General features: G+C 53.8%; 9 protein-coding genes and 1 long non-coding RNA gene across 50 annotated transcripts; 3 read left to right on the top strand and 7 right to left on the bottom strand.

The window, feature by feature from the left end:
- Positions 1-2461: 2461 nt before the first annotated feature.
- On the bottom strand, positions 2462-8061 carry LAT (linker for activation of T cells). 2 transcript variants are annotated; one of them, XM_053894377.1, is made up of 12 exons: positions 7553-8061; positions 7133-7226; positions 6963-6990; positions 6806-6840; positions 6453-6540; positions 6255-6319; positions 5987-6161; positions 5818-5912; positions 4188-4250; positions 3999-4061; positions 3808-3888; positions 2462-3681 (listed from the first exon to the last, which is right to left on the bottom strand). In XM_053894377.1, the coding sequence occupies exons 1-11, from the start codon at positions 7640-7642 to the stop codon at positions 3815-3817; spliced, it is 870 nt and encodes a 289-aa protein (XP_053750352.1). In that variant the 5' UTR covers positions 7643-8061; the 3' UTR covers positions 2462-3681; positions 3808-3814. The 2 variants fall into 2 exon arrangements, with proteins under 2 accessions (XP_053750352.1, XP_053750353.1); XM_053894378.1 differs by having other exon boundaries at positions 2462-3888; positions 5987-6047; positions 6132-6161; positions 7553-8059.
- An 82-nt stretch (positions 8062-8143) lies between these two features.
- Positions 8144-16014, bottom strand: SPNS1 (SPNS lysolipid transporter 1, lysophospholipid). Of its 5 annotated transcripts, none has more exons than XM_053894373.1 (13): positions 15893-16014; positions 15322-15614; positions 15161-15226; positions 13426-13562; positions 12161-12312; positions 11990-12056; positions 11030-11175; positions 10575-10730; positions 10093-10282; positions 9651-9716; positions 9287-9385; positions 8787-8958; positions 8144-8496 (listed from the first exon to the last, which is right to left on the bottom strand). In XM_053894373.1, exons 2-13 carry the CDS (start codon positions 15560-15562, stop codon positions 8402-8404), a joined length of 1587 nt encoding a protein of 528 aa, XP_053750348.1. In that variant the 5' UTR covers positions 15563-15614; positions 15893-16014; the 3' UTR covers positions 8144-8401. The 5 variants fall into 5 exon arrangements, with proteins under 5 accessions (XP_053750348.1, XP_053750351.1, XP_053750350.1 ...); XM_053894376.1 differs by having other exon boundaries at positions 15322-15526; positions 15893-16002; XM_053894375.1 differs by having other exon boundaries at positions 15322-15530; positions 15893-15999.
- A 10011-nt stretch (positions 16015-26025) lies between these two features.
- NFATC2IP (nuclear factor of activated T cells 2 interacting protein) lies at positions 26026-35173 on the bottom strand. The gene is made up of 8 exons (XM_019431875.2): positions 34741-35173; positions 34005-34077; positions 31696-31813; positions 31003-31083; positions 30726-30912; positions 29632-29776; positions 29390-29499; positions 26026-27779 (listed from the first exon to the last, which is right to left on the bottom strand). Exons 1-8 carry the CDS (start codon positions 35125-35127, stop codon positions 27621-27623), a joined length of 1260 nt encoding a protein of 419 aa, XP_019287420.1. The 5' UTR covers positions 35128-35173; the 3' UTR covers positions 26026-27620.
- Positions 35174-42204: 7031 nt separating this feature from the next.
- Positions 42205-48036, bottom strand: CD19 (CD19 molecule). Of its 8 annotated transcripts, none has more exons than XM_019431931.2 (15): positions 47846-48018; positions 47346-47600; positions 46829-47032; positions 46406-46699; positions 45283-45390; positions 44962-45010; positions 44590-44678; positions 44080-44193; positions 43841-43945; positions 43689-43757; positions 43523-43582; positions 43373-43429; positions 42774-42866; positions 42573-42674; positions 42205-42401 (listed from the first exon to the last, which is right to left on the bottom strand). In XM_019431931.2, exons 1-14 carry the CDS (start codon positions 47931-47933, stop codon positions 42583-42585), a joined length of 1677 nt encoding a protein of 558 aa, XP_019287476.1. In that variant the 5' UTR covers positions 47934-48018; the 3' UTR covers positions 42205-42401; positions 42573-42582. The 8 variants fall into 8 exon arrangements, 5 of the variants coding, with proteins under 5 accessions (XP_019287476.1, XP_019287477.1, XP_019287475.1 ...); XM_019431932.2 differs by having other exon boundaries at positions 42205-42416; positions 43523-43579; positions 47846-48016; XM_019431930.2 differs by having other exon boundaries at positions 42205-42416; positions 47846-48012.
- A 98-nt stretch (positions 48037-48134) lies between these two features.
- On the top strand, positions 48135-52034 carry LOC128774876 (uncharacterized). The gene is made up of 2 exons (XR_008419374.1): positions 48135-49167; positions 51533-52034. It is a non-coding gene; the product is annotated as an uncharacterized LOC128774876 (long non-coding RNA).
- A 1106-nt stretch (positions 52035-53140) lies between these two features.
- Positions 53141-66187, top strand: RABEP2 (rabaptin, RAB GTPase binding effector protein 2). Its single transcript, XM_019431836.2, has 13 exons — positions 53141-53755; positions 54223-54432; positions 58522-58670; positions 60644-60754; positions 60842-61189; positions 61451-61546; positions 61642-61740; positions 63018-63173; positions 64247-64424; positions 64571-64582; positions 64674-64729; positions 64992-65108; positions 65540-66187. Exons 1-13 carry the CDS (start codon positions 53695-53697, stop codon positions 65639-65641), a joined length of 1695 nt encoding a protein of 564 aa, XP_019287381.1. The 5' UTR covers positions 53141-53694; the 3' UTR covers positions 65642-66187.
- On the bottom strand, positions 66142-81715 carry ATP2A1 (ATPase sarcoplasmic/endoplasmic reticulum Ca2+ transporting 1). 2 transcript variants are annotated; one of them, XM_019431838.2, is made up of 23 exons: positions 81400-81715; positions 81039-81056; positions 80557-80639; positions 79032-79136; positions 78200-78338; positions 76186-76266; positions 75242-75327; positions 74789-75086; positions 74430-74596; positions 72640-72728; positions 72268-72370; positions 71936-72067; positions 70245-70367; positions 69898-70116; positions 68883-69218; positions 68458-68678; positions 68148-68350; positions 67916-68001; positions 67690-67823; positions 67448-67565; positions 67150-67267; positions 66863-66907; positions 66142-66449 (listed from the first exon to the last, which is right to left on the bottom strand). In XM_019431838.2, exons 1-22 carry the CDS (start codon positions 81515-81517, stop codon positions 66903-66905), a joined length of 2982 nt encoding a protein of 993 aa, XP_019287383.1. In that variant the 5' UTR covers positions 81518-81715; the 3' UTR covers positions 66142-66449; positions 66863-66902. The 2 variants fall into 2 exon arrangements, with proteins under 2 accessions (XP_019287383.1, XP_019287382.1); XM_019431837.2 differs by lacking the exon at positions 66863-66907.
- A 3943-nt stretch (positions 81716-85658) lies between these two features.
- SH2B1 (SH2B adaptor protein 1) lies at positions 85659-93893 on the bottom strand. Of its 5 annotated transcripts, none has more exons than XM_053894522.1 (9): positions 93759-93893; positions 90722-91749; positions 90343-90444; positions 90002-90093; positions 89714-89889; positions 87870-88082; positions 87474-87685; positions 87191-87362; positions 85659-86443 (listed from the first exon to the last, which is right to left on the bottom strand). In XM_053894522.1, the coding sequence occupies exons 2-9, from the start codon at positions 91658-91660 to the stop codon at positions 86067-86069; spliced, it is 2283 nt and encodes a 760-aa protein (XP_053750497.1). In that variant the 5' UTR covers positions 91661-91749; positions 93759-93893; the 3' UTR covers positions 85659-86066. The 5 variants fall into 5 exon arrangements, with proteins under 5 accessions (XP_053750497.1, XP_053750498.1, XP_053750499.1 ...); XM_053894523.1 differs by lacking the exon at positions 93759-93893 and adding an exon at positions 92118-93690; XM_019431843.2 differs by lacking the exon at positions 93759-93893 and adding an exon at positions 86622-86721 and having other exon boundaries at positions 86305-86443; positions 90722-93687.
- Positions 93894-104343: 10450 nt separating this feature from the next.
- Positions 104344-108402, top strand: TUFM (Tu translation elongation factor, mitochondrial). The gene is made up of 10 exons (XM_019431869.2): positions 104344-105031; positions 105135-105329; positions 105780-105946; positions 106194-106298; positions 106385-106549; positions 106692-106824; positions 106908-107012; positions 107144-107295; positions 107402-107521; positions 108040-108402. The coding sequence occupies exons 1-10, from the start codon at positions 104344-104346 to the stop codon at positions 108211-108213; spliced, it is 2004 nt and encodes a 667-aa protein (XP_019287414.2). The 3' UTR covers positions 108214-108402.
- Positions 108403-110129: 1727 nt separating this feature from the next.
- On the bottom strand, positions 110130-122723 carry ATXN2L (ataxin 2 like). 24 transcript variants are annotated; one of them, XM_053894304.1, is made up of 24 exons: positions 121905-122720; positions 120350-120386; positions 120122-120178; positions 119965-120036; positions 119464-119614; positions 118944-119068; positions 117774-117865; positions 117153-117353; positions 116350-116525; positions 116059-116172; positions 114759-114971; positions 114598-114669; positions 114267-114337; positions 113785-114080; positions 113637-113706; positions 113053-113199; positions 112857-112929; positions 112566-112753; positions 112196-112325; positions 111989-112110; positions 111625-111837; positions 111210-111453; positions 110901-111060; positions 110130-110632 (listed from the first exon to the last, which is right to left on the bottom strand). In XM_053894304.1, exons 1-23 carry the CDS (start codon positions 122201-122203, stop codon positions 110906-110908), a joined length of 3318 nt encoding a protein of 1105 aa, XP_053750279.1. In that variant the 5' UTR covers positions 122204-122720; the 3' UTR covers positions 110130-110632; positions 110901-110905. The 24 variants fall into 24 exon arrangements, with proteins under 24 accessions (XP_053750279.1, XP_053750278.1, XP_053750289.1 ...); XM_053894303.1 differs by having other exon boundaries at positions 110130-110655; XM_053894314.1 differs by having other exon boundaries at positions 110901-110937; positions 121905-122719.
- Positions 122724-135392: the final 12669 nt, after the last annotated feature.

The following is a 135392-nucleotide window of genomic DNA, read 5'->3' on the forward strand; positions in this document are numbered from 1 at the left end:
CAGTAAGATCATGACCTGAGCTGAAGTCAGATGCTTAACCCATCGAGCCACCCAGGCTCCCCAAGAACTCAACTTTTCTATTTCTATTTTTATTTGGTCCACACTGCTTTCCTCTGCGGTGCCTTCATTCACCGGCATGCTCTCTCCAAGCAGAAGCCTGCAAACGTTGCAAGCCTGCGTCCCCCCAGCGGGCCCCCTCAATGGATAAACAGCTTCTCTTTGCCAGGAGTTCCAACCAAAAGTCTCGGGAAGGTGTCTCATTGGCCCGAATTGGGTCACATGTTCCAGTATCAACCAATTACTGAGGCCAGGAGGTGGGCTATAATGATCGGCCCATCCTGGGTCACAGTCACATCCAAGCTTGGCCCCCACCTGAGTCCTGTAAACATTTCCAATGCAAATCTGGTGGTGGTTTTGGAAGAAAGCAGCATGCAGGGAAGGTGAAAACAAAAGATGTCCTCTATCGATGTTAAAAGGTGGTCTGCGAATTGCTAATAATAATTTTTTTTTCCCCCTGAAGTCAAATAAGTTCAGGAAACACCAGGTTTGGTAAAGAGAAACAAAGATATTTATCACAGGATGTCTCCCGAGCCATGAACTTATTAACGCGCATTTTGTCTCTGCAACGGAGCAGGAGACAACTTTTCCCAGGCTCTCCCGACCACAGAATTCTTTCCTGAGAAGCTGCTCCCAGGACTCATGGGCCACATGGTGCATTTTGGGGAAAACAACACCGAACACCACGAAGAGCCCAAGCTCCCGTGGCAGTGACCGTCAATGCCTTGTACAAGAAAAAAAAAGAAAAAATATTTCCGCTCCCAGCTTCCATCCGCAGGGATTCTTTCTACCGGCCACCCCAGTGGGCAAAGATACCCCAGCCCCAGCCCCATAGATCTCATTGCATTGACTCTGTCCTGGCTGGCTCGTCGACCGGTGGAAGCAAAGCCATGTAATCTCGCTGGTCCAAGAGGCAAAAATGGGAAGCTGCTTAGTTAGTGCTTCAGGGAATGCCCCTACCCCCAATCCACCAAGGCAAGGACTGGAGTCACCTTGGATGTCCCCATGCCTCCCGGCACAACCTGTCACCACGCCCCTTGCTTCGGCCTCCCAAACATCTCATCCCACCACCCCTCTCCATTGCCCCTGCCGCTTCTTCGGCTAGCCCACCACCACTTCTCATGCAACAGCCTCCCCACCGCCCCCCCACCTCAGGGCCTTTGCACATGCTGCTGCTAAGGCCTGGAACTCACCCGCCTTGGCATAGACCGACCAGCAATTCTCAGCCCATTTACTGTCTCTTAAAGCTGCCCTATCCTCCCACCCCCACTTATTCCCTCCTTGGGCCTCGGTCTCTCTTATTATTATGAAATCGCTTAGATATGCAAACACTTAAGAGAATCCTGTCTCAAACACTTGTGTACCCAACTCCGCTTAAGAATAAGACATGACACTTATCACTGAGGCCTTCCCGAATGCCTTCCCGACCCTTCCCCGCACTCGGCCTCACAGTTGCCTCTCTCCTGAACTTGGTGTTCCTCGTTGCTTTGCCCATTTTGCACACGCTGTGTATCCCTGAACCATAGATTTCGGTTTTCATGTTTCCAACTCTCTATATATAAATAAAACAACTTGTTTTCTGGTTCTCACTCCATATTCTCTTGGTGATATTTATCTGTGCTGACTGGTGTTGCCCCGATGCACTCATTTTCACCTGCTGGGAAGCGTCCGTGCTGTGACTGGGCTACAAGCCCTGTCCATTCTCCTGGTCACGGCCCCTACCGTTGCCAGCTGTTGGCCATTGCAAGGCTGCCCCGAGCCCCAGGTGCCCGCCCCCTGAGCCCGTGTGCCAGCTGCTCTGGGTTTATACCCGAGAGTTTGCCAGATAAAGGGACACACCATCTTCAGCCTTACTGATGTTGCTAGATCGTTCTCCAGGGTGCTTGCACCAGCATAGCTTTGTGATAAACTTTCTGTTCCTTGGCCCAGGCACAAAGGTGCCTCTTCTCGTCTATTTCCTCCAGATAAACTCTCCCTGTTGACATCCAGCCTGTCCAACGCTCTCTCTAAGCCTCCCTCCCCCATTTCTCCAATCGGGCCTCTCACAAGCTTCCCTTGTAGAGCACCCGACACTTTGCACAACACCCAGAGCAAGGACATTGGCAGCAGTGACTCCAGAGGCCAAAGCCCCGGATCGAATCCCAGACTTGTCACTTTGGCTGTGTGCCTTTGGGCAAATCGCTTCTCCTCTCTGGGCCTGCTTCCTCACCTGCGAATGGGGATACCCACAGTAACTGACCACAGGGGACCGGCAGCGATCGAACGAGGGAAGCGTGGAAACACGGCGCATGCTTGAAGGGAAGCTGTCACTATTGCCTTTGGAGCCCACAAAGGTCGCCAACAACTGTGTGCATCACTCAGGGCTACCTTGGCGTGTGCAACAGAAATCCCAAGTCAAGCCGGGTGAAGACAACGGGTAATTTATTGGCCCATGTAACTGGGAAGTCTGAGGGGGGTGTCTCGCTTCAGATGTGACTGGACCCAGAGATTCCGACACCCTGTCCACCTCGAGGCCATTCTCTCCTCCACGTGGACTTCGTTCTTGGGCAGGCTCGCCAAGTAGCGCCAGGAATATATTCTTCCAGTTTACCAACTGCCATGGAGCAAAAAGAGCTTCTCCTTCCGGTCACTTCCGGCCCAAGTCTCAGGGCTGGTCCTCGGTGGCCCAGATTACGTCACGTGCCCAGACCAGAGCCAATCACAATGACCAGGGCGTCCACCAGAAGGTGCTCGAAGTCTGGTTCTCGGAAGAGCGCTATCAGAAGCATCTGGTAGTTTCTCTGAAATGCAGACTCTCGGGCCCCATCCCAGACCTACTCATTCGGAATCTGCATTTTAGCAAGACCTCCCAGTGAGTCATCTGCACACCCGAGTCCGAAAAGGCTGCATCGCACATTACCTTTCAGTTGCTTGGGGTTAAGTCCACCCCCTTGCTTTAAAGATGGAGAAAATGAGGGCCGGCAGGAAGCAGTCTTGCTCTCGAAGGTCACTCTGCACCCAAGGTTCCCCATGCCCTGCCCTCCCATCTTCCCAGCGATCGTCTGCCGTGGGTCCGGTGGACTATCGCGTTGGGGGAGATGCATCGAAGCCTCGAAGCCCAGAAGGTCCAGTCTGGGTCGGACTTGCCTCACGCCGAAGCGCCGTGCCCCAGGCACCATTTGGTCACTCCCAAAGGCTGGTGAGGACCCTCAGGAGCACGGCGGCCCAGGGAGGATGGAGACCCCCAGACACACACACACACACACACACACACACACACACACACACACGTGCGTGCACACAGACAACTCCCACACGGGCGCCCAGGCAAGCCCACCCTCACTCGGACTCCCCACCACGGGCCCCCCAAAGGCAAGAGTGCTACAGACCACACCAGCCTTTATTCTACCACCGAATAGGGCCGGGGCCAGGGTAGTTCATTCTCAGGCTGTGTCAGAAGGTGCAGAGTGTTGGGGGCACACAGACTGGACCCCAAAGTGACAATAAGTTAAGGGGGGAGATTCTCAGGCTGTTCTCAGGCTGCAGTCAGGGTCGGGTGCCTAGTAGGGCCCCCCAGAGCCACTGCCAGCTGCCCAGCTCGGCACTCCCGAGCAAGGCTGGTTCGAGGACAGGCATGGCCTCACGCTGAAACAACAGGACAGGGAGAGGGAGGGGTTGCGATGTCAGGAGGTCAGTGGGGGTCCGAGGGGTCCCCGAAGGAGTCGGAGGATAGGGCTGAGGGGCCGCGGAAGGGTGGGCAGGGCCTCTCACCGGACCCTCAGTTAAGCCCCTGCAGATTCTCATAATCTGGAGCTCCCTCTTCCTCGTCGTCGTTCTGGGAGCTCAGGATGGCTGGAAGGGGAAAGAGATCAGTCTTAAGCTCACAGACCGTCCCTCCTGCCCCGGGCACATTACCTTTCACGTTACCCCAAGCTCCTGCCACCTCCCATCCCAGCACACACCAGGCTCGGTCCTAGCCACGGGTGGCAGCTCCTGGGACACATTCACGTACTCCCGGCTCCCATCTGCGGGGACAGATCAGAAGGGGGGACGGCCACGTGGAGGGTGAGAGAACAGGACACTCAGAAAGAGGGCCACAGCAGTGAGGGTGGGGGAGGGAAGGGGGACCCTAGGGGGCACCGGCCACTCACCCAGAGACACGTCTGCACTCTCCTCGCTCTCGGGGACGTTCACGTAATCCTCCCCCGACTCCACTGCAGGAGAAGCAGGGCCCCCCGGCACTGTCACCCAGAGCCCCGAGCACAGACCCCAGAGGCCTCCCTGCAGCCAGCCCCAGGGGGTCCCGCAGAGGCCCTGGTGATGGAGAGAAGTAGGGCAACGTGCCCAGAGCGGATGAGAGGGAGTGGAAGTGTGGGGGAGAACAGACAGCATGTCGGCCAGGCTGGGGGCAGGGACAGAGAGCAGCTCGGAGCCATGGCGCTGGGTGGCCCGTGTGAGACAACGCTTGTGGGGTGCCGAGTCAGGTGCTGTTGCCCCACGGGCCCCGTCGGCCAGGCCTGCCCTGACCCCCACTCCCATCCTGGTGTCTTCCGGCACCTGGAGCCGTCGGCGCCATCTTACGGAGCCCAACGTGGGACCTGAACTCACGACCCCGAGATCAAGACCTGAGACGGGATCAAGAGTCGGACGCCTAAGTGACTGAGCCACCCGGGTGCCTCCCACCTATCTTGTCCCTTCACGCTGACTTGTTTCTCCACGAGGCCGTGGACGAGGCAGGCTTTGGAGCCAGAGAGCCCAGGTGCAAACCCAGCTCCCACAATGACAGTCGTGTAGCCTCACACAAGCCACCTAGCCTCTCTGGGCCTCGGTGTTCTCATCTGTGGAATAGGGCGAGGGGCGGCACCCACCTCCCAGGAGCACAGTGAGAACTAAAGCCAAGAATATCTGAACAGGGCCGCCAAGTGTCTATGAGATACGTGATCCCTCCTGTCGTACGGTCAGGACAACCGAGGTGCAGGAAGGGAAGAGATGGGCTCAAGAGCACCTGGGGATCCTGAGGTTTAATGAGTTGATACACGAAATGCTCTCAGAAAGGCACGTAGGAGGTCCCTGACAAGCTGAGCTCCTTTATCATGACACTATCTCGTGAGCTGTTTTATCAGAGGCACCCAGTAAACACGGCGAGTAAGTGAGGGATGGATGAATAAATGAGCTCTGGGGAGGTGGGGAGTTGGGAATCGAGCTCGCTCACGAAGTCAGGGTGTAGAAGGAATGGCCCGGAACAGGTACGGAAAGTGAGGAGAGCGACAGAAAATGGAAGGTCACCAAACATGGAAGGAAGCCTCTAACAGGCAACGTGAAATGAACACGAAGGGAGAAAAGCAGCTCAAAGGAAACCAAAATGATGCCGGAAGCAGAAGAAAACTTCCCAAAAAAACCCTCAAAGAAAACAATCTATAATCAATATCTTTAAAAATGTACAAGATGGTATTGTCTCTGTGAAACAAGAACAGAAGGCTATGAAAAAGGAACACCAGAGACCAAGAAAAGAGCTTTCAGATAAGAGACAAAAGAACAGAGTCTCAAAGAATAGTGAAGTTGGAGAAATCTCACAGACGATAAAAGGGAAAGACAAAGAAATAGAAAAGAGGATAGAAAAAGTAAGGAAACCAGCAGATCAGAGTGGAAGTCCGCCCTGAGGGACAGGTGTTCTAGAAAGAGAGGAGAGAGAATGCGGAGGGGCAGCAAGCATCAAAGAAATAACAGGAGAGGGAAGAGCGGACAGGCCGCAACGCAGAGTGTCAGAAATGGCCAACTCACTGGAGAAGGCGCTGTCTCGGAGGCCGGGGTTGCTGGGCGCGGGAGCCGGTGGGACAGCAGTGCCTGTCGCTGGCGTGCTGTCAGGAAGCACCTCCCTGAGGACAAGTCAAGGGGCAGGTGAGTAAGGACCCCCAGCTGGAGCTCCCACCCCCCCCACCTGGCCACTCACAAGTAGCCCTCGTTGGGATAATCCTCCTCCTCATCTTCATCGTCGTCCTCACAGGCGGGCTCTGAGGTAACGACACAGCGATCAGCAGGGCCCAGCCCAGGCCCCAGCCTCCCTGCAACCAGGGCACCTGGGGCCCCAGACGCACCCTCGTTCTCGTAGCTCGCCACACTGTTGGCTTCAGAGAGAGAGCAAGAGGGAGGCTGAGTCAGCTCACACGGGGTCTATCCTCTGCCCAGCCCCAGCCCCCTGAGCCCTGCTCCACACTTACCACCATCTGAGTCCTGCCGGGAAGATGGCATGCGGTGGGAGCCCCCAGGGGGCTGTGGGGACCTCCTGGGAGTCAAAGGTCAGAAGTCATGCTGGGATGGGGCACTGGACCAAGAGGGGTTGCAACAGGGAAAGAGATCCCCAATCCTCAGAGGCGAGGGAGTAAAAAGGGGGATTTGGAGGGGAGGATGCTACTCACGGGATGGGAAGCAGGTCCGGCTGGCTCAAGGGTGGGTAGGAGGTAACAGGAGGATAGGAGGTGGCTGGTGTCCAGGTGGCGAGTGTGGCTGAGGACACGAGACCAAGCTCAAGGAATGACTCCAGACATTTTGCCCCCATACTCATCGAGGTCTCAAAGGACAGGCTAATTCTGTGAACCCCCTGGGCCCTGCACCAGCCTGAGGACACCCATCTCCCTTCCTATCCCCAGCTCAGATCAAAGCCATGTGGGCAGCCACCGTGGGGGGGAACCTGAACAGAGGCACGCTTTCTCTCACACGCCAGGGGACCCCCTCCCCTACACCCGAGGGAGAGGACCCTCCGTGTACTCACGAGGGCGTTTGATCACGATGCTACTTGGGGCCAAGCTGGCAGGAGAGACACAGATAGGTAAGGGCAGGAGAGACCCCAGCTCCCATCCCAGTCCCCTCCCCTCCCCGGGGCCACACAGGGCACTGAGGGAGCCACCTAGGGTCGACGGGCAACTCACCTGTCAGAGGCCGTATTGTCATAGGAGCCTGGGGAAGAGAAGCCAGTAAGGCAGGAAGCGGGGTGAAGAGGGGAGAGGCTGGGAGTACGGGGCTCAGGTCTCGCGTGCAAGCACAGTTCGGGACAGTCGGGATGGAGTGAGAGGTAGAGGAGGGCCGAGCCCCCACTCACCTGGCAGCTCTCGGCACCGCACGCACAGCACCACAGCCAGCAGCGGCAGCAGCAGGAGGCCCAGCACGTAGGGGATCAGGACGACCGCCTCCATCTGCGGGAGAGAGCTTGCACCAGGCCCGGCTGCCCGCCGCACACCCCCTCAAGGGCCGAGCCGCGGTGGGGTGAGGGCCAGGCCAGCAGGGGTGCGGGAGCCGGGTGGGCACAGCCTGGAAGCCCGACTGGGGGGTGGGGGTGGGGGGCAAATGCGCCCTCCTTGGGGACTCACTGGCCCCTTCCCCTTTCTGGGCTGAGTAGGGGGGGGCGGGTCAGCGCCGACCGTGCAAGACCCCTGCTCCCTGCGCAGTCCGGCCAGGGTCCGGGCTGGAGTCTGGGGCACCAGTCACCCGGCGGCGCGGCCCCTGCGCGCCCCAGCCCTACCTGCCGCTCGGCTAGGCGCCTGCTTCTCCTCAGCGCCTGCCCGCCTGTGGCAGGAAGCTGTGGTGAGCCCGGGCGAGGGCAGGAAATCATCGGGCTCAGCCAGCTGCACCCGCCCCCTTCCCACCCCCACCCAGCCAGTGGGGAGGGGGAGGCGGAGGCCCGCGAGGCCACCCGCAGGCCCTCGAGACAGGTCTGCTGGCCACCAGGACGCAGAGCGAGCCCTACCAGGGGAAGAAGGGCAAGACGCGGACAGGCCAGCCCACAGCCACGGCCTCCACAGCCGTGGCTCAAGGAGGCAGCCAGGAGGGAGGCCCTGCCCCTGGGAGCTGAGGGGCACAGGGCAGTGCCCACCCCACCTCACCCTGGCCGGCCTGCCAAGAGGGGCGGGCTCTAGGGGAACCACGGTTCTGACTCACGGTCATACTGAGCTCGCTCACCCCACACTGCTGTTCGCCAGGCCCCGGAGAGCAGGGATTTGCCTAAGGTCCCCACAGGAGTGACCCTCTAGCCCCGGGAGTCCTGGGGCTAGAGGGCATCCCCTGCGGTCTGCCAGCCAGAGATACTAACGCCCAGAGAGACTCGAGCAGGCACTTGGGGTCTGACTACAAATTTTATTCAGTTACAAATAGCACCAAGCCCCTGGGGCTGCTCCAGGAGAGAGGAAGGCCCCTCCCGGACCCACCGCCCCCCTGCCCCGACCGACCGCTGCCTGTGTAGTGTATGGGAGCTGGAACGCGGCCCGAGGCCGTTCCTAGAAGCTGGGCCAGTCCAAGGGTTCGGCCCGGGCACCTTCTGGGGCGGGCCCAGGGCCAGCTGGGATAGGGATGCGTGCTGGCGAGCGATGGCCCCTCAGATGAGCACGCTGGACACGGGGACGCGGGTGGAGCGGCCTCGCCGGGGTACCACGATCCGGTCATCTGTGGGCCCTGCCTCACGCAGCAGACCTGCCAAGGGAGGGGTCAGAGCCAGGGCTGGATGGACGGAAAGACGCAAAGCCAGGGAGGGGACAGACGGGCGGTGGGAAGTGGACACGGGGCGGCAGAGCCATCAGCGCTGTGGGCACAGGGGAGCGTGAGCTCGTTGGACAGCCGGACCCAAAGCAGGATGGGGGAAGAACCGTGGGCTGAGAGAAGCCAGGGACACAGGTCCGGGCAGACGGACGGACGGACGAGCACGGGGTATCATGAAGTTGGGCAAGGAGTTGGGGATGGACAAAGGGAAGGCCCCCACTGACCCTGCACGTGCAGCTGAGCCTGCCGGCGGTCACCCTCAATGAAGATGGCAGTGCCCAGGAAGGCTGCCCCGCCCAGAGCCCCGACGAAGGCGCAGAGCATGAGGGAGAACTGCAGGGCTCGGAACTCGGACAAGAAGGAGGGGGGCCAGCTCCGGCGGAGGCGGTCGGAGATCTGCAGGGAGACGAGAAAAGGAGAGCCAGGAGAACGAGTCACGGACAGGGAGCCCCCAGACTGCGGAAGGAGTCGGGAGCTGGCAAAGAAGGGTGGTCTGGAGAACCAGGGAAAGCCCCGTGGCCTCGCTGCGGAATCTTCCAAAATGAAGTCCTGCCCGCCTGGCTGAGGCTCCAAGGTGAGGGGCACCGGGCACAGAGCACGCGAACACCCAACTGGGTCAGACCTTGTAAGTCAGCTCAAGCTGAGGCCAAGGGCTGTCAGCCAGTGCCAGGAACGCAGGGTCCCCCGATCCCCATCCCGGGTCCAGCCAAGGGGAGGTACTCACCAGGCCAACGAGGTAGGGGCTCCCAGCATCGCCCAGCAGGTGGGACAGCACGATCTGGAAGGCCTCGGCAGTGGACCGTCGCGTGGGGATCACCACATACTGGGGAGAAGGGGGGCGGGAGGCAGAGGGCAAGGACAGGGCCAAGGCTCAGTCTAGGCTGAGGTCAAAGGTGAACCCCAGCCCTGAGGTGTGAGTGGGGTGAATGCCCAGACTCCAGGCCCATCTGGGGCTGACTCTGAATTCAGTCTGGGGCTGGGTTTTGAAGAAGGGGTGAAGGCCACAATTAAGGCAAGTGAGGCCTCCACCCCCCACTCCTTGCTCCCAACAGCCTCTGGGCTAACCCTGCAGTGGCCCGCCTACTCACCAACAGAATGTCAGCCACGACGGCCCAGTTCATGGACAGCAGCGTCTCTCCAATAAAGATGAAAATCTGGGGGGGGGGGGGGGGGGTGGTTGGAAGCGGGGAGATGGAGGAGGGTGGGGGGTGTTGGTCCCGTCGCAACAAGAGCAAACACACGACCCTGGACCAGGCCCGCGTATTAACTCATTCAACTTAATCCTTGTGACACCCCCGTGAGACAAAGCTCTTATTCCCATTTTACAGATGCTAAGACTGAGCACAGAGAGGTTAACTCACTTGCCTAATGTCGCACAGCTGGGAAGAGCCAGAGTTGAGGTCCAAAACCAGGCCTTCTGGTTCAAGTGGTCTCTGTACCACTATGCTGATGAACCCCAGTCCTGCCCTGGCACACCGTCCCACCACCCCAGACCCACAACACCCCTTCTGACACCTGCTGGCTACTCACATAGGTGGCCACGATGCTACCACGAGCACAGGCAAGGGACAGGAAGAGGAAGGGCGCGGAGCCCAAGAGGCCAGCAGCACAGACCAGTGGGTCAGCCCGGGGGTTGGAACGGCGGAGGCGGCGGCTGATCTCCACGCCCAGGCCCACACCCAGGACCCCGGTCAGGCAGGTGATGAGCCCAAAGATGAGGCTGGGGGCAGGGGGAGGGACATGGGAGCCAGTCCCTCTGCCTGCAGAGCCCCCCTCGCCTCGCCCCCACCGCCTGGAGAAGATGCTCCATCCCAGCCACCCTGACCCCAGGTCTATCCAGGTACTCTATGGTTCATGGAGCTCTGAGAGGAAGGCATTATCCTACCATCGATTTCCTCCGCCAGGAAAACTGAGACTGGGAGAAGAGGTAGCCTGACCCTGAATCAATGACTCTCTCCGCTCCATCCCCTGCCACCTGCAGGCCACCCCTAGCCTAGCCCCCATCTGGGTACCTGTCAGAGGAAGAGCAGGAGTCTCCAGGAAGGCAGGGTGGGGTCTCCCCCAAGACCACACGGGAACGCAGCAAGAATGCAGGAGCCCAAAGAGCCAGGGAGCCCGTGACGAAGGCCACAGCAGTGAAGCCAAGGGAAGAGAGGATGAAACTAGGACTGAAGACAGGTGGGAAGAAGGAACTCAGACTCCACTGAGGTGCCAGGGTAGGGGACTTCTACTCTCTCTCCCCAGCTTATTTTTAAAGTAAGGTTAGGAGACGGGTGTGGAAGCGGTCTTGGCGCCCAGGATCTGGGCCTGTAATTCAAGCATCTGCCACAAGGGGGCAGTGGTGACCTGGCTTTGGGGGAGGGCCAGCTGGCAGCAAACAAAGACCACGCTCCTGTAAATCTCAGAACAGATACGGAGGCCTCCCTGGGGGGCCTCAGATGTTGGGTTAGAATGGAACTAAACTCACTTCCTCGCCAGAGCCCTCAGATCTGCCCACCACGAGGTGGGGTTCAGGGGTGGTGAGTCTGAGTGGCGTTCCACAGCTCCCCGTGGCGGCTCCCGGACTACCAGGAACAGCAGCAGAACAGCCACCACTCCTAGACCTGGTGTCACCTGGGGAAAGAGTGGGCTTCAGGACAGGCACAGACAGGCAGGGACACCTCCACACCGCTGGGATGGGAGAAAGTGAGGGTGTGTGAAGGCAACTCAGGCCCCAAGACCTCAAACACCCAGTAAGCCACGTGCTCAAGGAAGCTGAACGTGCGTTTGGAGGGCAGAGCAACTGCCAGTAGGGGCCCCCTGCTTCCGCAAGCCTAACTGCTCCCTCTTCGGTAACAGCACCCCAATTTCCTTTTGGGAAACTACTCCCCCCCACTTCTCTCAGTCCATGGGGTTCAAACAGGGCAGGGCTTATAACCCAGACTTGGCCGACAAGAGTGGTGTGAACCTCCCTGGCCTCGGTGATTGTTTCAGTGGCAGGCACGTGACCCGTGCTCATCTAATCAGACACCATCCAGGACTTATTGCTCAAGGATCCAGGGTGGCGAGGTTTCTAAATGGGAAGATAAATGCGTGGAGCTTTCACTTGCTTGAGAATGAAATTAACACAGAGGAAAAGCAGCACTGAGACAAAGGATGATCGAATTCCTAGGAAGGAGCGGGAGGCCTGGATCCAGCTTTACCTGACGCTCACCCTGGGGCTTTCCACTATGAGAGCCAATAGAGTCCCATCCAGGAGCTTACAGTTTTACAGTGAGCTGCTACCACCCACAGCCAAGAGTTCTGTCTGCACATGGCTTCCCACAGGCTTGGCAGAGTGAGTGCTGCCTTAAAAGGCGGGGGGTGGGGGGGGGGGATGTCTGAAGGTAGGAAAGGGAGGGGCAGTGACAATGTCGCTGACCTTCCCCCAGGCTGTGTCCAAACTCACCCGCAGAGCCCAGTGCCAGTCCCCGGCCATATCTTTCACTTTGGAGCCTGCAATGTAACCCAGACCACTGGGGAAAGGGGATGGGAGAGGAGAGGGGATAGCCAGTCAGCCGTGCCCCACGCCAGGCCCTCCTGCCTCCCGTGCTCCCCCCCAGGCCCCAGGCCCACGCACCTGCCCACCGGGATGGCAAAGTAGAACACACTAAGCATCCGACTCCGCTGGTCTGCCACGAAGAGGTCGGCGATGAGGGTGGGCGCGATAGTGGAGTAACTGGCCTCCCCGACCCCCACCAGGCCCCGGGTCAGGAGGAGGAGCCAGAATTGCTGGGGAACGAAACATGGGGGAGGTGGCACCCCCGCCTTCACCAGCTGGCTCGGGAGAGGTGGCGGGGATGGCGGGCGAGGCCTGAGCTGGACAGACCTGAGCTTGAATCCTGGCTCCACTACGTACTAGCTGTGACTTTGGGAAAGCAACTTAACCTCTCTGAGCCTCAGTTTCCTCATCTAAAAAGGGGGAAAACAATAACTTGCTCACACAACTATCACCAGGACGGGACGATACAAGTTTTATTCAATATCTCGTGCCCCCGCAGGTGTGGAACAAATCTTAATTTCTACCATCCGAAACACTCCAATCGTGAATAATGATCTGAGGCGGAAGTTTATTCGTCTATCAAAGACACCTGAGGCTAAGGACAGGGTATGATCACCCAAGGAGAGTATGCAGTACCCGGGGCTGAGGACAGAGTTCCAGGGGCAGAGAGGAAGAACAGACAGAAGGGATTTCAAAGGAGCAAAGAAGTAACAGCCAAGGAGGCGGGAAGAAAACCACAAGAGTGGCATCACAGAAGTTAGGAGAGAGTTTCCGGAAGGAGGAAGTGAGTCAATAGAGCCAGAGGCTCCCAGGAGATCTAGCAAGAGCAGGATTAGGAAGCAGGAGCTACATTTAGCAACCAAAAGGTTTCTGTCACTTTGGCAATGGAGTGGTGGGGGTAGGTTGGCCGGCAGTGTTCCGGGGTGAGTGGGAGGAGAGGAAGTGCAAGCAAAGTGAGAGCCTCTCCCTGTCTGCTCCTTCACCCAGGATGGAGCTCGGTCAAGGGGACCTCGTGGGCAGTCTGACTCAGAAGAGGAAGACAGAGGACAGACAGTCCAGGTAAGGTCTTTCCCATGGTAGAGAAGCGGGAGTGTTTAAGTGTGGAGTGTAAGCAGTCAATGGTTAGGGGGAAAGGGGATGACAGAAGAATGTTCTAGAAGAAAGGGGAAGTAGATGGGGTGGGCCGATTAACTCAGGCAAGCAGGGAGGAGAAGACGCCATGGACCAAGGAAACTGCATAAGTTCCCCAGGCCCAGTCTGCAACGACCCCAAAGAATGGCAGCAAAGACTGATGGGTGGGGGGTGGGGGTGGGGCAGAAACAGGAGCCAGCATGGGGCCTCACCTCTCTGGGGATGAAGGACGACCCCAGTGTCACCAGGGACCAGAAGGCAATGCCCCCGCACATGAGATACTTCCGATTGTACCTGTCACCCAGGTAGCCAAACACAGGTGCCAACACCATGTAACTGGAAATGAACACTGAGGAGAAGCAGAGAGTCACAGCCCAGCCCCGGTACCCCTTCCCCACCCCGACCCCAGCTCAGGGAGAGCAAGGGGGCTCAGGAATGACTCCCAACCCTGAAACTATCGGTGCTTCCTGCCAGAGAAGTCCAGGCCCCTCTTTGACATCTTTCAAACCTTCCACTGTAGAATGGATGGCCCAGCTGACTCCCATCCAGCCAAGAGCAAAATCCACTCTCCACACCATGGCCCACGATCTGATCTAACCCCTCCCTACCTCTCCAACCTCATGCTCATCCACTTTCCCTTCTCTGCATCCCAATGGCCCAACTGCCAAGCTCATTACCATCTTAGGACCTTTGGCACCCACTGTCCTCTCTACTGGGAACGCTTCTCCACTCGCCTGAGCTTCACAGAACCTTTAGGCTCCAGCTCAGACATCTTCCCAACCCCCACATATCCAATCTCTCTTGATCACAGTCACTCCGTTTTCTTTTACAAAATAAGCCTACAGAAAATGACCTCGTTATCAGCTTGGGTTTTTCAGGACGGTGGCCCGCTCATTCCCAGTAGAATGTCAGCTCCGTGAAGACAAGGACCTTGCCTATAATGACCACTCCTGTGTTTCCACCGTGGAACACACGGCGTTGCATAAAAAAGGTGCTCATTAACATGTGTTGAACGAAAAAGCGAATGGAGCGGACAAAGACTTGCTTCTTCTCTAACTCAACAATTTAAAGCTTTGCAGACCTTGGCCTGTGATCCTGTTCTCATTCCTCTAGACTTTGCCTTAAATACTTCTCAGTCCTTACTGGCCTGGAGTGGAGCAAAGAACCCTTCGAGGTCTTGTTTCAAACTCCTCCTCTCCTCTCATTTGTGTGACTCTGGGCAAGGCCGAATTCTCTAAGCCTCAGTTTCCCTATAAAAACATAGCGACTACTACCTGCTTCTTCTATAAAATGATACCACCACCTGTTCTTTGACTGATGGAAGGATTAGGAGACAATGGGCCTAAAAGGTCTTGGGCAAGTTCTGTGTATGCTATCAGCCTCTCCCTCCAGGGCCTGGCACAGAGTAAGTGCTCAGAAATGTTTGAGAAACGAATGAAGGGGAAAAGGAAGGAAAGGAGGATCTGGCCTTGGCTTTGCCTCTCCCACAACGTTCTGAGCAAGTAAAACTCAACTCTCCCCATTCCAGACACCGCCTTCCATCCCCATCTTTCGGTGCCAACCATCCTCCGGACACGGCACCACGCACTTTACAGCATTAATTATCGCATCTGATTCTCACATTAGCCCTCTGAGGTGTTCTGGGTTGCTACTCTTTCCTTCTCACCAAGGAAAAGTAAGGCTTAGAGAGGTTGAGGGCCTTGCCTACCATCACACTAAGTGGAAAGCTGAGATTTAAACCCAGGTCTGTCTTAACCATTACACTAAACTGCCTTTTAAAATGTGGTGTTCTAACTGAACAGGGCAACCCACAGAGAAATAAAGACCATCTCCTCTAAGTCTGGCTTCTCTACCTCTATTAAGGTCCCAGGCATGCCGGCACGTAACCCCATTTGGGGCAGAAAAGGAAGAAAAGCTGCCGTGTGCCCAGGAGGGGCCTCCACTCACCGGTCTGGATGAGGCCGGAGCTGCTGTCTCCGATGTCGAAGAACTGCTCGATGTCTGGAAGGACGCCTGCGAAGAAGACTCGAGATGGGCTCGACGAGGCAGCCCCACCTTCGGGACCCCCTTCCCTTCCCCCAGTCTGACTTCCCCCCAGAAGTCAGTACCAGCCACGGTGAAGCGGTCCATGTAGTTGAGGAGGTTGATGTAGCACAGCACCGCCACTATGAGAGCCGAATGACCCGGAGACAAGCCGGTGATATGCTGCAGCCCCTCTCGGTCCGGGACCTCGGGATCCTCGGACTTCGAGTTCCCCATGGACCCCGGTAACCCCGGGGTGCCGGGCACCGGCCCGTCGTCCGTGTCATCCGCCTGGCTGAGGAAGGGCGCGGTGTCGGACCCGGACATGGTCCCCGGGGGGCCTCGCCCGCCCGCGCTCCGGTCCCACCGACGATCCCACCTGCGAGGGGAGGAGGCTGGAGAAAAGAGGATGGAGGGAACCCAGGCGAGGGAGGGGCGCCCAGAGACCGGCAGGCGCTCGCCGGAAAGCACAAAGCGCGGCTGGGATGGAAGCCAGGCCCTGCCTGTCATGCCTCCCCGTTCCGGCAGACGCAGCGCGCGGAGAGGACGAGTGGAACGCGAGTGACGTCGGGGACGGGAGCAGGCTGAGGAGGGCCCGGACCCCTCCCCGCGCCCCTCTCCCCCCCCCGCCCCGCCCAGGCTGAAGCCACCCCTCACCCCTGTTAGGAGCCCACTGCAATCGCTGTCGCTCAGCCCCGCCGCTGCACCACGGCCGCCGCCATGTTTTCCCGGAGCCGGTCATGTGACGCTGGAGCCGGGGGGGCCAACTCCACCTCCCGCGAGCCCTGGACACGTGACCGCCGCCGGACTACAGAAGCCCGGCAGTAGACCGTGCTCGCCTCTCCAGCTTCTCCGCCTGCTCCCCAGTCACGTGACTGCCGGCCGGTCGCCGGGGTAACCGGGGACGGCCCCCAGGCCCGCGCCGCACCCGGTGCGTTCCCCCAGGGAGTCGCAGCGAACCGCTTAAGTCGCCCAACCCTCGGAATCTCGGCTTTCTTATCTGCAGCTCCCACCGGGCACACTTATCAAACGAGATGAAACGAGATAATGGAATCTTAAAATGTTCTGGAAGTAGCTTATCTCTAGAAATCCCAACGATCAGTTCTCAGTCTTGGCAATTAGTCCGGTTGGAGCTTCATACATGCTCAGGAAGTGTGGAAGGAATGTTGAAAGTTGAACACCGCCCCCTCCACTCCCCCCCCCCCCCCCGCCCCCGCGCCACCCGCCCCATCCCCGGCCCTATCTTTTGGATTCCCCACGCCAGCTGTCTGTAAACTCCTGAGCTTCCTTGGTAGACACTGAAAGAAGCGTCCCAGACCCTAAGCGCCCGTCTTCATCTGGTTTTCTTCACCTTCAACCAAGACTGAAGCCCTTGCACCCTCTGGTGGTCTCATCTGGGATTCTCCTAGCTGCTGGATTGGACTCAAAGACCAGAGCCCCTGGCACCAAAGGATAGCTTGGCATGGTTCTTCAGTGCCCCCAGCCTCAGTCTCCAAGTTACAGTAATAAATGTACACTCGATGTAAAATTAATATAGTTCCACGCAAATGTAGCTTCAAGACCTGTCTTCCAAGCTGACCTCTAAGCTCTTGTGAAATTCTAGAGTCTCATGGGCAGAGCATGGGGTCCCCAAGAGGTCTTATCAGAAACCATTTGACCAAAACCAGCAGAAGACAGGAAATCATAAAGATTAGAGCAGAAATCAATGCTACAGAAACCAAAAAACCCCAGTACAGATCAATGAAACCAGAAGCTGGTTCTTTGAAAGAATTAACAAAATTGATAAACCACTAGCCACTTTGATCAAAAAGAAAAAGGAAAGGACCCAAATAAATAAAATCAAGAAGGAGAGAGGAGAGATCACAACCAGCACAGCAGAAATAAGAACAAGAATAAAAGAATATTATGAGCACACCAGTAAAATGGGCAATCTGGAAGAACTGAAAAAATTCCTAGAAACATATAAACTATCAAAACTGAAACAGGAAGAAATAGAAAGTTTGAACAGATCCATAACAGTAAAGAAATCAAATTAGTAATCAAAAATCTCCCAAAAAACAAGAGTCCAGCACCAGATGGCTTTCCAGGAGAATTCTACCAAACATTTAAAGAAGAGTTAACACCTATTCTCTTGAAACTGTTCCAACAAACAGAAAGGGAAGGAAAACTTCCAAACTGTTCCCATGAAGCCAACATTACCTGGATTCTAAAACCAGAGACCCCACTACAGAGGAGAACTATAGACCAATTTCCCTGATGAACATGGAAGCAAAAATCCTCAACAGGATATTAGCCAACCAGATCCAACAATACATTTAAAAAAATTATTCACCACGACCAAGTGGGATTTATGCCTGGGATGCAGGGCTGGTTCAATATCCGCAAAACAATCAATGTGATGCATCACATCAATAAAAGAAAGGACAAGAACCACATGACCCTCTCAATAGATGCAGAGAAAGCATTTGACAAAATATAACATCCTTTCTTGATAAAAAAAAAAAAACTCAAGAAAGTAGGGATAGAAGGATCAGACCTTGAGATCTAAAAGCCATATATGAAAGACACAACACTAATACCGTCCTCAATGCAGAAAAACTGAGAGCTTTCCCCCTAAGGTCAGGAACAAGACAGGGATGTCCACTCTCACCACTGTTATTCAACACAGTATTGGAAGTCTTAGCCTCAGCAAGCAGACAACACGAAGAAGTAAAAGACATCCCAAGGTCCCAAGACTGGGACCTCAGTCTTTGTAGACGACATGATACTCTATATGGAAAACCCAAAACATTCCACCAAAAAACTGCTAGACCTGATCCTTCAATTCAGCAAAGTTGCAAGATATAAAATTAATGCACAGAAATCGGTTGCATTCCTATACACCAATAATGAAGCAACAGAAAGAGAAATCAAGGAATCGATCCCATTTACAATTGCACCAAAAAGCATACCTAGGAATAAACCTAACCAAGCAGGTAAAAATCTATACACTGAAAACTATAGAAAGCTTATGAAACACATTGAAGAAGACACCAAAAAATGGAAAAATATTCCAAGCTCCTGGATAGGAGGAAAAAATATTGTTAAAATGTTGATACTACCCAAAGCAATCTACATATTCAATGCAATCCCTATCAAAATAACACCAGCATTCTTCACAGAGCTAGAACAAACAACCCTAAAATTTGTATGGAACCAGAAAAGACCCCGAATAGCCAAAGCAATCTTGAAAAAGAAAACCAAAGCAGGAGGCATCACAATCCCGGACTTCAAGCTGTATTACAAAGCTGTAATTATCAAGACACTATGGTACTGGCATAAAAACAGCCACTCAGATCAATGGCACAGAATAGAGAACCCAGAAATGGACGCACAGATGTATGGCCAACTAATCTTTGAAAAAGCAGGAAAGAATAGCCAATGGAATAAAGACAGTCTTTTCCGCAAGTGGTGCTGGGAAAACTGGACAGCGACATGCAGAAAAATGAACCTGGACCACTTTCTTACACCAGACATAAAAATAAACTCAACATGGATGAAAGACCTCAATGTAAAACAGGAAGCCATCAAAATCCTTGAGGAGAAAGCAGGAAAAAACCTTTTGGAACGTGGCCGCAGCAACTTCTTACTCAACATGTCTCCAGAGGCAAGGGAAACAAAAGCAAAAATGAACTACTGGGACCTCATCAAAATAAAAAGCTTCTGCACGGCGAAGGAAACAGTCAGCAAAACTAAAAGGCAACCGACAGAATGGGAGAAGATATTTGCAAATGACATATCAGATAAAGGGTTAGTATCCAAAATCTATAAAGAACTTCTCAAACTCAACACCCAAAAAACAAATAATCCAGAGAATAAATGGGCAAAAGACATAGACACTTCTCCAGAGAAGACATCCAGATGGCCAACCGACACATGAAAAAATGCTCACCGTCACTCATCATCAGGGAAATACAAATCAAAACCACAATGAGATACCACCTCACATCTGTCAGAATGGCTAACATTAACAACTCAGGCAACAACAGATGTTGGCGAGGATGCGGAGACAGAGGATCTCTTTTGCATTGCTGGTGGGAATGCAAACTGGTGCAGCCACTCTGGAAAACAGTATGGAGCCTCCTCAAAAAATTAAAAATAGAACTACCCTATGACCCAGCCATTGCACTACTAGGTATTTATCCAAGAGATACAGGTAGGCTGTTTCGAAGGGACACATGCACCCCAATGTTTATAGCAGCATATCAACAATAGCCAAAGTATGGAAAGAGCCCAAATGTCCATTGATGGATGAATGGATAAAGAAGATGTGGTACACACACATACACACACACACACACACACACACACACACAGTGGAGTATTACTCGGCAATCAAAAAGAATGAAATCTTGCCATTTGCAACTATGTGGATGGAACTAGAGGGTATTATGCTAAGCGAAATTAGTCAGAGAAAGACAAATATCATATGACTTCACTCATATGAGGACTTTAAGATACAAAACAGATGAACATAAGGGAAGGGAAGCAAAAGTAATATAAAAACAGGGAGGGGAAAAACATAAGAGACTCTTCAATATGGAGAACAAACAGGGTTACTGGAGGGGTTGTGAGGGGGATATTGGCTAAATGGGTAAGGGGCATTAAGGAATCTACTCCTGAAATCATTGTTGCACTATATGCTAACTAATGTGGATGTAAATTTAAAAAAAATAATAAAAAAAAGAAAAGAGAATAGGTAACTGAGACAAAAATGAAAATATTAGGCATAAATGCTGATTTATAGTAATTAAAATAGCTTTATTATTCTAATTGAAAAAAAAGGAAAAGAAAACATTTGAGGCAAGGGGCGCCTAGGTGACTCACTCAGTTAAGCACTGGACGCTTGATTTCGGCTCAGGTCATGATCTTCAGGTTGGGAGGGGGTTGAGCCCTGCGTAGGGCTCTGTGCTGACAGCACTGAGATTGGGATTCTTCTCTGCCCCTCCCCTCCTTGTGCTCTCTAAATAAATAAATAAATAAACTTAAAGAAGAAGGAGGAGGAGGAGGAGAAGAAGAAGAAGAAAGGGAAGAAACCATTTGAGTCACAAATACCCTTCATTTGTGACACCCCATGAGATATTTCATGTTTTATAACCTAAGCCTGGTCTCCCCTGAGGGTCTAACGGAAAGAAAGAGATGGAAAGGAACTTCCGACTGTGGTCCCTGAATGTACTCAACAGACCATTACTATGTTCCTGGCATTATGCCAGGTGTCAGACAATGCAGATTGAGTCCCTACCCTCAGGAGGCTGATCTGGAGGAGACAGATATCCATACATATGTAAAATCGCACCTGTGAAAAGGCAAGCCACAGTTTGAAAGAGAATATTTGCAAAGCACGCATCTGACAAGGGACGTACATCTCGCTATATAAACAACTCTGAAAACTAAAGAGAATAACACAATTTTTTAAATGGGTAATAGATTTCTACAGACTTTCACAAGAGATACATGAATGGCCAACAAGTATATGACATTGTTAGTCATTATGGAAAATACAAATTAAGACCACAATATCACTATGTGAGAATAGCTTTTTAAAAAAAGAAAAACTGATCACACCAAGTTCTGGAAATGATATGGAGCAACTAAGACCCTCACACGGGTACTTGTAGGAATGCAAATACTACAGCTACTTTAGAAAACCGGCAGTTTCCTTCAAAATTAAACACACATTTGCCCAATACTCCACTCCTACGTATCATCGGAGATGATCACCTAGGAGAATTGAAAACATGCCGCTACAAAACACCCTGTATGCAAATATACATAAGAAGCATTACTGGGGCCCCTGCGTGGCTCAGTCCGTTGAGCGTCTGTCTCTTGATTTTGGCTTGGGTCACCATCTCGTGGTTGTGGGATGGAGCCCCACGTCGGGCTCCGCGCCGGGTATGGAGCCTGCTGAGGATTCTCTCTCTCTCTCCCTCTCTCTCTCTCTGCCCCTCCCCCCACCTCAAAATAAATAAACATTTTTTTAAAAGAATCATTATTCATGATAGCCTCCAGAATGAAAAAGCCCCGAGTGTCCACCAACAGGTGAATAGTATATTCATACAATGGGGTCAGGGGGAGGAGATTATGCAAATGGCCTGGGGGAACCATATCTGGGCCGTGTACATCTACTAAGACTCATGAACTTTACAGTTCAAGTGAGTGAATGGTTAGGCATGTAAATTAAACTCCAATAAAGTTAAAAATTATTTTAATTTTTTTTTACATTCATTTATTTTTGATAGAGACACAGCACAAAAGGGGGAGGGGCAGAGAGAGAAGGAGACACAGAATCCGAAACAGGTTCCAGGCTCCAAGCTGTCAGCACACAGCCTGACGCGGGGCTCGAACTCACAAAACCGTGAGATCATGCCCTGAGCCGAAGTCGGACGCTCAACCGACTGAGCCACCAAGGCGCCCCTAAAAATTATTTTTAAAAAAGCCTGTGATCCAAATACAGTACCACTGGACATTAATGAAAATAAAACTTTTTGGTTATAAAGGCAAATATCTTTATGCTAATTGTTTTTGCCAAATGGAAAAAAACATTGTGCTCATCCCTGGGCTCAGGCTTTTTCAATTTGATGGATTTCTGGAATAAAATTACTTTTAGGTCAGATAAATAAATCTGTCTGTACAGGTCTATTGGTTTAAACTGGAGCCCAACTTTTTGCTCTACCTGATTTGGAAACTGGTCTGGAAAATATATGTGAAATTTCTTGGGGAAAAGTTCACCTATGACAAGTGCCACAAAAAAATGACATCTGGGGGCACCTGGGTGGCTCAGTCAGTTAAGTGTCTGACTCTTGGTTTCGGCTCAGGTCACGATCTCACAGTTTGTGGGTTCAAGCCCTGCGTTGGGCTCCAAGCTGACAGCACGGAGCCTGCTTGGGATTCTCTCTCTCCCTCTCTCTCTTCCTCTCTCCTCAAATAAATAAATAAGTAAACTAAATAATGAATAAATAAACAATAAATAAAATGAAATAAAATGAAATAAAATTAAAATAAAATAAAATAAAATAAAATAAAATAAAATAAAATAAAATAACAAAGACAGGTGTATGGGTATGACAAGGACTTGATAACAGGGGCATTTGACCTGGTCAGGGAGGTTGAGAGTCTTGCTGAGGAAGTGATCCTTGAGCTCAGATACAGGGGCGCGGCAAACACTGACTTCCTAAGAGGGGAGAAAAAACTTTTCCAGGCAGTGGAAAGCTTGTGCAAAGGCCACAGAAGGAAGCATAATGGACACAAGAATCTGAAAGGAGGGCAGCGTGGAGGACGGTGAGGGGAGGGAGGCCGGCCAGGGAGCAGGCAGGGGCCAGGCTGGGCCTGGGGCCCAGGACACGTGAAGCATTTCCTTCATTTTAAAATTGGATTTGCATTTAAGATCCTTCTGGCTACACTGGCTACACTGTCCTTGGGTTGGAGGGGGCCAAAGGCGTGGCAGAACTTGTCAGGCGGCTGCAGCAGGAGACCGGGCTGCAGGCCTCGGTGGGATGGAGGGACGTGAGTTGCTCTTAGCCACCTAGGGCAGCTGTGGGTGACGGAGAGGATATGGGGGTTAAGAGGTGTCCAGAGTGACACGGGTTTCTGGCTCATGCGATGAGGAAGTTGTTCATTCAACAAACATTTGTCAGGCAACTAACTACTAGGTATCAGACCCCGAGCTAGGGATGTTTGAGAAGAACAAGATAGGGTATTTATTTTCAAGGAGCTTACAGTCTAGCACCGGAGAAAGAGATCGATGGGCAGGAAGAGTCCGCTGAGCCAGACCCCTGTTCCGGACTGAGGTGGGGACACACAGAGGACATGGCCAGTCCCATGGTGCGGGGGGGGGGGGGGGGGGGGGCGGGGGGGGGCTTCCGGAAGGAATGGCAGGGGTGGGGAGGTGGGAGGCTGTGAGGCTATAGAAAAACAAAGCAAAACAGCATCCTGCTACCCCAAGTGTGGCCAGCACGGCCACAACCCCTAGGAGCTCGTTAGAACGGCAACATCTCGGGCCGCACCCCAGAACTGCTGACGCCACGTGTTTCCACAAGCTTCCCAGCTCACTTGTGTGCAGGTTCCAGCGTGAGCAGCACGGGTCTTGTCGTAGATCAGGCACACCTGGCCTTCCATCTGGCTCTGCGCCCGGTGGCTGTGAGGTTTGGGGCGGGTTCACTAATCTGTGCTTCTGTTTCTCTTCTGGAGAATGGGAATAATACACCACCTACCTCCTAGGTGCTCTTTGGATGAATGAGATCACGAAAAGTACCAAGCTTCGCATGTGACGAGTAAGGGCCTACTACAATTTTGAAGGTGTTTTTTAAAAAAATTTGTTAACGTTTATTTATTTTTGAGACAGAGCGTGAGCAGGGGAGGGGCAGAGAGACAGAGAGAATCCGAAGCAGGCTCCAGGCTCTGAGCTGTCAGAGCCCTGAACTGTCAGGGCTCGAACTCATGAGTCGAAGTCGGGTGCCTAACTGACTAAGCCACCCAGGCACCCCAGTTTTGAAGGTTTTTCATCAGGAGAGTGTTGTGGTTTTTTTTGTTTTTTTTAATGTTTATTTTTGAGAGAGAGACAGAGCATGAACTGGGGAGGGACAGAGAGAGAGGGAGACACAGAATCCGAAGTAGGCTCCAGGCTCGGAGCTGTCGGCACAGAGCCCAACGCGGAGCCTGAACTCATGAACTGCAAGGTCGTGCCCTGAGCCGAAGTCAGAAGCTTAACCTACTGAGCCACCCAGGCACCCCTGTTTGTTGGCTTTGTTTTTGGGTTTTTTTTGGGTGAGTTCAGAAAGACCACCTGACAGGCCACCTGGCTGGCTCAGTGGGAAGAGCATGGGACTCTTGATATTGGGGTTGTAAGTTCAAGCCTCACATTGGGTGCAGAGATCAGTCTTTAAAAAAGTCTTTAAAAAATCTTAAAAAAAAAAAAGAAAAGAAAAGAAAAGAAAATAGGGGCGCCAGTTTGGCTCAGTTGGTGGAGGGTGTGACTCTTGATCTCTGGATTGTGAGTTAGAGACCCATGTTGGGTGTAAGAGATTGCTTAAAAATAAAATCCTTAAGGGACACCTAGATGGCTGACTGGTTAGGTGTCTGACTTCGGCTCAGGTCATGATCTTAAGGTCTGTGGGTCTGTGGGTTCGAGCCCCATATCGGGCTCTGTGCTGAAAGCTCAGAATCTGGAGCCTGCTTTAGATTCTGTGTCTCCCTCTCTCTGCTTCTCCCCAGCTTATACTCTCTCTCTCTCTCTCAATAATAAATAAACTTTTAAAAATTATTTTAAAAAATAATAAAATCCATAAAAATAAATAACATTTTAAAATAAAATGACCACCTGAGAAGTGATCAATCCCTTTGATCAAAAGGATGAATAACCTCTCAACATAGAAGAAATGCAAATTCTTTTAAAATAAGTAGTCTTTCCCATCTCCTCCCCAGATTCAGGGCTGGGTAAGAAGAAACCGGAATCTTCTAGCACTTGCTAATGGATTTATAAAGAGGTCCAGTCACTGTGGTCAGCAACCTGGCACTGCTGAAGAGAGACCAGACACGTTCAGTGACCGGTGATTCTACTCCTGGAGAGAAACCTGAGAAAAATCTCAGCCAGGGACCCCAACGGGCTCACTACAATGTTGCAATGGCAACATCCTGGGGCTGGAACTGGGCTGGGTTACCAGAGACAGAAGTCCTCAAATAGCAGTGATTTAGGCCGGACGGAAGCAGCTCCCCCTCCCAGGAAAGCCCAGAGGTCAGCAGTGGAGGACTGGTAGGACGCTGCAGAGAGGCTGGGGACCGGGCTCCGTCTCTCCGTGTCCTGTGCCACCTGCACGGCTTCTTTCCCCAAGGTCCGCAGGGCTGTTCTATGTCCAGCAGCAGGAAGACAGCGAAGGAGAGGGGCTCCTGCCGCCCTCTTTGGGAAATGTTCTGCGAGGTGCGCCCCTCTCCCCCTTATACCCACCAGCCTGAACTGGCAGCTGGCTACAACGGAGGCTGGCTGTCCTCCCTCTGAAGTCTCCGTGCTTTGCTAAAAACCGGGGTCTCTGTTACCCTGGAAGGAGTAACAATGGATGCAAGGTGACAACTAATGGACTGTCACAGGGGCTGTAGTGGGGGGGTCCTGTGGGGGGGGGGGTTACAAAGACAGAAACCCTCAAGGAGACGCAAGGTGAATGTACTCCCGTTTATTTTGTTAAGGCCGAATACACAATTTTAACGTGTCCAAACGTATTAATGGACAAAATAAGATCTGAAAAAAATGAGTTATGCCATATCGTGGATTATTTCAATGTTATAGAGGCTTCTATTTTTCTCACATTGTAAGGTCAAAGGAATGCCACGTTCCAACAAAAGAAGTTTTTAGAAGGTGACATACTTTTGTCAGAATTATACCACGTATCAGTGGAAAATTAATGGCTTTATTAGTAGACAGCGCTGAGAAGTCTGGCTCATTCTGTGATGAAAATAAAACCTGGATCTCATAGGCGAAGTTGAATTCAAATCGTTTAAAAGTAATATTCAGGGGCGCCTGGGTGGCGCAGTCGGTTAAGCGTCCGACTTCAGCCAGGTCACGATCTCACGGTCCGTGAGTTCGAGCCCCGCGTCAGGCTCTGAGCCCCGCGTCAGGCGCTGGGCTGATGGCTCGGAGCCTGGAGCCTGTTTCCGATTCTGTGTCTCCCTCTCTCTCTCTGCCCCTCCCCCGTTCATGCTCTGTCTCTCTCTGTCCCAAAAATAAATAAAAAACGTTGGAAAAAAAAAATTAAAAAAAAAAAAAAAGTAATATTCAATATTCGGCAGCCGGTACAGCCCGGAATCAGCCGATGCGAACAAATGTTCGCCCACACAGAACAGAGGCCAGCCGACGTGCATAGCGGGGTGTGATGGCTGGACCTCAGCCCTACTTAGTGGCCGAAACGTGCAAGGGCAAACTAAGGAGCCAAGAGCAGAACATGTAAAATATCTAAACGACTTTTAAATAAGAAATCAAAAAGCAACAAATGATACGACAAAATAGTTCACGCACGTAACATCCAAACTGAGAATTTCTGTTCGGTGAAGGACACCCCTAAAGAATCAAGCACGAGTGCCGGTCCGCGAGCCGTCGGCAGCCGTCAGGGCAGCGCACAGAAAGGGAGCCCGCAAGGCTGCTGGGCACGTGCGAAGAAATTCCCGGAAGTGCCGGTGAGCGAATGGATGTGCGTTGAAACACGGCGCCACTTTCCTCCCCACGGGCTGGCAAAAGTTGGAAAGCAGGGCAGTAACAAGAGCTGGTGAGGATGAGGAGAAACGGGGACCCTCCAGGGGGAGGCTCCGTGGCCATTCGTGAGAAAAATTTGGTAGAACCACAGGGAAATTAACCCGTCCGCCCCGTAATCCCATCCTGGGGGCTTATGTTGGAGAACCCGCCACGCAAGCGCGGAAGGAGACCCATGAACGTATAAAATGCAGCCGAGGCCCCCTGAGGAACACCAACGAGCCCTTCGAGCGATGAATCCCACGTAGAACAAGCACCACGTATTGAGTGAGGAAAGAAACAGCACGAGATCTACAGCACGGCGCTGCCGCACGCGGCAAAAGTGTATTCAACACACACATCAGTGCGTCTTACGAGGATGCGTTTGTATTCAAAGACGCGCGATCCGCACACTCGAATGGGTGCTTAGGTTGGCATGAGCAGGGAAGAGACAGCCGTAAAACCAGAGAAGCCTTTCGTGGACTAGCATCGGGAGATCCAAACAAAAAGAGCTCGAGGTGTTCAACTATGTCTTAAACAACGTGTGTGCCTCAGGAAGGTGCCTATAAAGGGTCCTGGGGTGAGGAAGACATCCAAAGCTGAGGATCCACTAGACCCTGTCTGCCTGGGCTTAAGTGAGCGCGTGTGGGGCCTGGACCACTTATCTTCCCGCAGGCCGGGGAACCACACTCGTGTAGGTGCCTCAAACTTTACCTGCTAGCCCCCTGGGGCCACTGCTGGTCCCAGCTCCCAGACATCCCAGGCCTGGAATCCACACCCACCCCTCGTTTATTCCCACTCGCTCTAAATAGGAGCACTTGCATAAAAACATTTGCATAAAAACATTTCCAGGAAGGAAAGGGGCTCGGTGGGAGCGAGGGATACCTTCCCCGTGTCCCGGGGGGCTGCGAACGCAGCATACCCAGTGGGCGGAGCCACAGTCCACCCAGGACGGCAAGAACAACCACACAACTAACCAAGTAACTAACGGCTTGAAACCAGGGTCAACGGGAGAGGGGGTCAAAGTTCGCTGCCAGATTTTGCTTCAGCTTAAAGATAAGCCCATACAGGGCCAAAAGGGGCAGCTGTCCTCCCCCAAGTCCAGGCGGCACGTCAAAACAGGGCGCGGGGGTTTCAGCCCCAGACCTCGATGAGGTCCCCAGATTCCATGCCCAGATCAGCGGGCAGCTCCTTGCCTGAAAGCTTTGTCCCATCAAAGAAGAAGGAGAGCTTGTGGCCTGAGAGTCCCATGGCCTCCTCGTAGCGGGACATGAGGGTCTTGAGAGGAGAATCCTGGACAGAGAAGAAAAAAATGGATGTAAGAATTCGAAAAGATGGGGTGGAGGGGAGGGGAGGGGGTGCCTGGATGGCTCAGTCAATAGAACATGTGACGCTTGCTCAAGGGGTTGAGCCTCATGTTGGGTGCAGAGGTGACTTAAAAATAAAATCTTTAACGGGGTGCCTGGGTGGCTCAGTCGGATGAGCGTCTGACTTCGGCTCGGGTCACAGTCTCACGGTTTGTGAGTTCGAGCCCCGCATTAGGCTCTGTGCTGACAGCTTGAAGCCTGGAGCCTGCTTTGGATTTTGTGTCTCCTGCTCTCTCTGCCTCTCCTGCTCATGCTCTGTCTCTCGCTCTCTCTCTCTCTCAAAAATAAATAAGCATTAAAAAAAATAAAAAAACAAAAAAACCTCACAATTAATAAAAAATTAATAAACATTAAAAATTTTCAATTAAAAAAATCTTAAGAAAAAAAAGAATTTGAAAAGAGGGGCTGAGAACTTATAGAGATGGACAGAGGATTCAGGACAGAGAGGAAAAGGGGACAAATCAAGTCAGAGCCCACGGAGGGGAAGGTGAGTGGACAGAGAAGCTAGCACAGCCGGGTCCCTCTCTAGGGGACCGGGCCACAGAGGCTAAGGCTTAGGCTGCAGGCTCCGGGTCAGGTGGGTTCTGCAAGCCCCAAGCTCCTCACCTACCAATGGAGGCGTCTGTTGCAGTGAAGAAGACAGCCCAGATCCTAGAGTGAGGATGGCCCGAGGTGCAGGCCAGGCTCTCCCACTCAGCTCATGTGTGACCTTGGGCAAGGGCCCTGGTAAGTGTGAATGTGACCATTTCCCATTTCCAGATGGGAAACAGGGCCTTTGCGGATGTAATCAGGTGAAGTCAAGGGCACACTCGCTGAGGGTGGGCACCAGCGTCTGGCATCCTTGCAAGAAAACACACAGGCAGAGACACACAGGGAGGACACCCCGTGACGACAGAGGCAGACACTGAAGGAGGGGGCGGGCGCAGCTGCAGGCCAAGGAGTGCCCAGGACCGGCGGCCACCTCCAGGAGTCAGGAAGAAGCAAGGAGCGTTTCTGCCCGGAGCCTCAGACAGAGCACGGCCCCTGCTGAGCACTCGGCTTCGACTCCTGGCCTCTAGGACCGTGTGAGAATACGGTTGTTTTAAGCCACCCGGTTTGTGGCGTTTTGCTACAGCAGCCCCAGGAACAGACACTGCAAATTATCCCGCCTCTCTAGACCCGTGTCCCTATGTGTTAAATGAGGGCAACGACAGCGGTTTCCATGCAATGTCACCGTGAAGTTCACCAACACCCTGACTGGGAAGTTAATTATCTCTAGCATGGGGACTGTCACTCAGAAGCCTGGCACTGTTGTTCTGTTTCATTGGTTACCGTCCAAGGGTCCTTTCCATTTTAAGCAGGAGTCGGGAGACTAGAGCAGAGGTTCCCAGCACGAGGGGGAGCAAAGCTGAACAGTGGGCTCTCCCCACTCTCTAGCACGGGCAGGAACCCAAAGTGCTCGGGACTCGGGGGGAGCCACCCGCTGGTAACTGACCAGAGAGACACGGTCGGCAGAGGAAAGGGTGAGGGGCCCAGACAGCCATCTCTCCCACTCACCGGAGACAGCGAGACTTCCAGCATCTGGTGCTTCTCCTTGCCCTGCACCCGCAGCTGGAGCAGGCGGGACATCTCTGAGGTCTCCGGAGAACTTGCTAGCACCACGCAGTCTGTGGGAGGCAGGATCGGGAAGCCAGGCTTAAGGGGGGGACTGGAAGCAGGGCCCCCTCTGGGCCTTTTCCTCTATCCCCTCCCTGTGGCCAAAGCCTCCTCAAGGCTCCACCTCCCTGCCTTCCTCTCACCAATGATGTCAGCCACTCCAAGCTTTAGGGTCCTGGGAGTGGCAGTAGGGGACAGCTCTGTCTCTCCGAAGAGCAAAAGGATCCTGCTTGGGGACACCCCGAGATGGGTGGCCATGTGGTCCACCACACTCTGTAGGGGCTCCGACTGGCGAGGGGACAAGAAGCAAAGGAGGCCACCTCCTGACGTGCCCCCCCCCTCCCCCCCCACGTTTCTGGCCTTTGCTACCCGCTGAGCTTCTCAGCTGGGAGTCCCACAGATTTACCTGGCAAAATACAGAATAAAGTCACGTCCATATGGGGTTCGGGGAGGTAACACAAAGAAATGAAGCAGCCGTGGATTAGGAGGGAAAAGGGCAGGGGTGGGGAAGGCGGCAAACTGGATCTCATACGCCCCCTCTAACAGGCCAGCTGTCCCCAGCTCTGGCTGATGGGTGCCGTGTGGGAGCACAGGCCAGTGCAACTACTCCTTCCTATTTAAGAGAAGCCAGGCAACCGGTCCTTTGGATGAAATCACTCATTGAGGTGGGTGGCAACGAACACACGTCTGAAAAGCATTCTGCGTCCACGGGACAAAAAAAGTAAGACGCGCTGTCGATAAAAGCCATGGGCTGCGTGTTCGCAAGGCCTGGCTTCGCTGCTTGCCCGACACGTCGCTGCTGCTCCATAAATGGTTATTTCTGTTGTCACTCTTGTTTTGGAATTGGGCTCATCCCTACAAAAATAGTCGTTTCCACCAGGAAGCTGGGGGAGCTCAGAGTGAACGGGTGACATCTGTGACTAACACAGTTTAAAAGCAGGCACTAAGGGGCAGCACGGGGTCCGAGGGAAGGAACGGAGGAGGGGGCTACCAAGCAAAGCTTCTCAGGAGGCTTAAGTGGAGCCTTGAAGGGTGGGTGGGAAGTTTGCCGGAGAAGAGAGAGTGAGGGAAAGACAATCGAGACAAAGGGAAGAGCGAACTCAAGACATGGGGGGGGGGAACCTGGAAGGGCACTGGCTGGATGGGGAAAGCAAGACACGGTCCCTTCTGCCCTGACACCACACTCGCCCACAGGCAGCTCCGGGGACCCCTCTCCCACAGCCCTTCAGGCACTTACCATCCTCATGGGCAACCTGACCACATCAGCCCGGCACCTGATTTTCAGTGGGAAGAGCCGGGGGCTCGATGGAAGGGTGGGACCCTCCACTAGGACCACCTCATCCTCTTGGTTCTGGTGATCTTGGCCCTGGCGCTGCTTGGGACTCAGGCAGGAACGGAGATCTTGCAGGCGTTTGTTCACCTCCCTGGGGTGCAGGAAGGACGGTGGGTCAGCCAGGGTGGGCCACCCACCAAACCGCCCCTCTCTACCCCGGCGAGCCCCCCGCCCTTGGTACCTTAACTTCTGGAGTGCCCGAGTATGCTTCCTGCTTTTGGTTCTCGGAGGAGGCGGAGACAAAGGAGAGGTGTCTTGAAACCTACAAAGAGAAGCGAGGGCTGGGACGGAGGAAGAGGAAGGGACCCCAGTCCCATATGTCTCCTCCTGAGCTACCAAGGAGGTAGCTCCTTGGTCCTGGGCACCAACGTGGGGAAGTGGATTATCAAGAGGGAACACCTTCCAGTGACATCATCCGGTGGACACGGGGAGGTAAGGTCAGAGAAAACCTGAGCCATCATTTTTATACCCATGGGACCCAAATATTAGCAAGGAAAATGTCTAATTTTTAAGGTAAATTGCTTTCCTTGGGGCGCCTGGGTGGCTCAGTCGGCTCAGCGTCCGACTTCGACTCAGGTCATGATCTCCCAGTTCGTGAGTTCGAGCCCCCCATAGGGCTGTCCGCTGTCGGCACAGAGCCCACTTCGGATCTTCTGTTCCCCTCTCTCTCTCTGCCCCTCCCCTACTTAAAATAAGTAAATAAACTTTAAAAAAATGTTTACAAAAAAACAACTTCATTCCTCCCTGAACCTCAAGACTCCCTCCATCCCTTCTCCTTACCCTTTCACGAGCCACCCAAGGATCCTGCCCACCTCAGCCCACGCCCCCGGCTCCCCTTCTGCTCCTGGGGTCCCAGTGCCCCAGCCTCACTCACAGAAACACCTCCTTTGTCTTCTCTTCTGCCTCTCTACTCCTCAGCTTCTTCTTCCAGGGCGAATCTGGAAACGGGGCATCTTCAGCATGCGGACTGCTACAATCTGCCACATCGGCCTCTGGGAACAAAGAAGGACAAGTGGAAGGGGTAGGCTAAGAGAGGGCGGCGAGAGGCCAAGGAGAGGCAAGTCAGGGGCTTCACAAGGTCCTGAGAAAGCTGGAGACTGAGGGGTCCCAAGAAACACACACACACACACACACACACACACACACACACACACACACACAATAATGCTGGGGAAGCGCTCAAGGGGCAGGAATCACAGGGAAATGCCTGGTGCAGAGAAAACGATGAGCGGAGGTGTCTGAACCTCATGCTAAGGCACGAGCCGGCACGGAAGTGGGGACGATCGGAAGGTGGGCCACTCCAACTAACTTATGATTAACTTAATCTCCTTTTTTGATCACATGCCGCCCACATATAAAATACACACGATCTAGGAAATATGTTATTTACTTAATACACACGTGTTCCTTGTGACACATGCACATACTACCATGTATGTGACAGGACAAACTTCAAACCAGATGTTGGCAAAGGGTGATTTTTTTTTTTTTAATTGTTCCTCTTATTTTCTTCCTGTACTGGATTGGATGGGCATAGACAGACCACGTAGGTAGGGGCAGGAGGCGGCATGGCGCAGGGAGGGAACGAGGTACGGAGCAGTACAGGCCCTCTGAGCCCATGTTTCTCAAATTTCTTCCATGTGAGCATGATTACCACATTTTGTCATATCTCTGTAATACTTAGTATCTTTTTTTAATCACTCATTTTAACTACAACTCCTTATGACAGGAAACTAGAGGTTTATTCTAGAACACAGAAGCTCTTTTTTCATTTGTTTGCCATTAACCAAAGATCATCATTAACCATATAAATAAACACTGCAAAAACAAAGCAATGATAATGCATCCTAGATCGGTGGTTCTCGACCAGAGGCAATTTTGCCTCCCAAGGGATATGTGGCAATGTCTCGAGACAATTTTTGTTGTCATGATGAGGAGGCGGAGGGAGTCGGAGTGTGTGACGCTGGCCCCCGGTGGGTAGAGGTCACAATGCTGCTACACATCCTACAATGCACAGGACAGGTCCCCACAAAGAATTACTCAGTGCAAATGTCAGTAAGGTCAAGGCTGAGCAACTCTGTCCTCGATAAATGTGGCAGCCGGTAGACACATGAGATTCTGCATTTCTGCCAAGCTCCTGGGAGACACCTGGCGCACCTGGGCCTACATTTGAAGCAGCAAGGACAGAAGTACTACGTTCCAGGTACTGTCCTAACCATACATGTAGCCCAAGAGAGGGCTCCTTATGTATACTCTCTAATTAATTCTCACCCAAATCCTCTGGCGTAGGACCACTATTACCCCTAGTTTTCTGATGCCGAAACAAGGTCGCACAGCTACGAAAAGGTAGAGCTGAGATTCAAACCCAGGCCAGCTGGTTCCTAAATCAGCTGTTGATCACCCTACCATACTTGCTGCCGGTACAGAAGGCTTGGCCCAAGGTCTGCATTTGCCCACTGGATCCCTTCCTCATTAAACTTGACTCCTATTCACTGCCTTTGGGTGGTTCGCAAAACATCACATCACTGAGGGAGGACCAGTTCTGATAAGATTCAAAGAACACCATGCTGGCTCCAGAGTGTTCCCAAGGAACTTGTTGCAGATGTACCACGATGTTACAGATTCTCAACCCCTCCTCCTCCCCTGCCCCCAGGAATACAGAATCAGAATCTCTGGAGATGGCCTAGAAATCTGGAGATTAGCACACTCTTGTGCCTATCAGGTTGGGGGAAGGGCAGTTTGACAGCCCTTTCTGTGCCTCTTGGTTAACACTCATCTCATTTCAGGACAGAAGCTTTTGTCTGGCTAGGTTGAAGGAGTCATGCCTTTCCCTTGAGCCTCAGGAAAAATATGAACTGCAGGAGCGCCTGGGAATTTCTGGCGTCCGTGGGTGGCTCAGTCAGTTAAGCGTCCGACTTTGGCTCAGGTCATGATCTCATGTTCTGTGAGTTTGAGCCCCGCATCGGGCTCTGTGCTGACAGCTCGGAGCCTGGAGCCTGCTTCGGAGTCTGTGTCTCCCTCTCCCTCTCCCTCTCCCTCTGCCCTTCCCCTGCTCACGCTCTCTCTCCCTCTTAAAAATAAATAAACATTAAAAATAATAATAATAAACCGCAGAGATGTAAACTCCAGGAAGCTTCCTCAGAGAGGCCAGCACTGGGCTCCTCTCTGGAAGTCTGCCCCTACCTTCCTCAGCTTCTGGAGGGCAGAGTTTCAGGAGGGACAGGTGATCTGGGATGAGATGAAGGCTGCTTTTCACCTGTAAAGACAAAAGTGAATCAGTCCCAAGTCCTCCCTCTACTGAAAGGGAAACAGGGTGACTCATCCCGTCCTCCAGCTCTCAAGTCCAAGTCCTCTCTGGGCGAGTTAGGAGCCCAGCTTCCACAAGATCCAAATTAGAGTACCCTTACCGCTACAAGCCCTTTCCCTAAGGCATTAGTTTTTCTTTTACGCTCTTACTAGGTTGCTAGCCATCCTGCTACCTTGGAATCCTGGGGAATCCCAGCTTCCTAGCTCACCCTCCCACCAGGGGACCCAGCTTCCTGGAGTCCCCAGTCTTCTCTGAACTTCCATGACCCCAGCTTCCTGGATCCTTAGCAATGGGCCCCAACCTCAAAACCCAACATGCCCCAAATCCCAGCCCCAGGTCCTGCCAGCCCCTCTCAGAAGCATAAGGGATCCCGGCCCCTTAGCCTCTCTCTGCTTCTGACACTCCAGCTCCCGGGAATCCCAAACTCCTAACACACTCCAAACCTCTTCACCTCTCCAAACTGCAGAAACCTCAGGAACCCTGCATCTCTCTGCTTCCAAGGCCCCAACTCCCGCGTCCGTTTAGTCCCCCAAGACCAATCCCAGAAGCCTAATCTGAGCAGTCCCTAGACCCAGCCCTTCTGCGTTAGCCCTCCCGGGGACCGCGCTGCACCTTCCCGGAGTACACCGGAACAACCGGTGCCTCCCCCGGATCCAGCAGCAGCCGCCGCCGCCGCCTGACCGGGGCCCGCGGGGCTCCGGCGGGCGGGGCGTCCGCCCCTTCGCTGTCACTGTCGCTGTCGTCCCGGGGGGCAGCCGGCACTGGGGGCTCCGGGTGAGGGACTTCGACCGAGTCCGCAGCGCTGCGCGTTGTTGCGACCTCCAGGATATCTTCGTCGCTGTCGCTGACCAAGTCCACAAACACCGAGTCCAGGGTGGGCCGGCCTGGAGACCGAGGGACGCGAGGACGCCGGCCCCGGCCGCCCCGGGACCCGCGAGCCCCTCGGCCGATACCGCCGCCCCGGGATCGGCGGCCCCGTTTCCTCACCGGCTCCGCCATGGCACACACCAGCCGACCACAGTCCACCGCCTCTAGACGCCTCGCCCGGCCCCCTTCAGCGACCTGCGCTCCTCATTGGGTAAACCGCCTGCTAGTTAACACCTCTCCCTGCCCACACCCCCTGGCTCCTCCTCCCCGCCTTCTCATTGGTCGCTACATCCGCCCATCATGCATCCACCACTGAAACCAAGGCGCCAAAGATTCCAATCAGCCTCGGCGCAATCAGCGTGGCTTTCGATTCGTTCCGGCTCGCCCATTGGTCGTCTGCCTCTCTTCCTGACCTGCCCACTCCAGGCCCGCCCATTAAATCGACGCGTGTTCCTGGTTGGTGAGCGAGCGGGGCATCCTGGGAATTGTAGTCCTCAAGCCCTCCGACTACAAAGTGAAGGGAGACGGCCTCCGAATTTTTAGAAACCGCGGAACCAAGCTTTAGTCCTCTCCATTATCGCCGTTATCGTTTCCCGCAACTACGTTGTGGGCTAATTCCACTCATCGCCACCCCGACACACGCGCCCCTGCTCCGTGCAGAACCCACCCGGTACACACCCCGGCCCAGCACTGCAACGCCACTCAACTCTGAACCACCTCCCACATCACACATATCACACATACCCTCCCTCACACCCGACGGCCCCCACAGACGGGCTTCACGCGCAATGTTAACACAACACACGCCCTCGCGCAACACCCGTCCGCAGCACACACCTAAGCACAACACGCCTCGAAAACAACACCTGGTGGGACAAATCCAAGTGAAAAATGAGAGGCTTGATTCTCCCTGTTGAAAAGAAGGGGTGTGACTTCCCTCTCTCCCACGTTTGTTTCAGAATTTCTTTCTTCGTCCTTGTAAAATGATTGTACATCTCTATTGTGGTTAAATAAGCCTCTTGCAATTCTCAAAACTCAGGACTCCCGGGAGCTGAAAGCCATCTTTTTGAAATGCAAACCTCCCCTAGCGATAGATGATAGATCGAGATCTCCCAGTTCCTGGGAGAGGGATTAACAGCCTCACTTTGGTGGGGGCCTTGCTATGATATACTAAACTACCTCAGGTCAGTAATAGGCGAGAAGCTTGTTTCTCCCCTGGATATAAGCCAATAAACCATAATAAAGTTAGGATGAACTAGACAGGACTAAAGACGGTGGATTTTGAAATTTTTACCTTGAAAACAGGATAAGGGGTTGTACCTGCTTGGCTACCTGTAGAATTGCTTGTGTGAAACTGAAGGAAAACAACAACAACAAAAACACCTTATTCAAAATGAAGTTGGGGGACATCTGGCCAGCTTAGCGGGTAGAGCACGTGACTCTCCGTCTCCACGTCCTGAGTTCAAGCCCCACGGTTGGTCGTAGAACTTGATGTGGGGCCACCAGCCTACAGGTCAAGAAAAGAATTCTTGAGATATTCTGGGTGCAAAGAGGTGCTTTATTATAGCAGGGGACAAGACCCGTGGGCAGAAAGAGCTGCACTTTTGCTGTATGAAGCTGGTGGTTATATGCTTAATGCTCAAGAGGGAGGGGACATCCAAGTATTAGATCATAAATGTTTTCTTTGAATTTCTACTCATAAACCTCTCAAGATTTCTCTTATCATTCAGTTCGATGTTAACTATGGGTAGGTTGTACAGGCAGTCATGAGACCCTTTAAGAATGTAGCAGCCATGGGACACCTGGGTGGCTCAGTCAGTTAAGCTTCTAAGTCTTGATTTCGGCTCAGGTCATAATCTAACGGTTCATGAGTCCGAGCCCAGCATGGGGCTACTCGCCGACAGTGTGGAGCCTGCTTAGGATTCTCTCTCTCCCTCTCTCTCTCTCTCCCTCTCTCTCTCTCTCTCTGCCCCTTCCCAGGTCACGTGTGTGCTCACTCACGCTCTCTCTCAAAATAAATAAACTAAAAAAAAAAAAAAAAAAAAAAAGAATATAGCAGCCAGCACGTATTTGAGCCTCATCAGAATTATGTAGGCTTTGGATCAGCCTTCCGGGCTAAAGGTGAACATTTTCTGTTTTATCCCTCATCAGAGCTTACAAAAAAAAAAAAAAAATGAAGTTGGGAAGCCAGAGGGGGGGAGCTCTCATATCCTACCACTCCTTACAGCCTTTTCCAGAACCAACAAGAGACTTAAGTTGTATTTGCAAGAGGCAAGAGCCTACCCAGCAGGAGATTTTCTCCTCACCCAGCAGGAGCCCGGGTCAATGTGAGACTGGCACAACTCAGCCAATGAGAAGCCCCTATGCTTGGAACCCCCAGTTCAGTCCAATGAACTCTGTTTATAACAGCCATTCTCCCAAGGCCCCCTCTTTTCCTCTATAAAGCAGCGGTTCCTCTCCAGCCTTACCTATAATTTTGTCAGAGCTTACAAGTCTTAAGTAGTATTTCTCTGCTATTCCTGAATAAACCTATTTCTGCTGGGAAAAAATAACTGACACTGTTACTCTCATTTTTAATTTATTTTTTCAGACCGAGAGAGAGAATGAGCACGAGGGAGGGGTGAGAGACAGAGGAAGTGGGGGAGAGAAAATCACAAGCAGGTTCCACATTCAGTGTATAGCCCAGCACAGGGCTTGCTCCCATGACCCTGAGATCATGACCATCACCAAAATCAAGAGTCGGATGAGCGCCCTTAGCAGTTTTATTCTTTAAAAAAAAAATTTTTTTTTAATGTTGATTTATTTTTGAGAGAGACAGAGACAGAATGCGAGTGGGTTGGGGCAGAGAGAGACGGAGGCACAGAATCCAAAGCAGGCTCCAGGCTCCGAGCTGTCGGGACAGAGCCTGACGCGGGGCTCGAACTCACGAGCTGTGAGATCATGACCTGAGCCGAAGTCGGGCGCTCACCCGACGGAGCCCCCCGGGGGCCCCAACGGTTTTATTCTTAAGGTTAACACCTGTAATGTACATACCATTCTGGTTTAATGCTTCCAGTAATAAAGTCTGTTTTCTGTCTCTATCACCTGGGTGGGGGGTTTCTGCGTTGGAAGAAGAGTTTTGTTTTTTTCACACCAACACACCCACCGACAGCATCGTGCGCCTCGGAAGCTACATATGCTCCACACATCTACCTTACTGGCAACTCCTGGATCACGCGACACTTCACACCTCCCACATCACCTCCAACCGTATGGCCCCTGACGCCTCACCCGCGCCACACCTCACACACAGTACAGACACAAACACACACCCAGCAGGTGGTGCTGTCTACCAGGGGACAAAGGCACCTCGGACCCAGTAGCCGGGACTCCAAGGACCTCGCAGTCCCAGGAGATCTTCAGCCATTCTTGGTAGCCAGGCTGAGGGCACAGAGATTGCACCAGAAACCCTTCGGCCAGCCTCGAGCCCCACCTCGAGAGCCACTGCAAACTAGGGAGGCAGAGGGTAGCCCTGAGGACCTGGAACTTCCCTCAAGCCTCCTTCTTCTCAAACCTTGTTCAAGAGCTAGAAGTGGTCCAGCCCCTGCCAAAAAATTGGGTCCTGTGGATGTGGAGAAGCTTTGGAGTGTGACCTCCTCCTGGGCAAGGCCCTACACCGGAGGAAGCCCCCGTGCAAACGATCTTGGTGCCCTCTGGCTCCGGGCACACGGTAGGCCCCTAATAAATGCCGAATCATAATAAACTAATATTCGGCGTGCTTGCTATATCACCGTCATGAGCTTTACATCTAAGACACATTAAGGTAGGTAAAATCACCCCTATTTTACAGACCTCCGAACCACAGCACAGAGCTTGCGTCACACAGCTAGAGAGGGGTGAGCTAGGGTGCAAACCCAGATAGTCTGACACTTTAAAAAAAGAGGAGGGGGGCCGCCTGGGTGGCTCAGTCTGTTGGGTGTCCCATTCTTGCTTTGGGCTCAGGTCATGATCTCACGGTTCCTGAGTTCCAGCCTCCCGTCAGGCTCTGTGCTGACAGCGTAGAGCCTGCTTGGGATTCTCTGTCTCGCTCCCTCTCTGCCCCTCCCCTGCTCTATTTCTCTCTCTCTAAAATAAATGAATGAACTTAAAACAAAAACAGATAGTCCAGGGGTGCCTGGGTGGCTAAGCCGGTTAAGCATCTGAAATTGATTTCAGCTCAGGTCACGATCTCAAGGTTCATGAGTTCAAGCCCCGCGTCGGGCTCTGCACTGAGCATGGAGACTGCTTGGGATTCACTCTCTCTCCCTCTCTCTCTGGCCCTCCCTTGCTTGCGCTCACTCTTTCTCTCTCTCTCTCTCTCTCTCTCTCTCTCAAAATAAATAAAATACACATTTAAAAAGTTAAAAAAAAAGAAAAAAGACCAGATGGTCTAATTCTGGAGCACTGGGCTAGAAGTGGCACTCCTCTGTTTCCCAACTTCTGTCCACACTTCCCAGGAGCGGCTCCAGCCTGTGCGCTCTGAATCTCAGGGCTTCCTGCGTTGTCCCTTCACTCCTCCTTCCCCACTTATTTCTGGAGCTCCTGATCTTTGCCGTCTCCCGGCTAGGCACCAGGGGCACAGAGAAGACCCCGGCATGGATTTGCCCTCAAGAAGGCAGGATGTTTTTACCCGGAGTCACGTGCTCGAATGCTTCAGGCACAGGCAGGAAAGTTCAATGGACTGAAGCGGGTGGATGAAAGGTAATAGGGAAGGGTGGGGATTATGGCGATTTGGAGAGCTTCCTTTGACTGAAGGGTAAGGTGGGTGTTTGAATGCTGAGCTGGATCTGGATTTCTTATTCTTGCATTTTTTTTCTTTGCCACAGAAACTCCATTCCAGAATGGAAACCCCAGGTAATGCTGGAGGTACATATCCCACCTCCCACACTCCAAACATATACTATGCAAGATATAGGAAGTTTGCTTTTATTTTGAAGATTTTTAAAATTTTTTTAATGTTTATTTTTGAGAAAGCATGAGCAGGGAAGGGGCAGAGAGAGACGGAGACAGAGAATCCAAAGCAGGCTCTGCCCTATCAGCGCAAAGCCCAGTGTGGGGCTCGAACTCACGAACTATGAGATCATGACCTGAGCTGATGTCAGACACTCACCCGACTGAGCCACGCAGGCACCCCTAAATATTTTATTTTTAAGTAATCTCTACATCCGACATGGGGCTCAAACTTACAACTCCGTAATCAAGAGCTGCGTCCTCTACTGACTAAGCCAGCCAGGCACCCCTCTTCTTTTTTTTTTTTTAATTAAAAAAAATTATTTATTAAAAAAATTTAATGTTTATTCATTTTTTAAGAGACAGAGAGAGACAAAGCACAAGCAGGGGAGGGGCAGAGAGAGGGAGACACAGAATCTGAAGCTGGCTCCAGGTTCTGAGCTATCAGCACAGAGCCTAACGTGGGGCTCAAACTCACGAACTGCGAAATCATGACCTGAGCTGAAGTTGGCCACTTAACCAACTGAACCACCCAGGCGCCCCTAAAAAAATTTTTTTAGATGTTTATTTTTGAGAAAGACAGAGTGTGAGCTGGGTGGGTCAGAGAGAGAGGGCGAGACACAGAATCCAAAGCAGGCTCCAGGCTCTGAGCTGTCAGCACAGAGCCTGACTTGGGGCTCGAACTAATGAACCATGAGATCATGACCTGAGCCAAAGTCAGATGCTCAAGTGACTGAACCACCAAGGCACGCCTTCTTCTTCTTTTTAAAATAGATATCTGAGCTCAACAGCAACACAATCTTCCTGGTGCTAGAAATAAAGAAGGAAATCAAAGCCACAATGCTGAGAGGTGGCTGAAGTCTAGCACTCCACGGGGACACCGAGATCCCTAGGATTGGGGTTTTCATACCCACATGGGGACAGAGGTCAAGCTGAGGCCCCAGGGACAGCAGAGAAAGGAAACTCAGTGTCTTGCCCAAAACCAGGAGCTGAGAAAGGGCTGGGCACAGAAGACAGAAAAAAAATCCACCCACGGGCCCTGGGATGCAGAATGGAAGCAAGTCACCCAACAGACAGCGGAGGGAAAAAGTCACTGCTGGCCCCCAGGCAGTGGGGCCCAGGAAGCTCAGGAGAAACATGAAGAAGTCAAAGAGACCTTGACATCACCACGGGGAAATTCAACCCAGTATACAGATAATGGTAACCACACCATGCCCCCTCCCTAATGCTATTAGACAGTCGGGGAAACTGAGGGTCCCTGGACTTAAGTAAGTTACCTAAGGTCAGTTAGCAGGAAGTATTTAATTTCTCCATGACTCAGGCTTCCCAGGTGTAAACAGAATAATTTTAGCGTCCCTCCCTCAAAGGATTGTTGTAAGGATAAAATGAGATGCTATTTGTAAAGCACTTATTAGCACAATGCATGGCACAGAATAATAGTGTTAACACACAGAAAGTAAGTTGTAAAGGTTCAGAGATAAAGAAGGAAGACGGTCTCGAAATAACAGGGCATTGCGAAGAAAAAAAATGGGTACATTAAGCGAAATTCTGGCAATAAAGTGTGTAAGGACTGAAAACTCTAGTCAGTCTTCTATAGCACATTGAACCTTCTGGAGCAGGAGAGGGACTGGGTCTCCAGTCTGGCACGGGGCTCCTCTGTCTCCCTCTCTGTCCCTCCCCCACTTGTGTGCCCGTCTGTGTGCGCACAGGTGCACACGCTCTCTCAAAAATAAATAAACGTTAAAAAAAATACTTTTAAAGATTAAATAGTTAACTGGTGTTGGAACGTAGGAGATGCTCAGTAAATTTTTTTTTATGTTTATTTATTTTTGAGAGAGAGAGCGTGCGTGCGGTCAGGGGAGGGTCAGAGAGAGTGGGAGACAGGATCTGAAGTAGGCTCCAACTGTCAGCTCAGAGCCCAGTGTGGGGCTCGAACTCAGGAACCATGAGATCACGACCTGAGCCAAAGTTGACGCTTAACCAACTGAGCCACCCGGGCCCCCCAGGAGATGCTCAGTACATGTCAGCGATGACTGCCAACTCCTGGATGGCTTTCTCTTCACTGGGCACCCCCAGCTGCTGAATGAATGGTGGCTAAACAGATGCAGGCCAAATCACAGGAGGGAAGAGGCCCCTTCGTACCCAGGATGCAGCTCTCCGTCCTCTGCTGGATTCGAGAGGGGAGTACACACATCGTCACCTTCCCTCCCCCTCCCATACAAGGGCATTTACGTCATAGGATTAGAAGAAGTCACTGAATTTATTTGGAGTAAGTAAAGGGAGCCAAAGTTTCATTGGTACACACACACACACACACACACACACACACACGTGCGCTCACACACACAGATATACACATCCGAGTCAACGCTGCTCCAGAAGTCGACACTGTCTGCTTGGGGTCCCAGATTTCAGAATCCAGTATGGATCTCGGGGGCCTAAGGAGGCCCAGGCTATGTAGAAGAGATGGTGACGAGGAGGTTCCAGGAGCCCTTCCCCTGAACCCCAGGCCTCGGGAAACCTTTCCCCTCTCCCTCCCCGAGAACCACATCCACCCCTACTCCTCCCCCGCTTTCTCCCCCTTCCTTAGAGGGCATTTCCCAGCTCACCTGGAAGGAATCACCTAGTGTTCCAGGTGCCCATGCGGCCCCCTCCTCCCCATGCTGGTTCTGGCCCATTGGGATTGTCCATGTTCTCATAAGAGTCTGCATCTGATTAGGACCGGGAGGAGTAAGGTACAGGTGGAGACAGAGTAGACTGGGAGGGGGTAAGTCTCAGAGGACAGCAGGGACAGCAGGAGAAGCACCCACCTTCCTCATGATTAGGACCCGGCTGGGCCCGAAGGGAGCGGAGCTGGGGGGCTGCATACAGGATCCCTCTCATATCCTCGTAGGACTGGGACCCTGCGTGGGCAGGAGAGTTGGAAGGCCTAGCGCCATGCTGGGGGCTTGGGGAAGGGAAGTGCGGCCTGACATACAGAGGGAATCTGAGAGGCAGAGGAAGGTGGAAGGCTTGATCCGTGGGTACTAGGAAGGAGTGATTACGGTCAGGTATGGATTAGATTATAATCCATGTCAAGAACCCAACCGGAAGAAGTCAAAGTCAGAGTCACAGTCACGAGGAGGTTGTAGAGACAACTGGGGTCAAAGCTGCCGTTTGCGCTGGGGCTGCAGTGAGGTGGAGGTCAAAATCCAGGCTGGAATCGGATTGGGATCAGAGGTGATGTTCACAGTTGGGGATGGGGTAAATACTGGGATCAGGATTGGGGTGGAGGTTAAGGTTAGGAGTCCATCTAAGACCAGGATTAGGCCCGGGGTCGGAGTCAAGGTCAAGGTTGAGTGTGGAGTCAGCGCTGAGGCCAGGTCAACCCCATCTGGGCAAGGCAGGAGGGTCCCTAGCCATTTCTCACCAAGAGAGGTTGCCTCCCTGCTGGGATCCCAGGCAGACCCATGGGGGCTCAGGAAGTCTAGAGAAGGAAGAAGGAAGTTATTCCTGCTGGCCTCCAGGTCACCCCCCCACACACCCACACCCACATTACCCTGACCATCCTCACACATGCCTGCTGTCCTGGCGACTGGCTCAGCCAGCTCTTCATCCTCATTCTCATAAGACTCGGCTGCTGCAGGAAAAAAAGAGAACTCCAGAGACCACTCCTGCCCTGTAGGGGCGCCAGAGCCCTCTGGGTCCTCCCAAGTCGCTGAGGCCCCGCAAGGACCCCAACTGACCGCTGGAGAAGGAGTCTTCATCCCCGGGACCCAAGGCGTCGTCCTCAGGGTTCTCATAGCCGCTGCCATCTGGTGGAGAAGGAAGGGGGTCCGGCGAGGGCCCAGAGCCCGCCGCTGAGGAGATGGGGCAGCCGCGGGGAGCGCAGTCTTACCCTGGGAGAGTTGGTCCTGCCCGAGGTTGGAGTCATTCTCGTAGAACTCGGAGCCCTCCTCACTGTCCGGCTCCTCATAGGCTTCCCCTTCCTCTTCTTCTGGGCCTGGGGTTTGGGGACACAAGTGGGAACCGAGTCACAGCCCCCGCCCCCCCCCCTCCAGGCCCCAGTCCACTCTTCCTGACACAGACCGCTCCCACACGCTCCACGTGGGGACCCCTGCCCAGCCCCGCAATCACCTGCTGGTGGCGGGCTCCGGGGCCCCGCGGCTCCGACCTCCTGTACGTCGCTGCGCGGGTTTCCGTACGACTGGACGGCGGCCCCCAGGCCTGCAGCCCACCTTAGGGCGCGTCCTGGCGGGAGGAACGTTGTAACGGGGCGGGAGAAAAGAGATGGGGGCGGTCAAGGCTAAGGGTCTGCGAGGCTGGGCAAAGGAGAGGAAGCTGCGGGCTCGGCGGGGCACTGGAGGCTGTGCCAGCTGGGGGCGTGGCCTACGTCTCCCGGGAGGTGCGGCTCTCGGAACTGGACCTCGGGGCCCGCGTCCTGGGGGCGGGGCTATTAGCCCTGGGGTACGGCCACGGTGCTAGGGGCGGGGCTCCGATCTGGGCGGGACCCCGCGCCCGGGGGCGGGCTTTTTCCTGAAGGCGGCGCTCGGAGCTCGGGAAGGCCGGGCCCTCAGGGGATTGGAGTGACCGGGGAAAATGGGTGGGGTTCTAGCTTGGAGTCAGAGAGTGGGCGGTGCCTCCTACCCGTCCCAGAGGTGGGCGTGGGAAGGGAGAGCACGTTCCCGTACTGATTCTGGGACCCGCTTCCCGGGGAAGGCGTCACTTTGAAGAACCTGGCGAAGGAAGAGGAGTTGCACAGTGAGGCCAGGCCCTTGGAAGATAAGATGTAGCCACTTGTGTTTAGCTCCTGTGTTCTGGCAGAGCCTATTGAGGGGTTTGGGATCACTCCAAGGAGGTCTTCACAGAGGAGGTAGCTTTGGAGCTGGGCTTTGAAGCTTGGGCAGTATTTCAGCGGTAGAGAAGGGGGAAAGACATGCTGAGCAGAGGAAACAGTAAGTGCAAAGCATAAAGCAAAAGTGCAGGAATGGGAGACTGCGGGTGCGCTCGCATCGTTACCTTCTGGTGGGATCGGTCATTCGCTTTCTTTTCTTCCTGAGGATCAGGGCTGGTGGGAGTTAAGAGGAGTGATCAGAGGAGGCAGGGTGAAGTTTGGCGGGGCACCGGGGAGGCCACTTGGGTCCATGGAGGGGATGGGACTTCAAAATCCAAGGGGCCCGGTAACTTTGGAGGGCGGTTAGAGGAGTTGGGGACAGGACTGGAGGCCTGTGGGGAAGGTATGCGAGGGGAGAAAGATGGTTGGTTGTCAGACTGGCCAGTGTTGGCTGTCCTGAGGAAGATGGGGTGGGTTAGGCAGATGGGCTGGGGGACATGACTCACCTCTTCGAAGATGAACAAAGCTCACCAGAGAACCCAGGCAGATGATCAGATAAAGTAATGGCACAACGGGGACTTTCCAGCCACCAGCCTCCAGCAGCCAGTGTCTTACTGATAGGGAGAAGCAGGTATGAGATGAGGGCCCCAGGCTGGCATCCTGCCTCCCAGCCTCGGGACCTCAAAGGACCGTAAATCTTGGGAACATGAGCAAGACACAGGTCCTCAAAATCACAAGCTACAAGGAGAGCTCTTCTCCCTCCCTCTGAGGTCACAGACTGTGCCCCAGAGCCTGACATGGGGCCTGGGGCAGTATCTATTGAACAAACCATGACTATAGTTAGACTCTATGTTAGGATTAAGGGGAGCATGTTAAGGACAGTCATTTTCAAAGTGAAGGACAGAGTCAAGTTCACAGGGTCAGAGGTGGGAAGCCACAGTGTGATGGGAGTGAAAGTTGAGGCTGAGTTTGAGAACTGTGGTTGGGGTACCACAGGAGGATTGTATTAAGGGGGACAGAATGGGCAGAGCACTTGTGACTGGGTTGATGGATGGGTGAGGAAAAGGAAAGATACCCAGGTTCCTGGCTTTGGCCTGTGGGCAGGTGGTAGTGCCCTTCACTTACACAGGGACACCCAAAAGACTACACTCCAGGAAGATGTGGGGTTTGGCTTTGTGTCTTTTGAGCCTGCAGTGTCTATGGAACATCGAATGGCAGTTCCAGGAAATGGCTGGGTGTGAGGTGTATGGAACCCGGAATTGAGTCACTAAGGCACGGTGGCCTAAGGACCCATGGGAGGAGAGGAGGGAAACAGGAAGAATGGGTAGACCAGGATGAGAGGGTGCTGACGGTGTAAGAAGAGGCCTCAGAGCTCCAACCGTGAGGATTGGGGAGGAAGGAGGACCCTGTCAAAGCTTGTGGGAAGGAGCAACCAGTAGGAGGAGACGACCCAGAAAAGTCGTGACTTGGAAACAAGGGAGGACGGGAGATGGAATCAGTGTTCAGTATGGAAGCTGGGGTTTGGGATGAGTCTGGCACTAGCTCTCAGGTTGGGGCGCCAAGGTCGACTGGCTTCCAGTTCTTCCCAGTAGCCCCACACGGGTGCCCCACAATTGGGAGAAACTCTACCTGACTGGGCAGTGACCTTCAGCTGCATCTCGATGGTCATGTTGCCATGGTAACAATGATAGGTGCCAGCATCTCGAGCGGTGGCCTGGGGCAGCAACAGAACAGCCCCTCCCCTGAGGGTGTCTAGGACCCACATCTCTCTGACCGGGGCATCCTCCCTCAGGTTTAAGTGCAGCAATGAGATGTTATGCTTCTTGGGGCGCACGAGGGTCCAGGAGATGGGGCCTCTGGCCACGGAGGCAGGGGGCACCTCACAGGGCAGCCAGAATGTGGAGCCAGGGGCCACGGTGAGGTCTGGGGCAGGGAGAGCCAAGGCTAGGAAAGTGTAATCCTTGGGGTCTCCTCCCTGCACACCCTCCGGTTCCCAATCGCCATCCCGCCTCCCTGGCACCCCCGCTTCCTGGCATCTCCCCAGCACCTTACCTTGGTTGAGGCTCTGGTTCAGACTGCCCCTGGGCGAGGCACATTCAGGGTCTGTCTCCCAGATCTCAGGGTGGCCTTTGGCCCACACGTACAGCTGGGAGCTTGTGGGGTAACCAGAAGAGGGCTTGGGGCCCTCTGAGGACCTGTTCCCCAGGCCACAGCCTGGGTCATTTAGGTATGAAGCATTCCAGCGGAACAGCTCCCCTGGGAAAAGACCCAGAACCAGATACAGACACATCCAGGAGAGGAAGAGAGACAGAGAGGGACAAAGACCCAGAGAGAGCCAGTGAGAGAAATGGAATTCAGAGACAGACAAGAGTGAAAGACATCTGGAACAGCTCAGGGTGGAAGTCACGAAGCCACAGGAGTTTTTAGGAGCCACCTAAAACTAGCTGCGTGCCTGTCCCGCAGACCCTCCGACCCCTCCCTGCAAATCTGTCTTCACTGCCGGACCATCCTCCATCCGTGGGGCCTCCCTCTTCTCATCCACCCCTCCCTGCCCTAGCCCAGACCTCACCGCTGCCCTCCACGCTGACTGTCCAGCCAGACTGCCAGGCCTGCTCAGAAGGGGGCCCCAGCTGGCACACGTAGAAGCCCCCCATCTGGTCAGAGACGTTGAAGATGAGGAGCTGGAGGCCCAGGGGCCCCTTCTGGATGCCCAGGCCTTGTGAACCTGGGTCCAGCTCTGACTGAGCCCCCTGAAACCAGGCCTGCTGCTCAGGGGGGCCATCTGAGGGACCTTTGAGGCATGGCAGCTCAGCTTTGCCTCCCTCTGAGGAGAGAGAGAGAGAGAGAGAGAGAGAGGGGAACTCTTAGCCCCCTTCATTCCTCACACTGGGTGATAACCCAGCGACCCCACAAGCTGGAAGTGGATGAGCTCAGAGTCCTTCCGACCCCTCTCTGAGTTTTACGGATAATAAAATGAAGGCCCAGAGAGGATAGTTACTTGGTCAAGGGCACCCTGGCAGGCCCAAGTTTCCAGCCCCAACTCCTTCCATCTGTACCCTTTGGACGTACCTTTAGCCTCCACCAGCAGTGTTTTCTGGGGCCTGACTCCCTCAGGGGTCAGGAAGAGGAGGAAGAAGAGGAGAAGAGGAGGTGGCATGGCGGCCAGACTCCCCGGGGCACCCAGCTTGGCCGCGCGGTGGATGCTGGGGGCAGGTGGGGGCCTGGGGGGCACTGAACCATGAGTGTCTGTGGGGGCGGGCAGGCGGGCAGGCAGTTCCCCCCCCACCCCCCGGGGAGGAAGGGGTGGTCACGCCTCCAGTCCCCTTCCCTTGGCACCCCTCCGGACCCACAAAACCTGTCTCTACCCTGACACACTTTTATTTTCATCCCGACACCTCGCACCATGTGAAATGAGCTTATTTGTGTATCTCTTTCTGTTCCTCCCACTAGAGTATAAGCCCTCAAGGCAGAGACTTGGTCCTGCTCACCGCTGAATGCGCAGTGCCCTGGGACAGTCTTGGCACATCGCCGGCACCCAATAAATATTTGTTGAATTAAGCGGCTCCAGTTTTAGGGGCTCCCTCCTTCTCCCCCTCCCTCCTTCAACCTCAGGCTCTAAATCATTTCCCTTCACACACATACCCCATTCATTCATTCAGCCGACACGCCTTGGGCCTCCTTCCCACTCTGTACAGCTGGCCCGTCACGCGTACTTTGGGATCTGGCAGACTTGACTTTGAATCCTCCCCGTCTCCCACTTGGCTAAGTTCCTTCATTCATCTAAGCCTTAGTTTCTTTCTCCGTAAACTGGGGACAGTGATAGCACGATGAAAATCTTGTTTGTGAAGAGGCAACAGGACAGCATGCGTGCCGCATTTTTCGCCTGGCGCATAGTAGGCCCTCAGTTAGCGAGAGTCAGCATCAGCCAGCGGCCAAGGGCGGGTGCCAGGTTGCTACTGCAGCTCCCGCACAGCGGTCCTGAGAGATGACTGGTGATCAGTGCCCCTTTGCTTCCTGGGGAAGAACTTGGGAAGCCCCTGCCTGCTTCAGCTATGGAAGGAACCCATTTAGAAATAGGGAAATTGAGGCCCCCAAAGGGCAGGGTGTTGCCTGAGATCACACAGGGAGCCCTAGAACTCGGGAATCCTAACTCTTAATAAATCTGTTCTTCTGCCCCCACTCCCACCCCGTCTCTCCCCTCCTTTCCTCTTCCTCCAGCTATCTGTCTCTCTGTATACGTGGCTGTGTCTCCACTTTCACTCTGCAGTCACTCAGGGAAAGGGGCCAGGGACCCAGGAGACCTGCTTTCTCAGTTGCCAGTTCCCAGGCTCGTCTCGCTGGGCGGCAGCTTCCTGTTTGCTTCAGGCGAACCCCAGGGGACCCTCCAGCTGGTAGGGCCCCACTTCCCTTTGGTCGGGTTGGGGTGGCTCGGAGGGGGAAGAGTGGGGCATTGGGGAATCGAGAGGGTGAGAAGGCTCCGTGTTCGCTAGCTCCTCACTAGCTCTCCAGCTGCCTCCCCTGCACTTTCCCGCTTAGGACACCATAGGGACGGGGCGGCTCAGTCGGGTAAACATCTGACTCTTGATTTCAGCTCAGGCTGTGATCTCACGGTTCATGGGTTCGAGCCTCGCGTCTGACTCTGCGCTGACAGTGCAGAGCCTGCTTTGGGATCCTCTTTCTCTCTGCCCCTCCCCTGCACTCTCTGTCTCCCCAAATAAATAAACATATATATAAAAAAAGAACACTGTAGTGGTGTTTCCTCTACCTAAAATAAACACTCCACACCAAAATAAACACTCCACACCATGGCCTCCAAAGTCTGAGTGAGGCTGCACCTGCCTCCATTTCCCATCTCAACCCTCTACTACTCTGTCCCTCGCTCCAAACAAAGTCTTTGCACCTGCTGCTTTCCTTCCTGATCGCTCCTCAGCTTTTCACTTCACTGGCTCCTTTTTATCCCTCAGGCCTCAGATCAAATGTTATTTCCTCAAGGAGGCCTTCCCTGACCCTCCAGGTACCTTTGATTTCACACCCCTGTTTTATTTTTTTTCCCAGCGTTTGCCCCAATTCCCAAATACGCTTGTTTATTTGTTAATCTCTCAACTACTTCCTGCCTCAGACTGTTCACTCTTCAACAACAGGAATCTTTACTGGCTTGTTCCCTGGCATCTAGTAGGTGCTCATTAAGTATCTGTTGCATAAAAATGTGAAAATTAATGAAGGGAAACCAGGCCAGAAGGGGGAGCACTCCCGCCATAACCGTTCTACCTCAATTGTAGGAAGCGTTGTCAATTACAGACCCAAGGGAAGAACCCTCCACAGGAGAGAATCATCCTCACAGGCCCTAACAGGAAAAGATGTACATTACATCTCCTACAAGAAATCGACCATCCCTGCAACTCAGCCAAAGAGAAACCATTATCATCCTGAATTCTTGCTTTTCTCCAACGAATTTTCATTCAATACAACCCCTCCCAACTTTTTTTTTTTTTTAACACTTATTTATTTTTTGAGACAGAGAGCGGGAGCGGGAGAGGGGCAGAGACAGAGAGAGAGTCACAGATTCTGAAGCAGGCTCCAGGCTCGGAGTTGTCGGCACAGGGCCTGACGCGGGGCTCTCATGAACCGTGAGATCATGACCTGAGCTGGAGTCCGAGTCCGACACTTAACCAACTGAGCCACCCAGGCGCCCAGTTGGGATTCTCCCAACTTCTTCTTCTCCATAAAATAACATCCCTCTCCTGTATTTGCTGGGCTAGCATATAGTTTTTGCTGTCCCTTGCTTATCCTGAATTGCAATTGTCTGCTATTCCCAAGTAAACTGTTTTTTGCTGGTAAGACAAAAACAACAAAAGGAAATTAGGAAGAGTAAAAGAAAACTTTCTCTTCACTTCTCTCTCATGCACTCAGTCACCAGGGCTAGTCCATTTTCATCCTAAGTATTTCTAGAATCAACTTCCTCCTCTTTGGGGGCTCTTCCCTTCCCAACCAGAACCAATTCAATAGCCTCCTTTGTGAGCTGTCTTCTATCTTTTGCTCTTTACCTACACTCTACACAGAAAGAACTTCCTTGGTATTAGTCATGTGCTCCTCCTGCTCAATACCCTTCAAAGGCTCCCAGGGCCTCAGGATAAAATCCAAGCCTGACAGTTGACTGGAGCCTTATTTATAGTCCCCATTTCATTTCCTTCCCAAGCTACTCTGCCACACACAGAGGGAATTTGAGGGCAGTAAACTGCTTGGGATTTATAAGCAGGAGTTAACCTGGCCTGATTTTTTTTTAATACTCTTTTTTTTTTTTTAAGTTTACTCATTTTTGAGAGAGAGAGAACAGAGAGACAGAGAGACAGAGAGAAAAACCCCAACGGGAGCTCAGCACAGAGCCCAATGCAGAGCTCAAACTCATGAACCACGAGATCATGACCTGACCCGGAAACCAAGAGTCGGACGCTTAACCAACTGAGCCACCTAGGTGCCCCCAGATTTTTTTTTTAAGTTTGTTTGTCTATTTAGTAATCTCTACATCCAACTTGGGACTCAAACTCACTACCCCGAGATCAAGAGTCTAACACTCCTCCCACTGAGCCAGCCAGGAGCCCCTAACCTGGCCAGATTTGCATTTTCTAAAACTCCCCCTGGGTGGAGGGGAGATGAGAGGGAAGCCAGAGAGATCAGTAAGGAAAGTGTTCATTCATTTGTTTATTCACCAAATGTTTACTATGTGTGTTTTTTTTGTTTGTTTGTTTTCTAAATCAGGTACTGTGCCAGGTGCTGGCGAAATAGCAAGGGACTAGACAAAGTTCCCAACCCCATGGAGCTTTGATTCAAGTTTTGGGGACCTGGAAGGGTAAAGGGGGACAGGTAATAAACAAGTTAATCAATAAACAATTTCAGATGGTAAGAAATCATCTAATGGCAGACAGGTGATAGAGGGACCTACTTGAGACAGGATGGTGAGGGAAGGCCTCACCGAAGAGGTGTCTTCTGAGGTGGGGAACAGCTTGGTGTGTTCAAATAAGATGTTTAGTTTCATTAGAAACTGTCATATTCCTGGGGCACCTGGGTGGCTCAGTTGGTTGAGCGTCCCACTCAATTTCAACTCAGGTCATGATCTCGAGGTTCGTGGGACTGAGCTGAACATCTGGCTCTGCGCTGAAGTGTGAAGCCTGGTTGGGACTCTCTCTCCCTCTCTCTCTCTCTCTCTCTCTCTGTCCCTCCCCCACTCTCTCTCAAAGTAAATAAAGAAAGAAAACTGTCACACTTTTTTTTTTTAAGTTTGTTTAATCTCTACACCCAACATGGGGCTTGAGCTTGGGACCCCAAGATCAAGAGTCACATGCTCATCCAACTGAGCCAGTCAGGCACCCCAGAAACCATCACACTCTTTTCCAGAGAAGCTATACCGTTTGCATTTCCCATCAGGAATGCAAGAGAACTACAGTTTTTCCGTATACGTACCTGCATTTGGTATTATCACTCTTTTTTTTTTAAATTTTTTTTCAACGTTTTTTATTTATTTTTGGGACAGAGAGAGACAGAGCATGAACGGGGGAAGGGCAGAGAGAGAGGGAGACACAGAATCGGAAACAGGCTCCAGGCTCCGAGCCATCAGTCCAGAGCCTGACGTGGGGCTCGAACCCACGGACCGCGAGATCGTGACCTGGCCGAAGTCGGACGCCTAACCGACTGCGCCACCCAGGCGCCCCTATCACTCTTTTTAAATTTAATAAATTAAGCCATCCTGGGAGGCGTGTAGTGATTATCTCCTTGTGGTTTTAATTTGCATTTCCCTAATGGCTAACGATGTTGAACATCTTTTCATGCATAGATTTCCCATCTCTGACCTCAGTGAAATGTCTATTCCTGTCCTTCGCCCATTTTCAAATCGTAATTTTCTAGAAGATTTTAAACAGGGATGACATATCAGTTTTGCAAAGATCACTCTAATTGCTTTGAGAATTAACTGAAGGAGCCAAAAGGCGACACAGGGGAACAGTTAGGAGGCATTGTGGAAGTTCGGGAGATAGGTGGTGGGGCTGAAGAAAAAAGGGAGACCTTCTGGAATATTGTCCTTTGGAGGTAGAGCTTCCAGGATTTGGAGGCTCCTGGAATGTACTCCACAGCGGGAGAAACGGGTTTGGGAGAACGGGAATCAGGATACTGCACTTGTTTGAGCTGCCGGTCACCCGTCACCGTCTAAGGGAAGATGTCAGGTCGCCGGTGGCCAAGTTCATAGATAAAGAGACCTTGATTTAGGCCAGTGGCCCAGGGAGGAGAGGGATTTGCGAGGCACTGGCAGGGGGAAGGGGGATTAGAAGGGGGATTAATGGTTGAGTATCAAGGTGGGGGTGGGGACGTGGAAGGTTCTGACTTCTCCAACGGATAAGGGGACCCCGGCGCCCAGAAAAGTTAAGCTGACCCAGCCCTGCCGCGGAGGTACAGGCAGGGGGTACATTACAATTCGCTGTAACGTAAGCCAGGCATCGGCAGCAGGGGACCAGGGGCCCATCTAGGGGCTGGCTGCGGGACTCGGGAGACACCGCGAGAGCTTCGCCTTCTTTAGGCTGAGGCCGGCGGGCGTCTCCGAGGAGGTGTAACTTGAGCAGAGTTTCCAAGGTCACGCGGAAAAGCCAGAAGACCTTTGATGAAAGAACTTCGGGGTTTGAAGGACAAGCGCCCTTCTCGAACATCGCTGCCCAGGAAAGAAGGCGGGGAGGGGCGGGGCCTGGAGCCGCGGCCGGGCTCCGGCTCGGAAATCTTCGGCCCAGGCTCGGCAATCAACCTCCAGCTGCGGCCTGGGCCTGGAGCCCGGGGCCGATCCGGAAACAGCCGAGCGGATCCGGAAACAGCCGAGGGGACCCGGAAGGGGTGAGCGCCGTCACCAGGGAGTGCTGGAACCCGCCGTTTGCGCGGAGGCGATGGCGGCAGCTGCGCCGGCGGTCGCGGGCGAGGATGGCCGGCGACGGCAACAGGGGGCCGGTACGTGAGGGCGCGTCCATGCACGCGAGGGGCGACGGAACCGGAGGCGGGGCCGAGCTCGGAGCCGGGGGACGGGGGTGGTGAGGGGAGCCTGGAGAAAGGGGCGGGGCCACGCCGCCGGGAGAGAGAGGGGGCGGTGCCTGCGGCCACCGGAGGAGGGGGCGTGGTCTGGCGGGGCAGTGGCAGGTGAAAGGTGGGGTTCGGGGAGGGGAGGGGCGGGGCCGTTGGAAGGGAGGGGTCTAGCCTGGAAAAAGAGGGGGGGGGGTGGGCGGGGCTCCAAGCAGCACGTGGCACGACGAGGTGAGAAGGAGGCGGAGGAAGAGGCGGGGTCGGGAGCGGGGCGGGGCCAGGCGAAGGTGCGAGGATCGCGGCTGCGGTACTAGGTGGCGGGACTTGCAGATTTCGTAGTCTGGGGTATGGGGAACGTGGGAGTGATGGGAAAAGAAGTTGACCCCTGTCCTCCACAGCGCCGGACCCCCATTCCCAGGAGGGCGCGAAGGCTGAGGCCGAGTCAGAGGAGCTTGGCCGGCTTCGGGCGGAGCTGGCAGGCGCCCTGGCGGAAATGGAGACCATGAAGGCTGTGGCGGAGGTGAGCGAGAGCACGAAGGCGGAGGCTGTGGCTGCAGTGCAGCGGCAGTGCCAAGAGGAGGTGGCTTCTCTGCAGGCCATCCTGAAAGGTGAGGCAGGGACTCTTCCCAGACTCCCTGGCGGCCCCCTAAGAGGGAAATGCATGACAAGAAAGGGGTAGATAAGCTGTGGGGTAGGTTAGCACGGCTGCCGAGCAGAGCACAGGCCTAAGGGCCCAGAGGAAGGGGTCCCCCTTTCTGATTTGGATAGAGGTCCTGCTTGTGCTAGAAGCAGTTCTGTGACTTCACTAACTTTAGCTCCGAGCCTCTGCCTGTACCCTTGCCTGGTGTCATTTCTTGTCCCTCACCGATGACTGATCAACCCTGAAGATGAGCAACTTTTCAGTTCCTGGAACCGGCCTCATGTAAGCCCCTGGGCTTCAGACTCCTCTCTGGGCCCAGTCTCTGTGAGTTTAACCCTCCGGTTTCCTTCCTTCCTCAAGCACCCCTACATTTGCACTGTCTCACACATGTTCAGACTTCCCTCCCTCCCTCCCATTCTCTGTACTTGAGATGCACCAGCTCACCGGGCCCCAGATCTTCCAGCCTCTGTTCTTTTTTTTTTTTTTTTTAATTTTTGTTTAACGTTTATTTATTTTTGAGAGAGTGAGACAGAGCATGAGTGGGGGAGGGTCAGAGAGAGGGAGACACAGAATCCGAAACAGGCTCCAGGCTCTGAGCTGTCAGCACAGAGCGGCACATGGGGCTCAAACTCACGGACCACGAGATCATGACCCGAGCGGAGTTGGATGCTTACCCGGCTGAGCCACCCAGGTGCACCCATGCCAACCTCTGTTCTTATTTCCCCCTTGTCCTCTAGTCTGAGTCCAGAGTCTCTGAAATAGTCTCCAGCCCTGTCCCACCCCTCTGCTTCTGTGGCCCCTGCTGGAGTGAAGCTCTTGACAGCTCCCCTGGATGGTGCTCCGGCCTTCTCACAGGTCCGACTCTATAGTCTGGCCTTGACATTGGCTTCCAGAGTAAACTTCCTAAAATTCCCATCTCACCGAGTCATTTCCTTTTCTAACAACCACTGCTGGCTCCAGACTTCTCTGGGGCCGTACTTCCTGCATTTCAGGCGTCCACGTAGCACCTGTGTGCCATGGCTGTCTCATACAACCTACTCTGTCATCTACTTAGTATTCGTTCTTTAGATAGACCGTTTTGTAAAAACTTGCATACATTTATTTAAGTTTGCTTATTTTTTTGAGAGAGAGAGGGAGCCAGAGCAGGGGAAGGACAGAGAGAAAGAGAGGGAGAGAGAGGATCGCAAGCAGGCTCTACACTGACAGCAACGGGTCGTGAATTCACGAAACATGAGATCATGACCTGAGCTGAAATCAGGAGTCAGATGCTTAACTGATTGAGCCACCCAGGCGCCATGCGTACGTTTATTTTAAAAGAAACTTCCATGATACCTGGATGGGTGCCTGGGTGGCTCAGTTGGTTAAGCGTCCGACTTGAGCTCAGGTCATGATCTTGTGCGTGGTTCGTGAGTTTGAGCCCCATGTCAGGCTCTCTGCTGACAGCTCAGAGCCTGGAGCCTGTTTCAGATTTTGTGTCCCCCTTTTTTTGTGCTCTCTCTCTCTCTCGAAATGTAAATATCAAAAAATTGTTTAAAGAATAATAAAAGAAACTTCCATGGTACCTGGTTGACTCAGTTGGTAGAACATGTGACTTTTTTTTTTTTTTTTTTGAAGTTCATTTATTTCTTTTGGGAGAGAGAGAGAGCGAGTTGGGGAGGGGCAGAGAGGGAAGGAGACAGAGAATCCCAAGCAGGCTCCGTGCTTTCAGCACAGAGCCCAACGCAGGGCCCGATCTGATTGCAGGAACTGTGAGCTCATGACCTGAGCCCATACCAAGAATCAGACACTTAACCACCCGAGTCATCCAGGTGCCCTAGAACATGTGATTCTTGGTCTCAGGGTTGTTTGAACCCCATGTTGGGTATAGGATTACTAAAATAAATACGTCTAAAAAAAATAAGTAAGTAAAAAATAAAAGAGGGGTGCCTGGGTGGCTCAGTCATTTGGGTGTCCAACTTTGGCTCAGGTCATAATCTCGCGGTTTGTGAGTTCAAGCCCTGTGTCGGGCTCTGTGCTGACAGCTCAGAGCCTGGAGCCTGCTTCGGATTCTGTGTCTCCCTTTCTCTCTCTGCCCCTCCCCAACTCATGCTCTGTCTCTCTCTCTCTCTCCCAAATATAAATAAACATTAAAAACAATAAAAAATAAAACTTCCTGTCTGTATAAGAGAAACCAAGGGTGTCCTAAATATGATAATACAGGTTTCCCCCACTATATAAAAGTAGAGCATTCCAATGGAAATTTTCTAAGCCAAAATAGCATGTAAAGTGAAGAAACAATTACCATTAATTGACGTGGAAAATTGTTCGAGTGGTCCCAGACCCAAAAAATAGCCCCTCTTAGGCTTTTCTGATCCTGTAGGAGACATTTGGCTAATGAATGCCCAAAATAAATGGAGATAAAAGCACGGATGACCATAGACACAGTTCGAAGCTTTGATGCCCCCAGAGGCTGAGTGTAGTGCCCTGGGAGCTTGCTGGGGCCACTCTTGCTGTTCCGGATATGTGCTGCCTCTGCCACGGATCCCTGTAAAACAAACACTACACGCTGTTTTCACTTTTTGTCTGTTTTATTTGTTTATTTTTTGTAAAAGTGAAAATCTTTGATTTCTCCTGGTAAAAGCAGGTAGTAATGTAGGATTATTGTAAAAACAAAGTGGTATAATGTGAACTTTTGAAAAGTGGGGCACACCTGTAGTTGTCACGGTCACGATCATCATCCTAGTTAACGTTTATTGAGCACTTACTGTGGGCCAGGCTCTGAGTTAAGTACTTTTTTTTTTTTTTAAGTTTCTTTTTTTTGTCGGAGAGGGGCGGAGAGAGAGAATCCCAAGCAGGCTCCGTGCTGTCAGCACAGAGCCCGACGCGGGGCCCGAACTCACGAACTGTGAGATCGTGGCCTGAGCCGAAGTCGGACGCTTAACTGACAGAGCCACCCAGACGCCCCTCACATAAAAGGTTTTTAAAAAGCCTTTTTAGGGGCGCCTGGGTGGCGCAGTCGGTTAAGCGTCCGACTTCAGCCAGGTCACGATCTCGCGGTCCATGAGTTCGAGCCCCGCGTCAGGCTCTGGGCTGATGGCTCGGAGCCTGGAGCCTGTTTCCGATTCTGTGTCTCCCTCTCTCTCTGCCCCTCCCCCGTTCATGCTCTGTCTCTCTCTGTCCCAAAAATAAATAAAAAACGTTGAAAAAAAAAAATTTAAAAAGCCTTTTTAAAAAACGCTTAAAAAAAAAAAAAAAATTAAAAAGTGGCCCCGTTCCACCCACCATCACCTCTACCTCCCACTGACCTGTAGGATAAATCCGAACCCTTTGGTAGGGCGTGCACGGTCTCAAGAGCCATGCCCTGCCACCCTGTCCCTGCTTTCCAGCACGTCTCTGTGGGGGCCTTCACCCCAGCTCTTGCGACATGCCCACCGTGCCCCCGATACACCATCTACTTTCCCACCTCTGAGCCTCTGCTTGCACCAGTGCTGTGCTAATGTGTCCTTCTTTCCGCCACCTGCTGGTGTCCTCTCGTGGCCAGGCAGGCGGAGTGAAGAGCTCCGTGCTCTAGGATCCGCAAACCCCAGAGTGGTCTTCTTGGGGATGTTCTCCCGCTGCTTTGTCACTATTTCCGCAGCTTCCTTCCCCGTCGGAACGTGGGCTTCTGGCGTCCGGGTTTGTGATCGATTCGTTTCTCTAGTTCCAGAGCCCCACGCGGAGTCTGGTCCAGAGTAAGAACGTACTACTGTCGTTGGAGGTTGATCGTTATTGGTACATATTAACAGGAGTAGATATCGTCTCTTCAGCATTTGTTATGCACCGGGAGGAGGGCTGAACACCTTCCAGGTGTCATCTCATTTGATAACCCAGCGGGGTAATCGTAGTGTCCCCGCTTTGCGGCAGAGGACCCCGGCGCAGAGGCTCCCGACCCGGGGCCGTCTGTCCACAGAGCCCACAGTCTCCATCGCTGCGGTGAATTGCCTCGCAGAGAGCAGCAGTGATAGAGCACCCCCTCCTCACCCCCAGGGAGGGCCAGCGCGCTGACCCTCCCTCTCCGCTGCCCTTCCTGCCCCTCCAGACTCCATCAGCAGCTATGAAGCCCAGATCACTTCTCTGAAGCAGCAGCAGCAGCAGGACTGTGAGGAGAAGGAGCGGGAGCTGGGGCGCCTGAAGCAGCTGCTGTCCCGGGCTCACCCCCTGGACTCCTTGGAGAAGCAGATGGAAAAGGTTGGGGTGACCTCCCCCGGCCCCGGGATATAGAAAGATGCTGAGGCAGTCAAGGTGACCACGGGACACAGGGATTGTCGGGCAGATCGTTGGGAGCAGGGCACCCAGTCATAATTCTGGGTGTGGCATGTACTGGCTCCAGACTTGGCAAGGTCCTGGCCCTGCCACTTTCTGGAGGGCTGGCCAGGTTTGTTTACTTCCAAAATGAAGGAGATCGTGTAGGCGGAAGGGAGCTGACACTTCAGGACAGCTTTCACACACAAGGCACTGTGATAACTGCGGGCCAGACCCCGTCTTTCCCCTGAAAGAGAGCTCCGTTAGACCCATTTCACAGATGAGTAAGGTGAGGTTTGAAGGAGTTCAGTGGGTCTCCCCAGGCTGTGCGCATAAAAAAAGCAGAGTGGGAATTTCAAAACCTAGGCAGTCTGGTTCTAAAATGTTTGTCTAGGCGGTCTGGTTTTTGTTCTTAATCTCTATGGCGCATCGCCCCCCCCCCCCATTACTACTGGTGTCATTAACGGGGTGGGAGCTGATTTGCTGATCTTTCAAAGCAAATTCGCATCGTTCCCTCATTTCATGCACGAGGAAACTGAGGCTCGGGAAGTGTAGTAACCGGCCTGGGTAGAAAGACAAAATCAAAATAGGAGTCCAAGAAAGGAGGCTTGTGACGCACGGCTTGCAGGCAGAGGCTGCTGCTCGTGCTCGAGTGTTGCTGGGGAGCAGTTACACAGGGCGGTGAGGGAGAGGGCTCTGCAGGGTGGAGGCCTGGTGCGGTGAGCAGAAGCACAGGGGGCCTAGAGACATGGCAGTTCAGCCCCGGCCCGCCTCCTGCGTCCTGCCGTCGTCCACCCAACGCATGGCATCCACACAGCGTATACTCCCGGGCTTCAGATGGGACCGAAGTGTTTTGTCTGGGCCACGCGGGCCTCCCCGGCCTGTTGCAACTGTTCCCGCAAGGGATTTGGAGGGTTAAGCTGAGCTTGCTTGAGACAGGATTTTGAGTGATTCAAGAGGCAGAAATGGCATGGATTGGAAGAGGATGGGTAACCGGCAGATTTCAGTCTTGGACAGCTGGGTAGGTGACCTAAAGCCCAGAGGAGGAGAAATGTTGTCGTGAGTGGTTCAGATTTGGCTGTACTTGGATAGAGGAGCCTGTGTGACATTCAGGGATGGCCAGAGACCATTGCCTTGGCTGTGCAGGTTCAGCAGGATCCCAAACCTGAAAGCAGACCAAAAAGAAATTGCTAGCAATGTGGGGGTGATGGGACTAAAGGACGTACAAGTTAGGATGAAATTTGAAAACCCAAACCAACAGTGGCTTAAATAAGATAGAAATTTATTTTCCTTACAGTCCATAGGTAGACATTCTAGGACTGATGCCAGGTCAACAAGTCACTAGGAACCCAGATTCCTTTTAGGTTACTGTCTTGCCGTAGGTAGCTTATTGCCTCATGGCCCAAGATGACTGCTGGAGTGCCAGCCATTATGTCCACATTCTACCCGGCGAGGAGGAGGGGGAGGAGTAAAGAAAAGCCCACCCTCTCCCTTTAAGGAGTTGCCCTGGAAGTTTGCATTTACATCTCCTTTGCTGGAACTTGGTCGAGTGGCCATGCTTAGTTACAGGGAAGGTGAGAAATGTGGATGGTGTTGTAGGATTTAGGGCACGCGCTCAACTATAAATGCAAGCTTCTGTGATAAAAGAAACAACTGAAAATGGATGTCGGGGAAGGAGAGAATGAGCGAGTGGGTACCAGGAAGATAGTCGCGACTTTGGCTTCTTTACCTGCCGTGTGACCTGGGCAAGTCGCATAAGCTCCCGGAACCTCTGTGTTTTTCTCTTTAAAATGGGGAGGCCCGGCACCCTCTTGGGAGGACTAGAAGGGCTGACGAGCTTGGAGAGAAGGCTCAGAACAGACCCTAGGGGTCCAGTAGTCGGGAGGGGGACGGCTGCTGCCCAACCTCCCTTCCTCCAGGCCCACGAGGACTCGGAGAAGCTTCGGGAGATCGTGCTGCCCATGGAGCAGGAGATTGAGGAGCTGAAGGCGAAGCTGCTCAGGGCGGAGGAGCTCATTCAAGAGATCCAGGTGAGGGGGCGGCCGGGGGGTTGCTGCGGGAAGAGGGGGCGCCGCAGGACCCCGGCCCCCCAGCCTCTTCCCTGCCCCTTCCCCTAGAGACGGCCCCGGCCTCCCCCCTCCTTACACGGCTCCGCGGAGTTGCTGCCCCTGTCCCGGGACCCGTCGCCCCCGCTGGAGCCTCTCGAGGAGCTGAGTGGAGACGGGGGCGCGGCGGCCGAAGCCTTCGCCCACAACTGTGACGATAGCGCTTCCATCTCTTCCTTCTCCCTCGGTGGCGGGGCCGGCAGCACGTCCCTGCCCCGCAGCCGCCAGGGCCTGAGCCCCGAGCAGGAAGAGACCGCCTCTCTGGTGTCCACGGGCACCCTGGTCCCCGAGGGCATCTACCTGCCCCCTCCTGGTTACCAGCTCGTCCCGGACAACCAGTGGGAGCAGCTGCAAATGGAGGTGAGTGGAGGGGGCGGAGCGGCCTGCCCACGCGCTCGCATCCACCTCCCCCTTCCCCGGACGCTCCCCGGGCACCCCCTGTGTCCACCCCTGGAGCTCGAACTGGGGCTCAGGCAACAGAGGCAGGGTGGCCGGTTGAGAGATGCCCGCCCCCCCCCCCGACCCTCACCCCACCGAGATGTAGAAGGCAGGCCCGAGGGGCATGGTGAGGAGGGCAGGCCTCCGCTCGGAGGCTGAGACCGAGGCCGGCATCCGTGGCAGGGCCGGCAGCTGCAGAAGGACCTGGAGAGCATCAGCCGAGAGCGGGACGAGCTGCAGGAGGGTCTGAGACGGAGCAACGAGGACTGCGCCAAGCAGGTGGGCCCCGCTCTGCCGCGGCCCCCGGCAGGGCCCCCCCCGGCGGCGGCCTGCCTCCCGGCCCCGACCTCACCCTCACCTCCTTCCACCCACAGATGCAAGTGCTCCTGGCCCAGGTCCAGAACTCAGAGCAGCTGCTGCGGACCCTGCAGGGGACCGTGAGCCAGGCCCAGGAGCGGGTTCAGCTGCAGATGGTGAGGGCTGGGGGCCGGGCACGAGGGAGAGGAGTGTGACGGGGATTGGCCGAGAGGGGCACGTGGAAAGGTCAAGACACCTGTCCTGCCCCGCCCCCCGGCGGCTCAGGCTGTGCCCTGGAGTTGGTGTCGGTCGGGCGCGCCGAGGGTTTCCAGGGCACCGGGCGCTGCGGTCAGAGCAAGCGTTCTGCGTTCGCACGGGGCCCCCCACGCACCAGCTCGGTGATCCTGAGCCGACCCCACGAGCTTGGAGCCTCTGCCTCGGCTCCTTGAAATCGAGATGGTGGGACCTGGCGTGCACAGTCGTGCGGCTTAAAAGCAAGGCTTGCAGAACCGGATACTCCCCGAGCCCAGCCGGGAGACGTACATGATTCTCCCGGGCCAGGTGTAGACAGGAAGGCGCGCTGTGGCCGAGCCGAGAGGACCGCAAAGGGCGCCGCTGCCCCTCGGCTCTGTGACCGGAGCCACATGGGAATGCGGGCTCGGTGCTGCCAGGTTTTCTGATTTGTCAAGAGAAGCCAGAAGCCTGGGTATTTGCGTGCTGTCTCCTGACTTTTAAAGTTGACAACTAATTAAAAAAAATTTTTTTAACGTTTATTTTTGAGAGAGAGAGCGCGCGCGCGTGTGCATGCGCAAGTGGGGGAAGGGCAGAGATACAGGGAGACACAGAATCCGAAGCAGGCTCCAGGCTCCAAGCTGTCAGCACAGAGCTTGACAGGGGGCTCGAACCCATGAGCCGCAAGATCATGACCCGAGCTGAAGTCAGACACTTAGCCGACTGAGCCACCCAGGCGCCCCTAAAGTTGGCACCTAATTGAAGCTTAAAAACAACCAAAAAAAAGTACGGACCAAATAAAACACTCGAGGTGGCCCGCCACTTGTGACCTCCAAGCCACCGAGGCAGGTGTATAAAGGGGATGCCTGGGTGGCTCGGTCGGTTGAGCATCTGACTCCTGATTTCGGCTCTGGCCGTGATCTCACGGTTTGTGAGTTCGAGCCCCACATCGGGCTCTGTGCTGATGGTGCGGAGTCTGCTAGGGATCCTGTCTGCCTGTCTCTCTGTCTCTCTCTGCCCCTTCCCATTCACGCTCTCTCAAAATAAAAAATTAAAAGAAGAGTGTATAAGAAGCTTGGGCGTCAAAGGCACTTAATAAAGGGTGCTTCTTGCTTTCTCAGCAGCGGAGGGTGTCAGGAGGGGGGGGTCAGGGTTTGGCCTCACGGGGCTCTGGCGACACCCTGTCCCCCTCATCCCCCTCCTACTGACTATGCATCCCCAGGCAGAGCTGGCCACATCACACAAGTGCCTGAGCCACGAGGTAAAGCGGCTGACTGAGGAAAACCAAGGACTCCGGGCCGAGCAGCCGCTGTCTTCAGCCCCCCGGGGCCTGGAGCAGGATGAGGGTCACGAGGAGTCACTGCCCAGCTTGGTGCCGGTAAGGGGAGTGTGGGTGCTGACAGCCCGGGGGCCACCCTGCTGGCCCTTATCCTCCACGCATAGCAGAGCATTGGCCTGGGACCATACCCCCTTCCCAGCCTCGGTGTAAAGAGAAGATGAGTTTGCAGAGCGCTTGACGTGAAGGAGGCAGTGATTTGACTGTTGTTGTTGTTGTTGTTGTTGTTATTGTTGTTTTTTAATTTTTTAATGTTTATTTTTGAGAGAGAGAGAGAGACAGAGCGAGAGTGGGGGAGGGCAGAGAGAGAGGGAGACACAGAACCTGAAGCAGGCTCCAGGCTCCGAGCTGTCAGCACGGAGCCCGATGTGGGGCTCGAACTCACGAACTGTGAGATCACGACCTGAGCTGAAGTTGGACGCCTAACCGGCTGAGCCACCCAGGCGCCCCTGGTTTATTTTGAAGTGAGAGCCACAAAACTGAATTCATCGTCATCTTGGTTTATTACCAAGCTGTGTTCGTTGACTGTGTTCGCCAAGTTGTGCGTGGCTCTGTGGACCGAGTTCATTAGGAACCTGAAGGTCACCCGGAACCCTTGCCCACCCTGAGAGCTACGGCCTCTGCCTCCTTCCGTGCGCCCCCGTAAGCCCCTGGGTTCTGTTTCTGCCGTCCTGACCTTTGATTGAACTGAGGGTAATCCTACAACTGGGTGTCCCCATGGGACTGTGGGGGACTCTCAGTGTCTCTGAGATCCTGGTGGATCCCCTGTCGTTCCCTTGCTCTCTTTTGGTATCATTTTTGTTGTTCTACATGCGCGTCTGTCCAAATAGCGCAGTGCTAACTTTTGTTTTCCGAGCATTACAAAACGGTGTCCCGCTCTAGGCAATTTTCGGGAACTTTCTTCCCTCAGCGCCGTGCCGGCGGGTCCCTCCAGCCCTGGCGGTGTGGCCGCTGTGACGTGTTCACTGCCGGCTCTGTCCGTCCGCTCTCCTTGGGAGCGGCCACGGGGGTCCTTTCCCCTTTTCAGTTCCCTCCCGCCGTTCCTTTGTCCCCTTCCCCGCCCCGTCCCCATCGGGCTGCTGGCCCGCCGGGCAGGTGACCGGCCTCCCTTGCAGGAGCTGCAGCAGCTGGTGCACCACACGAGGCAGGAGGCGCGGGCCCAGCAGCAGGCCCGGGAGCACGAGGCTGAGCGCCTCCGGATTGAGATCGTGACGCTCCGGGAGGCGCTGGAGGAGGAGACTGCGGCCAGGGCCAGCCTGGAGGGCCAGCTGAGGGTGCAGCGGGAGGAGACAGGTGAGGGCGGAGGAGGGGAGCCGCCCCGGCCTCGCCCCCGGGGAGGCTGACCTCCCCACAGGGGAGCACCCGGGCAGCAGATGGGGAGAGAGAGGAGACCACGTAAGAACAAGCCTTGACCTCTCTTTTTTTTCCTTTCCATGCAGAGGTGATGGAGGGTGAGTATGGGCTGGAGCCTGGCCCGGGCGGTGGGGGGGGCAGGGCAGGGAGGGTGCGGGCCTGACGTCCGGCCCCTGCCTGACTTCCCAGCCTCCCTGTGCAGCCTGAGGACGGAGATGGAGCGGATCCAGCAGGAACAGAGCAAGGTGAGGCTGGACTCCGGGGCCAGACTCCGTGACGGCGGGAGGGGCGGCAGCGTGGAGACCCCCGCCGGCCTCTCCCGCCCTTTCTGTCGCCTTTAGGCCGGGTGGCAGGAAGGCCCCGAGGTAGCCACCGGGCTCCGGCCTCACAGAAGAGGTCAGGGTCGGGGACGGTGTGGAAGGGGCACCCCTGGCCAGGCATCTTGTTTCCTTGGCCGCACGCCGTCCCATCTGGTGCCAGCCCCAGCTCTGCGTCCTGTCCCCCCAGGCCCAGCTCACAGACCTCCTCTCAGAACAGAGGGCCAAGGTGCTGCGGCTGCAGGCTGAGCTCGAGACCAGTGAACAGGTGCAGAGGGATTTTGTACGACTGTCCCAGGCCCTGCAGGTACAGTGTGTCCCCTTCCCATCAGGCTGGCATGATCCAGGTGGCTTGTTCTAGATCCTGCGAGGACAGCCTTCCAATTAGGGGAGTTCCCTTCCTCTTCCCGAGGCCGGCGTCCTCCTCTCCTCTGAGTTATTGCCCAAAAGAAATTGAAGGCCGTGTGCGTCTGTCTTTGGACACGTGGAGTCCTTGGCCCAGAGCCCGGCATGCCACGTGTGGCATATTGTGTCAGCCCCACCTGCCCAGCCCGCGCTGCATCAGGCCACTCTGTCAGGACCCATTTCTTCCCCTGGACCCACTTTCACTGTGGGTTGGGAAGATGGGGCGCCTGGGCGTACCGGTCCCGGGCCCTCGCCCCTTGGAGGGCTGGCAGGGGGGGCGGGGGCTACGTTTCCCCGCCAAGCACCCTTCTCCTGCCTCGCCGGGCCCCACAGGTGCGCCTAGAACGGATCCGCCAGGCCGAGAGTCTGGAGCAAGTGCGCAGCATCATGGATGAGGCGCCCCTCAGGGACATCAGGGACATCAAGGACACCTGAGGGGCTAGCACCCACCCACCCCGGGGGAGACTGCCTTTCCCCACTCCTGAACCAAGAGGCCTGGGCTGTGGGGGTCTCGGGATAGTGTCTTCATCCTCTCCAAGCCTAGGGGTGAGGTGCCGGGGCCGCCGCTTCCCTGTCTCTCTAGCGCCTCCTCCCAGGGGTGGCTGGCCTCCTGCCCCCAAGGATGACACCCGGGTGGAGTCCCAGCCCCCTCCGGGAACCAAAGGTGCAGGCTTAGCCCTGCGGCCTCCCGGCTGCCATGCTGCCTCCTGGGTCCTGGTCCTCCTGCCGCCGTCTCCTGAGCCAGAGTAATAGCCACATCGCTTCCCCGACGCACAGCCGAGCTGTGAGCGGCAGCTGGGGGCCTCTGGCGCGTGGCCACGGGTCCCTCCACCCGCGCACCCCGGGACGGGCAGCTGCTCTCTGGACCGCATGACACTAAGATGCTTGTCCCCAGGGGCCCAACCCAGGCCCCAAGATGTGCACAGAGGCAAGGCCAGACTTTTCTGTCATTTATTTTCAATAAATAAGCAGCTCAGCTCAGTCCGTCGCCTTGTCCCTGCGAGCCCCGTGGGGTTGGGGAGGGGAGGTTTTCCAAGAGCAGGAGGGAGGGAAGGTGGGTTGTTGAGGGGGTTGGAAAAGTGAAAGGGACCATGGTGTTTATAAACAGAAAAACGTTGGGGGTGGGGGGACAGGGAGGGCACGTGGGAGTCTGTGCCACAGCTCTGCCTGAAGATGCGTCACTATCAGGGCGGGGAAGAAGGGGCAAAAAGGACTGATTACTTCCTTCTTTCATCTTCTGGATCTGGAAGGAGAAAGGGAAGGATGAGGCAGGGGGTGGGAGAGGAGGGGAAAAGTCCCTCCCGGGCTCTGTGTCCCCCGGCCCCTGGCACACTCACCTGGAGGGTCTCCCCAGCCCCCTGGACTCACCTGTGTCCCAGAGCCCACTCCCCCCCCAGCACTGTAGCCCGGGCAGACAGCTCAGCGCCCAGCGCAGCGCAGCGCAGCCCAGCACGCACCGAGCTGCCCGAGGCGGGGCGCCGCCGACCTCACAGTGAGGGCAGCAGCCCGCCCGGCCCCGGAAGCTTGGCAGCGGCAGTGGCAGCAGGGGCTCCAGGTGGAGCAGCGAGCGCAAGTGACGTCAGGCGCCACGGAGGGGGAGAGGGGGACGCGCGGGGGGCACAGCAGCTAGGGGCGAGGGCGAGAGGGGGGCGATACCTGTGACACGGTTCAAAGAGATGGAGGAGGGGGAAACGGGTTATCCTATGGCCAGAGAGGACAGAGAGACGGTTACGGAGGGCGCGGGTGGGCGCGGAGGGCCAAGAGGGCTAAGGGGGCTGCGGGTGCCTGCACAGGTGCAGGGGAGTCGGGGCCCGGGGAAGGGGCCAGAGCACCCAGCTGAGAAGGAGGTGGGGGGGGGGGGGGCAGGCGCCTTTGCAGCGCAGAGGGAGGGGCCGTGTGGGACCAGGGGCGAACAGGGTGCGGAGGCGGGGGGCGTGGCTTACCCTCTAGGTAGTTCCGAGCAATGAACTTGAGGAGCTCATCGAGCAGGATGACCGGAAATGAGATCTTGAGGACCATGAGCCACTGGGTGCAGTCCAGGGCCCGGAGCTTGAAGATCATCTGGAGGGGGCGGGGGAGGGGCAGGCAGGGGTGGTGAGGACCAGCGCTGCCCTCGGGAGGGAGGGGACAGCCCAGAGCCCCGGGAGGAACCACCCGGGCCTGACGCCCTCCTCCGTCAGTGCCCCAGCCTAGGAAGGCTCCCTGAGGGGCAGAGCAAGGCCCCTGGCGGAGGAGGCTCACCGGCAGAGGGTCGACATAGAGGATGAGGAAGTGCAGGGACATGGACAGGCAGATGGAGCCCAGCAGCCAGATGTTCACCCAGGGCGGCATCCGCAGAAGGGACTGGTTCTCAGACAGGCTGTGAGGCGGAGGCCGGGTGGAGGCAGAGGGGGGCAGCAGAAGAAAGCAGTGGTGAGTGGAGAGAGGACAGGGAGGACACGGTGGCCTGTGGGAGGTGGCAGGGGTGGGTGGGCAGGCCCCACCTGTTGAGAGCGTTGCACATTTCAATGGTAACCAGCACAGACAAGGCCATGGTCATGGGCTGGGGGGCCTCAAAGACCTCGCAGTCCACGCCCTCAAAGTCGGGGTTTTCCTCGTTGCACTGCATGAAGTGAGTCTGCAGGGGGAGGATTGAGGAGCTGGGATCCCACAGAAGCCTCCACGCCACCCTCTTGCTCCTCACCCTCCTCCCGCCTCTGTCCTCCCTACCAGCTGGCTGTAAGTGACATGAGGCCCGTCGTCTGCATACAGGAACCACCAGGCAGCCGCTCCCACAGTGGCCGCACCCACGTAGCCTGTGATAGAGACGGGAGAGGGGAGGCGTCAGGAGGGCTCCTGGCCATGAACAGCTGGTCGAGGAAGAGGGCCCCTCGGGTTGGCTGCATCAGGGAGCAGGTGTCCCGGAGGGTTGGGAAGGATTGTGGGGTCCCGTCCTGCTCACCCCCGATTGCCATGTAGCGGAAGAAGAGCCAGCCACTGATGAGGGGCTCCTTGGGGCTCCGGGGAGGCCGGTCCATGATGTCCAGGTCTGGTGGGTTGAAGCCCAGGGCTGTGGCCGGGAGCCCATCAGTCACCAAGTTCACCCACAGCAGCTGCACAGGGATCAGGGCCTCAGGCAGTCCTAAGGCGGCGGTCAGGAAGATGCTGCCAGAAGGAGGGGGTCACACGTCCATCCTGCCTCCGGACCTGGGGTCGCCCCCCACCCCCACCCGGCCCTGGGTTCCTCCGCGGTGCCCTCCCTGGCCGCTCACCAGACCACCTCGCCCACGTTGGAGGAGATGAGGTAGCGGATGAACTGCTTCATGTTGTTGTAGATGGCGCGGCCCTCCTCCACCGCAGCCACGATGGTGGAGAAGTTGTCGTCGGCCAGCACCATCTCAGAAGCGGTCTTGGCCACGGCGGTGCCGGATCCCATGGCGATGCCGATCTCGGCCTTCTTCAGGGCGGGGGCATCGTTGACACCATCACCCGTCTGAGGGGAGAAAGCGAAGGTGGGACGCGAAGCCTGGCACACACCCCTCCTCCGGGGTTGACCCTCCCCTGTGCATCTGGCCAGGGCCCCCGCTTAGTCCCCCGGGGCCCCCAGCTCTCGAGACCATCATCTCAGGGGACTCTGTGCAGACTGCTCCTCGCCCATGCACGTGGGCCCCGCCGCGCAGCCCTGCCGTCCCCTCACCATGGCCGTGATCTCATCGTAGGACTGCAGATACTCCACGATCTTCGACTTATGGGAGGGCTCCACGCGGGCGAAGCAGCAGGCGCGACGGCAGGCCTCCCGCTGCTCCGCCAGGGGCAGGTCGTCAAACTCCCGGCCGGTGTAGGCTCGGTCGGCCACCTCCTCGTTCTCCCCAAAGATGCCGATTCGTCGGCAGATGGCAATGGCTGTGCCCTTGTTGTCCCCGGTGATCATGATGACTCGGATTCCGGCATCCCGGCACAGCTGAATAGAGCCCGTGACCTCCTTGCGGGGTGGGTCCAGCATGCCCACCACGCCGACAAATGTCAGGTCCGTCTGGGGAGACAGCAGAGAGCGACGGGGTTGGGGAAGGACTCGGAAAATGAGCCGGGGAGGAAGCTGACCCTGGGCCCGGTGTGTAAATCCCAGGGGCGCCTCAGAAGCCCAGGGGCAAGAGATCCTCCCTGTTCACACGTGCGCCTGCAGGCCTGACGCCGCCAAGCCCGTCGTCGCTGGCAGACCGCGTGCATTTCAGGGCAAGAACTCGAGCTGGGAGGACAGTGGCTTCTGCCCTCAGGAGGGCCACTCACTCAGTCTACAGCTCTGAGCAAATCCACGCTACCTGCCGGGCCAAGGGGTCCCGTCTGGAAAACGAAGGGAGTGGACTTTGGTGCTATTGAGAGAGCCAGTCCACTGCAAGATAAGGTGCTTGCGCCAGAATTCAGGTCTATGCCCTGCTTCTCGAATCAGGAATACCTCAGCTGGAAACACATCGGCAGAACCGAGAATGCCCGGTGACCGAGTGGCTCTCTGTTCTGGCTGCAAGCGCCACGCCTCACTTCACACGGGTCCATGATCACAAGCAAAGTAGTACTGGACTAGGGGATTCCTAAGGTTCTTTCAGATTCTAGGTCCTGTCCTGCGATTCTAGGGCCCGTGCGAAGTAGGAGAGGACCGGGGCGGTGCAGGGGTGAGGCGGATGACTCTGGGGTGACGGGAGGCTTCGTCTGCTCACCTCGTACTCCATGAACCTGGCAGAGTCATCCAGGATCATCTCCTCTCGCTTCGGGGGGGTGTCCCGGGTGGCCAGGGCCAGGCAGCGCAGGGTATCCCGGCCGGTGCCCCACTCCTTGATCACGGACAGGATCTTGTCCTTCACCGGCCCTGTAATCGGCACGCGGGTGGTGCCAACTCGCACGTAGTTACAGCGGTCGATGACCCCCTCAGGGGCACCCTAGGAGACCAGAATGGCTCTCAGAGACTACTGTCTTTCTTCCAGGGCACAGTGACAGGGGGCAGGGATAGGAGAGGGCCTCGGGATTCGGAAGAAGAGGAGGACCGGGGCACATTCTGATTTCTGACCTTGACAAACATCTTGTTGCCCACGGCAGCCCGGGATTTGGCCGGGGAGCAATAGACAGACATGGACTTCCGGTCTCGGGAGAACTCCAGGGTAAATTCCTTCTTCATTAGCTGGCGGATCACCTGGGAGAGAGGAGACAGACAGGAAGAGGCCAGACGTGAGGCTGGTGGAATCAGAACGATGATGTTGTGCCTGAAGGCCAGAGTCCCAGACCCCTTAAAACACAGTCAAAAAGGATCCGGAGGTCAGAGCAGCTCCCAGGCCGTCTCAGACTGAAGCTCAGTCTGGTACCTACGGCACAAACGGAGAGAATTCCAAGGCTGCTGGGGCCACCTCCTTACAGCATCCAGTTTAAAGCCCAGCAGAAACAGGAGGGCACAATATGGCACGATCTGGTAGAACTTTAGAACTTTCCGTGACGATGGGAATGTTCTGTAATCTGACCCGTCCAACATGGCACAGTTGAGCACGGTTATTGGAAATGGAAAATGTGGCTAGTGCAGGGGAAGAACTGGGTTTTTACTTTTATTTAATCTTAACTAATTCAAATGGAAATGACTACACGTGGGCTCCTAGAGACGTGTCATCGGACAACGCAGACCCAGTAGCCTGGCACGCTGTCATAAGCACTCCACGAAATCAGTGAGAGCTTTTTTTCACCAGATGCATCATAGACACTTCAGAGTAAACCAGGAATGACAGTAACAATAAATAAGAGAGAAGCTGATGCTTATACTAAAGCAGCAATGAGCATTTTACAAATACAAAAAAACAGGAAAAAAGAATGAGTGAGGGGCGCCTGGGTGGCTCAGTCGGTTAAATGTCCGACTTTGGCTCAGGTTCGATCTCACCGGTCGTGAGTTTGAGCCCCTGCGTCAGGCTCTCTGCTGTCAGTGCAGAGCGCACTTCAGATGCTCTGTCTCCTCTCTCTCTGCCCCTCCCCCGCTTGCGCACACATGCAAAAATAAATAAACATTTTAAAAATATTTCTTTCAAGGGGTGCCTGGGTGGCTCTTTCAGTTGGGCGTCCGACGTCGGCTCAGGTCATGATCTCACAGTCCGTGGGTTCGAGTCCTGCGTCGGGCTCTGGGCTGACAGCTCGGAGCCTGAAGCTGCTTCAGATTCTGTCTCCCTCTCTCTCTGCCCCTCCCCTGCTCATGCTCTCTGTCTCTGTCTCTCTCTCTCTGTCTCTCAAAAATAAACGTTTAAATTAAAAAAAAAATATTTCTCTCAAAAATAATTTTTCTCTCTCAAAAATAAACATTTAAAAAAAAAAGGAATGAGCGATGCTGAAAACATAATATAGAAGAGGAACTTGATATACACATTAAGTAAATATTAATCCATAGAATGGAGTTTGTTCATCTGGACAAGGGGAAGCACCGCGATGGAGGGCTTGTGCTTTGTGTGCCCAGCTCTGTCCCTTCCACCTAGGGACACGCAGGAGGAAGTGCCATCCAGGGACGCTGCAGTTGGCGGTGGAAAGTCCAGGGGCAGGAGGTTCCACCCAGAGCCAGCCTGGCCCAGGAAAGCTGTGGAGAGGCCGTCTGCTTGTGCTGACTGGGGTCCCGGCATGGGGCACAAGGCCCTGCCGGGCCGGACCGGGGCCTCTGTGTCCTGAGGTTCCCTGGATCCTGGCCTGTGCGAGCCGGGGGAAGGAGGGCCCCACGGGAGGCAGCGCCAGACTCACTGAGTTGCAGGCGTTGGCCCGCTCCACTTTTGAGAGGCTCCTCACGTCTGTGCTGAACACATTCATCTTCTCCACCAGGGTGGTGAGCGCCGTCTCTGTTGCCTCACCCACCTTCTCGTAAACACCTTTGGCCTGAGAGGACAGAGGAGGAAGAGCAAGTAGGTGCCCTGCGCTCCCGGCCCCTCGCTCCCACCTCTCGCGCCCGCCGTCCCCCTTCCACCCAGGCCAGGCCAGGACTCGGGACAAGGCAGGCCCTTCCCCTGTGGCCTGCTGAGGAGGCCTGAGTCAGTGGGAAGGGGGTGGAGGGGCTGCCTCAGGCGTGGAGAGGTTACCTCGTTGAAGTCCAAGGAGGAGTCATTGCAGAGGGCACAAATGGTGGCCAACTCCACCAGCCCATCATACTGCCCTGAGCGGACTGGCTTATCATTCTTCAAGCTGGCAGTGGGGCGGGGAGGAAGGAAGGAAAAGAGACAGGGAGAGAAGAACAGGGACTGAGATGCAGAGAGAACGTGGGGAAAGCGGCGAGGGACAGTCAGGGACACGGCGACTGACATGGAGGTCAGGTGGGAGAGAGAACAAGGTTGGGGCAGAGGAGGAGACGAGAAGAAGGACGAAACTAGAGGCAGGGCCCCAGGGAGAGAAGTGGAGGGTGTGTGTCTGGGGGGGTGGCGAGAAGCTAAGGGGAGAGCTTTGGGGGGACTTACACCTCTCCTTCTGGAGCGTAAGTGGAACCAGTGATGGAGAACTCGTTCAGGACACAGATGTTTCCGTCCACCTTGTCGATAATAAACATCTACAGGGAGAAGGGCAGGCGCACAGAGGTCTAACTGTCACCATCCCCGAAGGCCAGTGCCCTGTCCCATGCTCACAGACTAATGGGAGACTCCTGGCTGCTTGCCTCCCCTCTCCTGGTACTCCCTTGCCACCATTCTCCGGGTTCAGCGTTAGTGGCCCCAAGATAAGTCATTGGTTTCTGCAGGCCACCACTGGAGGCTCCTTCAGATCAGTTAATAAAAAGCAACCTGCACGGTAAAAGGTGCTTGCGGCCAGATCTTCCAGTTTTGCAGGAAGAGCCAGAAAGTCAGGTTATTTTCCTGTGCCATCTCCAGACTTTCAAATGAGGGCAATCAATTCATTTTTAGGGAACAGGACAGGAGCCCAGTTGCAGAAGCCTGCGGTCTGGCTTTGAAGCCTGGGCTCTGGAAGGTCCCAGAGAGGAGCAAGCCTGCTCTGAGCTATAGCCAGTGGGGAAAGGATGGGGCTAAAGACGAGTTCCGAGATAAAGCGGTTCTGTGGTCAAGTTAAGTTTGCAAAACTCTGGGTTAAAGAAAGCGGAATCCACCCTCTTGACGGTCAGCGTTCTCCAAGGCTTTCAAGTGCCAGCAAGCATGTGGGTGTCCCCAAAGGAGCTAAGGGTACAGCTGTCCTCGCCCGACCGCACGGCCCTCGATTCTCAGAACAATATATTCTTCCTGGATATGCCAGCCCCCGGAACTCTGCTTAGAGCCGGGGTTCTCTGCCTGGGGTCCATGAATGAGACCCCCAACCCCAACCCTCTGCCAAGAGGTCTGTGAACTTTGATGGCAAAAAAACCCACAAAAAACAAAAAACAAAAAACCTCTCTTATTTTCTGACATTGAGCATTTCCTTCTAATTATGAATGCAGGCAATGGACCACATCAGTATTAGCAACAGCCGTGCCTTTGCCACCAGTGTGATCACAGATACTTTCCCATCACGCTGCATTGCTGCAGAACCCTCCCAAAAGCATCTCTGCTCATCGCGGCTTCCTGCTACTCAATGCGTTAGTTCCAAAGCCTGTGTGTGACCAAATCACAAATTTGTTTTTAAAATGTTTTGGTAACTGTATTGCAATCACCGGTTTCCCTGTAACCCGATGCATTTTTTTAAACAGAATCCTATGTATTTTCTTTTCTACATTTCAACTGTTGTCCATTCTGCCAAAGAGTCTGAGGTACAGAAAAAAGTAAGAGCCCGGGGAGCCTGGGTGGCTCAATCGATAAAGCGTCAGATTCTTGGTTTCAGCTCAGGTCATGATCTCGTGGTTCGTGAACACGGACAGTGCGGAGACTGCTTGGGATTCTCTTTCTTTCCCTCTCTCTATCCCCCACCACTGCCCCTCCCCTGCTCATGCTCTCTCTCTCTCTCTCTTTCTCAAAAGTAAATAAAGAAAAAAGAAAGAAAGGAAAAGAAAAGAAGAGAAAAGAAAAAGAAAAGGTTAAGAGCCCTGGTTTAGGAAATGCTGTTCAAGATTTGTGTGGCCATGGAGGACCATTCTAGCAGGTGGGGTGAGCAGAGGGGTCTCTCTCAGCCTTTTTCGCAGCTGGCTGATCACACTCTACCTGCCCTCTGAGCATTTGTTTCCCCGGCCAGAATGAGAAGCCGCCAGTGAGGAAGGGGTAACCCCATCTTTGAAGGGCTCATTTCATCCCAAAGGCAGTCTTCGGAGAGGGAGCTGCCCCCCTTCCCTGACCTTGCAGACAGACATCTGGTTGGTGGTGAGGGTGCCCGTCTTGTCGGAACAGATGACGGAGGTGCAGCCCAGAGTCTCCACGGAGGGCAGGCTCCTCACGATTGCATTTTTCTTTGCCATCCGCCGGGTGCCCAAGGCCAGGCAGGTGGTGATGACCGCAGGAAGGCCTGTGGGGAGGAAGAGGAAGGAGTGAGGACTCAGTGACAGGGGAGAGAGGGAGACCTTGTGTGGTAGGCTGAATAATAGCTCCCAAGGCAATCAGGTCCCGATCCCTGGAACCTGTAAACGTTACCCTACTTGGAAAAGGGGTCTTTGCAGATTAGATTAGCCGATGGGAGGAGAGAGAGAGCTCGCCATACCTTCTGGGATTGCGGCCACAGCCAGGGCCACGGCAATCTTAAAGTAGTAGATGGCACCCCGCAACCAGGAGCCGCCGTGGACGGGATCGTTGAAATGGCCGATGTTGATGAGCCAGACGGCCACACAGATGAGGGAGATGACCTTGGAGAGCTGCTCCCCAAACTCATCCAGCTTCTGCTGCAGAGGGGTTTTGTCCTGTTCCGTGGCAGCCATCTGGTCACGGATCTTCCCAATCTCGGTGCTCACACCAGTAGTGGCCACGATGCCTAAGGCCTTGCCAGCTGCGATGTTGGTACCCTGAGAGGGTGAATGAGAGGCGAGGAATCAGGCAAGAGGCGACCCTCACGCCGCATCCTCCCAACTGCGGGCCTCATCTCTTCTCATGCCGCCATGTCCCTCCCACACCGGGGCCTCTGGCTTGAGCACACGACAGCTGGCCCTGCATGGCTCACCGAGAAAAGCATGTTCTTCTTATCCTGGTTGACAGCTCGGGGGTCAGGAACAGGGTCTGTGTGCTTGATGACAGATACGGACTCGCCTGTGGAGAAGGAGCCAAGGGGTTTTCAGATGACATCATGTCCTTCTCCCATCCTTCCCGCCCCTAACTCCCGCCCTGCTTGGCAGGACAGGGCCTGGTAAGGACCGAGCAGCAGTTCTGGGGGAAGTCTGAACTCTGGAAAAAGTGATGGGAAATCCATCACACTTAGAGTAAAAGTTGACCTGAGTCCCAGCTTAACCACTTACAAGCTGCATAGACTGGGATCTCTTAACCTCTGTTCCTCTGTAAAATGGAGGCAATATATATATAGACTTCGGAACAGGGTCTGGGCGAACATCGAACGAGCTGACGTATGTGTAGGTGCACAGTCAACGACAGAGCACGTTCTTGGGAAGGAGACGTCCCTACCGTGCCTCCCTCACCCCACCGGGCAGGGGCTCAGGGAGCTGCCCCGGGCCGGCCCATCCTTGCCTCTTTGGCCCACAGGGAAGGCTCACTGGCTCTTCACCCTCTCTCTCCCAGTGGAGAAACAGAAGCAGCTGTGGTTTTAACCATCCAGACCCTCCATCATGTCCTAGAATCTATGGTTCCTCACTTGGGGGCTTTTGAGGGAACGGGAGAGTTCTCTGGGTGTCTGAATGCCCATGAGGAAGGACGGGGTCAATGACCATCTGGAGAGTGGACCATCAGCATAAACATCCTGCCCTCTCCCATGACCCCTTGTTTCAGGCTTGCGACAGTGAACAAAGCTGAGCTACTCTGAGTGGGTCGTGTTGCTGGGTGTTCTCTGTCATCCACCTGGAATTTCCTCCCTGTGTGTCCCCTCAGCTCCCCGCCTCTTCAAATCCTCCCCTCCCGCCCCCTGCATGAAGCATCCTCCCACCCAGGCCCCCGGACCCGTCAGGATGGACTGGTCAACCCGGAGGGTGGTGGATTTGATGGACAGGATCCGGATATCTGCAGGCACTTTGTCGCCCACTGTGGGAAGAGTAGACAAGAGTGAAGTCAGTTGAGGAAGGACTTTTCTTCCTTCCCAAGAAAAGCCCAATCTTTGTCTGACTACCTTACCTCGTCCTTCAGGTCGCCAGGGCTGGGTGCCCACCCTGGGCTTGTGTCAGGCCCTTGGTGTGGGTTGCTGAAGCCCTAGCAAGCACCCCCCCCCCCAACATTCATTCCAATTGCCCCCTTGTCGCTTTTCTCCCCCTGGGGCTGTGAGCCCGTGAGTGGGCCCTGGGCACTGCCTGGCACATAGCACGTGCTGGATAACGTGCACCGAGTGGCCAAAAGGAAAATTAGGAATGGTCCAGTTGTGTAACGGGACAGCAAAACAGAGAGGGAAACAAGAGGGAGAAAAGTGAGGAGAGAAGGGCAAGAAAAGAACTGAAGAAAACGGTAAATTTGAGGGACGCGCATCCGGGGGAGAGAATGCCATGGAATCATGGGGCAGGGGAACAACAAGAAACGGGAGAAAACATGGAAATTGAGAAAATCAGTGTCAAGCAGGACAAAAGCTGGAGCAAGGGGGAAGGGGGAGAAGGGAAGAAGCAGGAGGAGAGGGAGGAGCCGCAGGGGCAGAGGGCGCAGGTCCAGCAGGGCCTGGCGGAGGCTGCACGACCGCACGCACGTTAGAAACCCGCCAGGCCCTGGTCTGAGCACCTGAGGGAAGGCAGGAAGCCTCAGTGAGTGTGCTGGGGAGATGATGGGAGAGCAGGGGAGGTCTGCAGGAAACAAGGAATAGGGGGTGGGCTGGGGAAAGCCGAGCAAGCGTGGGGGCAGGCCACGGGAGATCCACGGGGGTGGGTCAGTACGGGAAACCACCTCGTGGGTGGGCTGACAAGGCGGGTAACGCCCCCCTGGACTTCAGGGCCTCTGAGGAGGCTAATCACCCCCCAGAGGCTCTGCTAATCCCGCCTGGTCCCACAGAGGGTACTGGGGACAGTGTTTGCGGGGCCGTTTCCCTTTCCCTGTTTCTAGGGTCCCTCCTCCTATGCCGGAGGAAGCTGACGGAGGAGGGAGGAGGTGGCCACGGAGTTGGGCGGGACACCCTGTCACCCAAGCCCCAGCGATATTTATAGACGTTCATGGCGCTGACTCCAAACTGTCACCGTGGCAGGGCGGCCCTGTAATGGCGCAGCGGGGTCTTCAGCCCGCCCTCCCTCCCTCTCCCCAGGTTGCCCATGGTGGCAACTTGGGAGTCTTGTGGAAGGAAGGAGGCCTAGATCCATCCCCCTATGCCAGGGCCCTAGAGATGTGGGAAGGCCTGTGCGGGGCCAATATAAAAACCGCTGAAGGGGGCAGAATCCCAGTAATCTTAGCCACCCGGCCCCCACCCCTCCCTGGTCAGGCATTAAGTGTCCCTCACCGGAGAGGCGGGGCCCCTCCTTGAGCTCCCTCCTCCCAGGTCCCGTGCTCCCTGCTGGGCCCTGAGTTTCCCTTACATGGTTGGGGGCTTGAGCCTTCGGCCCCCCTCCTCCCTTCTACCCTCACTCCTTCCCCTTCAAGAGGCCTCAAGGGCACTGAGAGGTCAAGATTTAAAGCTGACCAAGCTTGGGGGTGGGTGGAAGGAGCGGGAAGCCAGGCTTCGGGAGGGGGGTGGAGACGGGGCCATTGGCAGGGACTAGGTTCCACCTGTTGCTTGCAAGTGCTGGGTGAGAGGAGGGGGAGCAAGGGGTCCGCCTGGAGCGTCAGGGACAGGACTGGCTGTTCCTGCTGAGACTCTGACGGGGAGGGGTGCTGCGGCCACAGTGCCCTGGGGTGACCTCCTGAGGAGTCTGGGAAGGAGAGGCAAAGGTTCCACCATCCTGGCTACCTCCCGGACACCAGGATCAGGGGCCCCCACCCTCAACATACACATCCTCCCTGTCTTGAACTCAAGGCCTCCCTTCCTGGACCACTCACTCCCATCACTCACCAGCCACCTCCACAATGTCCCCGGGGACAATGTCCCGAGCCTTGATCCTCTGTACTGTCTTGCGGTCAGCCCGGTAGACTTTCCCCATCTCGGGTTCATATTCCTTCAGAGCCTCAATGGCATTCTCTGCATTACGCTCCTGGAGGGACAGGGTGGAGGAGAGGAGGGTCATCAGAGGGAGGAAGGTTGTAGAAGGGGAGGGGACTGGCCGGGGAGGATTAGGGGCAGGGGCCAGAGTCCTCGGAGAAACAGGGACAGGACAGAGGAAGAGCAGGTTATGCAGTCCTGACTTCTGACACAGGGGAGTAAGACACACCTACCACGTGAAGGTAGGTGTGTGTGTCGAGGAAACTGTCACTTATGGCTGAAAACAGGTAAGGATGTTCAGAGGAGAGAAGAAAAGAGAATCAAAGAAAATCTGAAAGCAAGGGGCAGGAAAAGTAGAGGGTGGTAAGGTAAGAAGGAAAATCAAACTACATTTATTGAGCTGCTACTATATGCCAGGCACGGGGCTGGCTACTTCACACTCATCCTGGTACATTTCACCACAACTCTGAGGGGTAGGATTGTTAACCCCACTTTATGGATGAGGAAACTGAGGCTGAGAGAGGTGAAGGAACTTGCCTGGGTTATCCAGCCAGCAAGTGACAGTGGGAACACCAGTCTCCCCCCGCCCCCCCTTTCCCACACTCCATCCCCTTTCCAAACCTGGCATTAGGAACAGAGAACAAGGCAAGCCCAGAGGAAGTGACGGAGGAGGAGGAGACTGGGAGGGAGGATGGCTTCACGTTTAGTGTCAGGATGTGAGGACTGAGGCGGGGTCACTGCTAACCTGCCAAACCCCCACGATGGCATTGGCGATGAGGATCAAGAGGATGACAAAGGGTTCAACAAAGGCAGTGATGGTCTCTTCACCTTCCTCGAACCAGGCCAGCACCTGGGAGCAGGGGAAGGGAGAATAACAGGTGATATAGCCCCCTGAACACATAAAGAAAGGCAGTGAGGCTGCGAAAGTGTGCAGGAGGCAACAGGGCTGGGCATCACGTGGGTACCGCAGCCCCCCATCAGTCTGAGGTCCTACGCGCTCCAAAGTGCAGACTCACAGGGGCACAGCCACAGCTGTTATGCAGCGGGAATGTGCAGGTGTAGACGTGTACAGCTCAGGGTTTAACTGGGAATGCTTTTGGATTTCCCTGGCCGAGCTGTTGGCCTGGAAACAAAGCTCGCAGGACACCCAGGCCAGAGACCCCCCACAACCACATCCATCCCATGGGAGACAAAACTCCACAGGGAAAACCCTGTGGTCCTCGCGGACGCTGCCCCCCCGCCCCCCCCTCCCGCCAGCCCTCCCCAACAGCCCAAGGCAGGGAAGCTCCAATTTCATGAGGGAGCAGGAGGGGGGATAGTGTTACGGGGCCTCCTGTACACACCCCACCCCAGCTGTTGCCACTGCCGGGCAACAGCTACAGGCAAATGTCAAGGAGCAAATCTGAGAAGGGAGAAGGGAGGCCCTGCCAGCTAGTACTCAGGGGCCTCCAGGGCCTCCATGACGGAGAGCAGGGGACAGGGAGACATCTTGGCCCCCAGTCTTGTCTTCCAGCAGGACTAAGATGTTAAGGAGGAAACTCTAAAACATGGGCTGCTGGAGTGCTCGGTGTCGAGGGGGGCTCCTGGGCCAGACAGGTGTTGGTCCTGCCGCTAGGAGGGGCCCGGCGAGGGCGAGTAAGGTCAGGCCAGCGGGGTGAAGGGGGGAGGGGGGGGCCCCAGGAGTCCCAGTCTGGACAGCGGCCGGCAGCGAAGCCGGGAGACAGGGAAGGGGTCCGGCTGGGCCTTCTGGCACATCTGGGGGCACCCTCACACCAGCAGCTCTTTCCCGCCTCTGGGAGGGAGTCTTTGCCCTGACCAATCGGCGCCGAGAGGGCGGGGCAGGGGGGCCAGGAGGCACGGGGATTGGTGGAGCGGCTGTGCGCCCCGGGGCATGCCGGGAGCGGCGGTGGCCTGAGCGCAGCCGTGTCTGAGCCCTGAGCCGGGGAGCCCAGCGTTTGAGGGGGGTAACCCGAGCCCTCGAAGCCCTTGAAGCTGCGGGGGTGGCTTAGCTTTAGTGTTTTGGCCGAGAACACCCTTAAAGCTTAAAATAAAACCTGCCTGTGGGGTGTGGGGAGGACCGAGGCCTATGCGCATCAGCACGCCCCCCTCCCCATACCCTCCTCGGCTCTGGTTTGGGGAACAGGATGCCGAGGGCTTGGACCAGAGGGGCCGGAGCCCCCACCCTCCGCCCCCCGCCCCCCGCGGCCCCGTGGATGCTCCAGATCCCCGACCCACACCCCGGCCGGCCCCAGATGCCCTCCCACACTTACGAAGGAAATGCAGGCGGCCAGGAGAAGGATCCGCACCAGGAGGTCTTCAAACTGCTCTATCACCAACTCCCACAGGGACTTCCCTGGGAGAAGAGGCAGGGGAGGGGGCCCCCACGGTTAAGGTCTGGTGGATGAATGGCTGGGACTCCGGGTGCAGGCTGGGATCCAGGGGCTGAGAGTGGCCCGATTTCCACAGCCTAAGCAGGAAGGTTCTGGGGGTGATGGGCAAGCCGCTTGGTACTGAGAGAAGGACTGAGGGAGCTCGCCAGGAGTCCAGAAACAGGCTCCCCAAAGTTGTGGTTAGTTGTTCAAGGGCTGGAGGCCTCACAGAGAAAGTACCTGGAAACTCCTGCCCCCAGCCAGCCTTTAACCTTTGGGGAGGGTATTTGCCCCAGGAGTCAGTCGGGAGAAGGTGGGGAGAAGGGAGTGGGGGGTGTGGGGAGGAGTGTCATTAAGAGAGTCCAGAGATTCCAGTAACTTACCTTCCTCAGCAGGGAGCTCTACCCAGGGAAAAAGAAGAAAAGGACACATTCATTTGGGGCTCAGTCTAATGCCCCCCCCCCCCCAGGATTCTGGGGCTAAGGTAAGAGAATCAGGTCACCAAAAGGGCATCTGAGGTTCACCAAGGTCATCCCAGAAAACCTCCCAAAACTCTGAGCCTCAGGGACCCTGTTTTGTCAGTATCCTCTTAACCCCTGCAGTCACCGGACCATGGCCAACCTCTTCCCTGAGGTACTCGGGAGGGAGAGACTCCAGTGTGTCTAAGTGTGTGAGTGTGCGTCTATGTCTGTGTTGTGGGGGAGCAAGAGGGCGTTACCAGCCTTTCATCTAAGAGACACTTACCATTGGGGCCGTATTTCTCTAGGTGCCGCTTCACTTGGTCCGGCGTCAGGCCTGTAGTCTCGCTCACCCCAAAATAGGCCAGACATTCTTCTGTGGTCTTGGAGTGTGCAGCCTCCATTGTGCTCCCTTCCTGGGGGCCAGGGGGCGGTGTGCTCCTTCTGGGGAGTTCTCACGCGTTGGGGGTCTTCCTCAGTGCGTCCAACTGCCTGTTTGTCTGGGTTTCTTGTTTTTTCTCTCCTGCCCCCCCCCAGGATTTTCTTCCCTCCACGAAGCTCTGACCCCCGTCCCACTTGCAGCAGCCGGCCACCCCCCCCAGCCCCCAGCTGGTCCTTATGAGGGAGTAGGGGGGGCCAGGCTCCCCCCGCCCAGATCAGGGATTGGCTGGCTAAGACTCCAGCAGGAGGGGTCAGAAGAGAGATATTTCTGCTGACAGAGGGGGAACAGTGGGGCTGCAGCCTGAGATGTCACTCATGAGGGAAGCTAAGGTGGCCCCAGCCCCAGGGAAGGGGGGGCAGGGAAAGACTTCACTTTCTGTCTTCTGCTGACCCCTCCCCCAATTGCCTGGACTTCCTCGGTTGTACGGAACTTCCTGTTCCAAACTCATGCCCCCAGTTCTTCCCCACTTCTACCCTCAGGCCTCCACCCTTCTCTTTCCCCGACCCCCATCCCGTTCCACCCACTCTCAACCTGTTTCTATTGTGACAGTCTCCTTCTTCCTCACCCAGTTTGCAGATACTCCAACCTGCAGGGGACTGGAGAGGGGGACAACATCCTTTTGGGGGCCAGAGGAAATGGTTCTAGAGGGACAAGGGGAAGTAGGGAGGGGAGAGGGTCAAGGGGACAGGGCAGAAGATGGTAACCCTACCCTCGGGAGGGGTTGCTGCAGCCATCAACAAGGGATTTAGTGTCCAAGCCCTGGTGAGCAAAGCCAGGACTGCCTGTCTCTCCCCCAAACTACCCCCCCCCCCATTGCTCTAACTCAGCCTCTGGGAATGTAGCCTTCGGGGGCCCCCCCATCCCTGATAGGGAATCCCCCCCCCAAGAAAATGGGATACCCAGACGGCCAGGTAATCCAAGAGGCTACAGAATGTGCTGATGGCAGAGGGAGAGGGATAAATGTTTCAGGCTGGGGGCGGGAGTCACCCCCAGTCATGGAATGAGGGTCACCTCATCCCCCACTGTATTCTTTAATTCAAGGGTCTCACATGGAAGACCCCAGATGATGTGTGGTCTGCACTCCCCCCGACCCTGAAGTATCTCCTCCAGGGGAGAGAGGGTCAGAGCTGCTCAGGTGCCGGGCACGTCCCACAGGAAGAGGCATGAGGGAGGAAGGGGTGTCAAGGGAAGGGGGCTGGGAGGCTGGATAGGGTAGAGGTCCCGGACGGAAGGAATGGGGAGGGGGCAGCTCGATGGGGACAGGTCTAGGGGAAATAAGGACAGAACAGAGCTGGGGAAACAGAGACAGGGCTGCCCGGGTCAGAGGGAAGTCTGAGGAGCAATGGGGAAAAGGGACAGCAGGGAGCTGGCATGCGGCAGCCAGGTGGGTGGGGGCCCAGGGCTGGGTGCAAAGCCACAAGTTGTTGCTGAGCGGCTGGCCTTGGTGTCAGCTTCCTCGTAGAAGCAGCTGCTCTGAGCCCCCCACCCCCACCCCTGCTCCGGGATGGGGGCGTCTTTTGGTTGCTACCAGGGCAGCTGCTGGAGGAGCAGAGGGTAGCCTGGGCTGTGGGCAGGGGAGGAAAGGAGGGCGGAGAGAGGAGAGAGGTTCCGTGAGAGTAGCAGTGGAAGGTCAGGGAAGGGAAGAAGGAGCCTCAAGTCCTTCCTGCGTCTAGGCCTCCAGCTTCCTAAGATGGACAGTCAGCAGTCCGGGCCACTGAAAGGGTTCTCCAGGCTGCTTCCCTCCCTGGCACTCAAGTTCCTAAGCAGACAATGACAGAGGAGACGGCGAGCAAAGGAAAGGGAATCCTCACTTTGGGGGAGCGGGCTGGCCAGCAGGGGTGGGTGGCACTTAAGGATTTAGCCCCCCATACTTATCCTTCTCTCTGCCTGGACTTGGGGGGGAGGGGAGCCTTCTGGGTGAGTTGAGGACACGGTGCTCCTTCTGTCCCCCTTTTCATGGTTCTAACAAACCCCTCCCTTAAGCTGTGACCTGGGGATGGGGGCTCAGACAGTGGGGTCACATCCACAGGCACCTCCATCTGGCCCAGCACCCACCTTCTTAGGCCAGAATCAGGCTCAGCATCTGCCAAGCCTTTTGGTGCTCTCTGGCTTCTCCCTGCCACCACCTGGAGAAGTGACAGGGGCACAGTCTTAAAGGAGCAGGAATGCCCAAACATGGAGAAGGGGGGGAAGACTGGAGGGATCGCAGCTTCGAGGGAGTTGAGAGCAGGAGGCCGAAGGGAGGAAGGCTTTACAGGACACTGCTGCCAGCCGGGCCCTTTAAGGTGACTCCTACCTCCCCCAACTTCCCAGAGGGAAAGCTGAAGCCAGAGAGGGAGAGCCACACGACAAGAGCTGCAAAAGGCTGGCCGTCAGGGAGCCTGGGGGTGCGGACCGGGAAGGCACTGGTTCTCTTGGATCCCTCCCGCTGGGGTCTCCAAGCCCACGGTTGTGGGTGTGCCTCCCCTCCTATGAGGGCTGAAGCTAATGGGAGAGGCCTGGTCCTGAAGGACAGGGACACAGAGCCTGGCCACTCCCTGACCGGTCCCGAACTTCAGCTCAACCATCCTTACAGCAAGGCTAGAGGGAAACAGTCTCTGAGGCTCTTCCAGCCAAGACATGCAGGTCCTGGAGTGCGGGGTGCTCCTTGTCCCCCTCCCCCACCCACTTCAGAAGGCAGGTTCCTGACGCTGGCGGGGTTTAGGGGGAGGGGGAGCCTCATAGCACCAGTTGCTGCTAGATTAGGAGGGGATCATGTCCTGCTTACCCTGGGGCGCCACAGCCTTCACTCACCACCTCACTTTCCAGAATACAGCACCCAGATGTCCATACCATCCCCTCCTTTGCAAGGTCAAGTCTATCCCCAGTCTCCTGAGGCCAAGGTGTGGGGGAGCCCCAGGGATTAGACAAAACTGGGAGAGCCAGCAGGCTTCCCCCAGCTAGCCCCCAGCCTGGGTGGCCTGTGAGCCCAGCTGTCTCCTGTCCATCTCCCAACAGGACGCAAGGCCCAGAATAGCAAGGTCATAAGCATGGGTAGGGCCTCCTGGAGGTGGGAAACGGTGGCTGAGGGGCGTGAGAACGTAGGCTCCCTGCTTCCCCGGGGAAGGAAGGTGAGAGGCAGCGCTGGGTGGAGGTGGGGAGGGGAGAGGGCGAAGCACGACAGGCGGGATTCTTCGGAACCCGGCCCCTCCTTGTGGACACCCACCACCCGCAGGGCTGGGAAACCCGTGGCTGCAATTCAGCTCAGAGAGCAGAGCCTGGGTTTAATGGGGGCGCTGCAAGGAGTGAAAGGGGTTGCAAACTCCTGCCCACGGGGCTGGGAAGGCCACGTGAGTGAAGTGGGCCAGTAGGGATGGAGCAGATGTGGAAAGAGAGCGGAGGAGCACGTGAGGGTGGATCTTCTGATTTTCTGGAGAAGGCAGTCATCTGAACTTGTAGGTGAAATCCCAATGGAAATACTATCCAGGCCAAGCAAATCGTATCAGCAGCTCCAACCCAAACGAAACTTCCCATTTTACAGGTGAGGATACTGAGGCCTGGAGAGGCTAACACCTGGCCTAGGCCAAACAGCAAAGGAGAGGAAAAGCTAGGAGTGAAAGCCAGTGCTTTCTGTCATCTACCCCCCAGCTTGCCAGCCTGGCCCCGAGAAGGGGAGCAGCCAGCCTGCCCTGGGCCCCTCTGCAGCCACTCTGTGGCTGCCACATTCAACCTCTGCCAACACGGCCACTATGCCCCAACCCCGCCCCCACGATCTCCCTCTGCCTGCTTTCTCCCTAGGGTGGGAAGCCTTAACTGAAGAACTTAGAGCAAGAAAGGTCCTTGGAGGTTGCCGATCCTGCTGTTCACTGTCCGGTCCCGTTAAGAGAACTTGGCCGCAAACCCCGAGAAGCACTATTGGGCTCTGCACTTACCGCTCAACAAACAGGACCGCCCACGGGGGAGCAATGGGCCGAAAGCACAGGGCTAGAGGGCAACAGGGACTTGACCTGACGCAGCCTTCTGGCCTCTCAGCTCTGGAGCGGGCAACGCCGAGTGGGCTGCTTTCCTGCCCCACCTGCCCCAGCCCCCGCTGCAAACAGTGGCCACAGCCATCACGACGGAACTGAGATAAACCCTTTTATTTATTTATGCTTCTCCATTTTGTTTAAAACAACAACAACAACCACCTTAATATAACGGACAGCCCTTCCCCCTCACCCTTCCTCGGGCTGGGGGGGTGGTTAATGGGGAAAAGGCCCCCAGGGGTGGGGCTGACCATAAGAGCCCCTCAGGGAGGTAATGGAGCCCAAATCCCCTGCCCAGGGGATGGGGCGCCTGTAGTGTACGAACCGGGGAGTTAACAGGGCTCTCGAACCTCTTCTTGTACCAACATATATGCCCTTGGCCGTCAAGGGTCAGGAAGCACGTGGGGAGGGGATTCCTACCGCTCCTCTACATCCCTGCCCAGCCCCAATCTCATGAACTAAGGGCTGGGGAGCAAGAAGAGTGGAGAAAGAGCGGGGTAGGGTGTCTCACACGAAGGAGTACTGGTTATTAATGGCTCTGGGATGGCCCCCTTCTTCTCCATCGCCCCCTAGTGGTAACTGCTGCAGCTGCACCATTGGGGTGGCCCCGGGGTCCCCACCAGATCCGGCGCCTCCCGGGGCCTCCGTGCCTGGTGCTACGGCCTCTTCCAATTCAACCACGGGGACCAGCTCAACCACGGGGACCAGCTCTTCCTGGACCCCTCCACTGCCCGCTTTCTCTTTCTCTTGCCTCTCTTTGGCTGCTGCGGCTGCTGCTGCCGCCACTTCTGGCGCCCCCGACGCCTCTTCTGCCCCAGGATGTGGGGGATCTGTCCATGAAGGGGGTTCAGGGGGCTGGGGTGGGTCATGGGAGGTGTTCGGTTCTGGATAGGAATGGTAAGAAGACAGACTGTGGAGGGGAGGCCAGCTCTTGCGGCGGCCTCCCCTGCACTCATCCCCCCAGAAGCCACGTGCTATCTCCCCCACATCCCGTCTCCTGAGCAACCCCCCCGTCCATGGAAGATGGATCATGGGCGGCGGTGAGAGGAGGACCACACTTACACACAGTCACTCGCTCCGAAGGGCATGAGGGTGGAGGAGGCATCGGGGTAGCATCGATCTCCCTCGCACACCCCTGCATGGCTCCCGGCCTGCTCCCGGCCTGGGGGAGGGGGAGGGGCAACGTGGGGACAGATGGGACGTTGGGGTGGGGAAAAGGAGAGATCAGACAGGGACGTCAGACATCGAGGGAGGAGGGAGGGGGGGGGATCAGACCGAGCATCCCCCAGGAGGGCAGGCCCAAGGTGAGATTGTGACAAAGGGCAAAGACAAGGCTGGAGAGGACCGATCCAAGAGACACACAGATGATGGAACAGAGGGGTCTGATGGAATGGGGATGCACCGGCCCAGCTTCTGCTTCCTCCCGGCTCCAGTGAGGAACCTCTGCCTCCCTACGTCCTCAGTGTCCTGCTTCCCCTCCGAAAGCCCAACACCCAGGAGCCTGCTCTGCCCTACTCTCCCTGACGAAGCCTCTCCTCCTCACAGCCCCCCGCCCCGTCTTGCTGGCACACACACCTCCTCGCTTCTTGGGTGCACGGGCACCTCCTCCCCTGCAGACCTGCTCTGCTCACCCTGCTGTCGCTGGGAGGACACGACATAGCTGACAAGAACAACGTCACTGGAGCCTCCAGACTCCAGAGGGATGGGGTGCACTCGGAAATGCTCGAGCATATCGAAAATGGACTGGAACCACAAGTGCTGGACCCGGCACTGACCCTCCTCGTTCAGCGACAGGCGCAGGTGCTGAGGGCAGGATGAGCAGAGTGAAGCGGGAGCCCCTCTCCCCTGCACGGCCACGTTCCCCCGCTCCACCCGCGGGCTCACTGCGTGCCGCACGGCCTCTTCCTCACTCACCTTGGCCTTGCCCTGGAAGTTGAAAGTGAGGACGTATTCACCCCGTCTCGTCTCACTCTGACGTACCAGGAAGACGCCATGGGAGCCGGTGCCTCCGGCCAGCACTAGCTGGGCGGCCTTGAGTCGAGAGAGCATCCCGTGGAACCAAGGATACCCTGAGAGGGGCTGGTCCCCTTCACCTCCCTCTGACTCCCCCTGGAACAGGAATGATCCTTCAGGAAGGAGAGAGGGAGGGAAACCGGGGTGTCAGGGAAGCCTCCCCCATCCTGGGAGAAGAAAAGCCTTGCTTTCCCCTCACACGTCACCTCCCTCCCCCGGGTCAGATCCTTCAGGATCCCGAGAGGAGAGTCTCCCGAGGGCGGGCAACCGGGCCCGGACGCAGACACACACTCTCACCTCTGGTACCTGTGGCCGTCTCCGGAGTGTCCAGGGGTGGGTAGGGAGCTGAGAGGGGATGGGCTGTGCCCGCTGGGGGTCCCTCTTCGATGGGGACACGGGGGGGCAACTCTGGGGGAAGCAGTTCCATGGAGTCAAAATGGGAGGCGGCGATGGAGGCGGAGCCGGGGGAGATGGACGCCGAGGGGCGGTCTGAGAGGCCCCCATAAGCCCCTGGAAAACAAGGGAGGAGGGCCAGGTTGAGAAGCCGAGAAACTACTCTTTGCCAGGACTGGTCGGCCACCAGCCAGCCTGTCCTGCGCGCACCGGTGCGGTCGGCCGGCCGGAACGCCGGGTCCTTCTGTCGGCGGTGGCCGCTGCTGTTCTCCCCCTCCGGCTCCCGACTCCTGCCTCAGGCCCTGCTGAGGGACCACAGACGGACGTCCGGGCCTGGAGTCCAACGCACCTCTAGTTTCTCTGAATCGACAGCTGAAATGACAGCGACTGTCGCGGAGGTGGGCGTCGCGAAGAATCCCTCGGATATTTTCGCATCACATAGGGTCCTTTTCCGGCCTTCAGGACCAACTCTCCAACCCTCAGAGACGTCAGAGATCCTCCTACCGACCTGCCCAACCTAGGCGACCTGACCTTCACGTTGACTCGTGTCCCTGTGCCCTCCATGCTAGCCTGAGCATCCTGTCCCATTTGCCCAGGGCTCCCCCGCCCCCAATGCAGGGCTGTGCTCTCGCCCTCTGCCTCCTCCTCCAAGCCCTGTTCTTTCCTCTCACCTCCTCTGTGTAGTATCCTGTCTATCCCACCTTCCGCGACTCTCCGCTTCCTCTGAGCTCCCGGGAAGCTCTCTGCCTGTGCTGCTCAGAAACACTAAGTACAGGCTCTCCGTGTTAGCGTCCTGCTTTCCAGAGGGAGCAAGAGCCCGTCAACTCAACTAGACCGGGAGCCCACGGAAGGCAAGGAGCTCGTCTCAGGCATCTCCGGGCTCCCCTATCCTGCCCCAGAGCCTTGCACAAGGTCAGGGAGGTAGCAGGGCATTGCGGAATGTCTGCTGGTGGCAGGCCTGAGCCTACGGCAATGGCGTACGTTGTCAGCGCTCAGAAGACAGGTGTAGTGGTGCAGGAAGCGGACCAGCGTGGCCCCCGTCTTTGTCAGTGACTCTCAGGTGACCTCAGAAAAGCCATTTCCCCTCCCTGGTCTTAGCTGCCTGAGGGGTCTGGAAACGAGGAGATTGGACCTAATGACTCGTAAGGTCCATCCTAGCTCCAACATTCTTTAATCCATTTGTTTCCTCAGTGATCACAGCCAGGCACCATGAACCCTAGACCCAGAACAGAGGAGCAGGAGAGAGAGTATAATGGAGTCTACAAAGGTGAACTGGGCCAGGCAGATGCATGTCTTTGGGCGTGCCTGTGTGTGGGTAGGGCCTGTGGATCTTTAGTCAGGCCAAGAAGTACAGAGTCGAGAGAAGATCTCGTGCCGTTGACACGTGTACAGAAATGCACAGTAAGAACCAAACAAAGATGTGTACAAAGCGTTCCGGGAGCTCGGAGAAGGGAACCACTATGTCCAGCCAGAGTGGACATCTGCACAAGGCTCACGGAAAAGGAGAAAAGGCCGGACACGGAAGGCTGGACGGGAGTTCGCCCGGGGTTCGTGCGAGGCGGCGATGGCGACGGTTCTAAGTGGCAAACCGCGGTGTGGCACGTACGGGGACAAGGGACGGGCAGTCGGTGGGTGACAAGAGGCGGCTGAGGGGTGGGACTGGGGTGCGCGGTAGAGTCGGGAGGGAGGGCCTGGGCCTGGCACGGTGGGGTTCTGAAGTTCACAGCGCTCTAAGGCTCCGCCCTTACCCTGCGACAGGCGGTCATTGCTCTCGCTGGGTCCCAGCAGCAGATCCTGGCTGGGCAGGCTCTCTGAGTGATTGAGGCAGGGCAGCTCCAGGCTGTCTGTGTTCTCCCTCGTAAGGAATGAGGTCCCAGGGGCCAGGGGGAGGGTCATGGGGCGGGGACTGGTAGCGGGGCAGGGTCTGCAGAGACAGGGAAAATGGTGTTGTGAGGCAACTCACCAGTGACAGCCCCAAGGCTGCTCCCCACCCCCACCGGGTCCCCTCAGTGACAGCAGTCAGGCTCCTCACTCACCCCGGGCTCAGGCATTCTTGGATGTCAGACACCCAGGCCTTCACATGTAGAGCATCAACTGTCTCCAGGATGTACTCGGAAGGGCCTTCCACCTATGGGGACAAGAGGAGGCCCACGGGCCACTTCCAGGTCCGGAGGCCCTTAGCCACCCATGCTGACAACAAGAACACCCTCCCCCGCTTTCCTCCCCCCGGAGGGGCCACTGCCCCACAGACACACTCTCGAGGCCCTGGGCAACATACTGGCACCTCCTGTCACCAAGTCCCTCGTTTCAGTGTGCTGTCCTAGCTTTCTCCCCAGAACGAGCGCTCCCCGAGGGGGCAGGAGCCCAGAGCCCCTACCTTAACCACAAACGTGTTCTCCCGGTCAGGCATCTCCAGGGCTGTGGTTGTCCGCACGTCCGTGATGGTAGAGCAGGGAATGCTGAGTCGAGGCCGAGACGCCTAAGTTGGGAAAGAAAGCAAGAGCCAAACTGTGCAGGGACCCCCTTTCACTTCCCTCCAGAGACCCATCTTTCCTCCCGAGCCCTAAGGGAGTCAGACAAAGGACCACAGCACTACTTTTGCGGTCCTGCCCACGGCTGCTACCCCAGAGTCAGGAGCTTTAGAAACGAAAGCGAGCAGGGCTACGCGTGTGGGCTGTCCCACTCTGGTGGCTCGGTCGCCCCGCTCCCGGTGGTTCCCCACCCTCCTCGGTTCCCCACCCTCCTCGGGGCCTCACCTTGGGCGGTACAAAGAACTCCAGACGGCTTCCTCCTCCTCCTTCTCCTTCACTTCGAAGCAGTAAGCGACACTTCTGCCACTGAGGCTGCCCTCCTCCCCCTGAGGCAGGCCCCGCTGCCCCTCCTCCCCGGCCCACTCCGGCTGGGTCCGGGGCTGCCTCTTCAGCCCCCATGAAACTCAGCAGCTCTTCCCTCTGCACCATCCCTGCTCCATCCTTCAAGGCCCCCCCGCCCCGACTGAGTCTCAGCCTCTCAAATCGGTGAGTCCATCTGTCCCCGGGGGATGTTCCATCACTAACCGGTCCCCTGCCAATGGTCCCAGCCCCACCAGAGGAGTTGGAGTTGCTGTTTCCACCCAGGACTGGGGGGCCCGAGGAGGTCTCGAGGGGCCCAGCTGGGGAGGGTGGGTCAACGGTCCCCCGCCACTGCAGGATGCCGCGGACTGAACCGCGGACCGAGCGACCCACGGAGCGGAGAGAGAAGCGTTTCTTTAGCTTCGGCTTCGAGGAGGTCGTAGAAGAGGAAGAGACTGAGGAAGGGAGGGGGCCGGCCAGGTCCTCAGATGATCGAGAAGGGCCCAGCACAGCCAGGGGCCCGCCCACCCTGCAGCTCTCAAGGGACAGGTCGTGTGGCGGGATCTCCACACCGGGACTCAGGGGAGCCAGGATGGGCGGTGAGAGGGAGCCGGAGGCCCGGGCCACCTCAGCTTCAAAATGCTGCAGGAAGAGCTCAGCAAAACGGCGGGAGAAGGCAGCCTCGGCCCCGGGCCCTGCATACTGGGGGTGGGAGGCCAGGTAGAGGCGAAAACGGCGGGCAAAATCCAGGGCGGCAGCCCGGGCGTGGGACTCACAGAACTCCCGCCAACTCGGGGGAGGGGGTGGTGGCAAAGGGGGAGGGGAGGGGGAGGCCCCGTCCTCCGGGGAAGGGGCACCATTCATGATGGTCCCCAGGAGGTGGAGAGGGGGAGCCTGTGGGGAGGGGCAGCAAAGAGGGAAGCGGCCAGAAGACACGGGGTGAGCGACAGCAGCTGCAGAAGGAAGAGAGGCACATACACCGAGTCACTGCTGAGGTGGGACTGGGGGCAGAGCCCCACCCCGAGCGGACTCCCCACTCCGGTCTGGACTCCTCGGAAAGCAGTGGGGAACACACCACACCGCCTCCCTTCCCTGTCCCAGAGCCTCACACCCCACACACCCCATTCAGCTGGCTCCCCGGGGCGAGGGAGGTGCACCTGCCCCGCTGCCTTCCCAACCCACTCCCCCTGGTTCTGGTTCCGGGAGCGACACGCGCCCGCAAAGCACCTGCCTCTAAAAAGGAGTCTTCACCACTCACACCACCTCCCTTCTCCAAAACAGGTCCTTCGAGGTTTATCACATGCTTCCCATGTGTTCTTACCTTTCCCTGCAACAGGCTTTAATAACCTTGATAATAGGTGAGGAAACCGAAGCTCAGAGAAGTCTCAGAACTCCAAGTCTACGGTTTTGCCCCCTGCATAGTCCTCGTCCCCAGGGACTGGCTGGACCAGCCTGTCACAGCCCCTCCCTGCCCCAGCTCTCAGGGAGCTAGGTCTGCAGCGCTTAGAGACCCTGCCTCGCGCGTCCTGAGGTCCAGCTCTGGGGAGGGAGTCTGCTCAGTCAAGAGGCGGAATGGATGATGGACTGAAACCAGAACGGTCCTGAAAGCGGACCCCAGGGCCCAGCACCCCAGCACGGTGTGACAGAGGCTTGGAATGGCCACAGCCCAGTTCTTTGTGCCTTCAGCCTGGGGCCCAGAAGCAGCAGCACCAGGCAGCACCAGGCGGGGGAAGACTGTGGGTTGGGTCAGGGCAAGTCTTTCTTGGCCACAAAGTAAATAAAACATAACAGGGAGCTGGGGCCCTAGGGTTTCTCACTTCCTCTTCTTTCACTGGGGAGGGTGCCCTAAAGGCTGGTGAGCCTGGTGGTTAAGGCTGTGGGACGTGGAGTTGGACCTGGGATGAAGTCCCAGCTCGGCCACCTATTAGCTTCGTGATCTTGAACAGATCCTATGTCCTCTCGGGACTGCGGGCATGTATCTATAAAACAGAGCTCATTATCCCTAACTCCTAGACTCGCGGGGAGAATCAAACGGAACCTGTCAGGGCTTGGCAGAAAGCAAGCACACCATAAGTGCCTGCCCCGTTATTACTATCTTTACGGGTTCCAATTTTTCCAAGAGAGAAATCAGAGAAAGGAAGAGGCTTCCCAAGCTCTTACAACTAGCAAGTGGCAGAGCTGGGCCTGGCATTTAGAACCCATGGCTCTTTGTTAGTGTTCCTCCCCCATATTACGTTGGATGATGACTGGCACCAGGGCTGCGGGGAGGACAGCTCAGGAAAGTCTCCCCAAACCTCAGACTCCTGCTCAGACCCACAACCAGCGACCCCTCCCCTTCCTCCTTGGCCTAGATCCTACACATTCAGATGGCTCCAACCACAGGGACAATTCCAAACCAACGAGAAGCCAGGAGACGCAAGAGTCATGGAGCACAGGGGAACCGAGCCAAGAGGTGCAGACGCAGCAGGGAGAGCGATCTCCAGGCAGTGGCCACCTCGGCTCACACAGGCCCGCCCAACCCTCTGCACCACTGGCAGACCCGGCCCCCTTCAGGCCCGCTGACCCTGCGGCTCCTGAGCTGGTGACTCAGTTTCTCTTCTGCCAAGCAAGCCTCAGACACATTCCCCCGGTGCACCTGCCTCTGGGCTCAGTTCTGAAATTTCCCGAAGGGCGGGTGGTGGAGGGTGCAGGCTCCGCTCCCGGCTCGGACCCTCTGGGCCCGGTGGTCAATGCACTCCGACCCGACCCTACTCCCTGGACACCCTCGACCCGCCCATTCCCCGGGGCCGCAGCCGCCTCGGGACCAGCCCCGTCTGCTGCACTCTCCGGGGCCGAGCGCCCCTCCTGCCTCTGCCCCCACCCCCCACGCCCGCCCCCACCCAGGGCTCCTCTCAGGCGCCGGGGCCGGGTCGCGGCGAGGGAAGAGGTACTTGAAGAGGGGGGGTTCCGGTTCCGGTCCCACCTGCATCTCGGTCCCCGCGGTTAGCTCCGGCGGCGGCGGCAGCTCCCGCTCCCTGCCCCTCCCCCCGCACTCCGCGACTAGCTCCCAGGCCGCTTCTGCGCAGGCGCCGGGACCCCTTTTCCCGTCACCGAAGGAAGCGACCATAGAGAAGAGCTGCGAGAGGGAAGGGCGCCTATACGCTCAGTTCCGCCACCTTCCTAGTCCGTGCAAACCCATCGAGCGCTGAGAGGGGGGTGACCCTCGGACGGCTGAGGGGCTTCTCCGCTTGCTCCTAAAAGGGACCCCGAAAGCAATCATGGGCAGGGGGTGGATGCCACCAGGCGGCCTCTCGAAGGAAAGTCGGGACAAAGGAAGAGGCGTCAACCATGAGAAGCCACCTTAGGGGATAGAGTCTCGAGGCCCTGGTGCAGGCTAGAGAAGCCACCGGGTACCGGAAACCAGCGAGATGAGGAGGCCCTTTCCAAGGCCCGCCGCAGCCTAGAGCGTCTGGCCCTGCGGCTGCGGGGTTCGCAGACACCGCCCCCGCGGAGCCCGGCGAGGGAAGACGCGGGTGACCTTGGTTGAGGCCCCGAGAAGAGGCGGAGCCTGAACTTACGACCTTGGCTTCCCGGAGGAAAGAGACTGGAGGTCTAGGAGGCTCCATCTGAGACGAGAAGTAAAGATGAAGGGCAGAAATAAAGACATCACTTTGGACGTGCTTGTGGGACGTCGCGGGGGGCAGGCGGACATACAGTGGACATACAGTCTGGAGCTCAGGAGAGACGTAAAGACCAGACACAGAAATGGAGAATCATTAAGGTATAGAGAGGCGTTGAAATCAAGCACAATGAGATCAGTCATCTCTGGTCTCTCGCTGACCCAGCTCCAACTGGCCTAACTAAGCAATAGGGGAATCTTGGCTGAAGCGATTGAAAAGAGCGGCTCTAGCTTCTTCAGGGACAGTTGAATAAAAGAGCCAAAAGATAGGAGAAACCTGTGGTTCTTCTCTAGGCTCTTCTTTCCCCATGCACTTGGCCTCACTCGCAGGCCGGCCTATCTCAGTGGTAAAATGGCTTTCTTTGGCTCCAAACTTAAGTCCTAATAGCTTAGCAACTCAAGTAGCAGCAGCGTGCTTCTTTTCTGAGATTTGCAATCAAATTTCCAGAACTGACCTTAGCTGATTGGCTTGGATCAAATACTCATCCCGGAACACAAGAGACTGGAGATGGATAAATCCCCTGACTCACACAAGAATGTTTATTCAAGGCTGAGGCTGCCAGATGGAGTTGGAAAAATTCGTTGTAGAAAGCAAGTTCCTGCCTAGCCAGCTGTACTCCCCCAGCTCTGCCTCTGCTCTAACCAAGCTGACATCAGCCCGCAGGTGGTCTTGGCTAAGGTCTCCATTGCTGTCTTTGTCCATTCGTCTTCCCAGTTCGGAGGAAGATGTCAATTCCTCCCTCCTCCCTGAAACCCTTACACACACTTCCTCTGTAGTTTCCAGTGTCTGTAGTCTCTGAGGTTTCTCCCCGCCGTTTCTAGGAGAGAGGCGCAGTTGAGGAATGCAGAAAGGCAAGGGTCTAGTGATGATGAGTTAGGTTTGGAAATGTGTCTCAGTTGTCCGATAAAACTTTCTGCAACGACAGGTGTTCTGTATCGACACTATCCAGTGTGGAAGCCACTAGCCGCGTGTAGCTATCGAGCACTTGAAATGTGGCCAGTGTGACGAGGGAATGGAATTGAAGTTTTAATTAATTACAGTAGCCACATGTAGGTAATGACGACTGTATTAGTGCAGGAGCGGTCAAGGACAACTAGGAGCTGTCCAGCAGAGAGAGAGCTACAGTGAGCTGCGTAAAGCAGTTTGGTGGCGATCAGAAGTGAGTAGTGGTTGAAGCCACGGACATCAGTGAGAGTGTCCAGGCAATATCGGTAGAATAGGGCCCCGGACCTAATTCTGGAAAACAAGCCGCACTTAACAGGTAGGCAGCGACACGGGAGTGGAAAGCGCCGAGATGATGTCTTAGGTCACGTTTCCCAGAAGCACACCTTGAGAGGAGGATTTGTGTGCACGTGATTTAGTCAAAAAGTGCTACCAGAAGAAACCAGTAAGAGTGGGAGAAGCAGGAGAGGGAAGGAAAGGAAACCAAGCAAACGTGTGACCTCAGGCAGAGAGTAGTTCAACTTGATCCTGCAGGGGAGCTCTGGATGAAAGTTATGCCTCAGATTTGTCCAGAAACAAGGGACATATACCCACGTTCCTCAGCTTTTGACAAAGGGATACTCCTGGAGACATCAGTTTATCAAGGCGAAGCCCCCAGTGGCCTGAGGGCATTCCTCCAAAAAAGAAAAAAAGCTGGGCATTCTTACTCTCGGAAGAGAAACCACACAACAAAGTTGGGGGGGGGGGGCAGTTGGGCAGACACATCACAGGCAAACGATTAAAAAGGAATCCATGGTCCTGACATGGTCTCCTACAGAAAACATTGACGACTAATGATGTGTGGCCATGAACAAACGGTCACGAAAGAATTCTTGAGATGTTTTTGGTTTTTTTTTAATTTTTTTTAACGTTTATTTATTTTTGGGACAGAGAGAGACAGAGCATGAACGGGGGAGGGGCAGAGAGAGAGGGAGACACAGAATCAGAAGCAGGCTCCAGGCTCTGAGCCATCAGCCCAGAGCCTGACGCGGGGCTTGAACTCATGAACCACGAGATCGTGACCTGAGCCGAAGTCGGACGCTCAACCGACTGAGCCACCCAGGCGCCCCTCTTGAGATGTTTTTGACGCAAAGAGGTGCTTTTATTATAGCACGGGGACAAGACCCATGGGCAGAAAGATCTGCACTTTTGCTGTATGACGGTGGTGTTTATATGCTTAGTGTTCACGGGGGAGGGCGTGTGCAGGGAGTATTAGATCACAAATGTTTTCTTCGAATTTCTACTCGTAAAACCACTTTCGCAAGATTTCCCTGGTGCTTATCATTCGGTTCAATATTAACTATCGGTGAGATGTGCTGACAGTCACGAGACCCTTTAAGACTATAGCAGCCAGCACGTATTTGATCCTTGTCAGAACTCTGCAGGCTTTAGGTTAGTCTTCTAGGCTGAAGGTGAATATTTTTCTGCTTCTGTCCCTCGGCAACTCAGCGACTGCTCAGCAACTTCGGTGAGAGTGATTTTGGGGAAGTGGGAGAAGCAGAAGCCAAGTGGTGGTGGGTGGTGGGAATGAAGGTGAAGGTGAAGAAACAGGAGGGGGAATCTGGAGAGCCGAGTCCTGAGGGAGACCTGATTACATGGAAAGTCTAAAGGGAGAGGATCCAGTAGAAATGATAGTAACTGGAGTGAGGTTAGGGGGACGGTAGAACAGTAGGATCCAGGACCCACGTTAAGCCAAAGTATTCATATAAAAGGGAGAAGCACTTCTTCCCCAGGAACAGAGGATGTGATACTCAGGATGCCTTTAGCTACCGGTAACAGAGCAACCCCCCCCCCCCCCCCACCTCAAGGTCTCAGCACGAAAAGAGGAGGAGCTTACTGGTTCACAGAATTGAAAAGTCAGAGGTGGGATGACTTCGGGCATGGCTGAAGCCAGAGGCTCAAATAAACGTCCATTTGAACTTGGTCTCAGTCTCCTAGCTCTGTTTTCCTCTGGACCGTCTTAATCCTTAGGCAGATGGTCCCCTCATGGGTGGCCAGATGGCTACCAGCAGCTCCAAGCGTACTTTCTACTAGCTTAACAATCGTCCTGGGGAAAGATCATAGCTTTCCCAATAGTTCCAGTAAACGCCACAGGGTTGAGTCCCATCGGCTCAGCTTGGGTCACCCAACGACTGTCTGCCGTATAGTGAAGAATTTGGTTTTTGTCCCAGCTTCCCGGCACAGAGCTTTTTTTTTAATTTCTAAAAAATTGTTTGTTTGTTTGTTTGTTTGTTTATGAGAGAGACAGAGAGAAGGAGAGAGAGAGAGGCAGGGAGAGAAGGAGACAGAATCCCAAGCAGGCTCCACAGAGCCCGACGCGGGGCTTGGACTCCTGAACCACAAGATCATAACCTGAGCCCACATCAAGAGCTCAACCGACTGAACCACCCAGGCACCCCCTGGCACAGAGTTTTTGCTAATGAGGTAACTGATGGCAAGCCCCTAGATAGCTTCAGGCACTAAGCTGGTCACCAGAAAGACTAACTTTGTGATTAGAGGCTTGGGATTTTTAAAAGTTCGTTTATTTATGTAAATAATCTCTACACCCAACGTGGGGCTCAAATTCACTCCCCCTCCCCCAGACCAAGAGTCACATGCTTTTCCGACTGAGCCAGCCAGGCTCCCAAGAGGTTTGGGATTTTGAGGCAGCTGGACCCCTGCCTTCCCTGGAGATTGAGTTCAGTCACATGGCGAGGACTTCATCAATCACGTCTAAGAAATGAAATGAAAATGAAAAACTCTGGGCACTGAAACTCAATGGGGCTTCCTGGTTGGTGACCACATTGATGTGCCGGGAGGGTGGCATGCCCTGGTTCCATGGAGGGCACGCAAGCTCTGCCTGTGGACCCTCCCAGACCTCACCTCACTCTACGTCATCTTTTCATCTGGCTGTTGCTAATTTGTATTCTTTACTATAAAACTGTGATCGTAAGTGTCGTGTTTTCCTGCATTCTGTGAGTTGTTCTAGCAAATCATCACACCTGAGGGGGGGTCATGGGAAACTCCCGCATCTGGAGCAGGTTGGTCAGAAGCGAAGACGGATGGGACTCCCCTTGCAGCTGGCGTCTCAAACGGGGACATTCTTGTGGAGGAGGGAGCCCTTACTTAGCTTGTGGGGTATGAATTAACTTTGGGTTAGTTAGTTCAGAGTTAGTGCCAGAACTGAACTTCAGCACACTAGTTCGGGTGGAAACAAAAATGCTAACCCTGAACCAACATTTGTGATCACAAGGGTAGATGATGCCGATTGGTAAAGCGCTGGATCACGGACCCGTCGTCTGAAACTGGGATGGGCTGAGCACTGCGGAGTGTGGCTCTTCAAAGGAAAGCTAGGGTCTCTGTCAGAAGGGGAAGTGGTTGCTTGAGGGATTCTTCTGGAGGTCATCTTGACCCTAGCGCCCCCCTGGCGCCAAGAGATGGGGATTTCTCCTATCCTGTCCTCTTTTCTGGGACGTCAACTTCAGCTTTGGTGCTTTGGTCAGGACCTCCTGCCCCTCCACATCATACTGTGCTCAACCAGGGTATTTTGACAACACAAAGTCCTCTCGCTTCGCTTAGGCTCTGCCTCTGAACCCACAGGCACCATTCCCCTCGCTTCCGCCAGTCTTTCTCCTTCTAGTTTCACGCTTCGAGGGGTGGCCTCCTGGAGGAAGCCATGCACAGCCAACCCAGCTAGGCCGCCTCTGAAGCGCCTTCTACTCAGTAGCTTTTGTGTGACATTCACAAAGCATTTGCAACCGGAATGTCTCCAGTCGCATCTGAGTGACAGGGGTGTGATCGGAATTCGGTGTCTGGAAGGAAATCCAGGGCCAGGAGCGGAGTGGGTAGTGACCGGAAGCAGAGAGGAGGCTGGTGCTGACCTGGCGAGGGCAGTACAGTGGGGTCAGAACCAAGGAGAACGTCCAAAGAGATCGCTGAGGAGGCACTTCCAGGCTGGCCGGTGGGGAAGACTGAAGAATGCCCTTGAGCTTCCAAAAGGTCTGTTGAATGGCACTAGGACAAAGTTCTAGGTCCTGGTGCCCCATCTGTCACTGAGTTGCTGGCTACCCTATTTCAGTGACATCAGACCCCACCCTCCCTTTAGAGGTTACAGCTGTAAAAAATCTTAGAGATCATAAAATTTAACTTCATCACTCCATCCCCATTTTATAGATAATAAAGCAAGAGCTTCAAAAGTTGCAGTGGCTCACCTTTATCTTCAGCGTGAACGTGAATTCATAACTTGCTTGCCACTGAAAACATCAGGACCCTTAATAAGCCCAACGCAAATGCTCAACTGAAATAATTCAACACACAATTCCTTCAACCAATGGTTCTTCACCTGCGTGTCAGGCACTCTTCTTGGGGTAAAAAAGGAGCTCTTACTGTCATGACCTGGTGAGATGGAAAACAACATCAACCCCACAAACCAACCAACAGGCAAACTGAGAAAATAATTTCAGATATTTAGGGGCTATGAAGAAAACCAAACAGGACCACCGATGTAGAGGGAAGCTGGGGGCTACTTTAGATAGAAAAGGTGACAGTTGGGGCACCTGAGTGGCTCAGTCGGTTAAGCGTCCGACTTCAGCTCAGGTCACGATCTCGCAGTCCTCGAGTTCGAGCCCCGCATCGGGCTCTGGGCTGATGGCTCAGAGCCTGGAGCCTGCTTCCGATTCTGTGTCTCCCTCTCTCTCTGCCCCTCCCCCATTCATGCTTTGTCTCTCTCTGTCTCAAAAATAAATAAACGTTAAAAAAAATTTAAAAAAATAAAGAAAAGGTGACAGTTGAGGGGGACCTTAATGGCGGAAGGAATAGCCTGGGGGGAAAGCTACAGGGAAGGACGCTGCCGGAAGAGGAAACAACCACTGCAAAGAGCCTGAGGTAGAAACAATCATGGGAGGTCTGTGGGACAGAAGAATGGCCAGTGTGGCCAGGAGAGAGGGTGAGGGAAATCACAGGAGACAGGCTCCAAGAGACGGGCCACAGGGAGGAGTTTGGATTATTAATTTTATGACAGCTTTATTGATATATAATCCACCCACCATACAATTTGGCCATTTAAACTACGGGTTGGGATTTTGTTCTAAGTTTTGTAAGGAGTCATGGAGGGGGGGGTTAATTTCTGATCCACATTTTATTTATTTAAACTTTATACATTTCAAAGGGAATCTTTATTTTTATTTATTTTTTAAAGTAAACTCTATACCGTGTGGGCCTCGATCTCATGACCGTGAGATGAAATCAAGTCACGTGCTCTAGTGACTGAGCCAGCCTCGTGCTCCTTCCGATCCACATTTTATTATCTTTTTTAAATGTTGATTTCTTTTGAGAGGGAGAGAAAGGGTGCGAGCAGGGAAAGTGCGGAGGGAGAGAGAGAATCCGAAGCAGGCTCTGTGCTGTCAGCACAGGGCCTGACCCAGGGCTCGGAGCTCACGAACTGGGAGATCGTGGAGCTGAAACCAAGAGTTGGGACGCTTAACCGACTGAGCCACCCGGGCACCCCCCGATCCACATTTTAAAGCCTGGTCTGACTGCTGTGTGGAGGGTGGATTGGCCAGATATCGAGGGGAACGGGAGCCGGGAGGCCCATTGTAGAGGCCAGTGAGCTAACCTAGGTAACAGATGATTCTGGACCGAACCACAGTGTCAACAGTGGAGACAGAAGTGGTCACCTTCAAGGTATGTTTTGGAAAGATGGCCAGCAGGACTGGGTAACGGGTTAGATGTTGGGGCTGAGGGGAAGGAAGAAAAGTGGTGCTGTGCGTATTCAGATGTGTAAGCACACAGCCTGGGGAGAGCGGAGGGTCGTGTTTTGGACACGTTACGTTTGTAGCACCACGTGGTGGCACCCTTGGAAGAAGCCTCATCCATGGTTCAAGTGCAGTCATTCAGAGGCCTACAGTGGCCAGGCAGAGGATACAGAGATCAAGGAAGCCCAGTCCTGGCCCTACTCAGGCCACTCAGTCTCAGAGAGGGGAAACCAAGAATTAGGCCTCAGGGTATTAAATGCTGTGAGACAGTTTATCTGTTAGGATGTATTTGAATGTAGACAACGGACGACTCCGACACAGTCTGACTTAAATAAGGACGTTAGTCACCACACCTCAAGGAGTCATCTAAAACCCTCTGCCTTTTGCCCTCTTCTGGATTTTGGCTTCATCACTGACCGGAAATAAGAAGGGCAGAGTAGTGCCAGGCTTCACATCCAGACCCAGCAACACCCAGAGTCAGATGGCGGTCCCTCTCTTCGGTGTCTCCTTAAGAGTGAGGGGCCCTTGGGGCACCTGGGTGGCTCAGTCGGTTGAGCGTCCAACGTCGGCTCAGGTCATGATCTTATGGTTCACGGTTTCGAGCCCTGCGTCGGGCTCTGTGTGATAGCTCAGAGCCTGGAGCCTGCTTCGGATTCTTGGTCCCCCTCTCCTTCTGCCCCTGCCCCACTCATAGTGTCTCTCAAAAATAAAAATAAGCATTAAAAAATAAAGAGGGACCCTTCCCTGGAAGCGCCCCCAAAGGAGATTCCTCTTACCAAACACTGGCCCCAAAGAAGTCACCCCCTAAACAACCCCCCCTGGCAAGGACAATAGGACCACCACCAGAAGTAGGCTAGACCTATCAGGATTTATTCCTGGAACTCGGGGAAGGGCCACCTTCAACAAAATCAGGGCCCTGCCTGGAGGAAGACGGAAAAATGCTGTTAAGCAGGAGCTCCAATGCATAGATTGCTAGGGGGGGCCCTGAAGGCCACTTGATTTCAAGGGTGCCTTTTTAGAGTTCAACATTCTGCACAAAGAATGCAGTTTCTCTCTTTAACTATAATCATACAAAAGACACGTCAGAAAGAGAAAGAACTTTCTCTACGCAAATTCACAGCCTCCTGAAGTCCTGATTGTTTTCCGCTTCCTTTGTCGCTGTCCCCGCCGCCCCCTCCTCCCATTGCTGTTTTTCTATGGCAGCCAGCCTTCCACCTTCATTCGGCACCACTCACGAGCACGTTCCCAGGTGGCTGGCTCCCCCCATCTCTGCAAGTCTGAGCCCACTCTATTCCTACTTCAGCCGGTGGCTATACCAGACTCCTGCTCCCATGTCCCCGTACTGGACAGCTGTGTTCACTCTGCTCTTCAGCTCGTTCACGAGCACGGCTGGACATCTGGGGAAACTGCGTGCTCGCGCTCCTGCTCTCCATCAGAGTCGGGCGACATCTCTCAGACTCCTCTGATACAAGAACACTGACCTATGACGATCTAGGCTTCTCTGGCCAGACACCTTCAAGTGGGGCTTTGAATCTGCCGGACTTTGGGGGCAGGAGGGTTGGGAAGTCGGACGGGTCACTTTCTTGAGGCAGAGGTGGCTTTGGTGCCATGAGCAGGAGGGGTCGCAGACGAGTCTCAGTCCTGGCGTTTAGAGTTTGGTGGCAGTGGCAGCAATAGCAGCTGCCTTACCAGGTTCCGTAAGTTCCGTAAGGGAGCTGTTGCTCCGGCCCGTCCCACGATTCCGTGAGCTGCCCCCAACCCTTAAACACATCCTCCTTCTGTGCAAACCAGCCAACGTAGACTCTGTTCTCTGTAAATCAAGACTCCTAACTATTGCAGAGGATGCTGCAGTCAACAGCGGGACAAAAAGTTTTCTCCCTCTGGACTCTTCCGAGCGTGGCGTTTTTCAAATTTCAGTCATTCGTGCACCGCATTCGCCCAACTCTGCCATATATTTATGCCACCATATTACTTACCAACACTGGCTTTTAAGTTGACTCATTTTTTAAGCGCAGTATTTGCTACCTTTTTTTCAAACTAATACATAATACATGTTCAAATAAACTAAAATAGAAAGGATTCGTTCAAATACCACCCCCCCGCCCCCCAGTCTCATATTCCCATAGTGGCCAATAGTGTCTTAAGAGACGTTCCTAGGAGAGGAGTGAATGAAATACAGGATAAAGACAAAGAAGCTCTTTTAATTACGGCCCCAGGCCTTCCTAAGTGGAGCTGATGGGTTGGAGGGCCAGGACAGATGTCTTAGCAAGTTCTTCATTTTATTGGAAAAGTATATTGGCAGCTAAAGGACAGTACAGTGGTTAAGTGCATACTTTTCTTGGAGTTTAGCGGTATTGGCTTCCTAAATCACCCTGAGGCTCAAGTTTTCTCACCTGTAAAACGGGGGAAAGGATGGCTTCAACCACGAGCGGTAACACTGGGAATGCTGAACGTGAACCAATATAAAGCATTTGCACAACGCCTGATCCACACAAAGCTCTAGTTCTGAGTTTCCCAAACTCCTTTGAGCTTGGGAAGCTGTGTGTTATAAATAAAGAGTTTCCCCGTCTGTGCTCAGAGACCCTCTTGAATCATAATCTTTCAGGGAGGATTTAGGAAATCTATTTGAAACAACACCCATCAACCGAGCCTTAGGATCTGATGAGTTTCGGAAACATCAATCAGGGTTAAGCAGCTGCTGTTATCATTGCAAGGTGATGAGATGATAGATGTGAAAGCTAAAGGTCATTTGCTAGCCTCGCACTCACTCAGTCAACAGAAATTCACTGGGCACTCACTGGGTGCCCCGCCCTGTGTCAGGTGCCAGGGATACCGCAGGAACGTGACAGGCTACCCTTACAGGCACCTGAGGCCGGTTCCTCAATCTTGGTATCATTAGTAAAACTGGACGAGTGGGTGGGGCGAAAATCAAGGGAATTAGCTCCTGGCCTGCTGAGGGGCTTCAGGGGTGGACGGCAGAGCTGTCCCCGCCAGCTGTGTGACCCAGGCGGGCAGGGATTTGAGGGTCAAGGACTGTGGGACCTGGAGGCCCCTGGACCCTATTTCCTGCTTCCTGTCCAGCTCATTTTCTCAGAGCCAGATGTCAGAATCTCCCCATGAAGTAGATCCTACGGTTCCCATTTTACAGATAAGAAAACAAAGACTCAGCGGAGAGATGTGTCACACTTGCGCCCCACCCGCGAAAGGCTCCCAGGCCCGCCTCTCTTCGCCCGGCCGCAGGGCCTGGTCCTACCTCCGGCGGCGGCGGCTCAAGGGCCGCCAGATCTCTCGCCAGACCCCCGCAGTGGGTCGGACTCCAGGGGGTTTTGAGCCAGGCCGTTCCCGAGCAGGCCGCGCCGGGGCCTCCTCCGCCTCCCGGAGGCCGGCACCCTCGCTCCAGACCCGGCCTAGCCCTACGGGACTCCCACGACCGGCGCAAACACAGCACGCCCCACCCGGAACTACAACTCCCGTGAGCCTGCGGGGCTCTGGTGCGCGACCGGACGCTCCACGTCGGTCCCCGGCGCCGCCAAAGACACCTGCGTTGCCCCGTCAGTCCGCGAGGTTCGAGGTCCGCGAGCCTTGTGGAAACCGTCTCCCTCCCTCCCCGCCCGCGAAACACCAGCACCTTCCGGGCGTCGCCTTTGGTCCCACGCCCGGAAGTCGTAAAGATGGCCATAAAAACTGGAGGCTAGAGGGACCGAGGCATGCCTTCCCTGTCCTCACTTCCGCCGGAAGTGACCTCCGGTCTCCCGTGCCCTTTCCTTTCTGCACGCGCGGGCGCCCTGGACCGGGTACTCCGGGCGCGAGTACGACCACAATGGCGGCCGCCACCCTGCTGCGCGCGACGCCCCTCTTGAGCGGTGAGGGGGCGGGGAAGGCGATGGCGGCCCGGGACGCTTGGGGCGTCGTCCGGAGTGGCCGGGCTCGGACCCGCGCTCTGATTCCAAGCTTCTTCCCCGACAGGTCTCGGCACCGGCCCGACCCCGCTGTTGCAGGGTCTGTTGCGGCCGCTGAAGGCCCCGGCACTGCCCCGCTTGTGCCGCGGCCTGGCCGTGGAGGCCAAGAAGACCTACGTGCGCGACAAGCCCCATGTGAACGTGGGCACCATCGGCCATGTGGACCACGGCAAGACCACACTGACCGCGGCCATCACGAAAAGTAAGCGGGGTTGGTTGGGGACGTCCGGCAACGCCCTCTCTGCTGGCGGGACCCGGAGCCGGGGAGGTGCTGCTGGAGGTGGCGTGGCCCCAGGGGCCAGAACTTGGGCGAGCGGTGGGCGGGAAGATGCAGGAAACACATTTCCCCTGCACGCAAAAGTGTTTGCGATGCAGAAGTTGGGGAGCCCGAGTGGCTTCTTTCTAGCCGTGGCCGGTGCTCTGTAAGCAGAGGCTTTTACCCTAGAGAATTCGCAGGGCTGGACCTTGAGGCCTTTTAACGTTTCTTTCTGACCCCAGTTACCTCTGCTCAGGAGCTGAGGGAGGGGGTCAAGGAAGCGTTATTCCCCCAGACCGTCCTTTGGGTAGGTGGAGAGATTCAGGGGTGTGGCTTGAGCCTTGCCTCTACTCCTGGAACTTTACCTGAGAGGTTTATTCTCTTCCTTCCCCTTAGTTTTAGCCGAGGGAGGTGGAGCCAAGTTTAAGAAATATGAAGAGATTGATAATGCCCCTGAAGAGCGAGCCCGTGGAATCACAATCAATGCAGCTCACGTGGAGTATAGCACTGCCGCCCGCCACTATGCCCACACCGACTGCCCAGGTCACGCAGATTATGTAAAGGTGAGAGAGTTGCTGGGTGTGGGGCCAGGGGCTGTCTCCTGCCAGGAAAAACGTTGAACTGGTGGGGGAGGTTAGGGTATTCAAGGTGTGTGGGTTGAGGTCACGGATATCTGGGCACGGCCACTCCAAGGTGGGTGGTAAGGAGATGGCAGAGAAAGGTGGGCCTCGGTTCCTAACCGCTGTGCTTGGCTAGATGGACGTGGAGCTGAGGAGGTCCTTGAACTAGGCTGTTTCCTCTCGTACCCAGAATATGATCACGGGCACCGCCCCCCTCGACGGCTGCATCCTGGTGGTGGCGGCCAACGACGGCCCTATGCCCCAGACCCGAGAGCATTTATTGCTGGCCAGACAGGTACTCAGAGCCTGGGGAGGGGTGGAGAGAGGAAGAGTGGGGAGTCGGTCCATTCAGGACACCATGTCTCTGTTTCCCGTCCACAGATTGGAGTAGAGCACGTTGTGGTGTACATAAACAAAGCAGATGCCGTCCAGGACTCGGAGATGGTGGAGCTGGTTGAGCTGGAGATCCGGGAGCTGCTCACTGAGTTTGGCTACAAAGGGGAGGAGACCCCGGTCATCGTAGGCTCTGCCCTCTGTGCCCTTGAGGTGAAGGCGGGCTCAGGCAGGGGCTGCTGGTGGCAAAGGATGGGGCTGGAGGGGCATCCGGAGCTCTGCTGGGAGTCGGGGGAGTGTCTCTTAGTAAGAGAAGCAGAATGAAAATTTGAGTCCTGTCACCTCCCCCACATAGCAACGTGACCCTGAGCTAGGCCTGAAGTCTGTGCAGAAGCTGCTGGATGCTGTGGACACTTACATCCCAGTGCCCACCCGGGACCTAGAGAAGCCTTTCCTGCTGCCTGTGGAGTCCGTTTACTCTATTCCTGGTGAGGACCGTGTGTTCACTTGCACTCCTCTCTGGTGGTAGCCTGGCCCCGGGTCCCTGAGGTCGTGTTCTGTTTCTTCCCAGGCCGGGGCACGGTGGTGACAGGCACACTAGAGCGTGGCATTCTGAAGAAGGGAGACGAGTGTGAGTTCCTGGGACATAGCAAGAACATTCGGACCGTGGTGACAGGTACAGGAAAGATGCCTTGGGACCCCGGGGGCTGGCTCCACGATTTCCCCTTGTAGCTCCTTGGAGTCTTCCCTCCGTCCTTGATCCTCCTCCCTTGATCCTCCTCCCTGCTCTCTTCTGCTCCTTCCTAGGCATTGAGATGTTCCACAAGAGCCTGGAGAGAGCAGAGGCAGGCGACAACCTTGGGGCCCTGGTCCGAGGCTTGAAGCGGGAGGACCTGAGGCGTGGCTTGGTCATGGCCAAGCCAGGGACCATCCAACCCCACCAGAAGGTGGAGGCACAGGTGAGGGCTCCAGGGGATGGGGGGCATCACTGAGCCAAACTGTCCTCTGCAAAGAGGCAGGGTTTCCAGCCAAGCACAGCTTCACCCTTGCTGCTCTCTCTTCCAGGTTTACATCCTCAGCAAGGAGGAGGGTGGCCGCCACAAGCCTTTTGTGTCTCACTTTATGCCGGTCATGTTCTCTCTGACTTGGGACATGGCCTGTCGTGTCATCTTGCCACCAGGGAAGGTATAGTGCGTATAGGGAACGTGAAAGAGTGGCAGAGACACTCTTCATACCACCTCTACCTCACTCGTGGTGCCAAAGATGTGACAACACGGGTGACTTTTCCTTGATTGGTGTAGATGAAGCTAGTGATAGATGGGTCTGACCCAGTGGGTTTAGGAGAAGTCAGTCTTCATCTAGTATTGCCTGGGTGAACTTGGCCATGCTAGCATTTACCCACAGAAAGATCTCCCAGAAAAGCATTCTCCCTTGAAGAATTATACTGTGCATAACAGCTCCGAGAAGTCTTGTGACTAAGAAACCTGCATGGCCTAGTTTCCTTTCAACATTGGACCTTAGGAACACTGGTCACAAGTCCTTTGGTCTTCAAATATGTTTACCTCTGCTGGTGGCTGGAGTGAAGCTGTCCCCAGAAAGGATCTCCCTGCTGCCATTTCCTGTAACTTTTAACCTTGGTAGGCAGCAGTTGGGGGAAAGGTGCCCCGAGGGCCATGCCTGAACCCTGTCTCTGCCCTGTCCAGGAGCTTGCCATGCCCGGGGAGGACCTGAAGCTCAGCCTGATCTTGCGGCAGCCCATGATCTTAGAAAAAGGCCAACGTTTCACCCTGCGAGATGGCAACCGGACCATTGGCACTGGCCTCGTCACGGAGACGTCGGCCCTGACTGAGGAAGACAAGAACATCAAATGGAGTTGAGTCTGGACTCTGCTTAGGCTCTCTTGAGTTTGAGGCTGCACTGGCCAGCGTTCTCTCCTGCTTCGATGCCCCCTTCCCAGGGCATGGGCTGCTGCCTAGCAGTGCAGCTAGACGGACACTTCTCCTGGTCAGGAGGGGCCCACGGCCTGCCAGGTGAGGTAGGTCAATAAACTGTTCTGTGAATAGGGAGCTTGTGTCTCTCGTGTCCTTGGTCTAAGTTGGAGAGGATGGAGGAGTATAAACGGGGAGCCTGGGACACATGAGCTTGTGTGCTGCCCTTCAGTTCACGTCTGTGGTACCGTTTTGGAAAAGCTTTGCGTTTTCAAGTGGTCCGAACCGCTGGGACATAAGGAGAGGAGGAAAGCTGGTCTAGCAGATTGGGTAGGATCGTCTAGCAAAGTGCCATGGCAGGATACTGCTGGCTGTCCTGGGGGAGACGCAGCATGGGTTCGGCTGAGGTGCCAGACACACGTCCCGTGCCCGGGGAGTAGTTACTAGGCTGTTAATGTCTACCTGCCCTCATCTAAGCGCTAAGATACCGGAGGCTGCAGCTCACCTCCAGGACCAACACCCAGCACCTAAGGAGGTCCCTGAACTAGCCTGTGTGCTTGATAGGTTATCCCCACTATATATTACCAATTCCAAACACAGGACAATCTTCAGTTGGACATTTCATTTTATAACTTTAAAACCTTCAAAGATGAAGGTTTAGAGCATGTACCGAGATTTAAAATTAAGGAGAGGACTTTTTACCAGATAAATGGGGAGTAAAATGCTTGAAAACTTGAAATGACTGACCAGGATGCTGACCCCAAACAAAAAAGGTTAGCTTCCAACAGGGATTAACGGGCACCCCTTTTAGCCTCGCTTCCTGACAAAGGAGCCTGTTCCGCACTGACCAGCCTTCCAGAGTGGGGAGGTTCTTAGGCCCAACCTAAGAGCTGTTTTGAGAGTCACCATCCAACCTGTGACTTCACGGCACGGAAGTGGGCTCAAGAAAAGGACAGCAACAAAAAGCACTTCACGAGAAAGTCCTGTCCAAAGATAGGGCAGATTTGCTTTAGTCAGTGAGCGAGGCTGAAAGGTTTCCCGGGATTCCTGGTGGGACGAAGCAAAGTTCTTTTCCCTGAGGAGGACCACCCAGCACCCACAGCAGTTCCATCTCAGTACTGCGGAGACTGGTCTCCATCTGCACCGGAGACATTCTGAGCTCATCTGGCTTTCTGCTGCTGCCTCTTCCAGCAGTGCCCCACCCCCAACCACAGTTGCCATCCCTTAAGAGAGCTCTTCCACTGGGGACCCCCACCCCTGCACATCTGTTTTCCCTTTACCTCTATATACCCACATCATGCCCCCCAACTACCAGGTTTCCAACCCTCACACCCTGGATCTGTAGCCCGGTTATGTAATCCTTCTCCTGCCCTGCTCCTCAGCTCACCTTCTCTGGCTTTAGTCCCATCTGAAACACCCTTGCCTACCTGTGAGTACTAGTGCCACCTCCCTGATGCTCTAAGGAGGAAATGATTTTCAATGAAAACGGGTGCCTGGGTGGCTCAGTCAGTTGAGCATTGGGACTCGGGATTTCAGCTCAGACCACGATCTCATGGTTCAGGAGACTGAACCCTGTGCTGATGGCGTGGAGCCTGAGATTCCCCCCTGCCACACACCTTCTAACCTTTTAGAAATGTGAACTTAAAAACTACATACAAACTTGAACCCTCAAGACAAGGCCAACATCAACATGAGATAACAGTCCCCAGGCGGCTGGGTGATGTGTGGCAGTGAGAGGCAGAAGGACCAGCACCCACAGACTGTACTGCTATGCTGTCCCCACCCACTGCTGGGAGCCACCTCATGACACCTAAGACTTGACAGCTGCTAGCTTACTCTTTTTTCCAGAGGAAACCATAGGCAGGTTAAGTTAGTTTAAAATTTTATTTTTTTTAATTTTTTTTTTTTTAATATTTTTATGTAATAAAAAGTAAAAGTCCTTGTCCAACCATCCTTGTAGGGCATCTGTCTGTCTGTCTGTCTCTCACGCCGGTCACTCAAGTTAATGGGGAAGAAAGAAACAGGGGGGCCCAAGTCTGAGGTTATAAATAATAGAAAATAAAAGATCTTCCGTCTCCAGTGGGGGATAGATGAGAGGATGGGAGGGCAAGATGGGGTGGGGATGGGCAGGGGCAGAGCAGGAACCCCCCACCCCCGCTGGACCCTGGCCCTGCCCACTTCGAGCCCCGCCCCCCTTCAAGGTGCTTGGCAGGAATTCCCCAGCTCCCCCGGGGTAAAGGGGGGTTTGGGGGGCTGGGACTGGTCCGAGCTGCTGGGGGAAGAGACATAGATCACTCTTCCCTCCACTCATGGAGGTCTCAGGTCGCGGCCAGGACAATCTTCAGTTCCCCGGGGGGTGGAAGGGGAGCTGCTGGGAGGGATGAGATTGAACTGGTTGGAGGGGAAAGAGAAGAGAGCAGGAGCATTAGAACCCAAGCAGCTGTCCCTTCATCCAATGCCGTCCAGTGTGGGGTGTGGGGGGAGTGTGTGGGTAGGAGCGGCCTCCTCAAGGTGTCTCATGGGGCTGTCAGAAGCACAGATCAATCGCTGTTTCCCAGTGAGCCAGAGCCCTTACTCGTGTGCCCAGCTCAGCCCCCCACACCCCAGCCTGGCCCTGTCTGCTGCGCTGACCTTACCTCGGCTAAGTCAGGAGACAGTCGGGGTCACTGAGAGCTGGGGAGGCAGTGGGGAGGGGGGCTGCTGGATCACAACTGAGCGAGGACGGAGGGAAGCAAAGGACAGAGCCAGGAGCAAGCCCCTGGCGGCGGCGACTGTGGCTTCTGCCCACCCTACATACTTCACAGACAGGTGCAGGTCGGCGGGCGCCCTGTGGGACAGCCCTGCCTCCAAGACCCCTCACTCCCCTCCCAGAACCCGTGCATCCTGCCCCACCTGCAGCCCATCAGCTCTTCCATGCCAAATTCCCCCAGCTAACGAGAACTCACGAATCCTGTCATCGGCTCCTCCTGGAAATCCAGGCGCCTGGCCAGGCTGCTCACCTTGGGGGTGTCCGATGTAGGGGTAGGGTGAGGGTGTGGAAGCTGAGAGTGCAGGCACCCCACTCTGGGGCACCGCGCCTTGGGGGGGGCCCCCATGGCTCTGGGGTGGGTGCAGCAGCATCACCTGGGGCGGGTGGGGAGCCCCAGGGTGAGGGGGCGGGGCTGCTGTGATTCCAGTTTGGACATGGGCCTGCAGAAAACAACAACAAAAAATCCCAGCTGGGAGCACCCCAGAAGCTACACACAGGCTCCGAGAAGCCTGGTGTTCAGACCACTGAGGAAAGGGGCAGCAGGATAGCCCCAGCACCCGGGTCCTGATGGCAAAACAGACCCATAGAAAGCAAGTCCCTTGGGCTCTTACCTGGGTAACATGGGCCATGTTGGTGAAGCCGTGGGGCAGCTGCTGGTGGGCATGGATGGCATACACAGCGGCTGGCTGGGGGAAGCTGCTCTGAGGGGACTGGGCAGAAGGTCCCGGTGGCAGAGAAGGCGGCGTGCCTGTCAGGGCCCCTGGGTGGTACAGATTCTGCTGTGGCTGTCCACTGCCCAGGTGTGGGGCCTGCCCCGCCTGGTGCTGTTAGGGGGAGGGGAAGGGTGAGTGCCACCCCACTCCTCGGGTACCAGGCCTACCCCCCACCGACTCCCGACCCTGCCCGAAGGGAATGAGCCCCCGGCTCCATCCCCCTCCTCCAGCCCCAACCACTCAGATCCCCCATGGCAGGCACCTGGACGGGACTGGGGGCCGCATGCTGGGACTGCGGCTGGCTCCCAGTAGGCGTGGTGGCCGGCTGCGGCTGGTGGGCATGGAGCTGCGTAGCATGGTGTGGATAGGACTGGTGAACGGTGGCTACAGCAGGAAAGAGGGAAGGGATCAGCGCCAAGCACACCGGAGAGGGCTAAGGAGCAGTCTTCGGGAAGGGCACAGAACTCACCATACAGGGCTTGGGGGGTGGGCTGCTCTGCAGAAGGGTACTGAGGAGTGGAGGACGACACAATGGCCTGGGGATGGCTCCCCGACGTCAGCATGCGTGGGTTGCTCTGAAGCATGGGGGCGAACACCGGCTGGAAGGACAAGAGAGGAGCGGTGGGCATGTCGCGCTGCCCGATAACCCGTACACGGCACGACTCCGGCTTTGCCGCAACCACCTTGTTTAACGTTCACAAGGGTGCAAGCAAGGAGACGCTGTTTGACCTGCGCTTTAGAGAGTACCAGTGCTTTGCTACGGGTCCTACCGGAGCCAGGACCGACACCCGAGTGACCCTCAGCTCTGTACTCCCGTCTCCCTCCCGTGCCTCAGTTACCTGTGAGGGGTAGTGGGCCATTGGCTGCATCATGGCAGGCTGGCCCGGGAACTGCTGCGGGGTGTAGGGGATGTAGGAAGAGTACGGTGTGGCAGCCACAAGAGGGGGGCCGGCGGCGGCGGCGGCCTGCATCATCGGAGGGGCTGAGGCTGGCTGGTGTTGGTCCGAGCGCTGCGGGGGCAGGGAGCCTGGGGAAAGGGAGAGAACGCCAAGCTTAAGTTCCATCTGCCAGGAGGCAACGAGGCAGCACCACCCCCCTGCCGTCGGAGCAGCCCTGCCAACTCTGCTCACCTTTTGCTCCCCGGTACTTGCCCTGCTGTCCAGGCACGGAATTGGATACAGGATATGGATACATCTGAGGTGCCTACGAACAAGGATACAAATGAGGCTGAACAGCTTGCTCACAGATGCCCAGAACAGGCCTGACCCGGTCCTCACCAGCCCAGCCAAGCCTCTTAGCCTAGACTCACTCGGTCTCTCCTCTTACCTGAACAGCTGGTCCCATGTGGATCTGAGGTATGTAGGAAATGTACTGGGGGCTATAGAGCCCACTCTGGCCTGCTGTGAGCACCGGGATGGAAGGAGTTGAGTGAGTCCGGGGCCCCGGAGAAGTCGGGGTACTGGTGGATTTATTCTGTAGTAAGAGACAACAGAGAATGCGTGCATTTTGGTCTCTGTATGCCCCTCCTGGGCTTATAACAGCAACAGAGCGCTGCACGCCAGATACACTCTACCCTTCATCTCGCTTAAGCCTCATGCTGAACCCCGAGACGAGTATTCTCAAATTACAGGTGAGGAAACAAAAGCCAAAAAGTTAAATGGCTTGTCATTCAAGCCAAAATCAGGGATCTGAATGAAACCTATGTTCAGAACTAGCCCAACACACATACTCCCGGAGCTAAACCCTAAACACATAAAAACCTGCCACACATATCGTGACCCCTCGCCCCCAACCCTGACACGTTTGCCCTAGAGCAGCCCAACTTTCACGACCTCTCTCCCCATGCTCTCTCTCCCCACTCCCAGGCCTCCCTCAGAGAAACCAGTCCACCTTCGCCCATTCCATCTCACCACAGACAGCAGAGGCTTTGTGGGATTAAATTCCTTGGCATTGGGGTTCAGCGTGGACTTCTTCACTTGTCTGTGAGAGAAAAACAAAGTCAATCTTCACAGTTTGCTCATCTCCCCCGACACCTGCCCGGCTCCCCATCCTACTCACTCGGCAACAGGGCCCTCATCCTTGTCGTCTCCCTTGATGAGGCCCACCGGGGGGCTGCCAGTCTGGCTTGGGCAAGGTGGCGGGGGCTGCTCTGGCCCCTCGGTGGCTCCTGCTGGCGGCAGGGGTGCTTTGTCCTCCTTATCCGATACGGACTCCGTCTTGGAGGAGACTGGCGACCCCATTGGCTCTGAAGTCAACAGACCATCAACCTCCTTCTCTTTCCCTTTGGCCTCCTCCTTTAAGATCCGGGGAGGAAAAGGATCCAGGCTGGTCTCAGGGGAGCTACTGGACTGCAGCTGGAAGGAGAAAAGCACACATACAGTGCCCAGACAGCTGGTCCAGACCCCAGGCGTGGCTTCCTTCCTTCCTTCCTCCTTGCTTGGTCTCATCTCTTCTATTCCACCTAGTCCTGTGCCTCTTCTATAAGCTCCCTCACCCTCCCTCCATCCTTACACCCTGGCTCACTCCCATACTCCTCTCACCTTAAACTGGGCCCCAAACTTTCTCAATTCTTCCAGTTGAAAGCGTTTCTGTTCATTCTGAAGGCCAGGGACTATGAAAAACAGTGAAAAAGGAAAAAATACGCGTTTCTTTTTTCAAGGCGGCTACAATACCAGTAGCCCAAAGGACGAAGAAAACAAGAAAAACAAAAAAAGGCTTGAGAGTTCTATAGAACAAATTAGGATCACATGACTGACAAGCTACTGTTTCCCAAACCCCAACAAAACTCTTGGTACTAACTGAGGTGCTCTCCTAATTAAAAGGACACTCAGACCTCAGCGGGGGGTGGGGGGTTGGGGTGGAAATCCTCACCTTTCCCAGCTATCCGGGACAGCTCCTGGGATTCCAGAGTTCTCCCAGGTTCCTTGGCTGGAAGTTCTTTTACTGAGCAAGAAGAGACACATGCCTGAAGGTCCTTCTGTCCAGAACCACACTTCACATTGTCCACAAGCCCTCAACCATGTGGCTCTTACCATCTGTGGGGGCCAGTGAGATCTTTGGAGAAGCTGGGGAAATGGAGCCTACTCCAGGATCCACAACTGATGATGTCACAGGGATGGAAGCTGAAGAGGTTGGTACTGCTGAGCCAATGGGGGGCTCAGGACAGGAAGCCGAGATTGGGGCAGGGGCAGCCGACTTGGGAGAACGTGGGGGATACATCCGGCCCACTGGAAGAAAAGGGAAAGCTGTACGATGGTTACTGCTGGTCAGTGCACAATGGGCACAGGGAACCTACTAGAAACACCAAATCAAGTTTATCTGTTTTTTTAAAAATTATTTGTAATGTTTGTTTATTTTTGGAGAGAGAGAGAGAGAGACAGAGCATGAGCAGGGGAGGGGCAGTGAGAGAGTGAGAGAGAGAGAGAGAGAGAGGGAGGGAGGGAGGGAGGGAGGGAGGGAGGGAGGGGCAGAACTGGATCCGGACTCTGAGCTGTCAGCCCAGAGCTGGATGAGGGGCTTGAACTCAAGAGCTAGGAGATCATGACCTGAGGTGATATCAGATGCTTAACCGACTGAGCCACCCAGGCGCCCCCCACCCCTTTTCCTTTAATATGCAAGGTCAAACCTAAATTCCTAGAAGAGCAAGGCAGGTAACCTAATCAGGTAAAACAGATTCCTGGGCACCATAAAAGATTAGAATGTTTTACAGGAGCAGACTCACTTTGCAGAACTTTCTGTATTTCCAAAGAAGTTGAAAATTTTCTATTTCTCCTGTCTTAAAATGCTGACAACTGGGACACCTGGGTGGCTCAGTCGGTTAAACGGCCAGACTCTTGATTTTGGCTCAGGTCATGATCTCATGGTTTGTGAGATTTGGCTCCATGCTGACAGCTCAGAGTCTGCTTGGGATATCTCTCTCTCTCTTTTCTCCCCTCCCCTGAGCATGCTCTCTCTCATATTAAACATTTTAAAAAATAAGTAAAATGTTAACTTAGAAGTTTGTTACTGTTGTTTTTTAAAGTAAGCTCTATGCCCAATGTGGGGCTTGAACTCACAACCCTGAGATCAAGAGTCACATGCTCCTCTGAGCCAACCAGTCACCCGGACAACTAATTTAAACAAAAGACATCTGACAACCAAACACAAACCGTGGATTGCTACATTGGTATTTCTACGGGAGGGAAACAAATTTCTTTTCTAAAAAGCATAAACTCAAAACCCCCAAAACATCTATTTCATCTGGGAACGGTCTCCCAACCCAGCTTTCCAACAACTGACATTTACATCCCCCACAAATTTTTATTTCTTCATATAACACTGCTGAAATTTTACCTGCAGGAGGAGGTGGAACAGAAGCTTCTCCAGAGGGCCTACTGCTGGGTGAAGACAGAGTCTTGGCACCACCTCTCAGAGGCCGCTGTGCCTTAGGGGACATGCGGGAAGGGCCTATTTTTTTTTTTTTTTTTTTTTAAGATGGGGAAAAAAGAGGCAGAGTATCTGCTATTACATTATCACCAACGCATCACCCTTCCAACCCACCTATCCTTTCAATTCTCCTTCCCACTTCCTTCCTATCGGCTTCCCTACCACCGCCCCCTGCCCCCAAAAGCCCGCTTAACTCACCTCCATTGATACCACGTGTCTCAGAACCTGGGCTGGGGCTGCTATTGTCAAGATGGTGAGGGCCACGAGGTGGCAAAGAGCTAAGGCCAGGGCGGCCACCCCGGGAACTACTGCATCGAACTCCTCCCCGGGGACCTTCCCGAACTCGTTGGGGTAGAGGGATATACTTTCCCTCCCTAGGGGAGAGAGTTCAAGCAAGGTCGATTAGTCATAAAGCCCACACATTTTGGAAAAATGAAGTTTTCCCTCCCAAAACACATGTGTACCTGTATACACACACATACCCTGCCTGGCTCCGGCTTTTTGCACTGCCCCACCTGAAAATCTGTTCTAGTTAAATGTTCTGTGGCTATAAGGCTTGTGATCTTATGATGTGCCAATCCCTGACCTGACCAACCTGGCCAAAGCTTCACATTCTACCATCCTGACCTATGAGAAAAATAGTATCACGTTATAGTTCAAGGTACAGCTTTTACAGGTTACTGGACATCATGTACACTCTGATTTCATTTGCATGAAGGGAAGAATAAGACCTACAAATGGATTAACCTGCAGAGCAAAAAAAGGGAATCAAACTCATTTTTTCCTCCCTAAACCCACAAGCTTTAATCTTTGTTACCTTGAACAAATTACTTATCTGCTCTAGGCCTCACTCTTACACCTGAAAATTGGGAAAAACTACGTACTAACCTGTATCTTACACGGCTGTGAAGCTTAGAAAGGAGTGTACAAAGCTCTTGGCCCCAGCCCTAGCCCTAGCCCGTACAGAGCCCCAAACAGACCAGGCCGCCCCCAGCAATCACCTGGATGCCAAGCTGGGGCTCTCCCGCCCTGAACCCTGCCGTTGGACTGCACTGTGCTTCTCTTCCTCAGTGCGCCCATCATCGTTCTCCATTGCGATCCGCAGGCGGTACTGGGGGCTTGATTCAATCTCTCGAGCCAACTGGGCCGCACGCAGCTCCCGCTGACGAAACTCTTCCGAGTTGTCCTTCTCCAAGGGCACCCTGAGAGGACCACCACAGATCACCACCACCCCAGTGCCAGGGGACAAGAGAGGAAAAAGGAAAAACGTTTCTATCGGTCCTATCACCAGTTCAGACGTGTGGATGTTTAATCCCTTCAACAACTCAACATATTTAATGGGCATCTACTAGGTCCCAGGCAGAGCAACAAGGCCTATCTCTGAACCTGAGGAGTATTTACACGCATATATCAGTATGTTTTAAGTTCTAGAAGAAAAGCATGGATAAATGGACAAAAAAGCAGTTAATTCTACCAACGAGATGACCTGGTATTTTGAGGGGACAATATACAAGACAGATGAGGAGTGGGGAGAGGACATCCTAGATACCCAGAAAAGAATGAACAAATGCCACGACCCTAGGCCTCAAACTGCATCATCTAGGAAGTACCAAGACACTCACGTGTAAGAAGAAAGACTGCTATCATAGGTGGTCTTCACACCATAGTTCTCCTCGTTGAACTTGAACATTTCATTGGGGTCCCATCCGTTGGACTAAGGTGGGAAGGAAGGAGAATGTTTTAAAACCCAACAAGGAAAGCCAACAATGACCTGTCATTCTCCTCCACCAGGCTGAAAAAACAAAGATCTGACCAAACCAGGCGTGGAAAATAGAAACAAAGCTGGCAGGAATATCAACTAGTACTAGCAATTGTAGGACAAACTGCTAACAACTAGTAAAACCAAGGTCTTACAGGACCTAACAAATCCCTTACCAGGTTAATGTCCCAGAAAAATTTAGCGTACGTGCATGGGGACACATGTTCTAAAGTTCAGCAAGGCACTATTTTTTTTTTTTTTTTTTGAAAGACAAGAGAGACACAAAGCCCGAACAGCGGAGGGACAAAGAGAAAAGGGGAGACACAAAATCTGAAGCAGGCTCCAGGCTCTATCAGCACAGAGCCCTATGCGGGGCTTGAACGCATGAACTGTGAGATTATGATCTGAACCGAAGTCAGACGCTTAACTGACTGAGCCACCCAAGTGCCCCTGTAAGGCACTATTTCTAATAACAAAATAACGAGTCAAAACACCAACCAGTGAAGAAAAAAAAAATACGTTCTGTTGTATATATATCCATGTATACGTATATAAACAGAATAAGACAAAATCACTAAAAGCATTGAGTAGATCATGAAATAACTCAAACATGAAATAATTCAGAAACAACAGAAAGGGAAGAAAATTCTTGTATGGATTAACTATAGCATCATAATGCCTTAACTCATGAGGAATTTTAAATGATTCATAGTAGTGCTTGTTTTTGGAAGGGACATGGGTCCACACGGTCCTCGATCTTGTCTATACTTTGTTAATTAGAAAAAAAAAAAAAAAAAAACACCTTCAAGCAAATGTTAATAGTTGTCAATCGCAGATGTTGGGAGAACAGGTATTTTTGTTTTATTTTCTGTACCTTTCCATTTGGAATCGGACTGCCAACAACAGGCAACAGTAAGAGATTTTTCTCCCCTTCCCCAGAAGCAACTCTTGGTTCTACGACATCACAGTCAACAACCCACACTCAGACAGGAGAGTGACCCAGCTCTCGGGTTCTCAGGGAAGGGGACCGTACCATGTCAGACTCGAGGTCATAGTCATCACTGTTGCTGTCACCCCCTTCCCAGCGCTGAAGCACCTTCTCTTTGTGCTCCCCATTCACTTTTGAGTTCATGGCAATGGCTGAATCCGTAAACTTGTCTGTGGGGGCAGAGTTGAAGATCAGGAGTCAAGAGATACTTCATAGCCTTCTTCCAACACCCCCTGCCCCCAATGAGTAGTTCAGGAGCAAAGAAAAGTTTGCGTGTGTCAGAGGTGGGTGAGGGTGGATGCAGCATAACAGGCCACATCTTAACTGTTCAAAAGAAGCAAGGAGTTAAAAGCAAAGCAAGGAAAACGTGAAGAACTACACCACAGGCCGGAATTCATCCCACTGTATCTTAGGTATCGAGATACAGTTTCAAAAAGAAAAATCTGGCCGTCCTCCTCCAAAAAAAGACGTTTGTAAAGGAGGAAGAAGAAGAACAAGTCCTTACGTAACTGCTCTATGCCCTCTACTCAAAGAGTGGGTCTGGCATAAAAACTCGACACGATACCTTTAGTAGCATAATTGAAGTCAACATTTCGGAAGTGGACAAGCATGACATCACTTGGCTTAAACACCATGGTATCCACAATGTCTTCCCGACAAGGGCCACCTGCTGGCTCAGATGCTTTCCGGTGTACAGCATCCACGGCTAGTTCAAACTATAAAAATCCCATTTCCCAACAGTAAAGGGTCAATATCAAGAAATACGATGGTCAAAATAGGACTATTTTTCTCCTACCCTTTCTAACCTTTTTCCAACACCACAGTCACACAAATAGTCTTCTGAACATTAGCCACAGGACTAAGTATTTTAACACTAAAGTACCCAGCCCTCAAATTTCCAATCCACATTTTTTTAGTGCTTCCAGCACTACTCTGGTACAGGCCTAGAGAAATGAGTAGCATACACCACAAGCCTATCCAACACCACTCAACTCACATCTTCAGTGAGTCTATTTCATTCTCCTTACATGCCCCTGCAAAAATAAGCTAATTTGAGTCCACTAACCTTTGAGCTCAGAGTCTTGAAGATACCTTCATACGTGGTACCATTCTTCACCTTCACATCACAAGTGGAGCCCTGGAACAGAGGAATAAGAAGAGTGTCTCCAGCAAACTGGCGTGCTACATCCCTCAACCAACCTAGGGGCTAGGTACCCACTTACCACAACAGCTGTAAGAAAATGCAGCATTCTGGAATTGCTGTAAACACCCTCGAACACCTGTCAGTAACACAGAAGAAATAGACGCTTGACACCTCCCCTTCCTTCTGAATATCCACACTCCCCTCACATCATTTCGTATCCTGAGCCCAACTATTTGTGCACCTAATCTGTCCCATATGCCCACATGTATCTCTGTACTTTGGGGTGTGTGTGTGAGGAGGCACTCACCGGTGACTGTGGGGGGCCCTTTCCTGTGCTTTGTCCCCTATGAGAGGAAACAAAAAACTAGTTAAAAATGTTTAATCCCTCTTATACGATTTATTTCAAAGAACGTGGTATCCTACAATCACATACCCTGTGAACATGCCTATTTAGACTACAAACCAATTAACAAGATTTTCAAACTCTCACCTTACAGAGGAAGAAAGGCATAGACAGTAAAAGCCAGTAAACACATTTCCTCCAAATGCCACTAAAACAGACCTCAGTCAGCAATGGTTGTCAATTCAACACAACCTTCTCACCTCCAAGGGGCCAGGACTACAGGCTTCCCCCCAAAATGCTACATTAATCGCTAACCAATAATCCACCCCAAACATAAAGGTGAAAGCAGATTCAGAACTACCCAGTTTACGCACGTTACCTCTCAAAACAGAAAAGACAATCATTTTCACCAGCCTTACGCCCCAAACTCTGGGAGGAGGGTACTCCTTTTAGGACCCACCCTCCTCTCGACCTCTTTTACTCATTCAATATTACCCACTCTGGGAGGGGTCACTGATCGCCCGGTAACCCTGCTCTTCGCTGGCTGATGTAACCGGCGGTTGAGGAGGGCGATGAGGGGGCCGTTGGCGGGGCTGGGGGACAGCGCAGCCGCAAAAGCCATCCACCGGGAGGCCTCGCCCGGCCTGCGCCTGCGCATTAAAGCCCACGGGCTTCCAAAATCCCCCCTCCGCGGCCAGAACCCACTGCGCCTGCGTGTACCGCCACTCTCAAGTCCATTAACCCACACGCAGAAGAAGCCGAGTGGGGTGCCCACCACTCATCCACGAACACCAGGCGAACCCCGCCACGCACACTCCCACACCCTGCCCTGTAGGTTACCCGCGGCTCACGAACGCCCGGGTCATAAGACAGAGCATCCGCGCGCACGTACGAGAAGAGCGCGCGCGCGCTGGAGGTTCCCTGCCCGCAGTCCTCCCAGTTGTCCCTCCTTCCGTTCCCCCGCCCACCCCGCTCCCCTCCTACTGGCCAGACCGGGAAGGAGGTGGTAGCAACCCGCTCCCAAGTCCCTCCCTCCCCATTGGCCAAACTGTGGGCCGCGCGCCCCCCTCCATTGGCTACGGCCGGGGACCCCTTCCCGCAGCTGACTCCCTATTGGCTGAAGCCGGGGACCGCGAGACCCTTCGTGGTAATGGAGCCGGGGACCCCGATCACCTCTTCACCCCCCCAACTCCTCGTTCTGACGGCGCTGGCGGGATGCGCCCCGCCTGCCCTTAAGGCCCGAGCCCCGAGCCCCGACTAGGCTCTGAGAGCTGAGCACGGCCCTTAAATGTCCCGGTGGCCGCCCGGGGACCCCTTCCCTCTGACCCGTTAGGACCTGAGGGGGCCCACCCCCAGCCTCACGGGAATTCCTCACTTTCCCCGGGCGCCCCTCAAAGGTGGCCAGGCTAGGTACCCGCCACGCGCGGTGTCCTCGGGTGCCGGCCGCTGGGCCGGAGCCGAGCGGCCGCCGCCGCCCCGCAGCTTAGCCTCCAGCGCCCGGAAACCCACCCCTCCTCACCTGGCGCTGCCGATAGCCGCTGCCCCTGGCCTTTCCTGATGTTGCTGCGGCGGCGGCGGCTGCGGCGCCAAAATGCCCTCGGCTCCCCGGCGGAGCCCGCTCCCGGCGGCTGCTGCAGGCCCCAAGCAGGGAGTAGCGGCCGCGGGAGGCCCTGGGGGAGCCGAGGTGGAGGCCAGGGGCCCCGGGAGGCCGCCGTTGGGAGGGCTGGTGCCCCCGGGAGGCCGGCGGGCCACGGCCTGTTGCGTGGGGGGCGGCTGCTGGGGCTGGGAGGTCTGTTGTGGCGGCTGAGGCTTCAACATGATGGCAGCGTCCGGAAGGGGAATTAGGGGGAAGGGAGGGAGAGAGGAGGCTGGGGCTAGGCCCCCGCCGGAGAGCGCGGGAAGCGAAGGGGATTGGGAAGCTGGGGACCCGCCGTTGGCGGGCGGGGGGAGCCCCGCGGTGTCGGGGGTGGACAGAGACGACCGCGGCTCGAGGAAGCGCCGCGAGGCGGAAGGGGAGGGGGGTCCCGCGGGCCGGAGGAAAGCGAGAGGGCGCGAGCCGGCCTGGCGCGCGTGCGCGTCGCCGGGGAAAGAGGAGGAGCGCGCGGGCGGGAGCTCCCGAAGGGGGAGGGGCGGGCAGGAGGGAACGGCGGCGCGAGAGGTCCGCGCGCACCGGGGCGGTTGGCTCCGGGCGGGAGAGGAGAGAAAAAGGCGAATCTCGCACCCCTAGCCTTTGGAGTGGGGAAGGAGCAGCGCGGGCGCTCACGCGCGCCAAAGATTTAGAATCCCTAGGTCTCAAACAGCCCTAGGGGTTGATGCCCGCTGTCGCTTCACAATGAGCGTGTGAAGCGCTGGGGGAGGAGCCGAAGTAGCCGAGAGGAAGGAAGAGCCGGCCGCCCCGCCCACGCCGGTGGCGTAGCGTCAGGATGCCTCCGCATTTGTGTGAGATGTCACGACGTAGCGTGCAGTTCTTCCGCCACTTGGGTGCTCGTGGGCGGAGTCTAAGTGCAAAGAAATCCCGGGTATAGACTAGCGACTGCCCCTCTTCGGGGGGTGGTGGTGGGCTTCTTGAGCTATTCTTGACCTTGTCTGCTTTAAATAAAAGACTGATACACACTCAGCATGTTGTAGATAAATGTATGCTAAATCCTGAAGTATTTTAAACTTAAGTGATTTAAAACCTAAATGGGTTCTCCGTGCCCTAGAATGAACCCTTAAACTGTAGTGACGGAGAGACTGTTTGAAGGTCAAAGTACTTAGGGTCTAATTCAAAATTCTTGATGCTCACCTCTGCGATGAACCCAGGCTTCATCCATTCAAAATCAGTTGGGCATTAGGACATTAGGCTGGATGCACTGGATACAACTGTAATTTAACCGCTTCGTGTCTTCAAGGAGTTTAAGCTAGTTGTAGACCCAGACAATTAGATGAGATCTATCAGGTGAAGCGTATGAGCACAGATAGGAGTTACACTGAATCCAGCGTTGGGTGATGAATTGCTAGGCAAGGGGAATAGGATGTGATGAGATAAAACGTCAACGTGGCAGGAATATAAAATTAAAGAAGTTTTAAAAAAATGAGACCTGGGACTAGATTTTAAAGAGACTTGGACATTATGCTCAAAGTAGTGGGGAGCCTTTCACAGAAAAGGAAGAGACCAGATTTACATTTTTAGAGGAGTACTCTGCAGTGTGGAGAGTGGAGTAGAGCAGCGATGAGTCTGGTCTTAATCCCAGTGAGACTTTCAGTATCTCAATCTTCCTTCGCTCCAGGCATTAGCATTGGAAGCCTTCCCAAACCCTCTACCACAAACAGGCACAATCTCTAGCTAAAAGTCACCCTTCCTTTTTGGGAAGTATGCTTTCACCCGTGTCTCACTCCAGGCATCGAGTGTGTTAGGCTCCCCTCCTATGTGCTTGCCAGGCAAATTGCTCCACATCATTCTAAGACCTCCTTTAATTCTGTCTTGCTTGTGTCCGCTCCCTAAGAGTTGGGATCCTACTCTTACTGTACCCGCAGTGCCTCGCACAATACAGGTAGTCAATTGAATGCTTATGAAAGAAATGGATCCGAGTGGTGGCTTAAAGACTATGTCTCCTGGATGCCGAAATAATACAGATCTGGCGTTTTCCTGGTATTACTGGCACCACCGGCTGCCCTGCCACCTCTCCAGCCTCTTTATGGGCACTTCCGTCTCCTCCACCTGCATCAAATTCTAAGTTTTAGCCTCATGAAACTCCCATTTTCACGACACACCTTGCTCTTTTCCAACGCTTCCTTTACTTGTGCTGTTTCTTCACCTACCGTCTCGTTCGTCAAGCTCAGGTGTCCATTCTTTTGAACAGCCTGTTACCGACTCACTCCTTCAGGCTCTCAGAGTACTGGGATGGTTTTGCTTATACGGACCCCGAGGTTATAAAGGGCAGGGACTATATTTATTCATTTCCCTATCTTTTATGTCTAGCTCAGTGGCTGGCACACAGTCACTCAAATTATTTGGTAAATGAATGGAACGTTGTCTTACTATATGCAATTTAGAAATTATATCACTGTGATTTGATATGGAATGATTTCCAGGAAGAAAGCAAAGCTTATAGTCTGTGCTACCTCTTGTCCACAGAAGGGAAAATAAAGAAACAAATGTATCTGCAAATTTTTGCAAAGGAAAGCACAAAAAGTATAACCCCCAAACTAAAAAAATCGGTTACCTAATGAGGGTTCCTGGGTTGTTGTTTATGTTCTTGTTGAAGGAAACAACAGAGGGCGCCTGGGTGGCTCAGTCGGTTAAGCTTCCGACATTGGCTTAAGTCGCTATCTGACGGTTTGTGAGTTCAAGACCCATGTTGGGCTCCATGCTGATAGCCCAGAGCCCGGTTCAGATTCTGTGTCTCCCTCTCTCTCTGCCCCTCCACCGCTCACACTCTATCTCTCTCCCTCAAAAATAAATAAGCATTAAAAAATTTTTTTTAAAAAGGAAAACAACAGAGCTCTGGAGAGAGGAAGACACTTCTTTGAGTTTACCTTTTCATATAACTTGGACTTTTCAAATCATGTTTAATGGTCAACACTTTCTTTTTTTAAAACTTTTCTTTCTTAAGTTTACGTTGAGAGAGAGAGGCAGAAGAAAGCATGAGCAGAGGACAGGCAGAGAAAGAGAATCCTAAGTAGGCTCCACGCTCAGTATGGAGCCTGACGAGGGGCTCCATCATGAGTTCATGACCTGAGCCAAAATCGAGAGTTGGATGCTTAACCGGCTGAGCCACCCAGGTGCCCCAATTTTTTTTTTAATGTAAGCTCTACGCCCAACGTGGGGCTTGAACTCACAACCCCGAGATCAAAAGTCTCATACTTCATCGACTGAGCCAGCCAGGCACCCCTAATGGTCGACCTCTTCAAAAAGTTAAATCAACAGAGATGGACGGTAGCTAAAATCAGAATATAGACATAAATAAACGATCCCAACTCTATTTTAGATGAGTGAAAGTGACCCACTGAAAGAGGAAAAATCGAACTAATTCAAGTAACTTTCAGGCACTCTCTGCCTACAGAAAAAAGAACTACAAACCTTAAGTTCTTCTTAGGAGGTTTGCTATAGTGATAGTGGCATAGCAATTCTGAAATTACCTTGGGTATGGGGATTGAACATGCAAGTAAACAGACATTGCTGAGAAGGAGGATTATCATGCGGAAGTAGGGAAAAGCAAATATGGAAGGAAATAAGTGAGCAAAACTTTAGTGGGGTTGGATCAGAACAGGAAATATCAGTATAAGATTTATGGGGGAAAAATAGATGATAGATTGACTGATTTACACATACCTAGTTCCCAGATCTTGGCTTCTAAATATTCCACAGAAAGATCCCAGGTCCCAGGGCCCTTTGAAGCTTCCTTCCTGATTCCAGCTTGGGGAGGAGCAAGGAAGATACCAAGGGAGTTTGGAATATTTTGTTGTGCCAGGAAGTAAGTACTAAAAAAAGTATTAGGGCATTAAAGGGACATAGGAACCATCGTGAAGAGGCCAAACCTGACACAGTTTGAGGATCCACAATATAGAAGTATAGTAATAGGTTATAACCCGTTGAATAAAAGAGGAATCCATACATCCATACTGTTAATAGGTATAAATATACATGCATACACACACAAAAAGAAACATACAGGAGAAATAGCAAGACTGTATTCTTCAAAACTGTTCCATGGCATGAAAGACAAAGAAAGGTTGAGGAACTGTTCCAGGTTAAAGAAGGCTAAAATGACTACCAATAAATGAACTAGAGGGGCGCCTGGGTGACTCAGTCGGTTGAGCGTCTGACTTCGGCTCAGGTCATGATCTCGTGGTCTGTGAGTTCAAGCCCCGCGTCGGGCTCTGTGCTGACAGCTCAGAGCCTGGAACCTGCTTCGGATTCCCTGTCTCCCTCTCTCTCTGCCCCTCCCCCACTCATGCGCGATCTCTCTCTCTCTCTCTCTCTCTCTGTCAAAAATAAATAAACATTAAAAAAAAAAGTGAACTAGATCCTGGCCTAGATCCAGGAAGAAAAAAAATACTGCTATAAAAGACATGGAGAAAATGGACAAATTTGTAATATAGACTGTATAATACATCCAGGATAATTTCCTGAATGTGATAACTATTGTAGATGTGTACAAGTATATTCTTAGTAAATATGCACTTAAGTATTCTACGGGGTAAAGGAATATGATATATCCAACCTGCTTTCAACTGGTTCAAATTATGTGTATGTATTTTCTTTATGTTCACACAGAAAAAATGATGAAGCAACTATGGCACAATGTTAACTAGTGGATCTGGATAAGCTTTATTTTTCTTTTTTGTTTATTTTAAGATTTTATGTTTAAGTAATCTCTACACCCAATGTGAGGCTCAAACTCACAACCCCAAGATCAAGAGTTGCATGTTCTGACTGAGCCAGCCAGGGGCCCCATTCCGGGTAAACTTCATACCGAAGTTCGTTGTAGTAGCCTTTCAACTTCCTTGTAAGTTTGAAATTATGTTCAAAATAAAGAATTTACATATCAATAAGTAAATATCATTTTAACACCCCTAAAGTTAGGGAAAGGAGTGAGTAAACCACGTAATTATATCTACTAAACATCCACAAACTCATTGATGAATTAAGCGAGGAGTTTTTAGTTCTGAGGAATACCCTTAGGCACTACACCAGTGTTCACGGCATTTTATCCGCGTGTATCTGAGAAGTAGCCCCAGTCTGAGGCTCAAATGATACTAGGACTCCATTCATACAAAACAGTGAGGGCATATTCCTCGCTTAAGACATGTCAGAGAGTGGCTGGGGCAACGAGATGAGATGTTCCTTATGATGAAAATTCGACTCTACCTCCCCAACACACATCCTACAAGGACAATTTTTCCCCATAAGTGCCAAAATGTTTTTCAAGAAGAGGCAGCATCTGGTAGCAGAAACAATACAGGCCTAACAGGATATGGCCCAGAAGAGAATTCTAGCTCTGCCTTTGTCTTTTACTAAGTCTACCGACCACAGCAAGTGATTGGACCTCTGAGGCCGCAGCCTCTGTCTAAAAGGAGAGGTCAGAATAGATGAAGGGTACCAAATTCAAATGCCTACATGAGAAAGCTGGTAATAAAAAAGAGTGAAGCAAGGAGGCACCGTGACAAACTGGACAGCATGCGCTCTCTCTAAAAGGGGTCCCTGAGTGGCTCAGTCAGTTAGGCCTTTGACTTTGGCTCAGTCATGATCTCACGGTTCATGAGTTTGAGCCCTGCACTGGGCTCCCTGCTGATAGCACAGAGCCTGCTTTAGATCTTCTGTCCTCCTCTTTCTGTGCCCCTCCCCAGGTTATGCATGTGCATGTGAGCTCTCTCTCTCTCAAAAAGAAACATGTTAAATAAAGAAATAATGAATGAATGAATGAATGAATGAATGAATGAATGAATAAAAGAGATACCTGCTTCTCAGTTCCAATCAACTTCTGCCGGTAGGGTTGTGTTCTAGGATTGCCAGAGATCTTGATATGGAACGTTCTCCAGAATAGATCACATGCTAGGCCACAAAACAAGTCTTAACGAATCAAAAAGATCAAAGTCATACCATGCATATTTTCTGACCACAACACTATGAAACTAGAAGTCAACCACAAGAAAAAAGGTCTGGAAAGAGCACAAATCCGTGGAGTTTAAATAACATGTTACTAAGCAGTGAATGGGTCAACCAAGAAATCAAAGAATAAATAAAAAAATTACATGGAAACAAATGAAAATGAAAACATAATGGTCCAAAAATCTTTTGGATGTAGGAAAAGTGATTCTAAGAGGGAAGTTTATGGCAATACAGTCCTACTTCAAGAAGCAAGAAAAATCTCAAATACAATCTCAAAAACAACCTAACCTTACACCTAAAGGAGAAGGAGGAGGAGGAGGAGGAGGAGGAGGAGGAGGAGGAGGAGGAGGAGGAAGAAGAAGAAGAAGAAGAAGAAGAAGAAGAAGAAGAAGAAGAAGAAGAAGAAGAACGATGACAATGACAACAACAACAAAACCCAAAACCAGCAGAAGGAAGAAAATAATAAAGACCAGAGCAGAAATAAATGATATAAAAACAAACAAAAACACCCACAATAGAACAGATCAATGAAACCAGGAGCTGTTCTTTGACAAGATCAACAAAATTGATAACCCCCTAGCCAGACTTATCAGACAGAGAAAAAGAGAAAGAGAGACAGGACTCAAACAAACAAAATCACAAATGAAAGAAGAAAAATAACCAACACCACAATTTCTCAGAAATACAATTATAAGAGAATATTATGAAAAATTATATGCCAACACATTGACCAACCTAGAAGAAATAGATGAATTCCTGGAAACATAAATTACCAAAACTGGAGCAGGAATAAATGGAAAATTTGAGCAGACTGATTACCAGCAATGAAGTTGAATCAGTAATCAAAAAACTCCCAACAAACAAAACCCGAGGACTAGATGGCTTCACAGGTTAATCCCACCAACCATTTAAAGAAGACTTAATGCCTATGCTTCACAAACTATTCCAAAAAATACAAGAGGAAGAAAAACTTCCAAATTCATTCTATGAGGCCAGTATTAGCCTGATACCAAACCCAAATAAAGACACCACGAAAAAAGAGAACTGCAATGTCAATATCTCTGATGAACATGGATGCAAAAATCCTCAAGAAAATACTAGCAAACCAAATCCAACAGCACATTAAAAAAACTATATGCCATGATCAAGTACATTTATTCCCAGGATGCAAGGTGGTTCAGTACTCACAAATCAATCAACATGATACATCACATCAATAAGAGAAAGGATACAAACAATATGATCATTTCAATAAATGCAGAAAAAGCACTGGACAAAGTACAACATCCATTCATGATAAAAACCCTTAACAAGGTAGGTCTAGAGGGAATGTACCTAACATAATAAAGGCCATATATGAAAAACCCACAGTGAACAGAGTTTTTCTCCTAAGGTCAGGAACAAGACAAGGATGTCCACTCTCACCCCTTTTATTCAGCGTAGTACTTTAGTAGTCTCAGCCATGGCAATCAGACAGCAAAAAGAAATAAAGGACATCCAAACTGAAGTAAAACTTTCACTATTTGCAGATGACATGATACTATATATAGAAAAGACTCCACCAAAAAACCGCTAGAACTGATCAATTCATTCAGTAAAGTCACAGGGAACAAAATACATGTACAGAAATCTGTGGCATTTCTATACACTAATAATGAAGCAGCAGAAGGAGACATTAAGAAAACAATCCCATTTACAATTGCACCAATAATTTAAAAAAAAATAGCAGGAATAAACTTACCCAAAGAGGTGAAAGGCCTGCACTCTGAAAACTATAAAACACTGATGAAAGAATTTGAAGATGACACAGAGAAATGGAAAGATAGCCCATGCTCATGGATTGAAAGAACAAATATTGTTAAAATGTCTATATTACCCAAAGCCATCTACAGATTTAATGAACTCCCTATGAAAACACCAACAGCATTTTTCACAGAACTAGAACAGACAATCCTAACATTTGTATGGAACCGCAAAAGACCCCAAACAGCTCAAGGAATCTTGAACAAGAGAAACAAAACTGGAGGGATCACAGTTCCAGACTTTGAGTTATATCACAAATCTGTAGTAATCAAATCTGTATGGTATTGGCACCACAATAGGCACATAGGTCAATGGAACAGAATAGAAAACCCAGAAATAAACCCACAGTTATAAGATCAATTGATATTTGACAAAGCAAGAAGGAATGTCCAGTGGGAAAAAGATAGTTCTTCAACAAATGGTGTTGGGAAAACTGTACGACATGCAGAAGAATGAAACTGGACCGCTTTCACCACACACAAAAATAAACTCAAAATGAATGAAAGACGTAAATGTGAGACCTGGAACTATAAAAATCCTAGAAGAGAGCACAGGCAGTAATTTCTCTGACATTGGCCATAGCAACATTTTTCTAGATGTTTCTTCAGGCAAGGGAAATAAAAGCAAAAATGAACTGTTGGGACTTCCTCAAAATAAAAAGCTTCTTCACAGCAAAGGAAACAATCAACAAAACTATAAGGTGAAAAAGCAAAAGCAAAAAACTCCTAACAGGCAATCTACTGAATGGAAGAAGATATTTGCCAATAACATACCCAATAAAGGGTTAGTATGCAAAATATATAAAGAACTGATAGAACTCAACAGCCCCCAAACAAATAACCCAATTAGAAAATGGGCAGGAGACATGAACAGACATTTCTCCAAAGAAAATATCCAGATGGCCAACAGACACATGAAAAGTTGCTCAACATGACTTATCATCAGGGATACGCAAATCAAAACCACGATGACATTATCACCTCACACCTGTCAGAATGGCTAAAATCAAAACCACAAGAAACAACAAATGTTGGTGAGGATGTTGAGAAAAAGGAACCCTCCTGTACTATTGATTGGAATACAAACTGGTACGGCCACTGTGGAAAATATTAAGGAACCTCCTCAAAAAGTTAAACATAGAGCTACTCTATGATCCAGTAATCGCGCTACAAGGTGTTTGCGCAGAAAATACGAAACACCAATTCAAAGGGATATGTGCACCCCTACATTTATTGCAGCATTATTTACATCAGCCAAATTATGGAAGCAGCCCAAGTGTCCATTGATAGACAAAGGGATAAAGAAGATGTGGTACACACACACACACACACACACACACACACAGGAATATTATTCAGCCATAAAAGAATGAAATCTTGCCATTGCAACAACATGGACACAACTAGAGAGTATAATGCTAAGTGAAATACGACAGAGAAAGATAAATACCATATAGTTTCACTCATATGTGGAATTTAAGAATCAAAACAAATGAATAGAGGGAAAAAGAGAGAGACAGAGACAAACCGAGTAACAGACCCTTAACTATAGAGAACAAACTGATGGTTACCAGAAGGGAGAGGGGTGGTGGGATGGGTGATGGGGATTAAGGCGTGCACTTGTGGTGATGCGCACAGGTTGATGTATGAAACTGTTAAATCACTCTATGGTACACCTGAAACTAACATAACACTGTATGTTAACTGTACTGGAATTAAAATTAAAAACTCAATGAAAAAAAATACCTCACAAAGATAAAAGAAAAGTATACTCTCAGGAACTTGGAAATAACCACAGGTTGGGACCGTGGATCAGCTGATCCCCTCGTGAGTTGGACTTGAGCTAAGAATCCATCTATTACCTGACCACCTTCAGCCCTTACCTTGATTGGTGGGCCAGAGCACCATTGGATCCCCCAAGGAATTAGCATCAATTCAGAGCCAGTATCTAGTAATCCTCAAAAGGTCTGGGTATTTTCTTTCCCCTAATACACAGTTACTCCAACAAACCTCCACAGTTCCTTTCTCAAGGAGATTTAATCTCCCTTTTAATCAAGGTGCTCTGAGTCTATGCTGACTTAGGTCTAGAAACTGGGAGAGAGACTGTGGCTTCCCAATGTAGTGACTCAAGTTAGATTTCTTGGCTACCAGAGCAAGATTTTTTTTTTTTCTGTTACACAGATCAAACAACTTTTTAGTAGGCTGCTCATCCTTGGGTTCTTAAGAACATGGTGACCAATCAGCCACTGCCAAAGATCGCTGTGGGCCAAAGTCTTCCGATTACTGGCATGTCCCTGCTGCCCTTTACAGCAGATGTACCCATCATATCTTTGGTGTAAATATACTGTCTATAGCCTCTGCCACTTCAGGTTCCTGTCCTCACCGAAATCAGGGAGCCCACGTGATAAACCCATTGCGTGGTGAATCCTCTATGGAATACCTGGCTTACACAAACACAGAGCAACAACGGAGATTTTTCAGTGATGCAGGCACTTTCCTCACCAGTGTATTTCTCAATGCCTTAGTGAAGGAAATATCTTCTAGGAATTCTCGTGCAATGCGGTTAGGAGGGAGGTATGTTGATTGCACACGGTAAGTCTACTCCGATACTCCTATCTCGCTAAGCCTTTGGATTCTTTATTCCACATTATGAAGGGAGCTCGGGCATCCCAACTCCATCACGGTAGGCCAGTGCTGAGTTTAAATTTCAGTCAGCTTACCAAGTGAACTGTTAGGACCACTTCCATCTGCATGAGTCGACACATCTCCAGACTCTCTAGTAAGTGCACCCACATCAAAGAATTTGACCCAACCTAGTGCTCTATTTTGCTCAACTTGGCCTAGTATCCTTAGGATCCCCTTCCATACATATGCTCCAGGTGTTTGCTGATATGTCTTGGTCAAGTCTTGTCCTTTTACTGTGTAAGTTATTTCCTCCTAAGCTATAGTATGCACCTAAATCCTCTGGACTCACTGAAATCTGACCCTTATTTTGGGTCTAATGGCATCAGGAAGGGGTTGTGATGGTTTAAAAAATTGTTTTTTAAGTTTAGTTAAAAAAAAAAAAAAAACTGGGGCGCCTGGGTGGCGCAGTCGGTTAAGCGTCCGACTTCAGCCAGGTCACGATCTCGCGGTCCGTGAGTTCGAGCCCCGCGTCAGGCTCTGGGCTGATGGCTCGGAGCCTGGAGCCTGTTTCCGATTCTGTGTCTCCCTCTCTCTCTGCCCCTCCCCCGTTCATGCTCTGTCTCTCTCTGTCCCAAAAATAAATAAAAAACGTTGAAAAAAAAATTAAAAAAAAAAAAAAAAACTAAACTTATTTTGAGAGACACAGAGACAGCACAAGATGGGAGAGGGAGAGAGACGGAGAATCCCAGCAGGCTCCATGCTGCCAGTGCACAGCCTGACGTGGGGCTCGAACCCATGAAACCATGAGATCATGACCTGAGCCGAAGTCGGAGGCTCAACCGACTGAGCCACCCAGGCGCCCCGGGAAATAATCTTTGATAACATTTTTTTTTTTACATTTCTATGATTTTTTTTAAATTTTATTTTTTAAAATTTACATCCAAATTAGCCTAGAGTGCAACAATGATTTCAGGAGTAGACTCCTTAGTGCCCCTTCCCCATTGAGCCCATCCCCCCTCCCACACCCCGTCCAGTAACCCTCTGTTTGTTCTCCATATTTAAGAGTCTCTTACGTTTTGCCCCCCTCCCTGTTTTTATATTATTTTTGCTTCCCTCCCCTTGTGTTCATCTGTTCTGTCTTAAAGTCCTTATATGAGTGAAGTCATATGATATTTGTCTTTCTCTGACTGACTAATTTCGCTCAGCATAATGCCCTCCAGTTCCATCCACGTAGTTGCAAATCATGTGACTGTTTTAAGGAGGATGAACATCTTCTTCCAAGGAATCTGTCCCAGGTGAGGTTATCATGGAGTTTTCAATAATCTCCCCAGATATTGGAAGGCAAGATACTTCTACTGGCAAGCACTCAGAAAACTGTTTTCAGTTTCATCATGGTTCAATAAGACGTTCCTATTCCAGGTTTCAGGATCCCATTTTTTAAATTTTTTTATTTTTACTAAAATTTTTTAAAATGTTTGTTTATTTTTGAGAGAGAGACAGAGCATAAGCAGGGGAGGGGAAGAGAGAGGGAGACACGGATCCGAAGCAGGCTCCAGGTTCTGAGCTGTCAGCACAGAGGCCAACGTGGGGCTTGAACCTACGAACCGTGAGATCATGACCTGAGCAGAAGTCAGATGTTTAACCGACTGAGCCACCCAGGTACCCTAGGATCACATTCGTTCACAATCAGTGCCCAGAAGTTCACATAAGAAACTTGTGAGACTGGGAATTTAACTGTTATTGTAATTCATTAACTCACAGAATTCATTTTTTTTAAATTTTTAAATGTTTGTTTATTTATTTATTTTTGAGAGGGAGAGAGGGAGAGAGAGAAAAAAAAAAATGAGCACACAGATGGGGGAGGGGCAGAGAGAGAGACACACAGGCAGAATCCAAAGCAGGCTCCAGGCTCTGAGCTGTCAGCACAGAGCCTGACGCGGGGCTCAAACCCACGAACTGCAAGATCATGACCTGAGCCGAAGTCGGATGCTCAACCAACTGAGCCACCCAGCCACCCCACAGAATTCATTTTTAAAACCAGCTTAATTAAGCCATAAGTAAAATACAACATATTGAACACATACCAAGTGAAAATTTTGATATATTTTGACATATTCATATACCTGTGAGACCATCAGCACAGCAGAAATAGTGAACACATTCATTACTCCAAAAGTTTCCTTGTGACCCTTTGTAATCTCTCCCACCTGCCCCTCTCCACCACCCCCCATCCCCAAGAAACCACTGATCTGCTTTCTGTCACTACAGATTATTTGAGTTTTCTAGAATGGGAGTCGGCAAACATTTTCTGTAAAGGGCCAATGGTAAATATTTTAGATGTGGACCAACAGGCAAAAATGAAGATATTATATAGGTACTTGTATAGCAAGAGAGAAAAAAATTTTATTTGTGAGATTAAAAGAATAATAATAATTGAGTCCAATTTTTGTAATACAAATCTACTAATGAAAAGAAGTTTCTATAACATTTTATTTAATTGATGTTCAGACTTAGTGTTCCCTCTCATCAAAATCTATCACAAACATTTATCTGTTAAATCTGACTTGTAACACAATGTTTAAAAATGTCTTCCACACTGGGGCTCCTGGGTGGCTCCGTTGGTTAAATGTCTGACTCTTGATTTTGGCTCAGGTCTTGATCTCAGGGTCGTGAGTTCAAGCCCTGGACTGGGCCCCATGTTGGACGTGGAGATTAGGTGTTGCCAAATACAGATGTCAATTCATAAGTATATGATTTTACCTCATCATATTCATCATTTGAAAAACAATTATAGAATCCTATTAGAGTGTTCATCTGCTATTTGCTGTTTAGCATTTCACCACACTGGAGTTTGATCACTTCCAACTGAAGGTCAAGTGGAATTGCCTCAATCACACAAGTGGGTTTTGAAATATGGAAACTTGCTTTGTACTTGTTTTGGAGTCCTAAAAATGCTGCTGGAATTGTAGTTTGAGTTTGGAAAATA

The sequence above is a fragment of the Panthera pardus genome, unplaced genomic scaffold, assembly GCF_024362965.1.
Source record: "Panthera pardus isolate Hobbes unplaced genomic scaffold, ASM2436296v1 HiC_scaffold_5, whole genome shotgun sequence".
Taxonomy (NCBI): domain Eukaryota; kingdom Metazoa; phylum Chordata; class Mammalia; order Carnivora; family Felidae; genus Panthera; species Panthera pardus.

Coding starts and splice junctions, on each gene's coding strand:
- TUFM (XM_019431869.2), top strand. CDS start 104,344: ATGTGTCACACTTGCGCCCCACCCGCGAAAGGCTCCCAGGCCCGCCTC. Junction 105,032..105,134: donor CGCGACGCCCCTCTTGAGCG/GTGAGGGGGCGG, acceptor CTTCCCCGACAG/GTCTCGGCACCGGCCCGACC. Junction 107,013..107,143: donor CATTCGGACCGTGGTGACAG/GTACAGGAAAGA, acceptor GCTCCTTCCTAG/GCATTGAGATGTTCCACAAG.
- RABEP2 (XM_019431836.2), top strand. CDS start 53,695: ATGGCGGCAGCTGCGCCGGCGGTCGCGGGCGAGGATGGCCGGCGACGG. Junction 53,756..54,222: donor GCGACGGCAACAGGGGGCCG/GTACGTGAGGGC, acceptor TGTCCTCCACAG/CGCCGGACCCCCATTCCCAG. Junction 61,741..63,017: donor AGCGGGTTCAGCTGCAGATG/GTGAGGGCTGGG, acceptor ATGCATCCCCAG/GCAGAGCTGGCCACATCACA.
- ATP2A1 (XM_019431837.2), bottom strand. CDS start 81,517: ATGGAGGCTGCACACTCCAAGACCACAGAAGAATGTCTGGCCTATTTT. Junction 74,597..74,788: donor TGTGGCCGCAATCCCAGAAG/GTATGGCGAGCT, acceptor TCCTCCCCACAG/GCCTTCCTGCGGTCATCACC. Junction 68,351..68,457: donor AACGTGGGCGAGGTGGTCTG/GTGAGCGGCCAG, acceptor TCCTTCTGGCAG/CATCTTCCTGACCGCCGCCT.
- SPNS1 (XM_053894372.1), bottom strand. CDS start 15,977: ATGACCGGCTCCGGGAAAACATGGCGGCGGCCGTGGTGCAGCGGCGGG. Junction 15,227..15,321: donor GGACCGCTTCACCGTGGCTG/GTACTGACTTCT, acceptor TCTTCTTCGCAG/GCGTCCTTCCAGACATCGAG. Junction 12,313..13,425: donor CGTCCTTCATCCCCAGAGAG/GTGAGGCCCCAT, acceptor TTCGTTCCCCAG/CAATTCTGGCTCCTCCTCCT.
- CD19 (XM_019431931.2), bottom strand. CDS start 47,933: ATGCCACCTCCTCTTCTCCTCTTCTTCCTCCTCTTCCTGACCCCTGAG. Junction 44,679..44,961: donor ATGACCGATCCCACCAGAAG/GTAACGATGCGA, acceptor TTCCTTCGCCAG/GTTCTTCAAAGTGACGCCTT. Junction 42,867..43,372: donor CAGGGAGGCAACCTCTCTTG/GTGAGAAATGGC, acceptor CTGCCCACGCAG/GGTCCCAGTCCTACGAGGAT.
- ATXN2L (XM_053894304.1), bottom strand. CDS start 122,203: ATGTTGAAGCCTCAGCCGCCACAACAGACCTCCCAGCCCCAGCAGCCG. Junction 114,972..116,058: donor TGTTCCACCTCCTCCTGCAG/GTAAAATTTCAG, acceptor ACCATCGTACAG/CTTTCCCTTTTCTTCCAGTG. Junction 111,454..111,624: donor ACATGGCCCATGTTACCCAG/GTAAGAGCCCAA, acceptor TGTTTTCTGCAG/GCCCATGTCCAAACTGGAAT.
- SH2B1 (XM_053894522.1), bottom strand. CDS start 91,660: ATGAATGGTGCCCCTTCCCCGGAGGACGGGGCCTCCCCCTCCCCTCCC. Junction 87,686..87,869: donor GACGGCCACAGGTACCAGAG/GTGAGAGTGTGT, acceptor TCCTTCCTGAAG/GATCATTCCTGTTCCAGGGG. Junction 86,444..87,190: donor GTCCTCCCAGCGACAGCAGG/GTGAGCAGAGCA, acceptor ATTCCTATCCAG/AACCGAACACCTCCCATGAC.
- LAT (XM_053894377.1), bottom strand. CDS start 7,642: ATGATTTCCTGCCCTCGCCCGGGCTCACCACAGCTTCCTGCCACAGGC. Junction 6,841..6,962: donor GACAATACGGCCTCTGACAG/GTGAGTTGCCCG, acceptor CTCTCCTGCCAG/CTTGGCCCCAAGTAGCATCG. Junction 4,062..4,187: donor GAGTGCAGACGTGTCTCTGG/GTGAGTGGCCGG, acceptor CTGTCCCCGCAG/ATGGGAGCCGGGAGTACGTG.
- NFATC2IP (XM_019431875.2), bottom strand. CDS start 35,127: ATGGCGGAGCCGGTGAGGAAACGGGGCCGCCGATCCCGGGGCGGCGGT. Junction 34,078..34,740: donor TTCCGGTGTACTCCGGGAAG/GTGCAGCGCGGT, acceptor TTGTCTTTACAG/GTGAAAAGCAGCCTTCATCT. Junction 29,777..30,725: donor TCAGGTTGCCCATGAGGATG/GTAAGTGCCTGA, acceptor TCCCCTCGCCAG/TCGGAGCCCCTACAGAGTGT.